We start from the raw sequence: 121,896 nt of genomic DNA on the forward strand, positions 1-121,896 counted from the left end.
TTCTTTTGATTTTAGAAAAAATATTTCATCTGTCAAACTCAAAGCAATGCATTGCACTGCCTTTGCAGTTTACAGAGCAAGGCAAAGAAAATTTGATTGACCATAGGCGGTGCTCAGCTCCTGGCTGACCTTCCCCTGAGGGGCAGCAGCCCTTGGAGCACCATGACACACAGAGTGCCCACCGTCCTTTATACCTGATGAAAGGCAGTAATAGGCAATTAAGTTTCCAAAATCTGAAATATCACCGTTACTAATGTGCCTGTTCATTGGTGCAAAGGTGTAAAATGACATCAGAGTTATTAGCAAGGCAGTAGCCAAACACTAGCACAGCTCAACAGAGCACCTTTGCTGTTGTGTTTGGACGTGAAAAAAACCAAACTTGGGGCTTTCTTCCCACTGCTGTGACTTCCCATCATCAGAGATGCTGGAAAAACACTTTTTCTACCCATTGAGTATTTGTTATGCTTTGAAATGGTTTTTGATCTGAGCTGAAGCAAAATCCTCAGCAGTTCAGAGGTTGTCACAGAATGGCATTTAGAAATAATTGTTTGTTGTACTTCAGTTTTATATGTTTTAAACATATTTTGGTTTGGCTGTTTTCCTTTTCTTAACAGACAATTAATTTCAGACTGAAAAGTTGTTTCCAATTAAAATCAAAACTCTGTTCCAAAAAGCTATACTGCTTTGCCCACCTTTTTCCTGAATTAATTTTCATTGACATCAAAACATTCTGCGTAGAAAAAAAAACCAACAACAAAACCCAACCTTTTTGTTGAATTATCACCTTCATACCAAAAACTACCTGGATTATGATGTTCAGGCCAACTTTCTTAATCATCAGTAGTCCTTGTGTGCGTGGTAGAAGGTATCAACTAAAGATTCCCAAATCACTATGATTTCTTCAGTGATCTTTGCCCATTTCTCCACTTACTTTCACAAAGCTAGATGGTACCTCTCTGGGCCAGCAATAAGCCCCACAGCTCTGGTACTTTAACCCCAGCTTCACACTTTCCTCCCTGAGGTGGCTGTCCACTTCATACACGGTCCAGACCAGAGCCTGTGCCCAGGCAGCTGGGACCCTCAGCTGTGCCTCCTCACCAGCACCGATCTGCTCTGGGGATGCTGTCCCATGAACAAACAAAACTGCTCAGCAAGAGGGAGCGCTGGCTGCAGGAGCCTTATAAAAATTGCTATGTGAATCAGCAGAGTATTCTTTACTTTAAAAGGAGTATTTAGCAATGAAATTATTTTATTTTGATTTGCATTTTGCTTTTTTGGTCACTCATAAATCTTTTGTAAACCAAGACCTTTGGGAACACTAAACTGAGGTGGAAAATGAGAGGCTGTGAGATGTCTGCTTGCTGTTGACAATGTAGTGAATCTTCAGAGGCGCAAAATTCAGCCTGTGAGCACACAGCCGCCTCTGCCTCATGCCTGGCTGTTGGCCACGTTGTCTCTCATGCTCTCAGAGGGAGTGAGGGGTGCATGCACATTTTTCCCATCCTAATTGAGTTACATGCTCAGCTGGCTTTGCTGTGGTGAAAGCAACTATGGCAAGGGCCAGGGCATCAGGGGAACATAGCTGGGGTGTCTCTGGGCTTTGAAAGTTTTCTGTTCAGCATCAAATCCCTGCTGTGTTCAGTAGCTGCCTCATGTTTCCATGGAGCTTATCTACCACCCACTAGTACCAGAGCTCCCCATTTCATGCAGCTCAGGTTATGATTTCAGAGGGGAAACTTGTCACATCTTTGTTTGTCAGATACAGCTTTTTTAGATACTATGCTGAAGAAGCAAAAATAAAACGATGTCTAATATAAAAGAGAAAAGCAGCCAGTGATTTCTTAGGGTGCCCCCGAATGTCCCTTCTCAAAATATATCCTTTTAGAGAAGTGGCTCAGGAGCACTTTGAAGGGACCTTGGCAGCATCTGTTGTGATTCTCATTCCCAGCAGTGTCACCACTGCTCCAGATCAAGTGGACTGAAAAGGTGCCTTCCTGAATGGGACTATGCTATCTCCTCTGGGGTTGTTGTGGGATGCTGCAATTCCCCACTCTCCGCATTTTCCTTTGTGCATATTTTCCTATACATAGAACAGAACAGAGCAAGACAGAACAGAACAGGATAGAACAGACTAGAACAGAACAGAACAGGATAGAACAGACTAGAACAGAACAGAACAGGATAGAATAGAGTAGTTCAATTGGAAGAGACCTACAACAATCACCTAGTCCAACTGCCTGACAACTATAGGGCTGCCCAAAAGCTAGGGCATGTTATTAAGGGCACTGTCCAAATGCCTCAGGACCTCCCTCTCCACTTCCCCTCCTTAGGAAGCTGTAGAGAGCAGTGAGGTCACCCCTCAGCCTCTTTTTCTCTGAACTGGGACAAGCCCAGATTCCTCAGACACTCCTTATAGAAGCTGTCTCACGCCTTGGTAGAGTTTGAAAAGGGACGCAGTTTCTGCATCCTTGTGTTCCCCAGGCTCCTGCCACCTCCACGTGACAGTGTGGGTGGGAGGACCACACAATGAAGGCCTGGGAATCCAGCTGAGACGTTCTCTAAAATTTGTTTCTGTTTGGTTTTGAGTTCTCAGATCAGGGATAATTTGTAAGTCTAGCTCAGCTTTTAAGAGTCACTTACATTAGTCTTATTTGACTTGTGAGCACTTCCATGACATGGTATTATAAGAACTGCAATAGCAGCATGTTTTGTCCACAGTGCCTGGAGTCTCACAAAGTCTTCATGCAGTTGCTGGAATACTCCCATTGTCTCACATAACAAAATAATAAAAAAAGAAAAATCAGAATAGAAGAGCTTAGTAATTTAAATTGATTCAAACTTTGTTGTTGTACTGAGAACAAAGGGTCCTAATAAAATCAATGACAAAAGTAGGGTTGCTTTGATACCACAAAACCTGAAGAGGATCAAAATCCTATGTTATTAAAATACCATAATTTTGCTTACTTTGAAAAGGGGAGATCCAGCTGATCACTTTGGTTCTGAGACATGTCTGCAGTTACTAGATGAGCTCAAATTTTGCATAACTTTTTGTTGCTCCACAGAATATAGCAAAAGTTCTGAAAAAAATGATCCTTGTGCTGCAATTCCACTGCCTGGAAACTAAAGAAATCAATAAGCATGCAAAGTGTTTCTCCATCAGCCCATGCTGGATTTGCAGGAGGGTGTACTGAAGTGTGGTTAACAGTAAAACAGATTCTGGCTGGTACTTTCCAATATCCTTTCAGATCAGTAAGTTTTTATTTATAGTCCTTGTGCCCTGTACAGAGGATGGATAGTCTTCCTTTCAACCAGATGGTTTCTTTCTTCTGTGGGTCTTTTTATTCATCAAGTCCTACGTGGTAATACTGTTGTTGATAAGTCATTGCCGAGAAGTAGTTTTAAGAAAAGTCCAGTTGTAAAAATATGTCAGTTTGTGTTAATCAATTAAAGCTAGTGAGAACAAAAGGTATAGGTCCCTGTAATCAATAAGCACTTATTAGAAATCATGATTTCCTAAGGAATGGCAGAAGCAGAAGGTTGTACAGCATATATCCAGGGGCTCTTTGAATACTACCTTGAAAAATATAACTTTTTCATGTAAAAGTTAAATCTATTAGTTCAATTCAGTGGCTTCCATTTGGCAAGATGTATTTTTTTTCCTTACATTCACGTATATGCAGGGCAGTGTTTCCCAGCTGTCAGTCCAGTCCCTACTTAAGTTTCATGACTGGAGCTGAAGGCAGAGTCTAGCTCCCAGGTCTGAATCCAGCAGAGCATTTATATTTGTATTTCTCTCCAAGAAAGCGTGTGGTCCTGTTGCCTTTCTGGGCTGCCTATAAGCTTGAAAGTATGTGCTTCAGTGCTTCACTGGAGCAGGGCAGTATCCTGCAGCCACACTAAAGCATTCAGTATAATTTGCTTTTCAGGGAGGTTATAACTGCTTGAAAGAAGTATTTCTATCAAATAGAAGAAGGGAACAAATGTCCCACAGCACTCATTCATCTCCCTCTTGGTCCCTTTCCCTCTTTCTGCAACTCCCTTCTCTTGATTTCCTGGCTCGTAACATCAGCCCTGTCAACCCTTTACAAAATATCACTGCTAAAAGTCTTGTCTAATATTTCTACCTCACTCTGCTTTATGTGTCTCAGATTTAAATTGAAAACCTCTTACTCACCCAGGGCCCTATTTTCTCTTCTGATCCCATTTCAACCCCCAATGGCACCAGCTGTTGACCATCATCATTTCCCACAGCCAAAGCAGCTGTGGGGTGTTTTCTATTGCATACCTGGCACGCCTTGCCCTTTCTCTAACTCCTGCTCTTTCTCTTATTTAAAGCTTGCCAGAAATGCATCCATGTCATGTAGTGATAATGCAGCAATATCTCAGCAGATCTTTTCTGGCTATGCAGAAAATGGTTCGTGAGGGAGACCTAGTACCAGGGCAGCTACAGGGAGGGCTCTTTGCAGGGTGCTATAAACTACTGGGATTAGACCGAAGTGCAACCATCAGAACCCCTGTGTGGAATGCCGTGAGCCCCAAAGGAAGAGCAGTATACCCAGATCTGTGATTGCGCTGAGTGCTGCCTTACAAGGACTGTCTAAAATTCCTTCCTGACGTGCTTTTTGTCAATAAAGAGCTGAGGGCCGGCAGTGTCAGTATCTCCTATAATGAGCCCTCTGAGGTTTTTTTGATAAAGCTACTTAGCAAAAAGAGATCACTTTGGTTTATTGTCTGGTACAATCCCATTCTTCCTGCAGTGTTAGTCTTTATTTACTGAACTAGTGATGGTGGTCAAGCTGATTTCATGCTTACAAGGTCACAGCTAATCTAATCGAACATTTGTAGCAGCCTGTAAAGAAGCTGCTGACCTATAAATCTGCCTATTTTTGATTCTGTTTGCTTTTTGAGCTGTTTTTTGTTTCAGAGGATCAGAACTGCTCTGGAAGGCACAGGCAGATCTAAGCAAGATGGTCTTCAGATCTTACGCACTCTGTCACAGCAGATGTGGCCATGCTGGTGGTGAGGGGGATTTGGGATCAGAGCGAGTGCTCTTAACGAAGGCAGCATGGGTCTGCGAGCAGATATGCTCCCCTCAACGTGACTAAGAGCAGGCTTCAAAGAAACACTGGAAAAAGCAGGGAAGTATGAGTCATCAGTAGGATGTCAGTTTGCATGTGTTGTTATGCAGCATGTAATTATTTTTATGCACATGTTTAATTAATTTTTCTTTGTATTTCATCTGGGACTACATTTGTTTGTCATTCTCCTTGCTGGGTACAGCATCACATTGCTACAATGTCAGTGAGTTTTGGCGGCAGGAAGCCTTTGAAGGGCACTGCAGCGCATGCAGCTGCCCTGAGAAGTGGTCTGAAGTGGAGGCAGCAGTCTGAAGGTGATCTGTGATGGAAACCATACATTCGCTTGTATGAGTTCCTCATGCACCTGTGCCCAAGGCTAAAGCCCCTGGTCAGGGCAGAGCTAGAGGTGCTTCAAGCTCTGGGACCTGCTGGGCTGGCCCCAGCCTTCTCCTGGTGCTGCTGAAATGGGAACCAACACCCTGCCTGAAAGGGCGGCGGCGTGCGGGGCAGAGCCGGGGTGCTGCTGGGGCCTGTGCGCTGAGGTAGCGAGGGGCGCTGGAGGCGTATGCAGTGGCTGCTGTGAGGGACAGGCACAGAGGAGTGGGCTCAGGGTGGGAGTGGGGCTTGCGGCTGGAGACAGGTGCAGGCAGCTGAGGCGGGGTCAAGGGCAATTTCCCCCTTCCTTCATCCCCACAGGGCTACACCTGAGACAAAGCACTCCTGAGCTGTTAGGGTTATGAAGAAAGCAAAGGGTTTTCTCCAAAGTGAAGAAAAAATGGATAGAATTTACCTTTGCCATCAGGCGAAAAGTCGTGTCTTAAGATGGGGCATTGGATTATATTTTTGCTTCCTCGCTTCACCCGTGAGAAGAGGACTCTTCTGGAAAGGTAAGTTGTTAAAGCTCTTCCCTGAAGACATGGTTTGCTCGTGCAAAGTGAAAGCAGCCCGTGGGATCTCCTGAGTAGCAGAGCCTGAGACATGAGAGAAAGAGAGGAGTTCCTCCTGCAGTAAACCACAGTGTTACTTTCAGCTATTAATATACTTATTGCCCTCGCATATGAGTTTAACTCAGGAAAATCTGTGGCTTTTCCTCATTTAAATAAGCTGCTGGAGCCTCCTGCGGCTGCTGCCCTCTGAGCACGTGGTGGGTGGCAGATGGGAGGGCGTCTGCGCTGCCCGGGCTGGGGTACTGCCAAAAAAAGGGTATGGGGGCACCTCTGGCCAAGCCTGTGAACCCCTTACCTCACCCACATAATGTAGTTCAATCGGTGGCATTAAGCCAGCACAGATTCTGGCAAAACTGGGTTAATTAAGCAATAAGGTTTCTGTCAGGTGTAGAAAACATTTTTGAGAATGCCTCTGCTCTCAGGAGTAAAACTGAAATAACCCAGTTCAGCGCAGCAGGGTCTCAAGGAATGAAACTAGTCCAAGCGGAAGAAAAAATCCTGTCTGCCGCTGGTTTCTGGCATTTTGTGAGCACAGGATGCTCGCCGCTGGCCAGTCCCCTTGTCCTCTCTCTCTGCCATCTCATGGGCATTACTTCAAGGTTTCCTTTGCTGTTTTCAACCATGGTTTGCTGGCTGGTATACCTTTCCATTTATGAGAGATGTGAAAATTTGCCTTCCTCTTGACTGTTTTTGATTTTGGTGTATGTTTCGCCTATGTGCTTTGGGGCATATAACTTTATTCTTGTATGGTGACTTCTTTTGCAATACTTGGGAAATTAAAAAGTTTTGATATTGTGCCTTTCTTTACCTATGATACTTTTATCTCCATTCTCTACAGCTATCTCATAACATGGGTTTGACCCTTCACATGTAAAGTCTTTGCCAACTTTTTGCTTTTTTTAGCTTTTCACAAGCCATAGGTAACACTTCTGCATTCCTGCTTATTTTCTAAAAGTGAAAGTGCATTGGAAAAAAACATTTTTCCTGTTCTGTGGTAGGGCAGGAGAAGCATGGAGCAATTCTTTCACTTATTTCAGCATCCTGAACTGACAGCTAGAGACTTCAGTCCTGGCTGCTGCATCACTGCTATTAGAACTATTTATACTCTTTTCATAGTGACTTCAGCTGGGCCATCTCCATCCATTTCTGAGATGAATGGTGTGTTTGGATCTCGTGTCTTTATATTTACAGAATATCACAGGTAATGATTACATCTTTCCTGGAAGAAGCCAACAGGCCTCTGGCAACCCATGCTCTGTGCAAAAAGATTCTTACTCTCACTCTATCTTGAAGTACCTCAGGAGTTTCATAACTGCAGAACCCAGACAAGACAAATTGGAAACAGTGTTGAACTTGCCAAGATGTAAGAAAAAAAATTAAAAAAAAAACTTCTCTTGCTTATAGCCATAAGAGAAATGATCAAATTAGTATTATGAAAGCTTCCTGACTTGTCTTATGTATTAAGATGTTACTTCTGCAGGTATCTCTTTTTAGAAAAAGATAAATTTCCTGGGCTAAACAGTTTGTTTGGAGCTTCCTTTTCTGAAAGATGTTTGTACAATGCATCATGTACTGTAGACAATTCAATAGAGACTGGGCACCCTCATAGAGCTAAGCCTGACATGTATCTGAATCACCACAAACAGGGGAGAGTTAAGGTGTTGCTATTTCCCACAAAAATGACTAAAAGCCCGAAGCCTTGATCTGAAAGCTGGTTACTATTTTTAATTGTAACTTTTGAAGTGCATTTTGCGTTTGACTCCATCTTCCATATAGTTAACAAAAACAGTAGAAAGTATTCTACAGTTCCCAGAACATACTCAACCATGGAGAGAGCCCATGGTCTGTACTGTATAGCCAGTGTATGTGTGATGAGGAAAGGTTTGATCAGTCCTTAAGCCTTTCTTCTTTTCACAGCAGTTTTTCTAATTCACATGAATGTATCAGTGGTTTCTCAGAGATGGTATGTTGAGCGCTGGTGACACACAAGCTGTTTGAAGCTATTGTGTGGCACTTCCAAGAGCTGCTGCTACTTCCTGTGATGTTGCTTCCTATGCCAGTGATGCTGGTGGCTGTCCCTGGACAGAAAAATATTTGTCAAGTTGTGGGATGAGTCAGGCCAGCTGAATGTTTTCCCATTCTTTGTGACTTCTGTCTTCATCGCTGGTCAGGATGTCTCCTTCATGGAGATATGGGGAGAGACAGAGGCTGTTGGCTGGATGGTACAGACTCTGCAGTCAAAAAGCCCTACCAGACCTAGTCAATGTAATCTCTGTGTGGCTCATCAAGAGTATTAAACACTGGAAATTACTATTCTGTTTCTCCTTTCTCTTTATTTTGGTCTGGGAGCCTATGGATCTTTTCTGGGAGATGTGAAACACCACGGTCCTTGGGCTTCCCTTCCCAGTTGTGGAGAAACCCAGCACCCAAGCAGGAGCCATCCCTGCACAGCTGCTTGCAGAGTAAGGTGCCAGCCAGCCATAGCATGCTTTCCCCCACTGCTTGAAATATTGTCTGAGGGAGAATCTGTGGAGGGTTGCTTGTCACCCAATTGCATTATTTTTCAACCGCATAAGCAATAAATATTTAAAGTCTGGTTGTAGGCAATGTAACAGCTCTGTAAATATACAGTTCTGAATATGGAAGTGAGAGGCTGATCTTTTAAGAGGAAACAAATACATCTCTGTTTGGCATAAAGTGTCCTCCTCCCTATTCTGTAAGAAGGAATATGTTGAAGTAATTTTGCTGCTATGAATGAAGGTGGAAACTAAAGGCAGGAAAGTACTGCTGCATATTTATTGCTACCTCCTGGCTATCCTCTGTTCTTTTCCATTTGTCAGATTGAAGTATTAGATCAAAGCTCAGTAAGGAAAGGCAGGGACTAAGAGAGGGAACTCAGAAAACTGAATAGCATCATTTCTGCTGCTGCTGCTTGTTCTCTCCCTGCCTGTCCCCACCATGTTCTTTCCCACCACAGAGAAGCTGTGATCAGTAATGGAGATAGGAAGCAGTATGGGAGCTCTGTGATGTTTTCTGTCATCTCTACACTATTGCATGAACTTCCACTATTCTAAGTTTAGTTATTTATCTAAATATTTATCTAAGTTACTTGTAAGTACAGGAATACTTACAGCTGGTTTATGTAAACTGAGATTGACTATCGACGTAAGCCTGAAGATGCTGGGCCCATACGAGCGCTAGCAGAAAAGCGCAGTAGTAGAAGCGGTGAGAATGATCTATGGAAGTGACTGAAAGCTAAGTGCACAGTAGGTGTTGTTGGACATTGACTACAGACTTTCAAGCATGGAAATAAATCCAGGACTGTTTGGATGTCCTTTGTTATGATTAAATCAGATTTAGTGCCTTTGAAAGAGCTTCAAAAGGGAAAAATAGAAGTACTCTGACATTGGCTGAAGGAAGATCTAGGTTCAGTTGATTTAAGTCGATTAGCAAAGCTACAGCAGCAGGGACAGGATTTAATTCTGCATGTTGCCTCTCGAGCTTTGGGTCTTTCCCCACCCCCACCCCAAGACAGTTTTTTCTAATTTTTTTAAAGTGGCTTTATGAAGTGCTTTTGCACTTGAGAAGTAACTTGGTGACTTGACTCATATGGTTTGTTTCTCCTCTGTGAGGCGTAGTCAGTAAAATTTTCCCGATGTATAAATGATTAGCAAAATGTGGCGATGTGTGCTGCATCTTACTCACCTGCTGTTTCTAAAATCCATTTAGTGAACAAAACCCCTAGTGGTCAGCTCAGAATTGGCCATTATCAAACAACTGTTATCTACCAAGAGTTTTCTTTTCTAAAAGCCCAGCTGAGGCATAGTAGAATATTTATTACATGGCTGACAGTATCCTTCTGCCTGAGGGATGGACTGCAATTACAGCATGGTAAATATTTCATTAGAACAAAGCAAAACTACATGAGAAGTAGTCTTCCCTTTATTTTAAACATTTATTAAAATACAACCTTAGAATCTACATGGGAATAATTCTTTCTACCCAATCTACCAACTAAGCTGCAATTTTAGGTGAGACATTTTGTTATTACAAAACCTTGCATATTAGAGTAATCTATCTCTTCCTCTGAGAAAGATGGAGATTTTAACACAGATTAAACTTAGTGTACACTGATGTTCCTTATACCATTCTGGCTACATTAAGGAAGTAGGAGCAGGTACAAGCAGAGTCTAGTCCCTTTACAAAATCCATTCTCTTCAGAAGGATGGTGCAAATGTAATTTAAGTGCAAGAGCTGAACACAAATGAATGTTGAAGTCTGTGCACAAGAGTGGGAAATAGTCACTTTAATACTGCATAATGATGCATGTGTAGTACCAGAGAGTAATGGTCTATATTAAATACCTTCTGACTTCCATTTCTTTTTAAAATATCCACTTCTCTGGACATTGAAAAAAGACACAAAGACAACCAATTTTTTGAGTGCTTGCCCTACTGCTGCAATTTTTTTCGTGACTAGAGAAGACATCTAAGAGCATGTATGAAGAATGAAGTCTTATTGAACAGTAATCTGACAATAATTCCTTTTCACTGGAGGTCATCTTTCTACTACAGCACCAAGTCACAAAATATTTAGCCTATAATACTCCACTTTATCTGCTGGAGGACTATAGTGAGGCCCCAAGTCTGTGACTGGTCCTACAGTGCTAACAGCTGCCTTGCTCCTTCAAAGGTAAAGGGTCTGAAAGAAAAAGATTAACTCTTCACTGTACCAGCCACAAGGTCCCAGACCCAGACACACCAGTCACAGGATCCCAGACACCTTTTTGCCTGAATTTTCATTGGACAGATGCTGCTTCCGGTTGATGTTTTCAGGCAGTTGAATACCTTCCCCATGGTATCTGTTTCTCTGAATAGCAGAACTTTGCTCAGTGGTTTTTTCTCTTTAGGCTCCTGGTCAGTCCTTCCCTGCCAGCAGTGAGAGTGATACCTATTTTGATTTGAATAATTTGTAGGCTAGATATGCAGTTTCAGTGTGGAAAATCACTATTCCTGAAACTGCATACGTGGTCACATAGGACTGTGAAGCAGACCTCCCTGTTGAGCAACCTAAGCCAGCCTACTGTCCCTCCTGTGTTGGAGCCAGTTTCATTCTTGATCTCTTCCCTAATCCCTTAGAAAGTTTCAAAACTACTTGATGATGTCATGGTACGTACAAAACCATTTCTCTCAGATCGATGTTAACCTCAAAGCATAACTTCTCATTTGTCCCAGCTGCTGCTTCTGCTGCTGCCCAGTGGTGAACTTGTACTTCTACAGGGAGCTCCAGCTGGCCTCTGCACCAAACATGTCTATTCATGCTTGTGTGAGTGGTGCCCAACCCCTTTTAAGTCATTGAGACATATAAAGATGCAGAATGCCTTTAGCATTACATTACATTACAGGCTTACATTAGTTAGTCCAGAGAATTTTATTGTCTTGTTGGTGTGCTTTGTCCTAACACCCTGAGCTCCCACAGGGACTCCTCCAACCACACTGGAAAGCTGACACACTGCAAAAGTTAATGTACAGTGAAGCCTGTCTCCAGAGAGCCCTTACCATTCTTGGCGTTACAAGCATACAGGTGCTGAAAAGCTGTGTCCCCTTGTTTGAAGTCTGGCTGTTTCTCACCCTGAGAAAGGGATCTTGCAGTAAATCTGCTCTGGGGTGTAAAATCACCATTCATTGCATATGCCCAAAATGCAGCATCAGCTCCAGAGTCCAAAATGCATATAGGTTAATTCTGCTTTCCTTTGGGTAGCCTCCAAACTCTGAGGATGCAAGTGCAAAGCACTCCAGGGAGACAAAAAAATTATCAGACACATCACAAGTGAGTCTCCAAAATGTAGTCCCAGGGTTGGGCTTCCATGCGATGCAGAGGCCCTGAGCAAACGGGGACTTAAGCCAATGCATTGCCAGAGGACTGTGCAACTGAGCCTGAGCCACGGGAGCCCACAGATGTGCCGCTGGCTCTCCTCCAGCCTGATGGGCAGGCTGTGAGGGGAGGCCATGCTGCGCTTCCTGGTGCCTCCTCCTCCAGGGTTAGCAAAGACAGAGTAATTTCAGAGCCCTGTGAAGCTACTTAAGCTTAGATGCTCTAAGATTTTATTTATTTTAATTCCTTCTGTCTCAGGTAGAAAATGAGCTCCTAAGAAACAAGAAGTCTGAATCATAGACTTCGCCATTGGGATGCTAGGCAGTGCCTGAGCAATGGAGGTTGAGGATTTAACGTGATAAATACAATCAAAGTAACACTGAAATAGCATTCGGATGCCTAATTTCTTTGGAAACCTAATCCTTGCACTCCCTTTTGTGTGTCACAGAATTGGCACAGCAGCCACACAGACATCCTCTCCTTGAGAAAGGTAATGAGGCACTCTGTGCTCATCTTCTTACTTAGCACTAATACATGCAGCGCTCCACATGCAAATCACTATGCCAGGATCTCTGTAGAGTCCTGTACCAGAAAACAAACTGTGCAGCTCTATCTTCATAATGCTGCTTTCCTTCGCTAAGAAGTCAGAGCAATGAAATCTCACAGGAATGCATGAAAACACACTTGTGCTGTATTTAAAAGCAATAGTGGATAACTACAAATACATAATGCTCAACAGCAAAAGAACTAAAGTGGGATTATAGCTTTAAGTTAGGAAGACAGATAATAAAGGGACAAGAAAGTTTAGGTACTTGCTGCCTCCTGCGAGGTTTATAAGGATGTACCAGAATGAAGATGGGGTTTTGGAGTTGCATTCCTCTTGGAGAGTGCTCTCTTGGTGAGAATGTTGGTGTACATCAAGAAGCATCCCTTATGGTTGTCTGTTTTTATATATAGATATAGATATATACATATATATGGATGTGTCACAGATGGAGCGATGCAGTTCACTTGTAAGAAAGAAGCAGCAATATACTTTATTGATATAAAGTAGTGAGTTAAAGTTCAGTAGGAAATGCAACAGTGGTTTAGCGAGATTTGATGGCAAGGTACACTTGATTATTTACTGCGTAGTGGACAGGGTCAGATAAAACAGTCAGAGAGACCCTCCCATTGAGTCATGAGGTTCAGAAAGGACCCCCTTGCTTTCTAAACTCCTCAGAGTCTAGTTGTGTCTGGATCCACCCCTAGTCCCACACTTGGTCAGTGGTTTATGTCTAAAGGATTACATATGTGCAACCAATCCTTTATATCACTTAGCTAATATTTCAAAGTTTAGCATGCTATTAATCGTCTACCCAGAATCTGTTGTGGCAAGGAACCTCTCAACCTCGAGGAGTAACCTACAGAGGCATCCCTACTCAATGGGAGATCCTGGCGTGCAGCCCGCTGCTGTGCCGGAGAGCTCAAGGGGCCCTGGGCTGTCCACTATTTATAGAGTAAGATGATTGACTTATCGTCATATTTGTATACCAGCAAGATGTCTGGGCCTCTGTTCCAGACAGCCCTTGGCTACCATGTTGCTGTCTATCCCCCAAAGTCCCGAGTAAGCTGGGTGCAGCCATCACAGCCTCCACTGGTGGTTATGGCTTATGTGGGGGCGGGGGAGAGCACACTGCCACAGGCTGCTAGGAATCCCAAAGACCCCTAACACTAGCAATTTGCAGTTGTATTTAATACTTTAAGTAGTTATTGAAGGCAAGAATGTTTTGTCATCATGTGATTAGGTACTCCTATTCTATAAGCTAAAATCTTTTTCTGAAAAACAAAGCACGTGAACAGCTGTCTTCTGGAATGGTGCCTTGGTTTGCTTTTTTGATCATGAATTTTTACATCTCTGTGCTTGTCTGAATTCTGTTAGAAAAATTTGTACATACAAACTCACATGTACATCATCTGTCAACCAATTACTGGAGGTTATTCAAAGGTTATATTTGAAGTACTCATTTGAGATATAAAGGGAGCATTTCATTCATTGATAATGGTTGCTGAACAAAGGCTTGAAAATCCTAAAGGAACCATCAGAATAGATTTGAACTTCTACACTATGGGCAGAGCATTGTGAATTCAAAGTGTGACCTTGACAGAAATAGCAGGTAGCTGCGCTTACACCTTCTGAAGTATGAGGGACACGTTTGCATAATTGACTGAAGGTGCTTTTCATGTGACTGACATGTTGACAGCGATTAATTATCTTAATATTTGCTCAGGGTTCTGAGCCTGCGCCAAGCGATTAAAGATACTTTTGGAAATTAGTGGTTTTGTTTGCACTCCTTCCTCTAATTGTTTGCTAAATAATTTACCATCATTGTGTTTCAAATCTCTGAGTACTGTAAATAGCACTTATATAGTATGGATTAATGCAGAAGGAAGTAAATCAGATGCGTAAAGAGGGTGTGGAAAAGGGGAGGCAGGAGTGAGCACACCTGGGCTTTAGGGTCAGAGGTTAAGAGGAACAAGAGTGTCTTCTTCACCTAAAATAGGTGGTGAAATTTACAGATGCTTGGAACGAAACAGCAGGCAGATCTGCAGGATCTATCATTATTATGTAGTTGTTAAGTGGACTGTTATGTAGCAAATTATCCAACAGTTTGCATTTCTAACAAGTAAACCACCAAACTAGGTCCCTCCAGAAACCAAACTCTTTACCTATATTTGGCCCCATAGATATGATACAAGAGACATCTAAACCAGTTATGGACTCTGTGATCTGGAACCTCCCATGGGAGCTTTGGAAAGCTGTGTCACGTCTCCATATGCCTGCACACCAACACTGTTACACACAGCAGGAGAAGGTGTGCTGAGCTGCTGTGTGCTGGCGACTCACCTAATTTTTTCAATGGGAAGCTCCTCTTTGGCATACAGGTCCCAACCTTTGCCACTTGGTAGGTGACACTAAAGATAGTTAGCTCCAATATTGGGCCATTGTGTTATTACATCCATACTCAGGTTATAAACTATGCTACCCAAACTCGCCAAACAACCGAAAACATCACTGCTTCATGTCAGATTAATATAGGCAGATGCTTCCAGTTGTTACTTGGCTGTTCTGAGTACTTGGCCATCATCTGTTCCTCTCTGCTGTGTGTAGCAGGATTGACAGCTGGGGATAGGAGTCACAGCTTCAGTTCTCTAAATGCAGAGAGAGACAGCAATCAGGCTCCAGCCCCTGAAGGCTACTGATTTCCTGACTGTTAAAGCAGAAAGAGCATTCACATACAGAGAACAGGACCAACCTTTGGAGGCAGAATGGCAGGAAAAATTCTCACATCTTGTTGAATATCAAAGAAATAAATACAGTTCTGCCACAGAAACCTGCAGAAATGTTGCTATGCTGTGCACAGACTCCTGTGGGCCAGCTGTGTTCCCATCCCTGGCCTAGACAAAGCTATGCATAGCAATGGAAATGAAAGAGCTCACGCGCTGCAGCCTACCTATTGGCTCTACATTATATGTAAACATTATATGTATTCTTCCTGACCCCATATAGATTCTTATGGTCAGAATATTTTTGACAGACCTAAAGCAAAATTCATTCTTTTCATGCCCAGAAAATAATGAGTCCTATCTGGAGTTAAAAATAGGCTTTTAATGGATGTTTGATTACATATGAAATAGCAATATTCTGAGTCCCTTGAGCTGAATTTGCTAAAGGAACTTCTCTTATTTGCTTTCCTTCTTCCCTTTGCCTCCAGCTGCTTGTTCCAGAACAGGACTTCCATTCTTCTTTATCCACCCATTACAAAAGCACAGTCGACAGGAGAGTGTTTATGTAGGGAATGGTGCTGCTGCCATCTACTCGTTGAAGGAGGCATCAGCACTTTCTTGTTACGAATGCAGCTCAGTTTGTGTCCAAATCACTTTTCCCAAGTCTAAATATTTAATCAGAATTTTTATCTCACTTGTGCTATGCATCCACCAGACAATCCACCCATGCTTTCTCTTTTCCCTTAGCCACAGCAACACAAAACATGTAGCTGCATTAACATTATAGTTTCCCACTTCGTGATGGGATTAGGAGTACCTAATAAAATGCCAGCTCTGTCAGAAATGTTTCCTGCAGCTGTGCCATTAACAATACTTCCCTCTCACATGGATTCTCTTGAGTTCTGTTATGGCTGAGCTCTTACTACAGTGGGGACCTTCACGTGGCAGACTGCCCTTGCAACATTTGTCTTTATGATATAATACTATACATCTACTGTACACAGTTCCTCATGGGTTTTTTGCATTTGTTTATGACAGGTCTTTGAGTTTCATTGAGGTGCCTGCCTGTGATTAAGAGAAAGTTTTGGTTCTATATGTCCAAATCACGGTGACTCAAAATATAACTAAAATTGAAAGACTCCATAAAGGTTTGCTACTTGCTCAGCAGGACTCCCCAGCATCTCTGTTGCCTTTGACATGAGTGGAGAGATATTTCTGCCATATGACTTGCTTTCATGCTGCTGCTGTGATTAACTTACTGTTGTGTCTACCAGGGGAATTCTGCAGTGAAAATTTTCTTTAGAATAATTTCAGCTAAAAAGCCCTGATTTTCCTATTTTTGCCTTGTGGTGCTTTTTAATTTTGCTGCCTAAGGGGCAGCCTATAAAAACAGCTAAAAAAAAATAAATGTGGATACCAGCTTAGCTGCACTACTGGAGCACAAACATGCCTGACAGATTCCTTTATAGAGTGGGTATTGAGGACACACTTAAAACATTTAAGGGATGTCATTTCCAAAGTGCCTCATTGCTAAGCCTTTCTCTGTCTGGGGATTTGCTACATGTCAAAATTAATACTAAACAACAACTGTATCTTGGAATTATTGGAAAAGTCAGTTTACAGGTACTTTGGTTCTGGCAATGTTTGTGCATTACATAGATCTGAAGAAATAAAGATGAAATTTTCTGATTTACAAGTTTAATCCACTTTAGGAAAATTCTTGATTTTTCCTATGATACTCTTTCCAAATGGCACAAAATCACTGTGTTTTAAAACACCCTTGCTGAAAGTTTTATACACTGGAGTTTCCTTGAGGCCTCCATAAATGCCATTACAGCACCCAAATGAATACTGTGGTCTGGAAACACTTCTAAAAGCCTAATGACAGGAGAAATACGTTAGATCTTGAAGAAGTAGGAATTAATGAAAGCATCCCATGTTCTCACTTCCTTTTTTATCTCTTTGTTGAGACCTTTACCACTGGGACACAAGCTCCAACTGAATTTTAAGCTTGCTTGACTCATTCTTCTCTTGGAGCTGCACAAAGAGCTGCAAACAAAATGAGGTGCAGTGGAGGAGTCCATGGCCCAGTTTCATCTCTTAGAGTAACTCTGGGTTAGTCGAGGGAAGCAATGACGTGATTACCATGAGGCATCTAATTTGCTCAAGGAATTACTGTCTACTTGAGCCCGGGGGTGGGTCAGCTGGATGACATTCAGATGGGCACATTATGGGAAATGCATCCATAGGCTGTGCACATCTAGTTGTCTATTAACTTGTTTGCCAGAGAGAAGAAACAGCGTGCAGCACCAAGTGATGCCTCTGGTTGGCATTGGTCAGAGTTTCTACAGATCTACAGCTGTCTTTCACTATGAAATTCTCAGGCAGAAAACGATAAAGAAATTCAAATGATCATTTCAGAGAATATAACTTCTTAATATGATTCATTTCTAAATGTCTCTGCTGCTCTTGTGTGCTGTTAAACTAAAAAATGGCTTTCCTTTTAAGCTCTCACGTAAGTAAAGCTATTTTTTTACTGCTAGATTCAACAATCTCGAGTGTCTTTCACATCTGTAAATGCTGAAACAGGATATATTAATAGCAACACTGCACCAGGGTTTTCTAACTATAAATATTTTGGCATATACGCTGCAGAAATCTCTCATGAAATTGTTTATTATTTTATTATAAGAGTAAGTTTTATATTCACAACATGACATGCTAAATTATGTCCAGATTTTAAAATGGATCTCAGGAGATTTGTAGGGTGTGTTAGCAATGAGTTTTATCAATTATTTGGAAAGAAAGAGTTGAGATAGACAGCTAGAAATAAATCGATAAATAAATCAGGAACAGAGAAATAAACATTTGAAGGAACCTACAGGAGATCTCATACTTCACAGACATCTTAGTGCTTCATCAGTCTGCTGAAGTCTTTATGCCAGAAAAGGCTGGTGTTTTTACCCCACCACTTAGAGTGTGGCTGTTTTAATAGTGGAGCCACAGACCCCTAGCAGGAGAGCAGGGTGGGCAGCAGGGGCCTGAGCTGGACCCAGGGAGACGGGCAGATGGGAGGAAAAATCAGCATCTGCCAGAGAGTCTGTGTTTGATGCAGCAGCTGTTCCAGGCAGGAAACTCCTGGCTGTTCCCACTGTTTTCTTTTCACCATCTTCTGCAGGCTTTCACTTGAACTGTGTTGTGCTGGATGTACTTCTCTGTGCAAACATGCCTTTACAGGGAACAGAAAAGGGAAGCAGAGCTGAGAATAGGAAACCTAATAAATCCAATCTGTGCTGAATATATGTTATTTCACAAAGTCCATTGGTGTCTATGGTGCGTCACTGTACAGGTCAGTTAAAGACAGTTTCAAATATTTTTTTTGCAATGAAAAAGCATAAAAGGGCACAGAAAGGGCATCTCTGAAGGCAGGAGAGACTTGCCTGAGAACTGGAAGCTGGGAGGGTAGGAAGTAGAAAAGACTACTTTGCATTTCTCTGTTGTTTTCCTTCCTCAGACATTTGCTACTGGCCAGTCTGAGGCAGGCTGCAAGACTGGAGGGACCTGTGCTCTGACCTCATGTGTTGAGGCTTGAGGGCTTATTCCCAGGGACAAGGACCAAGGGAAGATGCTGTGCAGGAAGCTGGCATGGAAATTCCTGGTGGACCAACAACACACACTCCCACAGCTGCCGCTGAAGGCAGTCAGATGACAGCTATGCTACTTCCCTTTGAAAAGTAGCTCACAGTCACCGTCATCATCTAAGATCTCATTAGAATGTTTTCTCATATGCATTTCTGTTCAAATACACATGAAAAAACCCAGTGGTAATAAGCCATATTACATTAATTCTGGAAAGCTGTATATAGCCCATGCTCTTGTGCATACAAATTTCAATTCCACCACAGACTGGGCTTGGGGAGGGAGGAAGGATGCTCCTCATATTTGTGCCCATTCCGGAAACTGCTCAAACCAATCCCGAAAAAGTGTTCTTCCTCCAAGGTGATATGCTGGATGGTGATTTCTTACATGGCAGGGACATCTGCTGGTGTTCAAGTCATCCTGCAGAGCACCCAGCTTATCCCAGAGTCACCCCGGGGTGCATTTGATGGAGGGATGAGGGAGTCTATGATACGGTGCTGGAGGGAAGGGCTGGGATGGCAGGGAGCAGACATCCAGCCTCTCAGCTGCCCTCTCTTTGTTTGCAAATAGGTGTAATAATGCTACTTTGGAGTACAATTTGTTATGAAGATGAATTAAAAAATTTAAACATTAAGAAAACTCACTATAAATTGATATTCGTACCTGTTTTAAGGCACTGCCAAAATATAAATAATACACTTAGACAGCTGCAGTGAAGTACACTATATGAATAACAGGATTAGTACACAATTCATGTATGGACAGCCAGGACAATAATACTGGTATGTCAACCTCAAAGTAACATCCTTTGCATTAATGTCTGTAATAACTAATCACAGTAGGAGGAAAAATGGAACAAGTTTGGTGTTCAAGTACCTGCGGAAGTCCCAAAAGGATAGCTGTTTGCCACGTGATGAGCGTATCTAATGCACATGGCCATACCTGTTCCTGCCAAGCGCAGCTTCTTTAACAGTGCCTGTGAACGATTTTCATGCTGCTGAGTGTGGCTGGTTGTGGTGCTGGGATGGCTGAATTTTCCCCTTCCCTGTCTCCATCCTCATTCTCCGTAGTTTTATGATGCAGAAGAGATTTTGGTAATGTGTCTTGCATATCACAAAGTAGTTCCTCAGTTACAGTGGCTCTGGAGAAATTTATATGATAATAAAATAATTATTGATTTTTGGACCATGTATTTAAAATTTGGAGGGAGGCTGGGAGGAGAGTAGCTTACCTAAGGACACTGAGACTACTAACTTGCAATTTAAAAAAGTCTGTCTTGCTTTTGAAAATCTATGCCTTCGTAAATTAGGCCAGGAGAAATGATAGTCATCTCCAGCAGTAATCAAGGAAAGATAATGAAATTCTGTATGAGAAAAAATGTCCACTTGTTACTTTCTCACTTTCTTTGTAGAGGGAATCATCAATATTCTTTCTTTCCTTCAGTCTTTAATAGCAAGACCAGATTCTCTCTGGCTACTCAGCTCCCTGAGCTGGAAGATGGGCACAAGGAGTAGAATGAAGTCCCCACAGCCCAGGAGGAAACAGTCAGTGACCTGCTGCTCCACTTGGACATACACAAGTCTTTGGGCCAGGTGGGATCCACTGGAGGGCACTGAGGGAGGTGGCAGAGGAGCTCACCAAGCTGCTCTCCATCATGTATTAGCTCCTGGCTAACCAGGGAGGTCCCAGCAGGTGGGAGCTTAGCCAACGGGATGCCCATCTACAAGAAGGGCAGGAAGGAGGATCCGGGGAACTACAGGTCTGTCAGCCTGACCTGGGTGCCAGGGAAGGTTAGGGAGCAGATCAGCCTGAGTGTCATCGCATGGCACATGCAGGACAACTGGGGGATCAGGCCCAGCCAGCCTGGGGTTATGAAAGGCAGGTCCTGCTTGACTAACCTGATCTCCTTCTATGGCAAGATGACCTGCTTAGTGGATGAGGGAAAGGCTGTGGATGTTGTCTACCTGGACCTTAGTAAAGCCTTTGACACCATTTTTCACAGCACTCTCTTGGAGAAACTGGCTGCTCATGGCTTGGATAGGTCCACTCAGCTGACTGGGCGGCTGAGCCCAAAGAGTGGTGGTGGTGAAAGTAATTACATCCACTTGGCAACTAGTCACAAGTGGTGTTCTCCAGGGCTCAGTACTGGGGCCAGTCCTGTTTAGCATCTTTATTAACCATCTGGACAAGGGTATCAAGCGCACTCTCAATAAGTTTGCAGAAGACACCAAGTTGTTTGGGAGTGTTGATCTGCTGGAGGGCAGGCAGGCTCTGCAGGGGGGTCTGGACAGGCTGGATCCATGGGCTGAGGCCAGTTGTATGAGGTTCAACAAGGCTCCGTGATGGGTCCTGCACTTGGGTCACAGCAGCCCCACACAGTGCTACGGGCTGGGGCAGAGAGGCTGGAGAGCTGCTGGAGAGCTCTCTGGTGGAAAAGGACCTGGGGGTGCTGGTCAAGAGCTGGCTCAATATGAGCCAGCAGTGTGCCCAGGTGGCCAAGAAGGCCAACAGCATCCTGGCTTGTATCAGAAAGTGTGGCCAGCAGGACTGGGAAAGAGACTGTCCCCCTGCACTTGGCACTGGTGAGGTCACCCCTCAAATCCGGCGTTGTGGTCCCCTCACTACAAGACAGATATTGAGGTGCTGGAGGGCAATCAAAGAAGGGCAACAAAGCTGATGAAGGGTCTAGAGCACAAGTCCTGTGAGGAGCGGCTGAGGGAGCTGGGGTTGTTTAGCCTGGAGAAAAGGGGACTCAGCAGGGACCTTATCTACAGCTCCCTGAAAGGAGGTTGTAGCAAGGTAGATGTTGGTTCCTTCCCCCAAGTAAGAAGTGATAGGATGAGAGAAGACAGCCTCAAGTTACACCAGGAGAGGTTTAGATTGGCTATTAGGAAAAAATTTTTCACAGAAAGGATGATGAAGCACTGGAACAGACTGCCCAGGGAGGTGGTGGCATCACCATTGCTGGAGGTGTTTAAAAAATGTGCAGCTGCGGCACTCAGGGACATGGCTTAGTGGTGGACTTGGCAGTCCTGGGTTAATGGTTGGACTTGATGATCTTAAAGGTCTTTTCCAACCTAAATGATTCTGTGAGTCTATGATTCTATGAAAATGTATAGGCACATCCCAACACATGCGATGTGTGTGTGTCAGTGCTGTTCTGAGGCTGGTAGCTCTGCAGACTGGCTCCCTTCAGTGCCTCCGTATGGAGCCTGAGGGCTTTGGCCTGGAGCCCAAGGACTAAAACAGCCGTTCCCTACAAGTCCTGGGGAAAAAGATGTTGTTATCAGGAGCTTTCTGATGTTCGTTAAGCAGATATTCAAAAATGGTAATGGAAACTCACTGGAATGAGTCACAACAGAGTGGGTTAGCTGGGCTCCACTTTTATGTGAATTTTGTGGTATTTAAGGGCATGTCTGTTAAATCTTGCTGCATTTTAAAGTTGCTATAACATAAGCAACATTAGCAAGGAGACCCTGCACAGCAGCATGCTTCCATGGTGTCTGTAGTGACAGTTATTTTATTGTACTATATTATATTACATTACAAACTGTCCATTATTATTTTCATTATTATATTATACTGCAAAACCTCGATTTTGCAGCTGGAGAAAAAGAAAATGTCCAGGTTAAAGCAGAAACCTGTTTTATTTGTTGGTTTGGGTTTTTTGTTTCTCCCCTGCCTCTTCATCTCTAAACAAAACTATAGGGTCAAAGCCTTCTGCCTTCCCCTGGGCAGAGAGCCCGGGCACGGGGGGGTGTCTCAGCTTGTGTAGCCACAGCCACCTCCTGGCACATTTGAGAGCCTGTTTTGGGAAGGGCTGAGGGTGTGAACAAGAGTAAGTGTGGTGTATTTACACAAAGAGCTGCAGAAAGCATGGAACTGTTGTCGCAAGGGGGCAGAAGCAGCCCAAGATTAGGTCTGCTGCTCAAAGGTGGCTGTCCCTACCCTGGATTCTTTCTTTTACTTTCAAACTCATAAAATCCTCTTTGAACAAAAATATAGACACACGACCTAATAAAGTCATGTCCAGCTTTATTATTAGCTCAGTCCTGGAAAAAAGAAGTCTGAAATTATTTTTTTTTATAGCTTAGATGAAGCGATCAGCTTTCTTGGGAGCCAAATTTTGGGAACAAAGGGTCCAGGGAAGCCAGGGTTTAATAGCATCCTTACGCACTCACTCACTGTTCTCTTAAAACTCAATTGCAAGAAAAGTTCTGCCACTGGGGGAAAGAGAAAAAGGAGAAAAAAACATACTAATTGCTTCAGGTGCAATACACTTCAAACAGGATTATCTCTCCTTGCCACTCTTTGCATGTTCATCTTTTGGTTCTGATACCAAGAGGCTGTTTTCATACATTCAGCTTTAATTATGTAAGTATCCTTGCTAACACCACTGAGGCCATAACAGTAGAGCAAAGATAACAAGGCTTTTGGGGATCATGGCCCTATGGTGTAATCTTTTTAATGCCCAGGTAACACCTGAACTTCTATACTTGGAAGTCCTGGAAATCTCTCTATGCACCAAAATTAGCCCCAAAAGTATTTTAAATTACTTCAAAAAACAACATGAGATTGGGCTCTTTGCATTAAATTATATACATTTCTGGTTTTGAAGCTTAAACTGAGATCTAAGCGTGCAGCATCCCCCAGCTGCCATAGAAATGGCCTCCTGAGCTCTCACTCCACTGGCTGACTTGTGAGGAGCCAGCACGGGCAAGCACAAGCCCTGTGGGACTGGGTACAGAATCTGAGCCACTCCAAACTGCTGCAGAACTTCTGTATGAGACAATAACCCTTAATTCAGAACCCTGAGCAATGACTCATTGTCCTGTTTGTTGTTTGTTTTTTTTTTTCCATATTGTTCAATAACATAGCTAATGAAATATGCATTATGGACAAAACTTGTAATGACCACTTTTAGAAACAACTCCATGTATCATTTAATGAAAAGGACAGACAGAATGCCTAGAGAATTTTACTGAATCCCCTGCTTAATGTAATGCATGTTTACTGAATCAAATCCACTTATTAATATGGAACTTAATTTATTTAGTGGGGAATGGAATAATATAAATAATAATATAATAATACAACAGTATAAAATAAATGAAACAGACAGTAGTGTGAGTGGTGAACAGACTCCAGAATCAAACCCTCTCGTTTGGTGTCATTTGCATAGTACCTTGGGGTACAGAGATAAACCTTTGCACATACTAGACCCTAGAGTAGCCTGCGACACCAAAGAATTCGGAGATAAGTAAACAGCTCCCTATTGCACCAGTCCAAAGTGACTTTGAACTCGTCTGTGACCTTCATTGCAATTTAGAGGCAGCATGAAATGAAATCTTGATTCCTTTCAGGGATTTCAAGCTGTGATTCATCTTGCAATGTCCTAATGATCACGGTTTCTAGTTTGTAATAATTAATTCCTAAATTGAAGTTGCAAATGTCACTAAACCAGGAAGGACAGCATGTTCTTTTAATGATAAGAATAGACTTCAAAATATCCCTGACAAATTGGAAAATGGATTTTAAAATATGATGAAATTATAAAGAATCCAGATTTAAATTAAAAGTAGCTAAAGGCATGATTTATAAATGGGATTAATCATCCCCATTGATACAGGATCGGGAGAAACTTCAACAGTTTTGAAGAAAAATACCTGGTCTAGTATGGCCATAAATTGGCTTTTGGTCAGCCATGTCATATCATTAGAAAAATGGGAAATGTCATCCTAAGTTGTATAGTCAAGAGTAAAAAATTGCAAGATATGTGAAATAATTCCTTCCAGTGTGCCTTTCACTGGTGAAGATTCAGCTCAAATACATTATTAAGTTTTGAGTGCTGTTGTCCAAGGAACAGACCAACGGGTTCTACTTCATTTAAAGAAGTGGGGATGAAAGAGTTTTAACTCCTTGCTATGAGGTGGGAAGCAGGAGAATTCAAAGAACCCAGCCCTCAAAACTGGGTTTATACAACTGTGAAGAGTAAAAAAAAAAAAATCTCTGAAAATTCTGATCAGAACTTCAATACAAAGGTTCAACAGGAAAAAGGGAAGAATAATAATACAATAACTTAATAAATGAATGTGTACAAATTATGATGATGGAAAGGAATTTAGAAAGTTTTAATCTGTATTTTAGAAATAACTAAATGGTGACTAGTACATTAGAGATGAAAACTTTGCTAACTTCCATGATACTCAAAAACTAAAGCTTCTGAGAAGATCTAATAATTTCTGCATCTGGTCTGTGTATGAGTATGAACTCAGCCCCCAAGGAATGCTGTTTCAGGAGGAAGCTCTTCCTGCTTACCATACAACTAACACAAAACTGTTCTAGTTTATGTATGATAAGTGGGTATAATAACGTTGTTATTTGCAATGAAGCTCATTTTACAAACTGTACTTCTGGGAAGTGCCAGCTCATCACTTGCTTCTGAAGAGATTTTTTCTGCTCTTCTCTTTCTGATAAGCTTTACTTATGCTAAATAATGCTGTGGAGAGGCTTAGGTGGTCTAAAACTCTTGCTGCTTATGGTTTTCTATATTTCTGAAGCTACCTTCAGTTAAAATTCACTTCATTTAAGACTGAAAAGGATAGATGCTGTAAGTCTGGTCTACCAAATGACATCATAATGCTCTCTAAATATTTAAAAGATAGCTGTAAGGAGGCATGGTGGGCTGACCTTGGCTGTCTGCCAGATGACTACCAAGCAGCTCTCACTCTTCTCAGTGGGATGGACGAGAAAATAGGATGAAAAAGCTTGTGAGTTGAGATAAAGACGGGGAGGTCACAGCAATTACTGTCACAGGCAGGACAGTCTTGACTTAAGGAGGATTAATTCGATTTTTTTGCCAATTAAAAATAGATTAAGATAGTGAGAAACAAAGGCAAAATTAAAACCACCTTGCTCTGCTCCTTCCCGCTTGTTCTTCCCAGGGTCAGCTTCAGTCCCAGCTCTTCTACCTCCTCCCTGAGCCATACAAGGGTTTGGGGAACTGGAGTTGTGGTCAGTTCATAACCTTCATGTCTGCTGCTCCCTTCTCCTCACATTGCTCCCCAGCTCCAGTTCAGGGTCCCTCTCAGGGGTACAGCCCTTCAGGAACTCTTCCAGGATGGGTCCTTCCCACAGGGTACAGTCTATCAGGAACAGATGGTTGCAGCGTGGGTCCCCCATGGGCCACAGGTCCTGCCAGCAAACCTGCTCCTGCGTTGGCTCCTCTCCATGGGCTGCAGCTCCTGACAGAAGACCTGCTTCTGTGTGGGATCTCCATGGGCTGCAGTGTGGGTTTCTGCACTACTTTGGTTCTCTGGGGGCTGCAGAAGGACAACATGTTTCATCATAGTCTTTTCCACAGCCTGCAGAGGAATCTCTGCTCTGGTGCCTGGAGCACCTCCTCCCTGCCTTCTTCACCGGCCTGCGTGTCTGTGTGTCTGCTTCTCTCCTATTTTCTCACTATATCTCCTCGCAGGTGCTGTGCAACATTTTTCACCCTTTCTAAAATACGTTACCACAGAGGCACCACCAGCATTGCTGATGGGCTTTGGTCAGCAGCAGCTCCATTGGAGCCAGCTGGAACAGGCTGTTATCTGGTGCAGGGGCAGCTCCTGGTGTCTCCCCACAGAGACCAGCTCTCCTGCTGCCAAAACCTTGCCATGTAAACCCAGGAGGATAGTCTGTTCTCCATTATGGTGTTGGATAGGATGAGGAACATGTGTTTAAATTTGCAGGAAGGGAGGTACATGTTAGCCGTTCTTGTGGTGAGGCTAGTGAAGCAGCCAGATTTTATGGGAAAGCTATGAAGTGTTGGTTACAGGATGTCTTTAAAAACAGACTGAAAAACTTTGTCAAAAATGATCACATTGCAGAGCCGGGATAGACAAGTAAGACCCATTCCAATTCTGTGATCTTATCAGGCTGAAAGAATTAGTTAATTGGTGTCACATAAGGTAACTTTGCTCTAGGGGCAAAGCCATCATCTGGGACTGTAGTTGATTGATTTATTATATTTCTTATTTAGTATTTTGTGATAATTTTTGTTTTCTTCCCTCTTCTTTCTTACCTTAAATTAAGTTTTTGTGCTTGTGTAGTCTTTCACCTGTAAGCTATTAACTGTTTGTCTGGAGGTTTTATAGTGCTGCTCATGTCTGTTACCATTCCAGTTTATTTTTTACTGCAGGTAATCAATGGCAATAGCAGTCTCTAGCAGACTTCATAAAGTGTTTGGCTTTCTTTTGCTTTCTGGCTAAAAATTTCTGCTTTGGGGGTTGCCTTTTAAAATGTAAAATACATTCATTTATGTTTTGTTTGTGCCATCACCATGGCTCCTGTTAACAAACAGACTGTTTCTGGGAGTGGATATTTTCTGGTTATTGCATTTTTCCTCAGATGCAGACATCATACGTTCAAATATTTGGTGCTGACCTCTTTCATCTGGACTGTCTACACAGGCTGTTAATGAGCTTGAATATTGCATTAAAGGCTTGTTGATGGCTCCCCAGAGAAGAGTAATCTTCTGTGGATGGAGTAATAGCAAGTAAATATTAAAGTCGGTTCCCAAGATACTCAGCCTGTGAGCTTTGTGAAGTGGGGAAGGCGTTTTGTTCTTCATGCTGTGTTGTAATGGCAGAGAAGGGAGCATGCTGCTGCTGGCTGTGTCCTAGTGTGCCTCTGTGGAACCCCACCTCCAAGGTGGGATGAACCAGACACCACCAGCCGTTACTTCTTTCCCTTTCCTTTCCTTTCTGGGTCCGCAGGAACAAAGTATCCTGAGCATAGCGACTGGGGGGGTTCCTAGCCTCCACAAGCAGAGAACCAGAAGTGCTGAATGTGATATGGGAAACACCACCCTGGCAGCCTACATACAGCCTGTGTGAACCTTGGCTGGTTGAGTGTAGTCCTAGCCCATGCCTAGGACTCCCAGGCACTATGGGTATGCACATGAACCCGGTAATACAAGGTCCCTTAACAGCTATATTTGTCTGAGCATTACATTCACATTAAAAAGAATATCTAAGGCAATTAACTTTATTGCAGTACTGAATTAGAGGCACTAAACTTGTCAAGGCCAGGAAATGTAGATAAACCATAAACTTATCTGAAACACATTCAGTGTTGCGTCTTATTTCCTGCCCTTTTCATAAACACTCATAAAAGTTTCCCAACTCACTACCAAGCAACTATGTTGATGATTTACTTCATAAAACATCCTGGGGTTTAGAAAGTGAATATTAGCATGCTGAAGTTGTGCAGTGTAAAACCACAGCTGGCCTTATCAGGGCAGAAGACTAATTTGGAACACCTGTAATAAACCAATGACCTCTCTCAAACCATGAAGGGAAGGTAGTACACTGTATATCTGTGTGTTAATATGGAATGAAACCATGTTACTGAGATAGGAAAGAACGAAGGAAAAAGTTACCATGCAAAATCTCTCATGGCGCTCTGCTTTTAGGCAGATTGAGAAAAATCTTTGACTTCTGAATTTTAATACTGATTTGCAGACTTTCAGTGTTTGAAAAGCTAAAGGCATCTGTCATTTGCTTTTTCTTTTAGAGGAAGCAAATGTGACAGAATTTTGTAACTAAAGAGTGAGGTACTCCTACTTATTAGGCACTCCTGCTATTCCCAATGCCAAATGCAGCTTGCTAAACTCAGCGCATGCAGAAATGTGAGAAAATCAGCATCAAAACCACAAAAGTGCCTTACGTATATTGGCAGCATCTAGCATTACTGTTTAGAAATGGTACCTGAAAAGGCTGTTTGATAAAGATGTGAGCATTTGTAACCACCTGACAAAGTGAGATGGAGACAGCTGCCTTAAATCCTGTTACTAACAACCTGCTATGGTATACTAAGCAACCTCTCCAATTGAATTAAAACCATTGGAGGAAGTAGAACAGTTTGGTTTACCTGTTGCTGGGTTGTTATTCAAACCCTTCATTGGAAATACCCAGAGCAACCAGTGATGAGAGCAAGAACAGCACACACTGTTGTGAGACTAAGATTTTGACAGTGAAGAAAACAAGCTTTTCTCTGTAAAGTCTCATGGTAAAATCTGAAATGTAGTTAGAATCGCATATTGACTGCACGATGATAATTTAGACATGCCATGTCTGACAAAAATATACAGTTATGCTACTTTTCTTAAGTCCACTGTTTTTTAATGTGTAGTAATTCCACTTAGAATTGAGTAATGAAGTTGTAGTAAACACTATTTTAAATTGCAGTTCATAAAATGCATAAGATATGTTCTCATGACACAGCACAGAAATATTTAATTTGAATGCATACCTGCCTTTTAAGACCCAGAATTACAATATTAGAAGATTGTGACTGTCACTTAATAAGCACTTTGAGGAAAGACAGCAAATGAAACAGGCTCTGACATCCAGTGAAGACCTACACAGCTGCTCTACCACATGACGTTTCTAAATGGGCTTCCCTACAATAGTATTTGACAAGTAAGGAAAGCTGGGTTGTTAAATCTGACAGTCTCTCAAGTCTATCTCCAGGATACTTTTTGTTAAAAGGCTCTCAGCTTTGGGTCTTTCTGAACAGAATTCCTACTTTAATAATGACATCATCACATTAATCAAGTCCACTCATTTATCATTCGCTATTTTCTTTATATTTTACATATATATAGTAATATATATTATATTTCTTTATAATAAGCAAGGATTTAAAGACATCGCCCTGAGACACCCAAAAAAGGACCTGAATTCTTGGAAGGTAGATGCACAAGATCATTTATCACCTTCCCAAGAGGCACATAAAGTGAGTATTGTAAAATAGAAATGTGTAGCATTTCATAGCAATGTTACATTTTCTATAATTTACAATGTATTTTATAGACACAATTATAATAATTATACTAAAATATAATTATGTAATTGTATTCGCTAGAAATATATATACTGATACTTACTTTAAAATACAAAATCTCTTATTATCCTTAGTCTTTTGCTCCAAAATGTGACCCGTTCTTACATTTTTTAAACCCTTGAATTTTATTGTGATTTGCATTTGCCAGTGTAGCTGATTTTGAGTATGTGTTTCAAAACTGTCATCATTAAGTGCGTGAGAATATGATGTGTCTATAATTTCCTTTAAATGAATGACTGGCCCCTCCTACCTTTCCAAGTTCCAATATCCCAGTGGCTTTCAAAAATAAACCTAAAAAACTATTTATGGCAACCTGTTCCTTGAAAATGTTCCAAGAATAATAATATCCCAATTTCCCCCTGAATAGGTGTGTATGTTCATCTTCAGTAATAGCTGATCCAGCCGTTTAAGGAATGCCTGAGATCCCCTGCCCTGCAGCACTGGTGTCTTGCTCTGAGGACTTTAGATGTGACCAACACAGCAGATCTGAGGGGCTGTCCCATAAAATATAGCAGAAGTCTTTAGTATGATAACAGAAACCATGGCCTGCAAGGCCATGTTCCTACTACCTGGCTATGATCAGGCACCTTCTGTGCTCTCTCCATCTCTCTGCATTCAGTTCTTTTTACAGGGATCATTTTCAAGAGGAAGAGTGGAGAAAAACTATCCAAAATAATCTGGTTGACTATTTAGGGAACTCCAACAAAGATGTGGAGATACAGGCTTGGCTATGAAACTATCTGATAATATTCTCAGTCCAATATTTAGACCCTTAAAACTCTGCTTAGTTTCTGCGTAATACTTCAATGTCTGCTTTTGTTTTAGGCAATTTCCCGAAACATCTCATTCTGGACAAGTGAAGAGCCACCTTCATTTTGACAGAGTATGCCTCCCTGTCCAGTTCCTGTGCAGACTCATAAGCCAGACATTCCTGTGGCCGTCTAACAGTGACGGCTCAATCTCTTAGTTGTTTCAGCTCAGGACTACCAGATAAAATACTATATATAACACAGCAGTAATGACTCCTTTTCCCTGAAAGCCACCTGAAGTACTCATCCTTGCTCTGCTGCCAGAGTAAGCACATATTATGCATCTCCTTGGAGAGTTTCCTGATCATCATGAGTGATTTGTTGTGGACTGGACTGTTCTTTCTGCTTCTTGTGGAGTCCCTGCATATTGGCTCCCTCAAGAGACCAAGTGAAGAGCAAACCCAGTCTTCAATAGCTATAGCACCAAGTAGGGTGGCAGAGACCTATTTTTCCAGTTTCTACATCAGTAAATAGTTACATTTAAGTATTTGGCCATTCAGCATTGCAGCCCCTAAAATCTTACAATAAATACCTGCCAGACTGTTGGAGAGGTGTGCAAATGTTGCAGCAAATAGCAGAGTTGATCTATAACTTTTCTTTTTCATAAATAATCTGCAAACACACTTTGATCTCTGCAAAATTGTTTCTGATATTCAAAGTATATTACACGGGCAGTGTGACTGAAGAGGCGTTGACTGTCAAAGCCTTGGATATAAATGAACATACCTAAATAGCTGAGATCTAAATGTGTTGCAAAATGGTTTGTAACAATAGGACAGGCTGACCTGTAATTTCCCATCCAAAGCGCCTTGAAACATCAAGATGGATAAAATCTGGGTCTGAAAGTATCTCCCATCCCAGTCCATCTCTGCCTGAAAGGGAAATGTGAAATGCTTTGTCTTTATCTTTAGGTTTTTATTTGCTGTGACGGAGGCATGCAGTTATACTGTTGCTTAATGCCCTGTTCATGTCTGTGCAGCTGAGACCCAAGAAAGTGGGAGTTATGGTGTCTTTTTGTAATTTTTTAGATGGTAGTAGGCATTTCCTGTTGATGAGCTACTGGACAATATTAATTACATTTTTTTAAAATAATGCTCCATATATATATATCCTCATGCTCTTGAACAAATTATTTCCGTTTGAAATGACACAAAACCTCTCTGCTGCTGTTCCTGAGATGAGAAGCAGTACTGTGCTTTGCTGGAGAGCAAGACAGAGTTTTTGTGCTTCATGAATTAGTATCACCAAACAAGCATAAAGCATCAAAAGCACTCAGCATGGAGAAATTTACTGTAGCTCTGCTGTAGTTTATGAGGGAAGACTGTTAGAACTGCTTTTCCCGTCTGTCTCAGCTCTTCCTTGTAGGGAACAACTTTGTGACCTATTGTTCTCCGCATGGAAACTGTGAGTTGATTAACAGCTTCTGTTAAAATCAGTAGAAGAAACTGCCCAAGACTGATCTCCACAAAAGCTAATCAAACTGGTTTTCCAGTGATAGGATCTCATTCTTTTAATCTTCAAGGGGAAACATTGTGTAAGTAAAGAGTGGAAAAGAAAACTGAGACCTCCTCTGGGAGGCAAAGTTAAAAGGAGTCCTCTGTGTGCAGGAGACCTAGGGCTCTGGCAAACCATGTCCTGAGCTGTTTTTGAAAAGTGTACCAACAGGCTGAAGAAAATGGCCCATATCCTCTATTCCAAACTTGTGAGATCACCTCTGGAGTACTGCATCCAGTTTGGGGTTCCCCAGTGCAACAGAGATGTAGACATAGTGGAGCAGAGCAAGATCAGCAGAGGGTTTGCAGGATGGTTGAGAGGCTGGAGCATGGGGCACATGAGAAAAGGCTGATAGACCTGGGGCTGCTCAGCATGGAGAAGAGAAGGTGAAGGGATCTTAGTGTCGTCTACAACTACTTATGGAAAAATAATGTCTTTCCATTATAAACCTCACCATCTTGCTTTATGGAAGACTTTTTCAAATGAAGTGAAAAGTATTTGCCACTGCACAAATGATTACAGAAAGGATTTTTTTTACCAATTCAAGCCTAACCTTGTAAATTTTCACTAAAGCAGGTGAGGCTTTCCTTAAGATTAGAAAAAAATACTAAACCTTTGAGTAGGAGACCTGCCACAGCAAAAAAAGTCTGTCCCTCCTGGAGGTATTTTTAAACTCATTCAGCGTCTGATTTGATAGGTGATTTCATTCATTACGTAGTCAATGTATCTGGTTTGATTAAATAATGGTTTATTTGACTTGATAGATGTCCATAAAAGACGGATCAGTTTTGACAGGTGAGCTCAGTCAAAAACATTGATACTTCTGTGAGATGTTCACTTTGGACAGTGATACACCATTCTGTACAGCTTACCAAGGGGCTTCATGCTTTAATAAATATAGGGTGTGTTTACAGTATGTAACCAAACATACTGTTTTTTTCAAATACTGAATTATGGAGCCCCAACGTCTCTTCCTCATTACCTTTGTTTTAGGTTTATTATCAGGAATAGAGTATGTAGCATCTATTAAGAATGAATGCACGGTGTTGCTATATTTGTTTATTACAAATTTTCTTAATGCTGTTTCTTGCCCATGTCACTGTGCCACGTTTGTTATTTGTAAGTTCTTTAGAAGAAACTGTCACTTACTTGTTGCGGTGTAGGCTCAGATGATTTATTCTCTTTTTCGATACAAGCATATTTTTTTTCATTATTTATAGAGCAAAAAAGTTTCAGCTTAGCACTTGTAAGGCTGTACTTCATGAATAATATGAATAATATCCCATTCTAGGCCTTGTTTTAAGAGTGTTGCACATTAATTTGAGGAAGTACAGTGGAAAATAAAAAGAGGTCGAGAAAAGCTCATGAGGTCTAGAGAATGTGAGCTGTGTAGAAAGGCTAAAACATTTGGGGTTGTTTAGCTACAGGGAAGAGGAGAAATGATAGCAGTCTTCACATCTCTGAAGGTTTGCTATGTAAGAGAAGGCAACAAAGTGTCCTCCATATCAACTGAGGATGAGAGGTGATTGGTTTAAACAGCAAAAAGGAAAACTTAAAGTCAGATATTAGGAAAGGCTTTCTAACAATTAAAGTAGTTAATACTGAAATAAGTTGCCTAGGGAGTTTGCAGATCTCCACATGACCTCATCACTGGATGGTTTTAAGCCCCATCTCAGGAACAGTGTAGATTCTGGCCCAGTGTGGGAAAATTGACTGGATGATCTCTTCAGGTCTTATTTAGTCTTATTTTCTGTGTCTCTGTGTTAACTCCGCATATGTACAGCCACAGGTACAACTTTTGTTCCCCACAAAATATGTCTCTGGGACTCTCGGTGCATTGCAGCTTTTTGCTGCCACCGCAGATGGGGCTGGCACAAATGCTGCTAGAATCTATTGCTCCTTTTGTTGTGAAGGATGAAAACCCAATTAGCGATATCTGTGAATGTTTTGCATCTCAAACACAGAAATTCTTTTAAGGACACTGTTTTCAAATATTCTGTTTAAATTATGTAAATAATAGACTGAGAGGCAGACTAAGCTGGCCACAGCTTTTCAGAGACATGATGAAAAATCAGACAAAAGCTTGGGGGAGGAATACATCCTACAGGCCAGTACTCTGTTAGGTCTGTTCGATTTTGTTTTTTCTTTTCTCCACTGTAAGCTTCAGTTTGAGTCTGAGCTGTGTAATTCTAAGACAGAGCCTCTCCTTCCCCTAGCAAACAGAAGAACCTAGGACACTTGGGATCATCAGAGCAGTTCCCTTTTCAATACAGGAGCTCTGATGTGTCAGTATGGTAAGATGACATTGGATCACGTTCTCTGGTACTGATCCCTTGCTCAGTAAACTCACTTTCTCTGTGTCTACCTCAAATACTACTGCTTTAACAATGACTAACATTAACAGAGATGACAGTTCTATGTTATTTATGTTGCAAGTAGCCAGCCTTACTTGTGGATATTTATCTAGACTGGGTTTATCACTGGACTTCTTAACTGCTGGTGGATACATATTCTTGACAGTAGCACGTGAACTAAGAAATGTTTGACTTGATCTCTGGCCTACATGGGCTTATGTTTTCTAGCAGCAGAATTGTACATAGCAGTTAATGAGACAGAGATAATTTAGAAGTGCATTTCTTCGCTTTCAGAGTATAGCTACACAAGAAGCTTTTAATATATTTGAAACCATAGTGCTCTAATTTTTTTTGCTCTCGACCAGTAAGTTTCCTACATTACAAGAGCATACTTAGCAAGTAGCCTGGAGTCAACCCAGGCTGAGGCCAGACAGTCATTTCTGTGTATATGCAGCTCTAAACCTGTTAATATGTTGTAGTGCAATTGTAATTCCACATGTGCTTAAGGGTTCTGAGGAGGTGGTGGCTGCGCCACCTTCCTGTAAAAACACTGGGCTAAGGCAAACAGGGAGCACCAGAGCCAGCTTTTGTGCTGTGTGATGTAAGCGGTAAGAAGTAATATCATCATGAGCTCTGGGGAGAAGCAGACATCCCTAGATGCCTACCGTGAAGAGGCCTTGAGAAAACAGAATTTCTCCCATGAGCTCTGGTCTGTAAGAGAAAAACTAATAGTGGAGTGGGTGGAGTAATAAATTGTATTTTAAGACATTAAACGCTAAGTACTATTATGGCTATAATTACTAAAATGGGCATAGACTATAAAACCAAGGAGTTATAGGCTAAACCATAATTATGTCTCTGAATGACAATTCTAGGATGTGACCCCCTTGTGTAATATTTTTAGATGCACAAAATATTTGCAATGAGTCAGTTGGGACACTTCTGCCAAAACCAATCAAACTCTAATTGCTCATAGCAAACCCAGTATATTATTAAAGAAAAACACAACATAAAAGAGATTAAAATAAGCTAATATCTGTTATAAAGCAGAAAGCTCTAACATATGACACAGCCAAGAGGGCATTTGCATCTGTCGGAGACATTGCTCTCCATAGAATCATGGAATCATAGAATAGTTTGGGTTGGAAGGGACCTTAAAGATCACCTAGTTCCAACCCCCTGCCATGGGCAGGGACACCTTCCACAAGACCAGGTTGCTCCAAGCCCCATCCAGCCTGGCCTTGAACACTTCCAGGGATGGGGCATCCACAGCTGCTCTGAGCAGCCCATTCTAGTGTCTCACCACCCTCACAGTGAATAATATCTTCCTTATATCTGACCTAAATCTACCCCCTGTCTCACAAGATCTAATAATGCCTGATGCTGTAGCTCACAGGGGCTTTGAAGGTGGCATGGCTCCAGGAAGTGGAAGGAAAAGGGAGCAATTTTCCTCTTTCAGAACATTTGCTGTCATTTACTGTTCCTCAAACTATACATCAGTACATGAGTTCAGGATCTATGTTTCTCCTGACATCCTTTTCTTCTCTCTTCAACCAGCATGAATACATTAGCAATGAATTTGTAATACATGGTTTCTTGGGAAGACAAAAACACTACCTCACAAGCTATCTGGAATGAGACAGACCCTTTTCTGCCAAGCAAAGTCAGCTTATGAGGAAGGCAGAGATCAGGAAGAGTGAACAGTAGCATCTCTTTGTACAGACTAGATGGAGAGAGAAGCAACATGGGACAGACATAGCCTTCACTTGGATTCTGCAGCTAGCAGCAACCAGAAAGCTGTGACTTTGGTCAGTTCTCTTTGGTCGCTACCTTGAGGAAGATTTTGCTTTTCTACATTAAATCCACCCATTCTGTCCTGTTTTAAGAAGGATTCTTTTTGCTCGACTCCTGAAAAGTATTATTTGTTTTGCTGGCTGTTCAGCATTCATTATTTCACATCCAAGAGAACAGAGGAAAAAACGAAGCAATTTCTTCCATTCATTTTTCAATGTCTTTAGCGCCAGGGTCAGCTTTGCCATTCAGGGAGCAATATGCTTTGTGACCCAAAATACTGGAGACAGCAAACAAAGTGTAATCCTTGCTGATCATATTAGTAGCTTTCTTTTTCAGCAAGGAAGAGACTATTTTCTTTGCTTATACCCATTGTGTATTCCATTATGGGATCCTGCACTCCTATATCATTTCCTTTTAATGCATTCATGGTCTTTTAATTAAATTGAATGAAACTGTGCATGATAAGTATTGGCAAGTAGGAGGAAGGAAAAAACTGATGTCTGCTTTTGTAAGCAGGTTATTTTATATTATTTACACATAATAGCAATGAAGTGTCTGTCATAAAATGCAGTGGGAGGTATTGATGTGTCAGGAATAGTAACTGGTTCTCTAATAAACTGAGGCACTTTTCACAGTTATATTTACATATGACATAGTAAGTTTTTCTGCTTCTTTATTTTCATTATTAAACATAAAAAAGTTACAATAATTTCTGAGTGTTTCTAAACCCCTTACAATGCTTAGACCATGACAAGCTTTCCATAGATGCAGCACTGGCAGTGATGGAGAGTGTTCCTCTTCCTGCCTTTCACTGCTGTCAAGCATCTTTGATCTGGTCCACGGAAGCCTCTGTGCCAAGGTGCCTGGTCATTATTTTCCTTCATGTAGGCATGTCTGAGGTAGGGAGGCTGACCAACAATTTAATCATGACAAGTCAGGAAAAGTGCAGTATCTGAAAAGAGCTGCTGTGCAACCCAGAGCAATCACTGCTCCTAAATCAGAAAGGTTTTGTCTTCAGATGGAAAGAACATACCGACCTATCTCTATCTGCACCAAGTGACCATTCCTACATCAGCACTGCAGATGTTTTTCAGGTGCGTTAGTCAGAGCTGGACCTTTCTACTTCATCTGCCACTCAGGGCCAGATGTACTGATGTTCCCTGTGATGTGGGAACCTCCACGGTGAGGACCGGACTGGGGCCCCTAGACTTGTCTCAGAGAGCTCCAAAGTTATCTGCTTTATCAAAGCCATATGGGGCAGTCTTACATTTTGGAAGGGTGCAAACTATTAGAAGATGTGGAAAAAAATAGGTAGCTAAAGTGTGGAAAAAACATTCTTATGTATTTTGACAGGTTCGAAGTCAAGAAAAGCTTCTTGGAAACTATTAGCTTGTGGAATATTCTCTCAAAGGAGTGTGATACACATAATATGATGCTAGGCATTGCCCTACAGAGTGGTTCATGAAATGATCCAGTATTTAATGTAAAGGTAGCAAAAGCAATTGCACAGGATGCTTCAGTGGCAGACCTGTTTCTGGTGTCATTGTCCTTGTGAAATGTTTCAAAATATGTGGAAGAAACCTATGCAGATATTGCAGAGGTGCAAATAATACATCACAATATTCAAAAGGATAATGATTTTGAGATAGTTATGGAAGACATCAGAAATTAATTTGGCCCCCTAGGGGTCGTCTTTTCCCCATATTTTTGATTCTTGTTTGTATTATACCATCTAAAGATAAAAGAAGCTGAGTCTTTGATGCAGCATTTTTTTCTTTCAGTGTTTGGAGAACTGAAATCTCATTATTTTTTCCCAATTGTATTTTCTAATGTGAAAGCCCCAGAACCTGCAAATAATTTACACTCCTTTTGAAGTTTCTTTATCAGCTTCATTTCAGCAACTTTCAGAGATCAGAGGCAAAATAAATCTTCTTGTGATACACTTATTGTAAGCTATCATGCCAGAATAACTGAAATGCAATATGAACGTTTCAATGGGTCAAAGCAAAGTGCAATATCGTGATGTCCACATTTCATTCATTATGTTACTTCCCTGCCTTTAAAAGTTCCCTGCATCTTTTAGAGAAGGAAACTCAACTGCACAAGTGCTGACACATTAAACATGCACTACATTGCTCAGAAAGATGTCTTCATTAGCTTTGCCTCACTGGGAAGCAAAATTAAATGGCTGATGATGACCCAAATTCAGCTCAGTTCTGAATATCACAGACTTGTTCAAACTGTATTAGAAAACTGCTGGGTGACAGAAACACTGAAATTCAATTTGAGTATTTAATGAGCTCACTATTTCAGGGAAAGGGAGAAAAAAGGATTGCTCTGTACAAAATGAACAGGGAGGTTTTCCTATTCCCCCACCCCAAGCCTTATCAAATCAAAGCTGTCAGAAGGAAACCAGCAAGTGTGAAACTCTTTGCTGCTCACTTCTGAGTCCTGACTCTGTGAGAGTCATTTGCAGTACTGTCGTGAGTCTGTTTTGGCACTGGCTCCAGGATTTCCGCAGGGAATGGGCACGGTAGGCCTCAAGTAAAAGCGGTAGAAAAAAACATCAAAGTAGGCAGGGCTCATTGCCAGCTAATATTTCCCCACTACAAACCCATCAAATTGGGGTTTTTCCTACTTCAGGGCCAGAGGCTGATTTCCACCCTACCACAGGAGAGATTAACTTCTTAGCTAACAGGATAACCATGGCTGCAAGTGCACTTACAGCCTAACCCTTTGAAATGAGGATTGAACTAGACCACCCGTGACAAACACTTGTCCAGCCCACTGACAGAAACCTTCCAGGAAAACAATCTTGCACCTCTTTGGGCATCTTGCCAGTGTTGCCTTTCCTGGGCAGTTAGAAAGCTGATCCTAGCTGGAGCTTATATTTATTTCTTTCAAGTTATATGTATTGCTTTATTTTTTGTATACTCCCTAATTGTTATCATGTTTTATTTTGATATTCCTTTTTCTGAAATAAATAGATCCATTCCCTTCAATATTCCACAAAGATTTGTTATTCATCATTATTGGTCTCCTGTGACATCCAGAACTGCTACAGCCCTTCTGAATTAAGCCTTCTTGCCACCATCCTTATCCCCCCAGCTCCCCAGTGGTTTTCACACTACCCCTGAATCATCTGCTATACTTGTGCTGTCCTGTCATTCAAAGTACTTGACTTTGCCATTATTGCATTTTGTACTGATTTTGTTTCTTCTGTACTTCGGTTATACCGTATAATGTTCACACTTAATTTGCTAATTTTTTTAATTTCTGTTCCTGATGCAATTATGATGACTCTTTACTGCAGCGTCTATCTTTTCCTCGTTAGGGTAGCTTTTTACTATGCATTAGTACAGTGAAATTGCACTCCCTTATTCTCCTGATTACCTTCCCTGCAGAGCCCTCCTACAGGCTCCTGAATTTGGTGAGGTCTGCTTTTGTGATGTTTATGGTCTTCATGCAACATTTTTTATTTTTTCTGTTCCTTAGAAGATTGAACGCTATCCCTTCAACCCAGCAACAGGGCAGGTCAGTATCTGACACTATGCCCTGCCTGCACTCCAGATGTTCACTTTGGCACTTCAACACTTCAAAGCTTACACCACTCAGAAAGTTTGGTTACATATCAGGACACGACACTTATGTTGTCACAATCTCTGCAGTTCCATTCCAGCTTTCACCCAAATTATATTTAGGTCTATCAGTTCTTCCCTACTAGCCAGACCAAAGTCTGAAACAAATGCTCTGGGAAAGGCTTCCGAAACAGAAAGTTGTATTTAACATGGTCCGTAACTTCCTGCAATGTTTGCTCAATTTATACCTGAATAGTGAAAATCCACTGCCTTCTCCCATTACCAATATTTACTCTCCTATCAATTACTTGCACTAGTTGTTCAAAAATGCTTCAGTTACCACCTCATTCGGTGGCTCATTTGTGGCAGACCCTTACCATGGCATAGCTCCTGCTTTTCCTTCTTCTTGCAAGCCAGTGCTATCTCAACATTTTTTGCCTCTGTCCATGGGATACTACTGTTTGCTGTTTGCCTCTAAAATATTTTAGAATTCTAGAATTAAATAATTCAATTCCCTATTATTTTGTACAGTGGGGAAGAAATTTGGACTCAATACTAAGATCAAAGAACTGAGATCTGGGTTCTGCTATGAGCTCACAACTTGGCCCTCAGTCAGTATTTCAGAACATGTCTGCATTGTGCAGTGGCATGGAGATCTCCAAGCCAGAACCAACCTGATATAACCATACAACACAACATACAGCAAAGGCCTGTGCTGGCATGGCCATTTTGCACTGAAACCTCTGCAGACTTGTTCTTGAGATACTCTTGAGCGGGTGAGCCTTGACCATTGATTGGCCACCAACACTTTTGGTTTCAGATGGGCTGATAGGGAGCATCAGCATCTATGTTGCAGATACACTCATGACCTCTGTGTTCCAGTTTGTTTTTCCATTGCAGCCTAAGACTTCTTGAAAGCATTTTGAAGAAATGCTTAATTAATATTTGTGCTGTGCTTTTATAAATGGGGCTTATTTTATGAACCCTCTGTCTCACTTAGATAACTCCACTACCTTTTGTCCTCTGCCCTTTCTGCCCCATTTAGACAGCTATTGGGCCACCTGATTACATATGTAACCTCTTTTTCTCTAACGTGTGAAATATGAAGAATGAAACAGGATCAAAGAAATCTTACTTTTTCAAGTGTGTATCAGGAAAATGAGATTCTAATGCACTCTCCTGCTCTTTAAGAGCCTGTGATATGCCCCAGCAGAGCCAGCTCTTCACAAATACTCATAGGTATTGGGAACAATGTAGTAGGACAATATATATATACCATAGTATTTGCATAAAATATAGCATTAACAGCGGCTGTAACATTTATGATTGAAATTGACTGCTTGTGTATTCCATTTTCCAGAGAAGGTGGTGTACCAGGGGTTTGAGTGGCAGCCCAGCTTTTCTGGAAAGTATGCTTGAAGCTGGAGTCTTCATTAGCAAGGAGAAAGAACTGGCCCACAAGAACCGGTAAATAATGATTGATCTCCATTCAAGGCAGAAGACTGATGTAGATAATTTCTCAAGGTACTGTGCAATGCCCTCTTCTTCTGGATGTTTGATTATCTTCTAAAATGAGAGCCTACACATGTTAATAGTTTCACAGGGGCATCATTTCTGCAAGCTAATTCTCTTATGAACTCTGGCTGGGACCATAAGATTCTCCTTCTTAAGGCCATATGCCCCCCTTTCCAATACTTTTAATTAGTATCTTGGCAATTATGTCATGGATTATGGTTCTTAAATGTACGGTGACATTTCAGACTCAGAACTGAGATCACATTGTGATGGCTGATTATATTAATTTGAAGTGTGTACAGAGTATGTCAATGTCAAGGAATCAAATGTGCTGTGACAGGAAACACTGCAGAGCCCATTGCTCGGCTGGAACAGATTGGCTGATCTAAGGACAGGTGAAAAGTTTGTCTGGATGGAGTAAAAAAGCAGTGTTTCTTTCCATTAGAAAAGTTTTAGACTGTAACAAGCTTTTTCATAGACATTTAACTCTCAGTGATAGATAGAACTGGTGGAGACAGCTTCTCCTTTAGGGCTAGAGGAGGCTACCGCAGGCAAAATCCACTGTGAACTGGGAATTTTAGACTTACCAGCTGTGGGCTTTTACTCATTCCTTTGTATCGGCTAATGTAAGTTTGGAGTGGGAATAAATGTTTCCAAAAGCCAAGACAATTCTCCTCTTGAGTTTTTAATAATGTACGAGTATGCAGCATTTTCTGTTTTCACGTTCCTCTCAGATCAGTGCCTCTTAAATTACTGCCAAGCACCAGATCCATCATGAATTTCTCTGTCCTCTAACATGAAATAAACAGATCTTGACCCACTACCTGGACAGGAAAACTCTAAGACAAATGGCTTTGTAGCAAAATCCTTGTAATTGGGAAGGGAGGCTGCATTATATATCCTTTATTCTAATCTACCCATTACAGCAATTAGGGGTCAGTGCCAGGGCTGCAAGTGATGTTTTGGTGCTAACGTTATACACATATCTCCTCTGAGGGAAGGTAACTCCCTATTGATTACTTTCCCACTTCCATCTTGCTGTCAGCTCTTCCCTCCCACCTTCTTTCTTGGCTGGGAGTGCCCAGTGCAAACCAGGCTGCAGACAGACAGCAGCCCCATCCTCCCTACGGGAAGAGTCACTGGTGGGCTCAGGGGGTGGGTCCAGGCGGATTAAGCTAGTCTGAGGAGCCAGATTTCTCAGGCTGCCTTTGCTGCCACTTCAGTTGCATTTTCAGCTCACATAAACGAGACAAAAAATGTGTATTTATTTAAGACTTATAGCAGCCAAGGAGCTGTCTGGGGCTCCCTGAAGAGCCCTGGCTCCTACAGGGCTGAGCACCTGTCCTTCCCTCGGTGGAGTTAGGAGTGAAGTAGAAGGCCATGTTTTCTCTTGTTTCTAGGTTCAGGTACTCCTGCATTTGTCCCATGTATCAAAGTGATTTGGCTTGTTTGTTTGTAAAGCTGCAGTGCCAGCAGTGCAAGGAGAAGCTTCTTGAACTTCAGAAGAGTTCTTGCCCATTAGAGTTAAATTCTACATGAAGCTAAAGGGCTGAAACACTAGGAATTTGAGCACTATTACAGCTCATCTGTGTGCTAATGATACTGTTTTCAGGAGAGTTTTAAATCTAAAACTCTTTTGAGAGGAATATTTTGCCCACAGGTAATTTGAGGGCAACATCTGACTAATATTATTCTTGTGTGAGCAACTGTGGGGATTCAGGAGTCACATAGAAAGCTACAAAGTTAATTTACCTTTAAATTACTTGGCACTAACTCATTTTATCATGTTATGTATGAGTGAGCCCTTCAGTATGTAACAGCTGCTGATATTGGAAGTTTAGAGGGATAAAAAGGGATGTAATCCACAGCAAATTTGTTGGGTGTTGTTGCCCCCTCTGGTGATTACTAGGGTACATTGAAAGGTCAATGGGGATGCTGCAGTCTTGACTTACAAAGATGTTTCTGTTTGTCAAGCAGTAGAGAGTTGTAGGTGTAGATCTGACTTCCAAGCTTCCATTGCTGATACAGCCAGACACAGTCCACTGTGGTGAAAAGGAAAAGGGAAAAAGGAAAAAGAAAGAATCAGCCTTATTCTGACCAGTTCTGAATGATGAAAATATGTTGGCATGGCAGTTTACAAAGATTACAGTGTAAAAATGAAAATTATTGTAATCTTATTTACTATTGTAAATCAAGAGAAAGTATGAACTTTCAGTGCCTTAGGTCCTTACTGGACAGGCAGTATTGCAGTGCCTGAACCATCTCCTGCAGTCATTTCTGTGCTGCTTTTATCCCAAGACCCCCTAAGATAAAGGCCAACTCTCCTGCCAGTGGGGTGCGGGCTCCAGACTGCTTTCCTTGCACAGGAGTGCCTGAAACACTGGCCAACAGGCAGATTACTCCAAGTTCTTTCTCCCATTACCTAGTGACTTACACATCCTTCTGCAGAGACATCTGCCTTCAATGCAGTTTGAGGAGCAGGTCTTCCTCCTAGTCTCAGTCTTTTGTAGACAGTACACCTCCAGGGAACCAGGACCTGCTTGGTCCATCTCAGGCTTGGCAGGTCAGTGAACCAAAATTTTCCTCTTCTGGGTTTATCCTTTATCCTAACCAGCAGGCCCCTTCCGATACATCATAAAGGGGAACTGTACTCGCCCATTATCTTCATGAAAGAAAAGTTGCGGCTATCCTCTCTCAGGAGGGGGTACTGGGTCTGTAGCCAGAGGAGGCATCAGTTTGCAACATGGACTCAAACACTTGTGCTTTGGAAAGGATTATTTGTTTAAACACATATCTGTGCCTACTGCTTATTAATGGCCAGTTCAAACTATCCCCATTCCAAGTCTGGCAGTGACTCCCCAAGTAACTTTCCCAGTACTGCCCAAAGGACCTGAGAAGCAATTTAAAGCATCTGGATTCCACTCAGGGAAACTGGCTTCTTGAAATTTAAGGGCTGTGCTGTGTTAAGTTGCAGGTGTCAACACTTTTTGCTGAAAGATGGAGTGCAAACAAAATCAACATTCAGTTCCTGAACTAATGAATGAACAGAAAGACAGAAAGGAGTCAAATGCTTCTGAATTTAATTTCCTTTTGGTAATTCAATCCAGCCAGTCTTCACTTGAAAAATTCAGCATCCTTGGTCTCCTTTACGATATGCTTAACAGTAGGGATCCATCAGAGATAATGCACTCTGTCTCCAGACAGGTTACCAGATGTCACTGTGGCTGATTCTTCATTAAGGGAACTAATTGCCCCGTGTGACTGCAACCTGCTGCAGTTAGGCAACAGTAGGTTAAAATTGGGGCTCAAAGGAAATAACATTTAAGTACATCAAAATGCAGCAAGAAGCCAACATTACCATGTTTCCCCAAAGTGAGAAGTCAGTCTGCCTTTGCATAAATGTAAGATTTATATGTGATATCAGGGATGCAAAGCTAAAAATTGGTACAGTGTTGCCTAAGGCATCTAAATACAACATATGGTAAATAGGGCTGTATGCATACAAGCCCATTTAAAATCCTCTTCGGCAGCAAGACTCAATTGTCATGTTTTGTTAGGTCTGTTTCATGAAGCAAAGGCAGAGCTTAAGCACACATGCAGTGCAACAAAGGATTTCCTACTATGCCCCAGGAAAACTGACAAACCAAACTATTCTCTAATTGAGTTGTGTTCCACTGTACTGAAAAATGTGATCTTTTTGACAAACAGCTTTAAAGCTAATTAGAGCATCTTAGGCTATCATAGCTTGTTTTTAAGAGTAGTGTTATACAACCCTGTTTGCGGTTTTAGCTGGGCGCTACAAAGTCTCTCCATTGCAATAGCAAATCATGACATAATCTTTTTAAGTGGTCTAGATATTTTGATGAGAACGCCATACCATAAGGCTGGCAAGACAGCCAGTAGATCTCAATTCAAACTCTGCATCATCATTACTGGAAGACAGAAGCAGTTCTAAAATACTTGTTTTACAGAAGAACTTACAGAGCTATTATAAGGCAATTTACATCCAAAATGCATTTTGGGAAAAAAAGAAGAAGCAAAGCTTGGTGTTTTGTTGTATTGTAATCAAAGTTTGGAACATAAATAATTGGGTTTCCCTCATAAATTATTTGCTGCTTAAGCAATATAAAACCGTACTGTTCCACAAAACAAGGCAGTGAACTAGAGAGAAAGCAGAAGTGAAAACCGAAGAGTGATTTTTTCTCTTTGTCAAGCCTAAGAAATACGAATGGTAAATTAATAGCTTGGAGATTGAGGGCATTGCAGGGATTAGTAATTCTGGTGATCAAAAAAGTCTTTCTAGAACAAAATTTGATAATGGTTTGGATGGCTTTTGCAAATAGAAATACTGTTCCAATGAACCTAACACTCGTACAAGTAGGGAAGCGGGTTACAAAGTGCTTCCAAGTAAAGGGGCAATTTCTCTACAAGTATTTCTAAAAAGACTGGTTTTGACTGGAACTGTCCCCCAAGACAACAGCCAAATTCCCAGCTAACATCATGAACAGCAAGTAATGTTTAGTGCATTTAAAGGTATCCAGTATTGGACTCTATGGATGCTCATGGTTAGATCACACAAGCAGGGTGGCTGGCATATGCAACAGTTCTTTCATTTATTATTCCTTTACAATCTATCCCTTAAATCAAACTTCTAGACTGCTTAACAAATATAATCACTTTCCATACTGCTGATAAATGTATAGCATTTTCAAAATATAATGATGGGTACTACTTTCCACTGGCACTGTATGTAATGAACACCTCTTTCTCTAAACTAGTAAAAAATTATTTACATAGACAACAGTCAGCAATTTTCTATATTTCTTAAGCCTTGTAAACAAAGATGGAACGAAGCTATGTATTTTTGTGCCACAGGAACTGGAGGTAGCTGAGTTCACTGTCCTCTGTATTGAGCAATGCTTCTGCTAAATCCAGTATTTTAGAGTTGTTCCAGAAGTCAGTGTGGAAACAAAGAATTTGAAACTTGAGCAGTTCATATTTATCTTTGCTCCCAGTAATTGGTCTGCAGGGTATTCCTGAAGCAAGAAACTACATGAGACAAATAGGAGGAAAGCAATTTTTGAGATACCAAGGATAAAAGGAAAATTTTCCAGAGTGTATGCATAGACCGATAAAAATGCTGCTCTATTTCCCCGTGTGAAGGAAAAATCAGTAACATTTGAAAACAAGAGAAACAAGAACAAGAAAGCCAAAGTGATGATGCGGCATCACTCACTAAAAGGTCAACTATAAGCAAGAGTTGTGTATTGTTACCTGTGAGAACGATTTCAGCCAGGAACTACTTGCAGACTGTTAGTTGGCTGAACTTGTCAAACGTCACAGCAAAATACCTGGAAACCTGACTGAATGATCTTGTTACAAGCAATCCTCCTTGAGCGCTTTCAGGGGATGGACAAGATACCGTAAGACTTGAAAAAGACAAACACAGTATCTAAGGGCAGTTCTCAGAAGGTAAGTGGCTGCCCTAAGGAAAATATTCTCAAAGTCACTGGCGGACAAAGCCTTAGGAAATGGCCAGTAGAATAAAGCTATGCATTGCCTGGTGGGGAATGAAGCCTTCCTCACCAGGTACTTTCAAGAAGAGGTTGGGTAAAAGGTAAAACTCCTGGTTGGAGTGTCACAGGAGTAACTGGTTGTATGTTAAGCAGGTGCACAGACTAGATTATTTCCTGAGGTCCTTTCCAGTTCTGTTGCTCTACCATTTTCATGCTTCGTAGAATTAAACAAGTACGGAAGTCGCTGTGGTTTTGAAATCTTAATTATTTTGTTACTCTTATGAAATGATCCTTACTAAAGCTGTTGCCGCAGATGCAGCAACTAACCAGCCTACATTCACCCTGTAGAGATGTCTACCCAGTGCATGTAAAATTTATCTGGACGATAAAAGATTAACACTGCTTTGGAGTTACTTTATGGCTTCCGACACACACATCAATACCCTTTGAAAACTTTGGAGAGAGTCCGCAAAGAGGCAATTCCATTATTTACACCACTGAATTTAAAAACCTTAAGATGACACCGTCTGTTTTGGATTTTACTTGTTTTACTTAACGGGCCTCTCCACATAAAAGCATTTTTGGCAAGCACACTAATAGTCGTTCAAGTAAAGGACTGATTTAAAACAGCTGATTTTCTTTTCACCACCACCTGCTGCAACAGTGCAACATGATACTGACAAAAAAGCGCCCAGTTTACAGCACACGGGGTGAAGTACCCACTGCTTAAATTTTTATTATCCTACTTTTCTAGTTGGTGTCAAAGGTTTTCCAGAGCCACTCAATAAATGAACTCACTGGATTTTCTTGCAAATAACGGTATCTATGAGATACAAGGGAAAGCATAGGAAAAGGGAGAAAAGATTTATTGTGAATTGTTGAACAGTAAATACTGGGAACAAGGAGAAGTTGAAAATGAAGTTGTAACAGCTAAGCCATGAACAGGTGTAAGAATAAGCTGCTGGGAATTCTTTTCAGCTGTGGTGAGAGAAGGAGCTGGTTGAAAATTTCAAGAAAAGGCTGTCGGGTTGGCAAGCTGAGCAAGCAAAGCCCGTAGCAGCCAGGTGCGTGCTCGGAGGGTTTGCGCGGTGCAGAGGGGCTACACCTGCCTCCCGGTATGGCGATCATTTCCCACGCTGCTCGTCAGCACTCGCCCGTCACCCGCTCCCCACCTGCGTGACCCAGCCCGGGGCCGCTCCCCCGGCTCCTGCCGGGCTCCCCGCGTACGCTCCGGCCCCGCTTCGCCCCAGGGAACGGAGAAGCCGCGTTCCAGCTCAGGCAGCCCCGGTGCGGGCGCGGTGCCCGGCCACCCGGCGGCTGCGGGCAGGGCTGGGGCGGCGCACAGGTGCGCCCCCTCCCTCCGCCGCCCCCGCGGCGGGGGCGGACCCGCGCCCAGCCCAGCGCGGGGGCCGGGTCGCCGCCGCCCCCTGGCGGAGCCGCCCGCCGTGCCGTGCGGTGTGGTGCCGTGCCGAGCCGAGCCGCGCCGGGCGCCGCCGAGGCTGGAACTGGTACCGGTGTCGGTCCCGCTGCCGCGGCCGCGCCCGCCGCTGCTGGGGGAGGCGGTGTCCGCGCCGCGCCCCCGCGCCCCGCCCGCCCCCGGCAGCAGCAGCGGCGGCGGCAGCGGCAGCCTCAGCACCTCCAGCTCCGCCAGCAGCTCCAGCGGCAGCACCATGGACCTCTCCTTCATGGCCGCGCAGGTGGGGCGCGGCGGCGGGGCGGGGGGTGCCGCGGGGCGCGCAGCCCCTCAGCGCGTTCTCCGCTCGGTGTCTCTCCCTCCGCTCCCAAGTTGCGTGGGCAAACCCGGGGGGCGCGGCGGCCTGGGGAGGGGGCGGGGGGAGGAAAGGGAAAACTAAGGAGAAAAAGGGGGGAGGACCGGTTAGAACGGGAGGCGCAGCGTGAGAACTTGGCGGGCGCAGCACCTGTTAGCGCCGAGCGGCGGGGACCCGGCCCGGCCGCTGCCCATCCCGGCCGCTGCCCGCCCGGTGCCCGGCTGCGCGGGCGCGGTCACGCTGCCCCCAGGCCGAGGAGCGGGGAGGCAGCGGCCCTCCTGCCTTCGCAGGCAGACGGTGAATAGAAATCGGAAATTTCGGTTCTTTTCCCGCACTCCCTAGTGCGTTTTTTTGTACGTGCACCTGTGTAAGTTGTTGTCTTTGCACGCAGAAACCAGCTCAGCGTATACAGAAATACGCTTCTATTTGCATGAACAAATAGTTTAAATTGCAGTGAGGCCCTGGGTTTCAGCTCGAGGCGCAGTCGTGGGTGTTGTTGTTCGATGTGTTGATGCTTAATACGGTGGAAAGTGTGTAATGGCTGTAAGCCACCCAAAGCCAAAACCCGTCCTGGTGGATCCAGGTGAATTCAGTTTTTAATGACAAGCAGTGCTGTGCTTCAGAAAAAGCCATTCTCACTGAGCATCCGTTTCATGTTTTTCCAGGATAATTCCTTCTATTTGTGCAGATACCTAATTCTATGTACTTAATAGGGTTTTTCAGGAATAGTTTGGATCCCAGTTTGAGCTTTTGCCAGGGAATGCCACCCGCTGTGCGGCGGGGAGCAGGGCCCGGGAGGCCCCTCCGCGATGCTGCTGGCTGCAGCCAGGGTGGCAGAGGGAAACCGAGTGTCATCCTTGCAGAGGTGTTCTGTTCAGTTAATGCTATGGCTCTTCTGTCTTGTTCCCTTCCTAAAGTCTGCTTCTGAGGGGGTGTCAGGCTCTGCCTTTCTGCAAGTAGCAGTCCGAGAATCTCTTCTATGTGGAGGTATTTGTAAGAAGAATATATTTTTAAGGAAAACCACAATGGGGAGGAGGAAAGCCTCGTTTCTATCAATCTGAGGTCTTCCTGGGAACTGGAATGTTCAAAGGAAATTTTGTGTGTTTCAAATAATTTTCCTATGGTCCCTCTCAGCATGATCAGTGAGCTCCCTGTGTCCATCTTTTGTTCCCTAAGCACTGAGTTGGAAGTGGGATGCCCCTGTTGCACAGAAGCAGAGGTGCCGGCTGGCAGCAGGTTTTACCAGTAACCAGTGGTGTGTGCCAAAGCTGGGACTAGTGCTGCCCTTTCTCTTCCTTATTCTTGCTTCCTATATTCCATGTATCTTCTACCCTAATTTGTGCATTGGAAGAGTCACAAACCTGGGTGCTTTAGCCCTCTCAGAAAAGTTCCCTGTACAAACATGTCTTATACTTACTGGTGCAACAGTTTACAGTGATTTGTGTGCTTTTCTTCCTGATCCTCTGGGGTTGGTTTATTTGGCACAACAAGTGACAAAGAATAATTTTTTTCAATGTTACTTTGGTGAGTTTGGGGAATCTGCCTTTCCTTGGGTGACATCTTTTTAAGGAAGAAAAGCTTTTATGTTAAAACCCTGCCTCAGGGAAAGCTATCTGTGAAGTGAGGTTCATGCTCACCGACGTGTGTACGCACCTCCTGTCCCTGAGGCAAAGAGACAGAAACTTCTGCTGCATTTCCCCTATATCTCTCTGGACGCTAGTGAGCAGCACGGAGGTAGGGACAAGCTGCAAGAAGGCTGGGGTGCAGTTACACACAATCCTTCCTCTGGCCCGATTGCCTTGGGAAGAAAGGGTGCAATACCTTGGAGCTATTTCTGCTACAAAACCCTTTGGATGGTGATGGGAAGATGGGAGACAGTCAGGGCTCCTGGGTGGCTCTCCCAGCAGGGGCATGAGGCTCACTGGCTCTGCACAGCACCTCTTTCACAGAGCATGTGTGAGAGTCTTCTGGGGGACATTTGTGTAATTAACCTTTAATGAACTGTAGGAGAGGATTTCTTGGGCTCCTCTTCTACTAAGGGAAATTAATCCAGTTGTTAGGTCGCTGTGTACAGTAGATGCTATGCTTACCTCTGTTACTCCCCTGTCACATGTCTTTTGTACCTTTCTTTCTGAACTGGGCAACCCTTTCCATTCCTGTCACCACAGTGGCATTTAAGCCCCAGAGCGTCACTCCTCTAATTTAGGCATTGCTTTTCTTCATCTTTCTTTTTCATGCTATATCTTTTTGTCATCTTTTTTTCCTTTTTTTTTTTTTTTTTAATCATCTCTGGTGATGTGGTCTGTTGAGATGACCTTCAGTAAGGGGTATGTGTAAACAGAAGATAATTATTGAACGGGCCTTTTGGCTCATAACTGCTTTTAAAGATGCTCTGCTATCACTGTCATTAACATCCTTGTGACCTACTGTGGGGATTGAATTTTACTTGATGAATACCAGGTACATTAATACTTTATATGACGATAGGTAATGCCTTAACTGAAATGCTTAATGATGGTAAAAAAAAAAAGAAAAGTTAATTTGGTTTCAATAGGATACTGTAGACTCTTTATATTTCTATAAGTTGCTTTTGTGTATTATTCTTATCACACCTTTGCACCACTAGTGGACTCAGGTTGGCTCTGCTAGATGTCTTGTGAGACACCATACATAGTCTGTACCTTAGAGCCCCTCTGATGTATGCACAGGGAACAGGAACAGAAGGTGTGTGTAAGTTAGGTTACCACTTCCAGCCTCAGTGATACTGTAGTGTGTTACGGAGGCTTAAAATCAGGCCTCTTCTAAAGTGCATGGGGTGAAAGTGTAACGCTGTAGTTAACAGTGTCTTAAGTAAAGATTTGGCACATTTGCTAAAATGGTGGGTGAGAGTTTGCACAGCTGGATAATTGTATTGGAATGCTCACCTCTTCAGATACCTGAAACAAGGAACTCTGCTTTATGGAAGCATTGGGTACACAAAGCTATACAAATACAGTACAGCTTTCATAATCAGTACCTCCTCTCCTTTTTACGATGTCAGTGAGATGGTGTATGCCTTGGAGGCCCTGAAACTGTTACATGTGCCATCAGAAAGATAAGTGAAAAGCCCCCCCAAATCATAAATTTGATGCTGTAGAAAGGATAACATTTAGCTGATTAAAAAATTGTTGTGGAACAGGAGATTGTCAGGTAGTAATGCTAACAGGTTTGTGCAGTGTAGATACAGCACGAAGGTTTGGATGCCCAGCTTAAGCAACCACATCTGAACGTCTCAGCTGTACTACAATTATTAGCAATGTTATGAAGAACAGCTTTCAACTGTAACAATGACATCTGTTAAAAAAAACCCACCCTTTTTGCATCTGTGTGTTTATTGGTAGTTGGTTGTGCAGGCTTGGGTGTTGTCTGTTCTGTGGGTGCTCTAATTGATTCTGGTTAAGGTAATTTGTGCTTGCACCTAGTCAAAGCCTGTTAGCTAATACTTTTTTTTTCATTTTAAATCTGTATTTTAATTAAAGCAGTCCTGAACGCCTCAAGATGCTATGCCAAAGATGTTCAGCCGCTGCTGAGCTGTATGACTGGCTCATTTCTGTGTGTTGCTCAGTGATTTCAGAGTGCTCTTGTAGTCTAGGTAACCTCAGAAATAGCCTCCTCTTATAGGTAGAGACACTTGCTTCCAGCATAAAAGACTGGGTTTGAGGGGTGCTGGGCGCTGGGTCCAGACTAAGAGCACTTGGTGCTTTTCAGCCGGGGTTAGGGGGTTGCTGTCAGGCATCCAGCAGTGCTAGCTGCCCCGCTTCTGACACACTGCAATTCATATCCATTTAACAACTGGCTAAATAAAGCATTTCTGGTGGAAAAAATGGTAACAATGAAAATTGCATCTGGGTTAATGGGAGCAGGGTTGAAATGTTTATTCAACTGGAAAGAATAGAGGCGCATAGTGGGAAAAACTGGGAAGCTAGAGAAGGAAAAAAACTTCATGTTCTTCAGTATGATACAAATCTCTATGAGCTGAACAGCACCTGCCATCATAATGTCAGTGATGTATTTTTCAAGATTTGTGTTTGCAATATAACTTTTCCTTAAGTGATTGCTGTAACTTTTGTTTCATATTGAAAACGAGGAATGGATTTCTTCAGTTTGCAATATTTTTGTGGTTAGATATATCATCTTACAGTAAAAATATAATTTTAATGGTCAGATAAATGATCTTTTCTTCCTTTAGATATAGAACAGGGGAAAGCTAGTAAGAGCCATTTCTGTGGATTTTTTTGTCTTAGTCATATATAGTTTGCATATGAATAATATGTTGATTCTACATGTTCAAAAGCTCTTTGTAAACAACTCCTGAGGATTTGAAGTACAGTAAGTTGAAATCCTTGTGTTTAATTTCAATGAGTAAAAGTTGTGGGTTTGTAATCTTTAATTTTTATTGTAGTGTTGAGGATTTTTTCTTTTTGGTAAAGCTAGGTAAACAAATGAACAAGTTTGCCACAGAAAGCAAAACCATTTCAATGACAAAGATAATTGAAATTTCATTGGGGTTTGTGTTCTGTATTACTATTCTAGGATTTCAGGCCTGGTCAGTGATTGTTCAAGTCACACTAAACCTTTCATTGCATTGGCAGTAGTTCAGGTAATTTTCCCCAAAACAGGAGTGGTCCTTGGTGTACCTTGAAAGAACCCTATAGCTACCTATAACCATGTCAGAATAACAAGTCCAAGACTCCCATGCCTCCACATGAAACATATATTATTAAGACCTATGTAATTTCTGGAAAGCAGTGGAATACACCGAGTAAACAGAGTTCATTTAGGACATGTTTGACTTAATACTCATATTACCCAGAAGATGCGGACTGCCCATGTCTATGCTACGAGGCTGGTGTGTGCATGGAGGCTGTTGCTTGGCATTTTTTGACAACCAGCCACCAGAACAGATCTGCTGCATTTTCAGAAATCCCAAACACAGGTGCAGTGTCATTTAATTCTTTTCTAATGTGATTTCTGGATGCTAGAGGATGCACAATTAGGATCCGCTGTACTCTGTTGTATCAGCACAGAGCAACCAGAGTTCAGGATAATTCTGCATCTGTTTTCTCACTTTTTCGTAGTGTATTCTCCATCTCAGAGTTCAAGAGGGATTCAAAGCCCTTATTAGCTGTGTTCTCTTAGTACAGCAAAGTTTTGTCAGTAAACTGAAGGTACTAAAAGCAAGAAGGTGTAGATTTGTGGTTTTGGTAGGTTATTCCTGCCAGCTCAAAACAGAATCCAGGCTACTTGCTCAACATGAGCTTGCATGTGTGCCTGCACACACTACATGTGTGCCAAGAAAGCTGAATTCATTGCCTGCCTCTAGAGAGGGACAGGGTCGTGTTTATACTCTGAGAATCTATGCGTGACAGTGCTGGATAGGGTGGTCGTTTGGAAGCTTTGACATTGCTGGTGTAAGCTTAGGAATGTTTTATTCTACTTTTTTTCCTTAAAAAGCGTGATTGCCAAAAAATAAGCTCCAAGCCAAACCACATGGTGAATCGGGATTTAAAGATGCATGAACCTCTCCTTGTCAAAAGCAGCCTTGATTGTAATCTAAGAAAAAAACATCTCCTGTGGAGACAGGCTGAGAGAGTTGGGGTTGTTCAGCCTGGAGAAGAGAAGGCTGCAGGGAGGCCTTACAGCGGCCTTCCAGTACCTAAAGGGGGCCTGCAAGAAAGCTGGGGAGGGACTTTTTACAAAGGCATGTAGCAGTAGGACATGGGGGAATGGTTTTAAACCAAAAATGGGTAGACCCGATGTTAGGAAGAAATCTTTTACTGTGAGGGTGGCAAGACACTGGCACAGGCTGCCCAGAGAAGCTGTGAATGCCCCATCCCTGGAATGCTCAAGGCCAGGCTGGATGGGGCTTTGAGCAACCTGGTCTAGTGGAAGGTGTCCCTGCCCATGGCAGGGGGTTGGAACTAGATGATCTTTAAAGACCCTTCCACCCCAAACCATTCTGTAATTCTGTTTCTCTTTGATCCATAGCATGAAACATTAGTAATGTTAGTTAGAAGGATGTAGGCATTCTCTTACATGACCAGTTCAGTGCTCACTTATGTACAGCATAATAGGGCGCTGACCATTACTCTACCAGCTCTGCTTTCTTTCAAAGGTTAAAGTAATTTTTTCTGGCATCCTTCATTCCTTCTGAATGTCTTTACGTATAATAAATAGAATCAAAGCATCGGGAAGCTCAAAGAGCAAAGCTGAAGCTTAAAGTCCTTATGCCTTGTTATGGTATGGCACAGCCACAGGGACTAGCTGCATAATCCAGATGTTGCAGAAATTCTGTGTGCATAAATCAGTGGTGTCATCATCCAGAATGTTGCCAGAACTTTCTGGAGAATTTTCTGCTAGCTGCTTGGCACAACTGAATTAGATTAGGGGAACATGAGGAATCCCTGTGCTTTTCTTGTCACTGCAGTAACACTGCAGACTGCATTTCCAAGTCTTGTATAGTAGAAATTTCTGTTCCAGTGAAGCTTTTGACAATTCTGCAGAGATTTGAGCATACTGGCTTTGTAAAGTGTTGATACTGCACTTTGGAGGAGGCTATTGTCCCAGGATTGTGCTGGTAATTGCTGTCAAAGATGCTAAAAGCAGTGATTCCCATCCAGCAAAACACTTAAGCACTGACTGTACTTGGAGCACATGTATATGGTTCCAGTAACATCAGCAGGACTTTCCACTGCTTAAAATGAAATATCTCAAAGCCTGGCACAGATGGGATAAGAACGTTCTGCAATTCATAGGAAAAAGTCCTAGAAGAGCAAGAGGAGACTGTATTATTAATCCAGGAAAGGCTGAAACTATATGTTTTGGAGTGACTATTTCCCATCACTTAATAGCATGAACAATTTCTCATAGGAGCTGCTGAATGTTAGAGGAAGACGACGTGGTAGGAGAGGAGTCGTAGGGAAGGATGTAGTTTGTGATGGATGTGTGTGTGTATGCAGTCTAGTTATGTACACCCTTGCACAGGGAGAGTTAGAGGTACTGGAAATAATTTTTTTGTGTTTCTTCTGCCGATGAACTAAGAGTAATTCTGTGAAGTGCTAGCTGGATTTTTGGTCTGTTTTGTTGTGGGGTTTTTAATTACATGATTTTCAGCAGATACAGGCTAAAGAGTTCACAAAGGGAGCAGATAGCACATATTTCTGTCTGCTGAATGTGGAAAGGAGATTTGTAAAATGACTGCAGACAGACACATTCACATGCTTTACAAAGAGCCTTTCGCAACACAGTTAATAGCAGCAACAGTTGGGGTCCTACTGTACACAGAAAATGACTACAGATGGCAGGTAATAGGAACAAAGACTGAAGCAGCTCTACATTTATGACAAACATCTTGCTGGTATTGAGTAGTAAGAGCATAACACTGTTGTATACTGAGCAGTAATGCTCTTGGCAGAGTTGATGAGAACTGAGTTTCTGGGTAGCAACTGGGTAGCCCAATGGTACTGGGTCCTCAGAATCCATAGGCTAGAAAATCTAGACTGGTTATAGATTATTATTTTTATTTAAAGCTTGTTTTTGGCTAATCTAGGCTGAATTTCTTAATTCATTGATCAGCTGCAAACATGGGGGCGGAGGTTCTGTTTTAAGTTTTGTTGGAAATGGGATGGATGCAGGCCATTAGGAAACTAGTTTCACCACCTTCCTAATCTTATTTCCATACTGGGCAAAAGCCAAAATACTCCAAATGATTCAAAGGCTTGCACAGGATTTAGTAGAGCAGCGTGATGTTTTGGTGACCATTGATACACCATCAAATTAAATCACTTTTAATGTTTTCTTTGATCAGAGCATTCAAATGGAAAGCAGAAAATTAGTACAGCAACTCTAGTAAATTCAGCAGTGACCAGCTCTGTTAGCTTGCCCTGTCTCTCTGCTGGGGCTTAACTTCCCTTGAAGGTATTCTCTGTCATGAACTGCAGTGTCTGCCTAAGCCATCGAGCTCTGTTGCAGTCCTCTGTTGTTTTGGCAGGCTTCTTGGTTTGATGAATGTAGAATCCTAAATAAGATTAGTGATAACCTCTTCCGCTGTTTGCAGGAGTGATGATTTTTAAAGCTGTCTTTTGAAATAGTGATGGCTCTCCATTGTTCTTTTAAGTGCTTTTTTTTCAGATACATGCTCAAGTGTGAAAGGAAAGTCCTTGAAAATTAGCTGTAAACTGATTGTAGTCATGTCACCCATCAGTGGCTTGATCTGCTTCTCATGCCAGTGGATATGTCAGGAGTTGCTCAGTTTCCATGGGGTAGCAGCAGGATAAATGCAGTGAAAGCCTTTGGCAAACAAGATCATGACCTTGCATATGCAAGTTGTTAGCACTTCGGAACAAAGAGGGTCAGAATGAAGTGTGTGAACTCCTTGTCACCTATTTTGAAGGTGCTGAGTGGCCAGGGTGTGCTCTTCTGTTCCCTCTGGTGCTGCAGTGAACAATCGCTGACCCTACACTGGGCACTGAACAGGAGAGAAACCTATGGCCAGCTGTGACACCAAGACCAGGAGCACTGAACACTTACTGAATGTACGCTCTGCAGCTTTGGAAGCGTTACAGGGAGCAGAGGCAACACTGGGTGGAAGATCTCTCCCTGTAAATATGACCATGCAGCGGGTACCCGGCCACCAGAACTTCTGCTGTTAGTAGTCACCAACCACCCTTTCCCTTGCTGGCTTGCACACCCACACAGTGCTTTCAGGTCTGTCTCGGAGCACTGGCTGTTTGAAATGACACATACTCATAGGCTCAATCTTCAATCTTTTTATTCTGAAAGCTGAATTCCATACTCGTTGTAGATGCCAGAACTAAAACCTGCCAAACAGTAGCTAATTAAAAAACATTAATGTCACAGTTGCTTCAGAAAAGCTCAGTGCCTCTTTGCAGCAGGCTGTTGGATACAGGGCCAATTCCTTTTGTTTTGCAAAGAGATTATCACCAGTTTGGAAATGTTTTTCAAAAATTTTTTTAAAAGCAGCTTTTAACCTCAGCTGGTTCTGTCTGTTGCAATTTTGCTTTTAAGCCTTTCAAATGTTGGGAAAGGGGGAACAGTCTAGGTAGGGATGAGCTGTGCATGGCTAAAGCAAAACTAAACTTCCATCAGCTTCCACTGTGGCTTTTTTATCCTTCCAAAACAACTGGATGAGCGTTTGCAAGATGTGGGAAGATGTGCTGGGCTCTGTGGCTGATAAAAACTACCAGCCCCACAAGGCTGCTGCATGGAAGGAGAAAGGACAGCCGTGACTCTTCAACACCTGTGTAGATGTGTTGAGGTGTATATTCAAGTGACGTGCGGAATTAGACTCTATAACTCGAAAGTTATAAAGTAGGTATGTTTATTGCGCGCAGATGCACGGGGGATCGCTCCTCCACAAGCGTGCATACCCGAAGTGACGAACCATCCCACATTTATACAATGAAACAAATGAATATTCAATTAGCGCCTATACATATTCGTTACCTAAACCCCGCTTCGTATGTTAATTAGCTTATCAGTCCGTTTCCTGGAATGCGGTGGTCTTGCAGGTTTGTAGGTGATTCATGTTCTTGTGACCATCTGATCTTCAGCAAGGAAAGGTGATTCATGTCCTTGTGACCATCCAATCTTCTCCGCAAGGAGACTTAGCATTCCCTCCCTCTAGATAGCATTTGAATGTCTCTCATCTTTTCTCATTCTCTTTTAAATAGCCCCTTTGTTAGAGAAAGAAGGGCAGGCGTCTCCCCGTCTCCCCTTTGTTAGAGGAAGAGGGGCAGGCGTCTCCTCAAAAACTGCAGTTGTCTCCTCAGAGCTGTGTGCCTATGTGACCAGACACCGCACCCATGACTAGTCACCATACCCACATTCCTGAGTAGACATATACAATCACAGTCGGTGTCAAGCGTCCCCATTTCACACTATTTCTCCATATCACAAGGAGAAAAGTAATGGTCAAACTGATAAGGAAGCAAAAGGATTAAAAAATAAAGTTTCAAATTATTTCTGAAAGTTCAGCTGAACCCAAGGACTTGGAGCAGCTGATCATACTTAAATTCTCTCATCATCCAATTAAGTGTATCCTTAAAGTATGTGAGTAATCCTCTGAACTACACCTCTGTTTAAATGAAGTATATAATTAAGTGCCTTGATAATCTGCAATAAGTGGCAAAGCATTTTGAGGTATTGTAACAGCTTTCTTAAAAGTGAACTCCACACTCCTGTTGTCTTTCTGCCTTACCCTTCTCAATGCACCACGTAAGTTTTTATGGACCTTTCTCAGGGCTTTTCTCCCAACTTTTCCCTTGTATGCATGTTTAAAATGTTTTTCTTCCAGCTTGGGTATGCTGCCTTTTTGGGTATCTTCTTTCTATGTCTCTCATACCCTCCATCCTTACCTTTTGTAGTTTGATTCAGATGCTATAATTTCACCAGCTCAAGTCCAAATCCTACAGATACTTAAGCTTAGACCTCAAAGATGGGGACCAAAGAGCGAACATTTCTTCTGTTCAGGGACAGGAGATGCGTGTGGAACGGAGCAGCAAACTAAAACGCTACAGTCACTGAAAGCGTAAGCAACACAGAAACTTTCTCAGTTGCCTTACTAAGGACAGAAGCATGTTAGTATGTCTGCATAGTCTTTGCTGGGCTGCAGGTTAGTAAAAACTGAGTGGTGCTGTATGTAGAATCTAAATCCCCAGGAATGGAAATGTCACTCCTCTCTGCTTCATGTTTTGGTTGCTCCAGCGGGAGCAGAGCAGTTTAACCTCAGTCTGAAAAGTTCTGAAATCTCTTCTCAAGATGCTGAGCCCAAAGTCACATAGGAGAAAAATACTGAAAATGCGTTCACAAACACTCCCCTCTGGCTGTCCTATGGTATCTTTCCCCCCACAGATCTGGAGGAAAACTTAATCGAATATGTGTTTATTAATGTTAAGACATGGCAAATGGTGGTTGTTCTGTAATAGGATCCAGGTTGTGAATTGGTTCGTTTCTGTGTTGGTCTCTGAGCTATGACTGAGCACATGGTGAAACTGCAGGTGGGCAAGGCGGTGAAGTCCTGCACTGGTTTGTTGTCAGGTGGCAGATGTTTTGTTCTCCTGGTGTGTGTTTTTGGCATTTCTCACAGACATGAAACAGAAGCAGAAGAAATTGAATTGCTGTGCTCTCTCCCCCTTGTTCTCCAAGGTACTTTCACAACTCATTTCTCCTGTAATCTTATGAAGTGTGAGAAGATGTATGCACCTCCTGGCTTCTCCTCCAACTGCACTTTATACTTTCACAGGTAACCTTCTTTACCCAGCCAGCTGTGATTTTCAGCATTCATGGTGCATCTCTTGCTTATCACTGCAATGTACTTAATACCCGTAACGGTACTTTAAGGATGAGCATTTGGATGTCTAAATAAACAATCCTGCCTCTAAAACATTTGTCTCCTGACCTCTAGTCTGCACATTACATAGCTGGCAGGAGACGAGGGTGTGGAGAAGGTAAAAGACAACACACTGATGTAACCGGCCGTCTAGGCTGCCATGATAGCAACGCCTTGCTGTTTCTGACAGCCTTCAGGTGCCAGCATATGCCGCAGGGAATACTGAGGAAGTGAAGGGAAAGGGGAGACAGCTAGCAAAGGTAGTTTTGGCCAGGCTCTGATGTCTTCTTTGATGGTGTAGCATGGTATGATTTGAATTGATGTAGAGAATGCTCCCAGGGGCCAGCTCATTATTTCTAGAACTCTTGGCTTTGGAAATGGCAAAGCCAACAGTTACTAAAAATTTTAAATCGAGTTCTAGAGGAGAATAAGTGGTATTAGGAGGGTCTCTTCTGATTGTCTTGCTACCTGATCTTTGCCATTAGAAAAGTAGTCAACATAGTTTTACACTGTAAGTTTCGTCTTGCCTAAGCAAGAGTATAATTTCACTGTTTCAAACAGATTCAGTAATTTTTTTAGTGTTAGCTTTTTTAATAATAATAAAAAAATATTCCATACCTTGTATAGCACATAGACTATAAGGGTAATTCAGCTGGACTCCACCACATCCATGGTATCTTTTTTTTTTTTACAGAAATATGTAACGTTTAGGGTATGGGTGCATCTGTGTGCTTATTCTAGAGATCTCTGGAACCTTACAATACAAGCAGTGGTCAGGCATGTACTGTCCATTTGGGTGTGATGACTGAGACCTTGCACACAAACGCTGTGATCACCAGTGGTGCCCACACTCTGTCCTGCAGGACTGTGGCATGAGCAAGGGGAGAGGGACTGTAACTGCCAGCTGCTGTGTGTGCAGGCTGGGCCAGCACGGGCATGCGAGCTTGGCGTGGCTGCCAAAGGCAACATAGCTGTGTCTGTTGCATATGGGTGGCTCCGGGCTCCTGTGGTATTTCAGGGTTGTTGTCCAATTCCTACACCCAGCAGTGACTTAACACTAACTCAGTTCAACTTGTGATGTGATCTTCATTCTCAGAAACTTCAAAACCTCTTACAAAGAGTGTGAAGTTTCACCTGCAAATAAAGGATACAAAGAGGGAGGCAGGACTTCCCCGTGATGCCAGAGGAGATAAGGGTTTTAGTGGGAACTGATTCCCAATTTGGTGCTTCCTCGGTGAGGAAACTTAAACCAGCCGTGAGCTGCAGAGGCAAAGTAGCAAATCCTTCTTATGCCACATGCACACAGTCAGATGGCCCAGCAGGTGATGCTCAGAGCATCCCTCGAGTTCTTCTGGATATTTATGAAGTTACAGCTTTAAGCTTACAGCCTTGCCTTTTGGTACTAAGTTCATGATTCTCAAGCTCTGACATTTTTACTATTTAAGCTATGGTGTCATTTCCTTCAACATAAATCTAGCAGCTGATCTTCCTGAAGTTCGGAGAACCAGGACTGTCAGACTGTGAACCATTTCAGTAAACCTTGGCCATCTGGCAGAATGGGGTGTGCTCTTCCCCCAAAGTAAACAGTGTCTCTCCAAGTGCTGATTTTGACAGAAACCCCAGCATCGGTTTAAGAGTAATACAGCTCATGTGTAACTCTGCCTGAGGATCGTACTATGATCCTGTCAGTCCTAGTAGCCATCCCATTCACTGCCTGTCTCGCAGGAGGAGCTGAGCGGTGACAACGGAGGAGATGCTGCAGCTGTCACACCTATTTACAGCTTCTCAGTCACTGATGTGAGAATAAACAAACATGGTATTTGTGCAGTTGCATGGTTAGCAATTTAAAATCAGTCACTTGAAAAACATCAAGGCACGAATAAAATAGCTCTGTCAGCACTTTGTGTGGTTTGCAACCTACTGCTTGACCTGAGGGCTTCCCTTCATTTCTTTTAATTTAATAGAACAGTTAAGGTAAAGGCCACATTCTTACCTGGTGAAAGCACAAGTTTCTCCTCTGAGTGAAGTTGTACCAAGATGGGATGTGACTCTCCAAATACAGAAACATACTGATTTTTTTCTGCTGCTGCCATTTTATTCCCTGATTTTACTACCTGCTCTGCAGCAATGAATAATTATCTTGCATGCAAGCAAGTGATATTTACTGTAAAAAAGGCTGAGTTAATTCATAGTTGAGTGAATGTTTGAAGAAATAACAGTCAGAGATTGCTTTCCTGTTTTGTTTGAAAACACTGAAGGGGGGGGGGGGGGGGGCGGGAATTGAAAATACGAACGTTTTCTCTTTGATAGCCAAAAAACAAATGTTCAAGCTGATATCTTCCAGCATTGCATCCCCGGAAATGTGGACATGGAAGTGGTCGTATTTAGTCACTAAATCTTTATTAAAGTCAAACGATGGCTGACAATAGACTATTTCTAAACAAAGCAGTAAGTTAGAAAAGTTGACAGGATTAAAATCTGTGGTCTGTTTTTGGGGGCTGAAGTGGGACAATCTGAGATAAACAGGAGAGTGAGCCCCTAATAACCCATGCAGACACAGTATTTGGGGACATAAATGTTGCACACTGGTTTTCCGTCTCTGCTTTCCTTCTCCTCCGAGCTACAGAGGGGACCACACAGAAAAAGCATCTCATGGCAGGAGCTGTATTTTTGGCTTGGAGATGAGAGCAATCATCCCTTGAGCGTAGCAGATTGGTTACACGGTCTGATCATTGGTAATCGGCTCTTAGCAGCTGGCTCTCAGAGATGTACTCCAGTCTGCATGTTTTGATATTTTTTTTTTCTCCCACTTACATATTTTCCTCCTGTTTTTCTAAATAATCATAAAGCAGACTTGCTTTTGCGAGTCCAGGGATTGCTGGAACCAGTGCTTCAAGCAGCACAACTCCCATTCATCTGTCAAATGTGCTACCATTTTTGCTGTAGGAGCATTTATTTCATACACAATCTGGGCTACATTTATTTTTGTATGTCCAAATTCAACCGTGGGCTGTGCTTCCCAAACCCAGTGCTGGATTGATGTCGTGGGAGCCATCAGCAAACCCTTGAATCCTCCAGAACTGGGCTGTATTTTTTTTTTTTTTTTAAATCTGTTCTACAGAAGTCAGTAAGTAGCCTCCAAATCTGTTCTTTGGAAAATGTGACAAATTCTCAAAGAGACAGGTTGATGGGTACAATTGCTGTTAAAAGGCAGGAGGCAAAACAGCAGTAAGGGCATGTGTGCATTCACATCATGTAAACCTGATGCCTACCAGTGGGAGCCCCTGCATACTTTCCTCAGTGCCCCAAAAAGCCCCGCAGCGACAGGATGCCACCTGACTTTGTTGCCACTTAAGGACAGGGTTAGCCCTGGCCATATCGCCAGTGTGCAGGAGCAGACGGCTCCCTGTTTGTGTGTCTCAGGCAGAGCGGTGGCCCCTGAACGCTGAGGAGCATGTGGGGAAGGAGGAATGGTTGGAGGGTGGCATTGTTCTTCTGCTCTCCATCTGCCACTGCCTACCAGCACGGCGCCAGACCAGAAGTGCCTTTATCTGAAGAGCAAAAGGGGAGCCCAGGAGAACGGGTGTTTACAATACGTTTGCTCCCAGCTCCACATCATTGTGCATGAGTATTGAGTGCTCAGTGCTGAGGGCAGCCGTAAAGTATTGGTGGGGATTAAACACGTGCCTTGCTTGCGTGACGTATGTATGTCCAAGGGAAAACAATCACGTACTAAAACTGGCACGTGCTGAAGACATATAGTAGAGCTGAAAAAAATACACACAGAAATCACAAGTAGATGTAAATTCCCCTGCTATTGCTGTCTTCCAGGCAGTGTCGGGGGTGCTTTGTGGATAGCTGCTTCTGCTGTGGAGCAGGCCTTGTGAATGCAGTGCCCGCAAACTGCTCAGCAGTGGCGGAATCTGTAAGTAAAAGGCAAATTAGCCTTGCACAGACCTGTGGAGGGGAAAACACAAGCTGGGGAAATGACAAGTGACTGATGAGCACTCTGCTCTTTGGCTGGATGCAGGGCAAACTGGGAGTGCTATGAAGATTTGGAAACCTTAAATGATTAACCAAGCAAGCTATTGTTTTTTCTTAGTCTCTGGCCTTTCCCTTGTCTGTCTCAATTAGTTACCTGCTTTCAGATGAGAACCACTTCTATCGTAAATAAACCCTTGTGTCAACCATCTCATCCATCATTCTGTATTTCCTTTCAAAATCTAATCTCCTAATTCCAGCTGGCCTACAATGATTTCCTCCATGGTCTGCTTTTTAGATTTCAGGGGTGCCTTGTCCTATATATCCCCTTTCTCACATACAGCAAAGTCATTTTATTGTTTTTTTCCTGGAATACCTTTTGAAAAACACCTTTTTTGAAAGTCGCCAAAATAGTGGGCAATGGCTGGACTGCTGGTGCCGGTAACCTTCTACTTGTAGTTCTGGCTTGTTACTATCTTTGCCCTTCTCCCATTCCTTTATTCCTGGGCTTTGTTCAAGACCTTTTTATTTATTTTCATAGTGCTTGTGGGATCCTTATGTTTAATTAGAATGATTAGTCCCTAGAGTTAGAGTAAAAAAATAAAGAAGTGTATCTTCAAATCACAGGTATTGGAATATTCAGCCCACTGAACACCATTTGGAAAGAATTTTATCTTTTTCTTCACATCTATGAAGAAAACTAGTATTACTGTCTTCCCATACATGCAGCCGTATATATATGTGACAGTATATATATACTGTCAGCCTGCCAGTGGTCCTCCCAAAACACGCTCCGTAGTCACTGGCTGTTTATCGTCCAGCTACTGCATGTCCGGTTGCTGTACCCTTTTCTCTCAAACAAGGAACTGGGTTGCACGGGAGCCTAATACCATCCTGGGTGCATCTTATTTTGGCCAGCCCTCTTCCATGCCCTTCAAATTAGGGGTAAAGCCAAACAAATAAAGGGCAATCAGTGAAAAAATGGAGACGAATTAGTTTAAACAACTAGGTGGGATAACCATAGAACAACTTTGAAAGCTGCTAGTGGTGGTAAATCCCATTAGTCCTTCAGTTTTAATGCTCTCACCTCAGCGGCAATGCGAAGGAGCCCTCAAGTCAGTGAAAGCTGACAGAAGAGTAATTGCTTTGTGGATATCCTTCTTTGTACACAATTTATTTCAGCAAAGTGGTCCAAGTTCACATGCTTCTTCATTCACTTTCAGACTGTCCTCATGAGCACCCATGTCAGCCCTGGGGGTAGGGAAGGGCAGCCTGTTCGCATCTGTTCTCAGCTGTTTGCCAGTATCCCCCTCCTCTTCTGTCAGTGCATCATTTTTTGTAACCAAGATAAAAACAATCTTGTGCTATTGTGTATGCATCTGCTCTCAGATCTGGATTTCAAAAGCATGCATTTAGATCCTGTTTTCATGCACTGCTACATTACAAAGACTCTGCATAGTCCATTTCAAGTTGTTAGTCTTTGTTTAGATTTTTCACGCTGTCACTGAAATTACATTACGTCTTTATACATGTGCATCAAGGTGGGCTAAAGATCACACACACACACTTCCAGGCCTTCTCTGATCAAATAATAATCATTTAGAGCTTTTCTGCACCTTTCCCTTAATCTTTTCAATCAAGTCCTCAGAGCAACAAGTTCAAGTTAACCAGTAGGAGTTTGCAGTTGGCTATGTGAAAGCTGAGGTTGTCTGGCATGTTTTCAACAAATTCATCAGTCCTGAGGATAGGATTTGCGTGTCTATGCTGGCTCCATGTCTTTGAAGAGGGTAGAAAAAGCTCATGTGTGGGGGATACAAATGAGGGTGCCTCAAAAGAGGTGGTTGTTGCCCTGAACTGAGGTCAGCACCTCCATGCTACATGTCGGATATACTTGGAGTGGTTTGAGTCCAGTTAGCATTGGTCTGGTTTCGATTAATTTCTTTTCACCTTCAGTATCTTACGGCAAAAACAGGCAGATTTAATTCCTCTAAATCATAATACAAAATAGCAGTACATGTTTTATTAAAATTACATTTAGTCTTGCTGGTAGCATCTTTTCCTTCGTAACTTTTTCACTTAACAGAACAAGATAGCCAGCAGATGTAAAGGGTATCACCTTGGAGCAGCTTTCTTTAATGTGCCTTTCATGCTGATTAATTTCTGAGCTGTGAAGACTAGTGCATCAGTCTTGCACAAATCAGGCATTTACTTTCATACTATGATACAGTGCAGCATCACTAAGGTCATAGAACCCCTGCTTTGATGAGAGAAGTATCCTTTCCTTATCTTACTCAACACTTAGTGTAAAAACGTTTGAACTTTCACGGAGAGACGTTATTAGCAGCAACTGAAGCATTTATCTGAGTAACATCATGTCTCTTAAACAACAAAAGATCACAGTAACCTTTTGAGAGAGTACATCAATATCCCTATAATTTCACCAGTGTCAGACTTTTAATGCACAAAATACCTCATTTGCATTTCTGCAAAGGGAAGAAAATCATCTAAATTATAGGCTTTACTGAAGGCCCAAAATGAAAATAATATGGATCAGATGATATTTTAAGGCTGTCAGCTCATACTTGGTTCGTCTTGTTCTGTCTATAGATGCCCAGGTACAGTTGGTAGATGCTGATGCTGCATTTTCTTGCTTTTTGTACTGCCATAACAAGAGGTCAACGGGGATCAGCTGGGCACTTTTCAGCCCCAGAATGCCAGGCAGCCTTTGACCAAAATCACTCATGGTCTAAGTAATTGAGATGGATCAAAGGCAAGTGAATGAGTACTAAATAGAGGAATTGGAGTGGTAAGAGGGGAAATAGAGTGGGATGGAAAAAATCAGGGAAAATAGAAGTGTGATGGGAGCAGAGAAGGAGAGATGAGAGTGAGGTGGGTGAAAGGATGCAAGATGAAATGTAACCGAAGTGCAGATAATAGAACCATAGAATATCTCAAGCTGCAAGGGACCCATAAGGATCATCAAGTCCAAGTCCCTGCTCCTTGCAGGGCTACCTAAAGCTAAACCATGTGACAAAAGCATTGTCCAGATGCCCCTTGAACTCTGACAGGCTTGATGCTGTAACCGCTGTCGTGGGGAGCCTGTTCCAGTGACTGAGCACCCTCTCAATGAATAATCTTTTCCTAATGTCCAATCTGAACTTCCCCTGATGCAGCTTCGTTCCATTTCCTTGTGTCCTATTGCTGGTCACCAGAGATCAGCACCTCCCTCAGCACTGCCCTACTAGAGGAAGTTGTAGACTGTGATGAAGTCACCTCTCAGCCTTCTCCAAGCTGAACAAACCAAGTGACCTCAGCTGCTCCTTGTAATGCTTGCCCTCCAGACCTTTCATGATCTTGGTCTCCCTCCTCTGGACTTGCTTTAATAGTTTGATGTCCTTCTACTGAGACACCCAAAACCGCACACAGCCTTTGCTCTAGTTCCTTGGTTTGTTTTTTTTCAGCACACCCAACTGGAGTGACTTGGGGTATATTAGCTATGTCTGCTGGTCTTCACTGCTTGATCATAAGGCTGTTTGTTCTGGTACAAGTCTTTTAGGGAATGGTGTCTTCTTTTTCCTCTAGATTAACCCTGAGAGAAGACAACAGTCTAAAAAATTAACATGAGGCAATTACTTTTTGTAAGAAGGGCTTTTCCCCTGCTGTAGCCCATACATGGTGTTTTCTGAAGAGAAGAATGAGCACACTCTTGTATTTTAGGTGCTTGATGAAAAGTGTTCAACATCTGCCTTAGACATGCCAACATTTTAGAAAAAAAATCTACAGGAGTTACTGTTTAGCAGAAGTAGGAGAACAACTTGCTAGATTTTGACTTCATTCAGTGTTGTGAAGCCACTGGTTCATCAGGATTGGTGAAACAATCTATAGATAGGAATGATTAAAAATCATCAGAATATCACTAGTCCCTTATGGATCATAGCAGCATTGGAGTTAGAGGTGGGCTGAATGCCAGTAATCCTTCAGAAATCCATCAGAGATCTGGTCTGGTGGTGGGCGCTGAGCAGGTGCAGAAAACCCTGAAGAGCTTACAGTCAAAGCAGACAAGGCGAGAAGGGACTTAACATGGGAATCAGAGGGAACGATTAAGGTCCACAAAGAAAATCAGTTCCACTTTTCTTTTTTTTCCTGCTTCGTTGTGCAAATAATCAGATCAGTAGCACAGATCTTGTGCCACGAATCCTGACTAGCTCATTTTGCTGCTGTTCTCTGCATGTGAGCAGATTCTGGCTCAAAGCCCATCTCGTTTGGAGCCTTCATAGGCCAAGAACAATTGGCAGCTGGGGCTTGTTTCCAAGTAATAGATAAGGATTTTCTCGATACAAGGATTTTCTCGATACAAGATGTGCTGTACTTCTTACTGAGAGGTGCCATTTCATTCTGAAGGCAGACGTAACCCAGTGATATTTCCTCAGTAATGAGTCATGTACTTACGCTTTCTAGAAATCTTTCTCTTTTTTTTTTTATATTTTTCTTTTTCTTTATCAGGTCAGTAAGACTTGGATGAATTGTTAGTGTTCCTTTTTATATTTTTTTTCTTATGGTACAACTGTAAGGATCTTGAAACAGAAAAGGATGGGTATTGGTCAGATTTACAGGGAGTGTGAATATCTATGGACAAGGAGTACTGGTGGTATTTTCAAAGCAGAACCTCAGCTTTTCTGCAGCTCCTGAAAAAGTTTTCCCTTTGGGGAAACACAAGTGGTGCCTGCAGAGTGGGATTACAGAGGGAAATGGTTCTCAATGGAAGGAGCGAAGTGGAAGCTTGCTCTTCTGCTACAGCTTGGGCAGGCTGGTGAACAAGTCTGTCTCTGGGGCTGGCATGCAAAAATCCATTGGAGATGGTGGCACTGGTTTTGTCGTATCAGTGCTGGGGGGTAATTTAGTGCCCTTTGGGTAGAAAAATGCTGCTGTGAGCAGAGCTGCAATACTCAGATGGGATCCCTACTTGGTATGTGAAGAACATGGTTAACATCAGTCATGACCCCCTGTGTATGTGTGTGTATGTATTAGTCCTCCTTTTCTCACTGAGGCTCTGTCCACCCCCAGAATTGAAGCAGAGAGACAGAAGGTTTTGCTTCGCTTTCTTCTTCATTCTCTATTTAAGCTGTAAGAACAAGAAGCTGCTCTTGATAAAATCAGATGAAATGAGGTTCATGACAGCAGTGCTGCATATCTCCAGGCTCAACCTGCATTTTGACGTGTTCTCACTTGAGCTGGGAAGACCCAAGCTTGAGAAACATGGCCTCAGACTGTATTCATTTCCCACACCATTCTTTGTAGACCTTCCAACAGAAAATTGAAGTTGACCAAGGCCCACTGTAAAATCTTATGGGACTCATATCTGAAGTAATTAGAAAGACTCTTAAATGTCATGCGAAGGGAGTTTACTGCAGGCCAACGTAAAGTGCACAAAGCATATATGACTTCCCAAGAGATTGCCTTCCCCTGCACGTATTTGTGATGTACCTCTTCCTGCTGACCCTCTGCCTGTCTGTGTCTGCCTTCTTGTATCGCAGCTGCCCATTATCCTTTCAACAGTATGTGATGGTCCAGAAGCCCAGACCAGGTAGTGAAGAGCAGGAGCACGCTGTGGCTTCCCACAGGAGCACGCAGTTGTGAGGGCCATTGCTTTTACATGCAGAGTGTCACGGGCACCAGCACAGTCTGACGATTATTCCTCTTCTTGAAACAGCGTGGCACATTCTGGTCCTCTTTTCTCCATTGCAGTATCTGAATATCCCTGTTGGACAAAGCAGGGTGTCGGATTTTGTGCATATTCTTTAGTTGTGTCTTGTCAGTTTTGCCTGCAAGCGTTAAACCCTGCAGCCCTCTGGAATCGGTGACATGATTGTGTATGACAGTTGTTAGTGGATGAAACAGAAATCTGTCTGCGAGCATCTGTTTTGAGGGAGCCAAATATAATTAACATTTAACCATGCTGCATTTGCTCTTTTGTTTATTGGGATCCAGCCCTCCTTCCTAGGGATCACAGTCCATTTCTTGTGGTCCTTCTGAGGAGTTTGACTTACTGCTTTTTGTCATTGTATGTGTGTTTCACCTAAGTGTCTTTTGTATCACAGGCTGGGGCAGACAGATTTTTCAGAGATTGACCTCAGGATAATGAAACTCTGAGTTCTTGAATGTCTTCAAGATTTTCCCCAATCCTACCTGGTTTCAGATTGTTCTGAATGGGCAGACTCTACACTGCCGTGTTTCCTAACATAAATCAGGTGAAAAAATGACAGGTGTGATTTTTTTGCTTTTAATACCCCCCAAACTGCTATTATGTTATTGCAGCCAATGTCAATAGAAAACTAATACAAAGGGGAGAATTGGGTTCGGTGATTTCACTGTTTTGATTATCTCATGTATATAGCAGACATGGATATGCCACACATAGGTAAAGGTTATCTGACAGCAGGTGGTTGCTTACACTGTATTGGCTCTTGGTAGAAAGAGCCACTGATAATTCTAATTACTAGTTATAGTTGTAAATGAATCACACTGTGGTCAAAGTGCCTAGGCAAGGCTGGGACCTTGCTGTGACAGGCTTTGTGTGAACCAAAACTAGGTGAAACCTCAGTGGAGCTCAACCATTCTGCCAAAAAGCCCACAAACTTTTATGGAGAAGTTACAACAAAACCAAAACAAATGGAAGACGCACAGAGAAATGTAAATTTATGAAGGTACTGACTCAGGCAATAGCAAGGGTGCAATTAAGTTTCTTGATGAGCACCAGCCTGTTTGCCCATGGCGCTCAGTACATCTCAAACTATTCTTTTGAAGTTGGGTGGCTTGGCTACAGTCACTGGTGTTTCTGCTTTGAAACCAGTAGAATTTTTCTACCGGCTTCTGCAAGCGCTCTGGATTTTACTGTGGTGCGATGTGGTTTGGACTTGGCATCATATTAATCTCAAATTTGGGTTGTTTGTTTCACTGACTTAACTTGTATCTGTACCAGCAATCGGGTAATAAAAAGTTGAAGAGAGATTTGCACGTTTCCCACACAAGCCATGCCTGGAAGATTTTTTTTTTAATATTGCATAATTGCCCACTTCTCTAGATCACTTGTTCCTGAACTGACCTGGAGCTTATTTTTATGTGATGAATCTCTAAGCTGGGCAGTCATCTTGCATTGCTGTGCTGCATTTCATCAGTTATATTTCCATGATGCTGTTTGAGCAACAGGATGGATTTAATGTGGTTTTATTCTGTAATTAATTCTAGGAACTTGCCAATAAATAAATAATGTCTTTCCTTAATGTCAAGTAATGGTCAACCACAGATGAAAGGAATTGTCTTCTCCTTTAAGGATGTCACGCAGAAATCAATTATGTACGGTCTCCCCAGTCAGCGAGTGTATTATGATACTATGGCATGATTTCCAATTTATTTTCAAGGGACAACTGGGTCACATATTGAATGTGCTAGGAGGAAAGGAGTCAGAGCAGCATCCGTTGTTTTACGGAGTTTGACAATCTTACTTAGGCTGTGGAGAAACTTTGCATAAAAGGTTGTCTTGAATTCAGGCCTACCAACAAATATGGAGAAAAAGTAGTTTCATTTGGAATGTTCTAAGCTTTCTAACTTGATCACATTTTAACTTGGGTGAACATGGTTGTCTGTTTACTATGGTTATCTGTTTGTTATCTGATGTTGCTTTCACCCCTTTGACTACGCTTTCAGCATACAATTGTTCATATTATGAAAGGTCTCATTTTTTTGCAGGGCACTTTCAAAACGACAACATGCAGAATTGCTTTAAAAAATGATAATTCCTTTTCAAAACTTCCCTTTATCTCTGCTGTTCTGCTATTATTAGTTTATTGATTTAGTTACGTTTAGTATGGGTCTGTGAAGATAATTTTAGATGCATGTGTCTGTCACACTTTTACTCCAACTCTGAAGCCTTAAATGTAACAATGGGAGTAGGAAATAAGTTCCTACCAGCACCTAACAAGGTCAAAGTTTCTTGTATAAACTTGCAAATGACCATTGTGTGCACTCCTTCAAGATTAAGTATTTGCATTCCTGTATGTTGCCAATGGAGAGCAGTAGGTGTCTTCCCAAGGGAGATCTTGATGCATGTAACTCTTCTGAAAACCTCTGTCAGCCAGCAGTAGCGTGATTTCTCCTAGCAAGTTACCATATTCCTACTAAAAACCCAAGAAATAATTTTTTTCAATAGGATTTTTAAATTCTTTAACTATAGTCCTTAAGCAGACAGCCTTCTTTGGGATCAACAGCTATACACATCTTAAAACCTTTTGTCACTCCTACTTACGCTAAACAGTAGTGAAGGTATGGATTCAGCTGGAATCTTGATGCAATTTAGGTTTAAATTCCTAAATTTGCCTCCTTTTGACTGCAGGATGAGTTTGAGAATATTTTTATGGAGACTGCATCTGAAGGTGCAAACTAGATGGGGTGAACCTCTCTCTGTGTTTTTTTTCTGATGGTTTTATTTGTTTCTTGGGGCATCTGTTGCAATCATTTTCACTAGGGACATTTCTTCCTGAGTTCTCGGTACCTCATTGTGTTACAGGTTTATTCATGCAGGACACAGAATGGTGGTGTGGGATTCATAAATCTCTTGGAGATATGAAATTAAGATCTTGAATCCAGCTTTTCTAAATATAGATGATTAAAGATGAGCAGGATGCTTGCATTTCCACAAGTACTAGATATTTGCACTGTTGTTGCAGAAAGATTCTTATGCTGTTTTTTGAATATTGATGTATTGCATTTTTGACGAGTGATGCTCAGCTTGGAAAAGGCTTGAGCTGCAATTTTGAAGACTTCAGCATGGCTGGGGTAAGTCCTTTTGTGGGTAGATGTATAAGTGTCAGGCCGCCAGGGTGAGGGAGAGACCTCTTTCTCCCTAGGAAGCAACAACCTCCAGAATGTTATAGGGTTAGCTCCAGTCAAATTTCCTTCGCCTGTTACCTTTCTTTAAGAGGTCTCCCTTACTAGGCAGTCCATCCCAGTTCAAAGGCTGCACTAAATAAATCACTGAGCTGTGCCTTCTCAGAACCAGTGGCTCCCCAGTGAGAATCTTTGTGACCTCTCCAATTTTTATCTCCTTCGCTATTTAATCTTTTCACCATACACTCATTGATGCCACAAAAAAATGTGATCATGTTATTTTACTTAACTTGGCTTGTGTGGAGTCATAAATAAAACCCCAGCATGGGTAGAAGTATTCTAATCTAGATCAGTGAGTTCATTATTTGAGTATGTAAGCTTTGGACTGAAGACCCCAGCCAGCTCTTCTGCTGCGTTGGGAACCACGCTGCCGCGCACGTGCTGAGGTTTCCTGTAGCCATGGCTATGCTTCTGCCAGGCATTTTTTTGCAACTCTTTTTGTAGGACTTGTACTAAGGGCTTAACAAACCAGAGTTTTGGATTTTGGTGCAGTTCACTTGGGTAATATTTTAGCTTTATGCATTGCAGTAGTTGGAGTTTATGCTCTTTAGGCTGATTTTGCTGGATGATTTTAAAGTGTCATCTGTAGGTGCAAGATACCATGACAAAATAGTGCATGTAGTCACGTGTGTGCATGTGCAAGTGAGTATAAATCTAAGGGTACGTGGGTGAACTTCCCTGCTTCAGTCTGAACCTTGTCTCTTCAAGCACGGAGGTATCCCTTAGCTGTTTTGTTGTCTTGTGGCTTTGACCATTGGGAGACCTCAGAACCTCAGGTTTGCAGAAGAGCCTGTGTATTTGGTTTGGCTGGCAGGCTGTGGGGAAACCCTGCTTGACCTTGGAGCCTGCCCTTTTCTGACTGCTTTTCAACACCCTTTACGTGAAAGGCTTTTCAACTGGTGTGCTGTTCTGGTGGTGGTTATTTCTTACGTACCTGAATTGTGTCAGACTCGGGAACAGCTGTCAAGCTCAGGAACAATAAGATTTCTCTCCTGTTTATGTACTTTCCAAATGTTGCTCCAAACTCCCTAAGATCTAAGACACCAGGGGAGTGCAAACCTCATCTTCTATAAGGCATGGGAGGATGTTGAATTGCTCTTTCTGAACTGTTCCAGTCTCCAAGCCAGTAGTGATACCATAATTCAGATTCAACTGAATAAGATGGGAGGAAAATGCAGATATAATACATTTAGACTTTATTTTCTTTGTTCCCTGCTCAGCCTTTCATAACACAAGAATAACTGAACAAGCTTTTACAGAAATCACTTTTGGGTAGGAAAAAAAATCATTCCTAAGGAAAGCTGTTACATATTCATGTCTTTAATTATTCTGTTCAGCCCCAGCAACTGCAAGAGTTCAAAGCACAAATATCAAATTACAAATAGAAGTATAATAAATTATACATTGATTTGTGCCCATCCTGTCCATATGTCAGCCACTAAGAAGTACTGTTTTGCCTACACATATATAGACATGCTTTTTTAGAAAGAATCGATGTATAATTTATTATATTTTTCTGTCATGTGCTCTGAACTGTTTGAACAGTCTTAAACACAAACACAGATGGCTTAGTTGTTCTGGTTTTGTTTGGCATGGTAAAGATGTCGTCAGCTGCTCTCTAGTTCAGCCACACTTAATCATCCCTTGATGGTCTTAGTACAGGGGCAAGACCTAGTTGTGAGAATCTGAGTTTGCGAGAACATATGGAATGTTTGGCTCTGATGATGGCTGTTCTCACACTTTGATGAAGGTTTCTGCCCTCTTCCAAAAGAGCCAGTGAAATGTCCTGTATGGATGCTCCTCTTATACTTCAAAGCAAAGTGATCCAGGCTTATTTTAAGCCGTTTGTGAAATGTGTTCATGTTATGCCTGCTGACTTTCCACTGAAGTAGATGAGAAACACGTTACTTCTCTTCCTTGGGCTCAGCTGTGGGGACAGTAAATCCTAGAAGATGGTTGAAATAATTGCCTGGTGGCACTGAGTTCTTAAGCACTCAAGATTTACATGTGATCAAGCTTTTAGTCTCTTCATGATATTCAACAAATAGTTATGTTGGAAGAAACTTTTCTTAGCATGTTTCTCTTCAAATACTAGAAATTAACAAATTGTCAACATTTCTTCACACTAATTTTTATTCTCTTGTGTATTGTGCAATTAGCTCACTTATGAGACAAAATTGCAAGAGAATAGGATTAAATTATTTTAAGCAAATTGTTTATTTTCTTCTTCAGGTACAAACCTCTACTGAAGCACTATGGAATAAGTTGAGGGGGATGTGCAATCTATGGGTTGTTCAAGCCATATGTTGAGCCTGATTTGCCTGATGGGATCAAGAAGTATGGCAACCTGCCAGATGTTGGTATTCTATCAAGTGAAGTGTGTGCAGTAGGGATAACATTTGGCAGTCCTCCTTTCTTCCTAGAAGCTGTTCTGTATGCTTTACTTGACCTTCATGCCAGCCACTACCCTTAAGGTCTCCAGGCATGAAGAAGGCTAAAGCTGTGTTGCCTTTTTCTCTTTTTTTTTTGTCTATCTCAACTGGAATACATTGTTTTTGTTGACTCTCAGGCTTGTTGTATGCCTTGAACTGGTTGCCGGCTAAGCAAGCAAAAATGTTTACAAAAATAGCCTTAAATAAGATGTGAGAGGTATACTTTAAATATTCTGTCAATGTACCTCAGCCCTCCCCCCTTTTTTGTTTGTGAGAAAGTAATGCAACAAGAGAATGAAAGGGAAAGAAAAAAAAATTAAGAGGAAAAGAATATTGGATTAAAATGATGTATAGCCAAAATAAAATTGCATCCATCATTACCAGTTTTCTCTCTCCTCTTTTTTTTCAGGGAGTCTGACAGCATATATAAGCTTAAGGAAAGTAGTCATTATAGAATAATGACTTATTAAATTGTTTTAATTACCCTTCTAAGGGTTTCTCTTGGATGCCTGCAAGTATTTTCCATGGGAGAGTTAATCTCTGGAAGTCATCATAAAATAATCTTTTCCCAGTGGGCTTGCATTATGTTGGGAGGACTAACCAGACTCTTACATTATCATATTTGAAGACAGATTCCAGGTGGCTATCTCAAAGATGCTGGAAATGAGGCATTCATAGTGTGTCATTAGGTACAGCAGTGCTGCAGTAGTAGCGATTACTGCCCTCAATAGGCAAATGCATCCTGACTTGTCTTTGTAGTACAACCATCACTGTGTAAAATATATCATATGTAAGTTTGAAAGCTTTTGAGTCTGCATGGAATAGTAAGTAATTTCTCTGAGGAAATCGAGCTAAACTATATTATGCCTGTAGTGTGGTTTAGTTAAACCTCAGCCAATTAATTTTTCATGGGCTGTGTAGCAGGGATCGGAGCTAACATGCACAATTTTTTTTATTGCTGTTGGGTTTTGGTTTAAACAGTGGTCAGCATGTGCAACATAGAGGAATTTGTAATTATTTTTTCTCTAGAGGAACAAGATGATGTCCAAAATGTCACATCCTTCTAGGTCTAACCCCTAACACCTGCCCCTTGAAACTCTTTTACCGTTTGTGAGAAACATCTTGATTACTGAATACTGAAGGATATGGTGATTTACAAAATCACTGCTTTTGCCCATGCCTGACGTCTAGTGACTTAAGCAATTTTTCAGCGGGAACTAGTTCTAGTTTTGAAATTGTGTCATTGCTTTCATTACTGTGAATGGCTTCCAATTCCCATCCTCCCTACCCCTCAGGAACAGCCTAAGCATCTTGTTAGGCTAGGGGAGAGGGAGCAGAAGGAAAATCAAAACAATATGAAGGTTAGCCCTTTCTCTGCTACCAGGATGCCTTGGCCACAACAGTAAATTGATAATGAGGCATTGACATTTTGTCAGAGATGAACGCGGCTGCCAGGGTCATGATGCAGGAGGGCACGTGCAGCCCTTTTTCACTTTGGGAAATGGGATTAGACTTCATTCAGGTTTCTCCTGTACACTCACTCTTGAGCTCTGCTGTGTGGTTTTCCACTTACACCTCATCATTTGACTTTTCTATTTGTGGTGGGAATATCTTTTCCTCTTGCAGATATGAAGTGCCATTACAACCAGCTTGTGTTACTCTTCTTTTCCTCCTTGTCCTCCAGCAGATAAAAGATCCACTTACTCGCTGCGTAAAAATAACCAGAACTTCCACTGATACTGTGTAGCTGTGTACTTGCTCCCAGTCAGTAATAGCACCTTGCATCTTTCGAGCAAAGCTGTCCATTGGGACATCAAAATATGCCCTAGGCAGTGTTCCCCCAGGTTTTTCTTTTTTTGCATTGTTATGGGGTTGGTTTGTTAGTTTTTGTAATAGAGGATCTTGATACCACAAAGGAACTGGTCACATTTACATGATCAGACCATGTAAATCCAGTTAAACCCAGTAGTTTGGCTTTGAAGTTACCAATGCCAAAAATATCAGAAAGTTGTGCGAGAAACCATCCAATAGGTGGTATAATCAGCATCTTGTTCCTCTACATATGATTAAAGAGTTTAAACTCAGAAGTTTGGTGTTTGAAACCCATTCAGAATCGTGTTCGAATTTAAACCGATACAGCTCTGCACATTGCTATTATGTGTAAAGGAATTCCTGTTCTTTGTGAATTTCCCAGTATGATTATACATGGTGTGAAAAGGTCTTCTGTTTTGTCAGCTTTGGAAATTGTAAACAGATTTGAATAGCTCCTACTCATGATAACAATGATGGTTAGCTTTATAGCCCCCTGCTGAGTTTTTCCATTTTGATAAATACCTTTCTGGTTCCCTCTGTATTTTTTCTTCTATGCGCATGTGTCATGAAAGCTGTAACTGTCTCAATGGGACCTAGACATCTTCTGCTTCCTCAGCATGGTGTGCACAATAGGATGCTAGCCTCAGTTTTTATTAGTTACGTGGAAGGTCAGCTAGTGCTGCTGCCTGAGTGGTTGTTCCTGGCACATCGAATTAGCTGAAAGCATGTCTGCTTGATTGCCCTGGACACTTGTGATATTCACCACCCCCTCCAATTTAAAGTATACACATTAATGGTTTAAACTACATGTGACTTAGAGCTGTAGCTCATACAGCTTGTTCGCATTTCTGTTCAACGTTGAAAAAGCTTGCTCTTTTCCTTGGTGCAGCATTGCTGGCATTGGTTGGAAAGAGAGGAGGAATTCTTGGGGCCAGGGGTAGGATGAGAAACTCCTCCTCTGTTTCTGTTTGAGATGTGTCGACAATAAAAAGGCTTTTGCTTGTTCTCACTCTTCCACACTTGGAAGATGAAATCCAACAGCAGTTGGTTGAGAATAATAGCTTAAAAGCAGTAGGGTTCTTTGAAATAATAAAAGCTATCTCAAGAAGGCACTAGGCAGATGTAAATCGTGGGAATGGAATCACAGAATGTTTATCATTAGGGTATCTTGGATGCTACCTATGCAGAAATATGGGAGTGAAAAAAACAAGGTGAAAACACCTTCGTGCCAGTTATTTACACTGTTTCTTGCAGCTGATTCAGCAGAAAAAGCTCCACAGAGAGGTGTTCCAGTCTGCACGTGGCATGTGCTCACATAAGGCACTTGAGGGGTAGCTGTGCTTAGGGACAAAGATCCAGCTGAGTTCGCTTCCCTGTGGGAACACCTTAGTTAAGGGAAACCAGTTTCTACAGCCAAGAGCAAACTCAGAATTGAAGTGTCTGCTGCAGGGTCCTGGAATGTCTTGGAAGATCTTTGGATGTTCCTTCCTCTGAATAACTAGACACCTGTTGGTCAAGGCAACTCGGTGTGGTTCAGTGGCAAGGCTGAAACTCTGACCTCTGGCATCTGAGATGCTGCTAATAGGGAACAACTTTGAACAGTGAGCTTGTCCGAAAGGACATTGTATCTAGCCTAGCATGAATCAGGAAAGCAGAGGAGGAAGTAATACACAGGTCTGGGAGTATCATGAATTGGAAGAGATTGATAGAATTGAGAGGTTTAGACAAGATTAAAAATAGCAGGTGAAATCATGATGCTTTCAAGTTAAGAGTGAAAACTTTCCATTGTCACTGGTAGGGTGAACATTTTGATAACTGTATTTTGAAAATAAGCTGCTGTTTTTCCTAGGCTTGTCAACTTGAGACATTTCAGTGTGAAACAAGGATCTGAATTTATTGAAATGAGAATTTAAAGTTAACTGTATAAAGCATTTGCATGGATCCTCCCTTTTCAGAATTAGACCTATCTAATTAAATTAGATTGCCTTAGGTGCCCTTTAATTTTGATTGTGTGGGGGTTTAGTGCATTTAAACTAATGCATGCAGTCAACATGAAATAACTCTCCTGATTGTCACTGTGTACCCAACGTTTGCTTTGTAAGTAGTAGCGTGATATTCTGGTGGATGGAAGAACTTGGTTCCCTAGATATTACCAGTAAATAAATATTAGCTAGGATGTCTTCATTTACATAATAGTGCATGCTTTAGATGAAGAGAATATATTTAGCTGCATGTTTCTGTGAGACACAAGAGAATTAGTGTGGGGAGAATATTGGTCATGTGAGGTACCTCTTTAGGGCAAAATATTTATTTAAAAAAAGCTTAAGAATAAAAATGTGGTTATGGTGCTTTTGCAAACCTGTCTGTTTCTGCCATCTTTGGCAAGTGTGTTAAATTGTTTTGTGATTGCAGCTAGAGGGTTTTCAGGCACAAATAAGCACTGCAGCGATCACACACGGCCAGGGCAGAAGGAAATAATAATTTCACTTTGTGTTCAGAATATGCCATCATATAAAAATATGCCACCTAAAAGTTAACCAAAAAGAATCACTGAAAAATTATATATTTGAAAGTAACAACGGGGATTTTACAAAACAACTGAGCCAAGGTGACATTTCACTTCTCAGCATCCCATTCCCAGAGTGGTGTGTGCTGAAGCCAGGGCCAAGGTACCGCACAGCCATGAAAGCTGCTGCTGAGGTTTCCTAATTTCTGGGAAGTGGCTACTGGAAGATTTGCTTTCAAATCTCTGTGCTAAGCCTGGGTTCCCAATAAGGTAGCAGGAGCATAGTGTTACTGTAGCTGACTATGAAAAAATGACAGACACCTGATTCTCAAAGACGGGGAGCAGTGTTACTGCTGAGTGATGGATTTTATGTGATGCTGCTTAAGAAAGCTATCATGTTTAGAGTATCAGTGACTGGCATCTGACATGTTGTTTTTCCTTGATGTGAATCATTTTGTTATAAAATAGGATTTTTCTGCTAACTAGAAAGTGTCTCACTTAACTGTTCAAGTCCCTTGTTCTCCTTGCGACCCTAAAGCATCCCTTTGGATGTCAGTGGGAGATATTAGCACAGTAGGTGTTCTCATTATCACTTGACATTTTGCTGTTTGGTTTTCTGCCTGTTGCTATTTAATGATTTCAATTCTTTCTTTGCCAGTCCCAGAAACCATTTAGCAAGCAACGTACTATTAGCACTACTTAACATTATTGACATAGTCACTAGGAAAAGAGTTTCATTTCCGAACAGTGCTACAGCATTCCCCCTTGCCATCTGTTCCTGCTGTGTCACTCACTGTCGCCTTTCCCAGTTAACCCTTTGTGCTGGCCTCCTCACCCAGTGCCCTTGGGGAGGGTGGCACAGGCTCTGCACAGCTTTGCCTGAACTGTAAAAATCCTCTGAGGCTAAACCAGACTGCAGGTAGCTGTAATGGCAGTGGCATGGGGGCAGTTTTTGGCTGACGTGAATTGGCGTCTGTTTGCTTTTTAGAGGCACAGACAGAGCAAGCACAGAAAGCACTGCAGGCTTTCTATCCTTAGTCGACTGTTTATCACAGGCACTTTGCAACTCCCATTAGTGTCGGGTCTGGATGTCTTGCAGCCTGTAATGTAATATCTTGAATAAGACTGCAGAGGGAAGATACAGTACCTTTTGGGAGAACAAAGACATCAAGACTGAGCGATGAGATTCATCTCACTGAAGTTAAACTACCAAAAAGATAGATTGCCAGTTGATATTAATCGCCCGTGCTTCCCTCTCTCCAGTGGAGAGATGAGCATATCTCCCAGGGATGATTTATGTGACTCTGATCACTGGGCAACCCTGACTGTTAGATGGCAGTAAGAGGCCAGGCTGAGAAGGATGATCAGCTTTAGATGAGCTCAGGTTGAGGCTGGACAAGTTCGTGGTAGCAAAATTCTTTGCGAGCTATTAAATCCATTGTAAGAGCATCTGGCTTATGAACTTTCTGAGCTGAGAACAGTTGGAGGTGGGGAGTTGGTAAGGGGTAGTATCAGACATTCTTGTCCTGGCGTGCTCTGGCTTTCCTAAGCATCTATTTATGGCCACCGTTGGAGCTAACACACAAGGGAGATGGACTTTCTGTCTGACACCATATGGCCATTCCTGCGCCCTTATGTGAGGCCATTTTAGCAGTGAGAAGCGGGGAATACACATTTATTAAGAGACAGTTTCTGCAAATGGGAAATTGGCAGTAAGGTTTATTTCCAGATCTGTGGCAAAGTGCTACTGACCTACAAACAGAAAAATTGGAAGTGAATTTTACAGAAAGAGCCTGTGCCAGGTGCTGCTGAATGTCAGTGCTTTATATCAGGTCACCGCAAGCCTTTCGGAGATTCAGATGAGCTGTTCCACCATGTGTTCCCCTCAGATGGTGCAGACAGCTTGCTTGAGCCTTGCACGGTATGAGGAGATTCAGTTCTGACATCATTTGCAGTGTGGTGTGTAGCTGTGCTGCTACATGGATGCTCCCTGCGTCTGCAACAGCACCAGGTGGACTAACAGGGTAGAAGCTTGTCACTTCAAGTAGCTGACTGAGAGCACAGAATGGATGGCCCCAAAACCAGGTATCACTCACCAGAACAGTGCTCATGACCTTCCACTGTCTTGGGCACATGCACATATATGTGCACCTCTATATTTTGGATGGTTTTTCAAGTTGAAAGATTTTGCAGAGTGGACAATCTTAAATGCTGATACCCTTAAAATGGTTTGCTAAGGAGGCATGCACCTCAGACTGAGCATTTTGCTGCCCTTGTGGTAAATGTATGCCTGTCATTTGCTGCAAAAATCTTTGACTAGTGTCTCCATAGCTGTTAATTGGTAGCATCACTGCATAAATACACTTATGTTTGAAGTCAGAATTGCTTTTTATGGCAACTTCTACATTAAAAAAAATACTGATTAAACTGAAAAATGTTTTCCTTATCAAATTCCAAGAAACAAAAAAGGCCAGTGGAATTGGATTCAAAACATTAAGCTGGGCTTGATGTGAAATAGAAGCTATTGCTCTCTTTAAAGCACACTCTGGTGTTGAAACTGGCAGCAGAAATCTTTGATGCAGGGAGAATGTATCAAACTTTACTTTTGCAATTTCCTGTTTGGTTTCTTGCAGTCTCCTTTTGTCTAACCATATTTGACCTCAAAGCTAAGTTTATGTAATGTGGATTAGTTAGTATGACATATCCATTGTGGTCATTCATCATTCTCTGTTTCATTTTGAATGTGACATGATATTTTCTAGTACAGATGAAATTCGTTCAGCAGTCAGCTTTGAAAGGGTCCGTGTTTCATAGCTCTCTAAAATGTTGTGGATAGTGAGCAAAAGAAGTTTTTTATTTCCTTTACTCTCGAGCTTCTCAAATTCTTTGCTCCAATTTGTAGATTGCAGCCACCACTGTGGAGAGGAGAGGTGTTGTATCCTCAAGTCCTGTGCTGTTCAGCACCCTCCATAGCACAGCTGCACACAGCCAGGAGGGGTGTGGTTTGGTACCAAAGGGAGAGGTTACAGGGAGAGTCAAAATGTGATGCGGGAGTTGAAGGACAGGGTGTTAAAAGAGATTAATTTTTCAGCCTGGTCAGTGCCGGGCACGGTAATTGAAGGCTGATGGTACAGCAGCCTTCTGTGATGTGGCTGAACGAAGACAAGACTGATTCCTCTGTTATTCATAGGCCACGGTGACTTCAAAGTTATGATGGTACTACTAGTAGTGTAGTAGCAGGAAGGATTTTTATTTTGTTGTTACAGAGACAGGGTTTCAGTTGTAGGAGGAAGCCTGTTGAGAAAGGTGAAGAGTAATAATGCCAAAACCCCAAAAGCACTTACAAGTAGGGTGTAAACCAGGAGATTAAAATTGCATCCAAAGGTTAGAAGGTGACAGCAGCAGCATGGAAGGAGAAGAAAAGGTTGGTTGGTGTTGCAGCAAGGGTGTTGCTTAGCGAGAGCATTCTCAGAGTTTTTTCCTTGAAGCTCTGGAGTTCTACCAGATCTGAAAGAAAAGTGTAGGTAGGATGCACTGATGTCTAGGTTTTACTTATTGCTGAAGATCAAACGTCATCAATGCTATGATGGATTTTTTACCTTCTGGTCAGGCTGGCAGAGAGATTTGGACATATGGCTCTGGGCTTCCCATGTCCATCTGCCATGTGTAGTCTTCCTCTCCCCCACCCCGCCCAGTAAACCTACCTACTACAGTCCTCTGGCAATTTAGAGTACTGAAGAGACTTCGGGCATTACAACAGCCAGGAAGAGCTCGTGCTCTCCCTGCAGTACATAACAGTTGCTGTTCCTGAGGTTGCTGAGCACATCTTTGGCTTTTTACATGATATTCAGAAGTGTGTGCCCTGAGTGTTTATAGATATATGAAGGAGATGTTCTGCAGCTGTTTCTGAAACAATGCTACTTGCGTGAGACTGTGGAGTTTGCACTCGGTGAGCTGGGGGAGACTTCCAGCTCTGCATTCTGGCACATACAAGGGACAAGGATGGAAGCAAAAAGCTTTTGTGTGGACCCTTTTTTAGTACTAGATAATCTTCATACTGCAGTAGGTATCCTTCTCTTGCCTTAATAAGGAACCCATACATTTGCAGAAGGATGTAATTTTACACCTCTGTATAGAGGTTAAAATAGTTGTTGACTCGTAAAGAATATGTGCTGTGATCTAGGATGAAGTGTTGGAATGTGTATAAGGACAAGGTTAAACATTTCCTTTTTTCTTTAACTTTTCCATATCCCTGTATTGAATAACCGCTGTCTTACTGATAACTTTTCCTGGTATCACTGAGAAATCCACTAAAAGTACCAAAGAAGTTTTGTCCTTCGCAGTAGGAGAAGCCTGGGGTGGAAGAAGTGTTGGAAATCTGCCACTTACTTCACTGCTATGGAGCCTTTCAAAATCCAGTTTGCAGTTTTCCACTGCGTAGGTTTATAAATCCTGAAGCATTGCAATGGTGTGTTTTGCAAGTGAAGTTAGCTTTACAGTAAGAACTTTTGCAATTCATGTGTTTTTGCATGATGTCTATGTAAATCAAGGGTTCACTGCTGAGTGATACTTAAAAGAAGATTCTTTGTATCCTGTTTTTGCCGTGCTTGCCTGATGCCTTATGGCAGTATACCATTGCTGGTAGTCACCAAACAGTTGTGTTGCTGTAAACTTAAATTTTGGCATGTGAGTGCTTTGCGGATAGCTGTATCTCTTCTTTCTAAATGCATATAATTACTTAGGTTGACTTGGAGCCTGCGTGCTAGCTCTTATGTATAGTCCATGGAAAATACATAGTTTTTCTGCAGTAATATTGATTCTAACAGAAATGCTGGGAGGTGTGTGTCTGTGGTATTCCTGACAGACTAGTACCACGTCCATGAAATCTCAGTAGATTTGCAGGTTTGCTGTTGGGCGGTCTTTTGTAATGACTTTGAGACAAAGCAAATACAGATACTAGCTTTCATCTAATTTTTCTGTATCTTTCTTCACAGCTTCCTGTTATGGGAGGAGCCTTTATGGACTCACCCAATGAGGACTTTAGTACGGAGTACTCCTTGTTTAACTCATCAGCCAACGTCCATGCAGCTTCTTCCATGCCAAATCCACCAGAAGAGACATCTCGTTCTTCAAATGATGCCATATTGTTATGGATTGCAATAATAGCAACAATTGGAAATATTGTGGTTGTGGGAGTGGTGTATGCCTTCACCTTCTAGGATGACTGTCACTCCAAACACTGGAAGAGAGGATAACTGCAACAGTATTTGTCACGTGTATGTATGTGTGTATATATACATGTATATCTATATAAATACATATAGGTAGGGACCTGTTGATTAAATGCTGCCCCAGTGATGAAAATGAAATGCAAGTTAATCATCTTGAATCTTGATGGCAGACAGCTTGAATGCAATTGCGAATTGTATGGAAGAGAGCTTTAATTGAGAACAGAGCCAATATCAATTTTGTATAGAAATGTAATACAAAGAAGACCAACGTGGGTATAGTAAATACAAAGAGAAAGTGAGATGTATATAGAAAGTGCTTATTTTCTACCGTTTAGATTTTTCTAGCAGCTCTTCCATATTTTGTCAGCTTTTTTGTGTGGTTTTTTATTGTGGTATAACATTGTATGAGATTGTTCTGTCATGTTTGCTGGATGTCTTAGTTTTCCAGATGGACTAAACGTTCAGCATTGGCTCGATTCTGATGAAGTCCAGGTTCATCATGTGCGAGTCCTCAGCATGTGCACACACTGCTAGGCTGGGTTCAGAATCGTGAGTCTTAAAGCTGTGGCAGGCAGATGCATGCTATCCAACACTTGCCTTCCAGTATCAGCTACTGGATCTGATAATCTGTGAATTGATGCTAAACCTGCCTGCTGTTTTTAGGAGGAGGCACAGCTGGTGCGAGGTGTGGCTGGTCTGCAGACGCTCTGCACTCCAGGGGAGGAAGCATTAAACAGAGCAGCAGCCCAAGCGCCCATTTCTGGCTGGAGGTATTGGATTGCAGGTTTGTAGATGTGTCCCTTTCAGGAAACAAAGGCCAAATACCATGCTTTTTAGCTCATTTCACTGCAGTCCAGATTTCCGGCAGAAGCCATGGACTTTCATAAGCTGATCAGTGTATCAGAAGAATCTGGAGAAATTGCGAAGCCTAGTTAACAGTGAACGATGTCTGTGAGAAAAATAGAGTTGGAAGAAAGATTGGACACTTCTGTGCTCATGAGAGGGGGACTGCAAGAGGCAGGTATGTCCTGGGATAGAAACAGCACAAAAAAGGTAGTAAGTGACAGATACACAAGTGCTTGTATTTCAGTATTAATATGTCTGTGGATTCTGATGAGGCTCCTGGAAGTGCTTTTCTTATAGCCTGCTTTAGGCAAGTGATAAACTCCAGTTATCACTTGCATTTTTTCTGATGAGAGACAATATTTTCACTGCATTGTTCCTATGAGTGATTCCTTTACAAGAGTTGTATCTTTTCAAAAGAAGCTGTAGCCTTCCGTACCTCAAAGATTATAGAATCTTGAGGGATGGGGAAAAAAAAAAAAAAAAAAAAAAATCGCCTCTGTTGGAAATCTCCCTCTTCCCCTTAAAAAATAAACACAAATACATAAAAAGTCTGCACTTTGAGAATAGTAGACAAATCCTTCCTCTATGTCTGCATGTACTGTATAGGTTTTCTGTCTCATACAGTTACTACCCTAATTCCAGAAAGCCTTGTCTGCAGGGACAGAGACTATTTTTGACACTTGCCTGCCACTGGACTAAGAGCTACTGAATGTGTAGAGAGGTTTGAATTTTCTTCTTTTCTCTTTAAACTAACTTTCCAGCAGAGCTGGTGGACAGTTACTTGAATCAAAGCAGCATACCCCAAATCAGTATTTATAACCGCTCAGTAGTCATTGTGTATACTTATTTTTTTCCATCTCTATGAACTGGCCTTTAAAGCTGGGAAAGATGCAAACGGAGCTAACAGGGGGGAGAAGAGAAACAAAAGTTATTTTGAGGATGGGAAAAACAATGACAACTCACTTGAACTTACCTGCTTCTGTGTATGTAGTTATTTCCCTGTTTGGAGGCAAAATTTTGTGAAAATGGTTGAGGACAGATGAGATCTGTGCTGGAAAAAAGTATAAACAGCCCAATTCTGGAAGATCAGCAGGACAGAATGTAAATTCTGTTTAATAAAATAGCTGTAGTCTTAAGACTGATACCAAAATGATGATTTTCACTGTCCTAAAATAGCTATTCATTCCTTCACAGGCAGAGGAAAATAAAAAAAGAGGGGAGCTGCATAAACTATGTACTTTTCATCTTCTTTCACTCCTCCCGATTCTCACTGAGCAGAAAGCAAGCTGTTAAGTAAGACTGGAAGGCTACAGAGAAGTTTCCAATGCAGAATTGGAAGGAATGAGCAGGACAAGGTCTGGTGTACAAACATGTAGGACCCATGGAAATATTGCTTAATGTACTGTACTGTCCCCAGCCATTTTCTGATATCCTATTGCCTTTGTAATTGTGCCAATTACTCGTGGACTTTTTTTTCTTCAGTGTTTGCATAGGGTCTTTAGTTAATCCAGATCTTACAAGCACTGTTGTTGCATGAAGAGCAAAACATTTCCACCGTGGTAAAAACCAGTTTGGCACTATGGTATTTGTCCAATGGCATTATTCTACTGCTTAATGAATTTGCCAATGGTGTGCTTTGTGTAAATTCCTAGAATATTAATCTTAGTGCAATTAGTGATGTTTACATCTCTCTCCCAAAGCACCGGACTAAATTTTTCACCCATGAGGAAGAGCATTAGAGCGGGAAGAGTAAAGAACCACCACTCTGCTAAAGAAACAGAGAGACGGTTTTGTGTTGCTTTTTCCAAAGAAAGTGCCCTACTTTCATGTGAAATTGATAGTAATAGCAGGAGTGTTGGAAAACAATGAGTTCTGCCTCCCACATCCAGATCATTGTCATACATATTTTCATCATTAGAGGCTAAGCTGTCAAGAAGGGCCAGACAGAACTTCAATTAAAGTAATTGGCTTGACAGTGTGACATGGCAAAATGGGTGCAGGCAGCAAATACAGGCTTTTCCTGTCTCATAGCTAAACTGCTAAACTGTGCACCTTTTCTGCTGGGAAAAAAATAGGTTTAGGATGCAGGCACACGGATATTGCGTGCGAGACACTATACAAAATATTGTCAGGTGTATTAAAGATTCCTAAATCAGAGTTTGAACCAGTTCTGCCCACTACGATCTGCTTTGATAGTGGTAACATGCACACTGTGTTTCTGGATGTTGTGTTCTGGCTTCATCCACTATCAACCACTTCCATCTTCTGGGAGGTTAGTTCTGGGACGTTAGGGAAGGTTTAAATTCAACTGTTGAAAAAGGGGACTCATCTGTCATTAAGTTCAGAGAAACTACAGAGGGGAATGGAGAAGTGGACGAATAGTGGATGTTTCATAGGTGTTGTCTGTGAAAAAAGTTATAGCTTCTTCATGCAGGTATATATTATACCCTGAACCATCAACACAGCTAGACTTGGAGTGCTGTAGCTCCTCCTTACCTTGGAGCAAGGATGTCCAATTGACAGTAGTTAGATGACTACTGTCACTCACTGAGGGGTGACTGGTAAACCCAAACACGTTCCCCAGACCTGTTCTCTGAAGCTGTTCGGTAAAAGCAGAAGAGAGCTCTGTGCTTTTGTATCAGCATGATAGCAGGGTTCAACTTGTAGAAGATCTGTGCTTTAAATGAAAGCATCTAGCACAGATACCACTTAGAAGATCCTGATTGGAGTTTGCTCTGTAACAGACAAAAAACACTTTCCATCTGCAGTGTTAGACCTCTATCTATGTTGTAAACTTCATTGTATGAACACATGAAGCCATACTCTATGTGCTCTGCAAAATAGTTAAAGATCCATGGGAAGCAGGGAGACGAACTGGATGCCCTAACAAGTTTCTTCTAGCCATGGCCTCTAGGGATCTATGGCAACAAAAAATTATCCCTTGGCCTAGCCTATCGCTACATGCCCTTGTAAAAAGTCCCTCTCCCGTTTTCATAATATAATAAAATACAATAATTCATAAAGTAATTAAATGCTAATTGTTTTGCTCTAAGCAGCCAGCAGCTTGACATGGCAACTCTGCAGCCAGCACAGCAAAGACTAAATGCTGAACAATTATGGAGGTAGGTGCAATAGGTAGGAGAACCGAGTGGGGAACAGCTACTCCTGTTATAGTTTTATCTGCAGGGCTAGGAGTCTGTGCTTGTCCACAGCATTAACATCTTCCTAAAATGCAGTGGAGGAGGAGGATGCATTTATGTGCATATTTGCAAAACCGAACAACAAATTTTGAAACTGATGCAACAGTCGCAGAGAGACTTGTCTGCTAGAAATAACGTATTTAGCCATTTGAGTGGGCAAGTAAGGTAATAGATATCTCAGAAGTAATAAGATCCCCTCTCCAAAATCCTTGTTTGCAATGGGACTTGAGGGCAGTCAGCATCCCACCCAACTGCAGAGCAGCCTGTAATAACAAGTCCCAAATCAAGAGTAAATAGAAGCAGCCAGCCATTATAGTCTTATCCTGTACATCCATTTGAAGATAAAGGGGAAAATACGCCTTTGTCTCTGGGACCAAATGAAAACAGGAGCCCTTAGTCTATTGGTTGTTATATATTTTGCCTATTATTAGAAGCTTTTAGTTTCTTATTTTCAAACAATTCCAGTTGTTAATATCCTCTTCACATTTCTCTGCAGGCTGCTGAGAGTTATTAATTTCACATAGCTCTGTCCGTTTATCCAGTGTAATTTTACTGGGTTTCCTGTGGCTAATCACAGAGCAGAATCTGGAAAATTACTCTCTTTTTAAGGATGACTTCCATTATTGCAATAAATAGGCCAAAACCCAGAATCTCAGGTCAAAATGCTTCTGTGCTTTTGGAGAGTTCAGAGCTCTGAGAATTGGATTTCATCTAGTTAATGCACAGAAAGGAAAAGGGCAGGCAGGTCCCTGGTGATAATGTCAGACATCAGGGTTCTGACAGGCAGAGCTGAGCATTTCATGAACTCCTGCTCTGCCCCTCTGAGCTGTGCTGGCTGCCTGGATGCACCGTCTAAGCTGAGTTTAAGTGAACTAACCATCAGGTACAGCATGTCCCTCCCCATCTTACAGTTTTTAATCCTCAGGGAAACAAGTGCATTTATTCCATTTGCAGAAGAGCCAGAGATTAATACTGTTAGGTGCGTTGTTATTGGTACATTGGTCAGCCAACATAAGGTAGATATAGGGACGATATATCATGCAGTTAGCCCTTTGCTCCTGATCTGGGAACTTCCTAAATAAATTAAAGCAACCTGAGGCCTTAAAGTCTGCTACTGCCCTTAGACTGACACTAACTTTTTGTGTTTCCTCATACAGCCCCTCTTTGTGTCTTACCAATTGGAAACAGGGAAAACTAAGTCACCGCTGTGCTCTTCTCTGGGTGCGCAGGGAACTGCAAACAGCTAGGCACCAGCCATGTCCCGTTTTAGGTTTTGGTCCTTCAGGCACAAAGGAGGAAGGTGTCCAGTTCTCTACCTCGGAGACTCCAGGGGAATACGTGCCTTTGAAGAACAAAATGGCATGGCAATTTTATCTCATTCTGGCCTGTACCAGAATATTTACACCGAGGCAATATGACCAGACCTACTTTTGCAGTAACATATTTTGGGAATTAAAGCAACACAGTCAGGAACTGGAAAAGAAAGTAAACCTGGTAACACAAACCTGTCACATATGTAAACACCTCAAGGACATGCCTCTGAAGGCAGGTTTGCCTGAGTGTCATAGGCAGACTTGATCTGTTGGTACTAAGGCAAATGTTCTTTCATATGAGCACAAATGGAATGGTGTTTCCATCTTTTGAGAAAGTCTTAGGAGCATCTTCCCACTCATTCTATCCTTCCTATGCAGGCTGCTAGTGAAGATATTTTTCAGTTGTAGAAAATACTCAAAAAGCTTCCCATGTTGGCAGTATACATACAAGATTTACCTTCCAAGGCTCTGCTTATTCTCCCTGCAACAGCAAAAAATCACCTAAGTTTCTTAAGCATGGAAAGTTAATGAGTCAAGTATCATCTGTACAGTAGTATTGCCTCATTTTACTCTACAGCTTTATGCCAGTAGGTCTCAAAGGGGATCTTACTACCCAGACTTTAGAAAGGCTGAGGACAGAGACAAGTTGCTTCTCAGGAATGTTTCAAAAATCACTACCCAGTCCTTTAGGCTGCATCATTCCTCCTTAAAGTACCTGGCGTGAACTTGCATTCATCCTTGTAAACCCCTTGTCATCACCACGTCTCTCTGCCTTTATTTTATTTCTCCCCTTGTCTTCTCTGTGTTCTTTTTGTTCCCTGGCATCAGAGCGTGTGAGCATTTGGAAGCCAGCAATGTTCTTCAGCCCTTCTTAACCACCTCCTTGACTGACTTTCACTGACAGTAAGTGATAATTAAGGACTTAACACAGTAAGTGCAAAGATCAGCAATATAAGGTCTCTTCCTGTAGGAAGATTGTAATCATTATCTGCCTTAGCAAACCGCAAAGTGTTTCCCCCAAGCAGAAGAGTAAGATGTGGCCATGAAGCATCATAACTGTATTGTCAATATCCATACAACCCAAAGCTACCTTTTAGAAATTTGGATTTTACAAATACTACACTGTTCTGCAGTCAGCATTTACTGAGCTGTTCCCAACCCCAAGTCCTTGGTTGTTTCTAGCACATCAGAATCAGTGGTAACGCACTTGGGGTAAGACAAGGGGAGTAGAAGAGGGTAGTAGGAAGAACAGAAAAGCTTCACGTGATTTAGTGTAGGGCCAAGGCCATTAAACACTAGCCTAGTCAGTAAAGGAAAACAACAATGTGCTAAGCCATTGCAAATGTAGTCATACCTGTAGTTCTCAGATGCACGGCCAAGCTGCTGTAGCCAGACCGGGCATTTCCGAATCTCACGGTGAGCAGAAGGAAGCATATGTCTTGGCCAGGACCGAGAGCGCTGGGCAGCCTCCCTCACAGCTCCCTGCTTGTTCTGGCACTGCTTTGGGAGTTTCCTGAGCTGCAGTCATTAAAGGTGATACCGCATTTCCTCTGGAGTTCAGTCCCACTAATGAGAAAAGATTGAACTGTTTACAGATTTAGGCCTAAAACTCGCCTCAGTTGCCACCTTCACAGGGTGATCAGAGTCCCTGAGCCTGCAAGCTGCCCCGTCCAGAGGGACCTTTGCCTCCACCTGGAGTCAACTGGATTAATAACACTCTTCTGCACTTCTCTCGTCTGCTTCAGTGGATCAACATGCAGGACTAGCTCTGGGGTTGCTGGGGTTTTGTTTAAAATATATCTAAAGATGTCCGTAATTTCCTAATCAAAAGAAAGAAAGCATAACTGTATTTTTTTTTTAAATAAGAAGGTAACATAAACCAAGTCTGAATATTTTGATAGATATGCTCGAAGGGTATATAATGTAGCAACGGTTGCACTATTTTTTCTATTGTCTGATCGCCTAGCCTGAGAAATATTTGTTCTTTCCTTAACAAAGAGGTCTTTCAGTTCTGAAGTTACGAAGTTTGAAAGGAGTGGAGTGCAAAGTCTCAGTGAAATTTTAAACGAATGTAAATAAATCCAGTAGCAGCTTTGTGAGGTAGCCTATAATATTTGTTTTTCAGTTAACTTAAATATTGCCTAATTTTTCTTTTTTCTTCAAAAATAAGCTAAATAGTGACACTTCTGAAAGCATCTGTACTTCACGCAAAAACACAGTCATATGGAAATGACATCTTTCAGCTCACACAAAACAGCTTTACAGGAGCCCTTGTCTGCACTGTTATTTTTCTTAATAACGCTAGACAATTTAATTCTCTTGTGCTTTCTCTCTGCCCTGTTTTGTACACTAACAGGTTTTCAGGGCTTCTCTGTATTATTTTTTTTTGGTTTTAGTATATGGGTTGGTTTAAAGAAAACCCTTTACTCTTGTAATCATTGTTCTTGAAATGCAAATCTCTGTAAAGAGAAAAACTTTGAAAATGCCCTGTTTTCTCTAAGTCTACTGTAATTAGCAAATTTAGTCAACAGAAATGTATTCTTTTAAGCTCCTGTTCTGTTCTTTTCCAGTTATTGACTGCTGTCACTATGTGTGTATTTAGTGCTGGTTCTTTAACTGTGGTGAAAATGAGAAGTTTTGTTAACATCGGATGGAAGTTGTGTTTTTGGATAAAGTTCTTTAAACTGATGGCAGCGTGTGATTTTTCATTTTATTCTAAATTTAATTGAGAGTATTCCAAAGTCTAATTGCAGTTATTTAATTATTACCTCCAGTGGTACACTGACACTAATAATTTGTTGCAATTTACAAATCTGCATGATTTGTCAGCCTTGGGAAACCATCTCTATCGCATATATGGCACAAACCAAACACTGTGGCTATTTCTACAGAAATAGATTCACCTCCTCTCAAAGTTTTAAGAAGTGTCTCAGCACATCTTGGAGCCAAAAATAGATGTCACAACTTCTTCAGACATAAACTCAGAAGCCCTTATACCACGAACCATTGTGTTACTGCTGTCTCCCAGTTCTCTCTTCAGTTTAGCATGACCATCCTGTCCCACAGTGCAGTGTGGATGATTTTGTGACTGTGACCCCAAATTCTCATCCTAGGACAGCCATTCCAAGGGCTTTTTGGGAATTGAGGGAGGCATCCCTCCTTACTGTAGGATGTTCAGCAGACTTCATAAAAGCCCACAGTGGCAACAGGAAGGAAAACCTTTGGCTTTCCTAATACAATACACCATGTAGATTATCACATGCCTTATGATTCTCCAAAAGGGATCCAATGAGGCAAGTGTGAACAGATCTACTGAAGGAATGACAAAAGGATATACTAAGTCACCTCTCATGCATAATTTTAAATAAAATTTTGACTTACCTTTGAATGAAGCAAACTCAGAACATCACAAAGATGCATACGCCAATCCTGATAGCAAGTCTGAGAAAAAATAATTAAAAAAAAATAGTCATATACATGTTTTCTTCTAGTCCCAATCTTTATCAATCTGGCAACATACCATATTCCAGAGTTCACTCATCAGAAAGTAAGGCAGTACAGCGGCTGCACTACAGCCATATCTAATTATATTTCATTTTTCCATTGCAGCTATGGAATCATAGAGATCTCAGTTCTGTTCCTTTCTAAATTCTGCACAATAATTAGAAATGAGAATAATTTAGAAATGAAGAGAATTTTCTGTTGAATAGTCATTTAAAGATTTAGCTATGTGTGATCAGACTAATAAAACCAACTGAAATTGCTGGCACTATTTATTTGCACAGCATTATCTATATAAACAAACTGGATGGTAACAGTACCTGGTAAATGTTAATTACAACAAAGAACATCAGCCTTTTAGCCCAGGAGAGCCTGTCCACTATAGCACTTCAACTGACATGTTTTCCTTTGCCTAATGCTATGTTACAGTTTTCTTTACGATAAAGAATTAATTAATTCAAATACTTTGGAATGACTGAGCAACTTCATCGTGTTAACTGGAGCATGCACACATCTTACACGGGGGCTGATGAATTACCTTTATAAACAGCCTGCTATCCATTGCATTGCCTGCTGTGATAACAGAAACATTGGAATCAGACAGGAGCTTGCCTTTTGCTTTGAGTTCTTACAAGATGCCGCAGTGTTTCTGAGAGGCGGTGGGCTGAGAACACCACGCTGTGAAGTTGCCAGCTCCCGCCTGGTGCAGGTATGGCACTGCGACTCAGCCCCGGCGTGGGGATCACAGCAATGACAGCTCACCTGTCCTCCCGCACCCGCCAGCCGGACTCATTAATGCTGTTCCCTAGAAAGGCTTTGTTTTGAGCTAACTAAGGCCCTTCTTTTGTAAAGGCTTTATTTTGAGCTAAGCAATGCAAAGTTTGTATTGCAGTTCATAAAGATGCACCTTATAATCCTGAGTACACGAAATCAGCTGACTCCCACATTTAATTTACATATTCAGAGAATCCTTGCCCATTAGAGGCATGAAGGGTGCTCCTTTCATGAAGATTTTTCTTCTTGTAATTTGTGTTTTGAATTACAAAGGTTTATGCCTGCAGATGCCAGCTGGGTACAGAAGCAAGGTTTACTGGGCTGTGCATTTCCCTAGCAATTCCTTAAAGGATAAGTAAAGTGATTTATTACTCCCTGGGCCTCCAGTGTAGCAAACAATTTTAAACAGAGAATTTTCTCAGAAGCTCAGCTCTTCTTCCGAGCACCGGGGTGGTTTTGGTTGTTTTGGTTGAGAGTTTTTTGTGGTTTTTTTTTTTTTGTTGTTGTTGTTCGTTTTGGGTTTTTTAATCTTTCTACTGTTTCCTTTCTTACTCAGTGCTAATACCCAAATTCTTTTGATCTCTGTTAATATTTATTATTTGAAAAGACTGAGTATATATTCTCCAAATTCCTCTGTGATAACAGCTGATGCAAAGGAAGTACCTATAAAATACTTATTTCCTTCACCTTCCGGTAAATCAAAATACCCACTAATTTCTTTGAAAGCCTCATGATTTTGGGTTTTTTAAGTTTATATTACCACACCAGTTTCTCTTAGCCAAAAGAAAAGAGTTTCTATCTTCTGTGCAAGCTTTACTACTATTTTCTGCTTGCTATGTATTGACTTGACTTTGGTTTAGTTGGACCCATCTTCTGAAGTGCAACTTGATTGGAATCTCTGAAAGTCAAGATTCAAACTTGGATCATTTAAGAATTTTCCTTACCTTCCTGTTTCCTTTGTAGTTCAAGGATACTTAGGACTTAATCCTTAAAGTTGTTGTCCCATTTGCCTCACTTCTGATTGTAGGACACTACATAAAACTTTTATTTTTCCATCTTCCAATTGCAATCTAGAATTGCTATTCTTCAGGCAGGTTTGGGGAAAAAAATCCATTCTAAATGTGGAAAAAAAAAAAAACCAACAAATGAGCAAATATAAAACCCACAATATTTTGTCCTGTTTCAGAATAGGTTTGTTTAGCTTCAATTTTATCTATAAGATGTTGCGAGACCTATGATATGACAAGAATCGGGGCATTTTTAGTACAGTACAACGCGACAGCATAATTGTAAACAGCTTTCACGCGCTAAAACTTACAATATAATCTTGTAATTGAGGAATGTTTTAAATTTATCAATACATGAACAGCACACTGTGTCAAATTACACTGATTTTATTTATATAAACTAATATCTCTTCTGTGATAAAAACAGTTCATCAGACATGCTCAAGTGCTGGGATTAAGAATGCTTTCCCCAGTGTGGTTGATTTAGGTTAGATGAGAGCCACCCTTAATTTAGACCTTGAGCATTCCCGTGCTCACGTACTTACCATACATTAATTCATGCTAAGTGGGAAAGAGCTGTCTCAGGAACCAGCTGTGTCAAGAGAAAATTACTTAGGGGTCTAAAAAGCTCTGCTTCAAACCAGTTGATTATATGAACAGCATAGGATATCTTCACAAATGCTAAAGAAAACCACAGCAGGGCTAGTCTGATGAGAAACTCCTGCACTTTCCGTGGATTTGTTTGCAGCACGGGGCTGGGAAGGAGGGCACCGTGCCAGCTCCCACATGGGGCTGCTCATGGCTTGCTGGGACAGAGACTGGCTGCATCCCTTCGAAGTGGAGCACACACAGCTGACCTGGGAAACCACTGCAGAGTAACTACCGGTTGTAGGTTACCCCATCTTCTCTGTGCAGATGGACCCTGTGAGTCACTACAGGGAAATAGGAAGAGCCTCCTTCAAACCTGCATGGTAAGGGACTTGCATTGTAACACGAGTGTTTTAACAGGAAAGAACCATGGGAAAAGAATAAACTTAAAATCAAGTGGTGAAGCCCTATATTATATTTAAAAAAAACAATGTAAACCAAAAACAATGGAGCAAATTTGGCATACAAATGAGGATAACGTTCTCTCTTAAACCACTTGACTATTTCCTCTTATGGCATAATACGAGCCAGGGAAAATGCCACTACATCACATCAGCAAAGCCAGAGTGCAGGACCATTCCACAAATGGAAATAAAAAAAGCCTCTAACATCAGGGGGAGATTATTGTACTACAGGTGTTAATTGCCTATTCCATGCACATCCCACAGACAAAACTGTAGCACAATAGCGAGATTTAAAACAAACAAACAAACAAAAAAAAGAAAAAAAAAAAAGCCTCAGAAAAACTCCAAACAGTTCCAGAGTGCAGAAAGGCAAATTTTGCATGAAGGCTTTATTCTGACTGACCCCTCGAAGGACAGACTGTGCTTTTTGTAGGCTGCTGGAAAGGCAGCTCTGTCAAGCCTAGAAGCAATTCTATGACTGGCACTTCAATGGCAACAGTGACTTTGGCATGACCTATTACTTACCCTATGGACACAGGCAATGGACTTCACTTGGCTTTCCTCGTGCACCTCCCACTTAATGTTGTGAGCTTTTCACAGCACCAAAGACTGCAAAACATGGCTTAATTTTCATAACCAGCTTAGTATCTTGTCAGTGCAGGCATCTGTCTCCTGCCACTTTATTTAGCAAACCTACAAACACATTAATTTATTCCTCATGCATTTGGCTCACACCAGTGTTGAAATTCCACTGAAAAGCTGCCAGAATGGATATCTCGAGTCTCCGCTTTGCTGAGAAGAGCATACAAATGGTATTCAAAACCCTTCTCCCTCTTTTGTGTCTGCCTTTATTTTCAGTTCGAGCACAGGAGCTGATAAACTTCAGGCTATCCTTTCTCTGCATGAGGGTCCCTGTCCAAGTGCCATCTGAAAGCCCTTCTGCCTTGTTTCTGTTGCCTGGCAGAGGTGTGTAGACTGCTTCTGGGCTGAGAAACGCATTACACCTGGAACAGTCCTGGTCCTCACCTGGCCAGACTGGGGACATCACTAGAGTGCATCAAGTTACTTTTTAGTTTGCACACCAGGGCACTGCTTGTTTAGGAAGAGTGTTATACACCCTAGTCTTGCTCAACTACTTGGTTAGGAATTCATCCCACCCACCTTCACCCAAAAGTGCTCAAGGCTGACCAGTGATGCAACCTAAGGACTGATTATTACTTTATCACCCTGAAGTTTTTGCAGATGGGGTTTTATAGCATAGATTGCAAGATTCAAAAAATTCAAATAATGATGGGACCTGTGTGGTTAACCACATGGGTTAACAGCTCAGGTTAAATGAAAAATGTAGTAATTAATGCACCAGGTCTTGAAACTTGATGCCAAGGTGAGTCAGCTGAAGAGTTCTACATACCATATCCCACCTTAATGGGTACTACAGTGTCATTTTGCAGTCCCATCTCTCCTGGTCAACTTAAGAAAGCATGATCACTTGGCTCTAGGTATTTGAAATTAATATTTTTTTTCAGTGCAAAGAGAAGTCTCACTCTTCTCTCTGCTGGCTTCTGGCTTTGAATCTCACTTCAACTCAGGGAAGGTATTTAGAAGTCACCCAATCCAGTCATTCCTATAGGAAAAATTTGCTAGGAGAAGCCATGAAAACCTTTAAACTACTTCAGATGCATATTCATCATTTGGACACCTGCATAGCATTTACTGGGAAACTTAAAACAGTTGCAGTGGCTATGTTGAACTATGGCTGCAAAGCTGCATATTGGTACTTTTTGTCTTACCCTTCTCAAAATATGTAATTGGTGACTGGAGGAGCAGTGTAAGACTCAACTTCTGTACTCCCAGCTGAGTGTCCTCACTGCAAAGATGCTTGTATTCACTCTCTCTCAACCAGTTAATCTTTATTTAGTGCCTAAACCTGAAACTGGAGTATGGCAAATAGTATTCTACAGCTCAGTGAGTACAGCCTTCAGCTCAGAAACGCAAGTTCATTTCCCCACACGCAGTAGAGGAACCTGATCTGCTCTCCTCCACATTTAGGCAAGTGCTCTGACCAATGAATGCTGGCCATTGTGGGAAAGAAGGAAGGAGAAAGAATACAATGTTTTAGTCTTTCATTGTTTTCGAGTTCTAGTGGTGCACTGCACCTCACAGAGTAAATTTGTGGTTTGTGGAACACGGGCTGACTGCTTGTGACCATCAGAAGAGTTATCCTTTGAGTAATGTCCCAAAGCAGACCTTAAGAAACCACAGATGCTTGGGTAGTTCCCAGGTTAGACAGCTTCCAAGAGAGATTTGGGAGGATTTGGTGACTTGGGTTTGGAGGTTTTGGTTGGTTTTATTTGTTTGTTTATTTATTTGGTTGGTTGGGGTTTTTTTTAAGACAGAAACCCTGATGACAGAAATTAGAAGCTTAAATTTTTTATGGAACTATTCCTAAGTCATTTGGAAGACTAAGTCTTATCTATTGATTGATTTATACACTTGAAATTCATTAAAAATCAGTACAACTACAGAATTGGTTTGATTTCTATCACTGTTAGGATATATAGCCTTATGTTGTTTATAACTGTTGACACGCGCTACCTTTTCAGGTTGGAAAGCTTTCTAATAATCAGATTCAAGACAGTATGTTTTTTGAGTAACAACTTTTAGTGCCTGTTCCCTAAACCATAGGGTTTGTTTGATGTAATTGGTTTAGTGCAATCTGCGAGGCTGTGAGAGGATGATATCATGGTTTCTTTGAGTGGAGTTTCAAGGAAGTGAAGGACATTTCTGAAAGGAAGCTGTTCAAAAAAATCTTGTTCTGACAAGAACTGAAGTACTTGATAGATTTTCATTTATAAAATGCCCTTCTGTGTAAACCTTGCTGTGTCTGCATCTCTTCAGCTCCTTTAAGTCTTAGAAAAAATGTTTAGCTTTAATTTGAGACACTGATATGTATTAAGAACTGTTCTTCCCTATGAAATTAGAAGCAAAACCTTATCTGCTTGCATGGAAAAACAGCCTCTAAACCTCTATTGCTTAAGTTTGCAGATGTGAGGATCTTCATGTTCCTTTTTTCCCTTGACCTACAAGTTTATCTAAACACAATACCTAAGAGTTATTTTTGTTCTACAGTGATTTGCTTCCCTTCCTTTTCTCTCCTATCTTCCTTGAATTATGTCAATGTACACAATGCAAGTGCCTTCTATTCTTCAGACTGTTTGACATTGGAAAAGTACATAGGTTTCCCCAAACAGCTGCAAAGTTGAGACACAAGATTGAAGTATTATTCCTGATGAAAACTATCTAGGATTACATGATATAAAATCTAAAATAATATTTTTCCTATCTTGTTTGGGAGACCAGTAGCTTTAATATAATCAGAACCAAAGTATTTCCCTTCTTTTCCATCAGTAATGAATACGGTTTAATGTAATATTATAGCCTTGAGACAGCATTAGAGCTCTCTACTGGAATGCTACGTTATCTACTGCAAACTAATCATTATATTGTATCACGGTTACAATGAATGATGAGTCTTTTTCTTTATAGTGTATAAAAACAAAATTATTTTTATCCCATTTGTTCATTGGTATATGAAGAATTCACAGAAAGCTCTCCCCAGCCCCCCTTACTGCTTGCTTTAACCTAAGTAACACAGGATACAGTCATGTTAGTTACGTAGAGACAAATCACAAAATTAAAACAGATACTGAAACAAAAATAAGCCCACTTCTTCTGTCAACAAAATGTAGCTTTAAAAAAATACTCCTTCTTAATTAATGGAACTCAGTTACAGAAAGGATTCATAAAATCTAAGTGTTGAGAAAGTGCTGTTTGGAAATGTGTGGTCTAATTATATACAAGATCGAGTTAAATAATCAATATCTTTTGGCTTTGGAATCCTTTTAAGAATTCCTCTTAAATATTATGGAAGGTCTAGAACACAACCTTGAAACTTTCTTGTGCGGTTTAGAAATACACGTGAAAGTTATTTTTTATGACTTTCTATGTATTTTGCTGAGAAACCTTGGAAACAAACGCATTAGAATTTCATTTCCGTTACTCAAAATAGCACCATCATTTATTGATTGGAGCAAATTAAGCAATATTTTCAGCAGATCCCCAAAAGATAATCTTACTCATCTTTTGCACACACATTTTTAATGACTCTGCCTAGAACAATACTGGCTCCAGTAGGGTCCTTCTTGATTTAGACCACTAACAGTCAGCTCTGAATCAGACCCTTTGTTTCACATATGTCCCAGAAAATGCCCAGTGGGATAATTGCTCAGTGCGAGACTGGGAGGAAAAGGCGGCAACTGTTTCTAGTCGCCCAAATTATCATTCTTTAACAAGCTGAAAAGCCAGGGGAATTTGAAAATTCTCCTTTATAGTGTTGCCATGATACCCGTCAATATTTCTATCCTCAGAATGAGGACTGAGCTTTCCCTTTTTGAATCAGCAGATTAAAAGAGTGAATCTGTTCATCAGGTCCTACCAGTACCTTTCCTCCTTTGCTATGGGAACCTGCATCCCTGAAGGCAATGAGGGGAAAGTTCTCTGCATAAGTATATAAGAACTGCTGCTTGGCTGATATGTAAACATCTACTGTCCTTCAGTGGCTCCAAATTTTTAAAAGCAACCTACCCCAAGACCAGCGGAAAGAAATTTGCTGATGCTATGATTCCTGTCACCACTCTTTGACACTACTTTCCCAGTTTTCCATGAGTGATAGCCTGTCTCACTAAAGCATGCATTAACTATACAATATTTCTTTTTTTTGTGGTGTTTCTTACCAAAAGAAATAGCGTATTAATGGGTATCCAATTTCTGACACACATTTCTTCTTTTTTATTTTTACTTTTCTTTCTAGATCATATGCAGTGCACTTTCTGTGGTGCTACTACAATTGATTATTTTTTTTTTTCCTTCTGTTAGAAAGGGATCAAAATTAAAAACAAGCATCATGTAAGAAACTATCTGTGGGGTTTCTTTATACAGTTTGGTAGTCGCCATTCAGGAAATCTCAGAAACTCAGTTTAATGAGTGGGAGCTCTTACCTTAAATCTTCACTGTATGAATCATAAACTGCACGTTGTAGATGCTCAGAGCCACTTCAGCTGTTTTGGGGTTTTTTGTTTGCTTGTTTGTTTTCAAACCTACAAAAAAAAAAACACTTTTAAAATTAGGACATAAACAGGATTCAACCAAACTTGCACAAAAACCCAATAGCATTTCTCTGATTTCAAGGATATGTCTATACAATTCAATGCAGCATTAGGCCAAGACACCTGAAAACACTTTCCTATCTACACCCAGCAGTAAATTCACATTAGCGTGGTGTTCTCCTGGGGTCATCGTATTCCTCTCTCAGGAAGGAGGTCACTCTCACTTGGGTGCACCAAACATAACTTGCCCATGCATACATCAGTCATCTTACCATAAGGCACTGCTGTACCCAACACACATCCTTGTGTTGTCAGGCACTGACAAATAAGTGTTGCTTTGCACAGCCAGAACTGACCCCAACCTGAAATGTATCCAGAATGTGTGCACCCCCTGTGGGCCTTAGTTTCTTGTATTACACCTCATCTATTCCCTGCCCCCAGAGGCAGCTGTGAACACCACTCTCCCTTCATGTCCGTGCAGGTGAAAAAGCTGACATCCTTGATCTTTTTTCCATTTACAGCCTACTACTCAGAGCACTCTGAGGAACTGAGAGACCAAGCTGAACCTCTGCAGAGTCTACAGTGCCTATAGCCATCAGACGCAGGTGCATCTTATCCCAGGACCGGCGCTCTCAGATCTAGAAAACAAATAAAGCTGTTACGTGACAAGAATAGCCATGATCTGAAGTTTAATTGTACAGGTAGGCAGAAGCTTGCTTGACCACCAGTGGCTAGGTGGGACACCACCCTGAGGCTATTATACGCCAACATTTGGAGTGGTGTATTGGCACAATAACACTAATTTTAAGTTTAATGGAGCCACACTGCTGATCTTGCTAAAAGTAAGTGAGATCATTTAAAAACACGAAGTAAATTTTTAAGCAACCCAGTATTTGTAGAAGGTTGTGATTATTTTACTTGAGCCACAGAATCTGCCCTCTCCCAGATATTTGAGCCATGAACAGAGCAGTCACCTAACATTTCAAGATATTTCAATGTGTCCAGAAGAGGACAACACAGCTGGTGCAATGACTGGAAAGCTTGTCCCATGAGGAACAGCTGAGGACTCTGGGTTTGTCTAGTTTGGAGAAAAGGAGGCCGAGGGGTGACCTTACTGCTCTCTACAGCTTCCTGAGGAGAGGGAGGTGCTGAGCTCTTCTCCCTGGTTTCCAATGATAGGACTCCTGGGAGTGGTTCGAAGTTGTGCCAGAGGAGGTTTAGACTGGTCATTAGGAAATACTTCTTTACCAAGACAGTCATCAAACACTGGAACAGGCTTTCTAGAGAGGTGGACAAAGCCCCAAGCCCATCAGTGTGTAAGAGGCATTTGGACAGTGCCCTTAATAACATGCTCTGGCTTCTGGTCAGCCCTGTAGTGGTCAGGCAGTTGGACTAGGTGATTGTTGTAGGTCACTTCTAAGGGAACTGTTCTAATATTCTGAAAAGGGCAAGAAGACAATATACTTCGGGATCTATTGATTACTGGTTTGGGTTTTTTGGTTTTTTTAATCTTTAATTTATGGAAACATTACCTTAAGAATTTCAAGCAGTCTGCGATTAAATGTGTTGGACATTAAAAAAATAATAATGATTTTGCACTCAGCAAGACGACTGTAATTTCCACCGTCAGTGAGAAACCTGAGACTTTCTGTATATTCCAACATGTGACAAAAGTGGAATGGGAGGCAAGCTTCTTTAGGCAGATGTTGGCTGTAAAGAACATGACTATATGGAAATATCTTGGTTAAATAATCACGAAACAGGCAAAACAGCATTAGGGCAACAAAGCCACATGCTACAGCTCAGAATTAACTAAAAATAAATTGCATCTGCAGCACAACAAATTATCAGCAAGGCAGATGGCCAAGAAGAGGAAAACCATAATTGTTTCCTCTGGGGCTGGATTTCTGAAAGTAAACACTCAATTTAGTCCTGACTTTGTAACGGAAAATAGAATTCAATAGCATGGAGGAAACACCGGAGAGTCATACAATGGCAATGCAGTACTCAAAAAGACTAGCCATGAGAGGGAAGGGACCGATGGTGACAATTGTTCTTTAAGTCAGTGCTGAAAGCAGACCGAGAGGAAGTTTGGTCTGCCAGGGAGGCAACAGACTGGGTGCTGGGAGACTCTGGCCTCCCCCGGCTCTCCTGTTTACTTCTGAGCTCCGAATCAGGCATTGAATCCCTTTGTTTGTACGGTGCTTCCCAAGTGACACTTCTGTCTGCGAGGAAGAGATGATCACGGTTTTCATCACACTCTAAACTAGATTCTAAACAGAAGAGCTGACAGATTTTCAAATACCATCAGAAGAAGTTGAAGTAGTGATGTAATAAATAGCCCAAGAGACCACTCTATGGTGGTGGTACAGATCATGGCTATCCAAGAACACGGGGCACCTGCCAGCTTCATTTTAGATGCACCAATAACATGCCATGAATTTTATGATTTCTGTAAAAGGCTGCCATTTGTTTTTTCAGATTTCCCAGAAAGTCTCTGCCTAAGTTCCCCATGCTTGTACAGTCAACCTCTGACCAAGTAAGAGTCTGTCCAAATTAAAAGAACATTTTGTTAGCATACATGAGATGATTGCTCTGGGAAAGTCTCCAGCCCAAGTAATTTTGAGCATACCTAATTATATCGATGGAACTGCCCAAACGATTAGTTGGGTCCCTGCCTAATTTGGAGAAGTTTCTAGGCCTTCCCATATAGAAAAAAAGTTCATCTATGAAAGTTGAGGTGCAAACACAGTTTCTTAGGAACAGAGTTTGGACATATGGATCCCTAATACTCTGATCCCAGAGCTTGAATGCTTGCTACAAAATTCAAACGCATGTCGATACTTCTCCACTGTTTCCAGTGGAAATTCTGATGCCAATGAGTTCCCTTTAGCTTTGCTGAGCAATCATTTAGCTCTTAGTAAATAGCTGCCAAAAGAAGGGATTTGGCCAGAGTACCAGTTATTCAAATTGGCCAAGTACCACCTCTCATCTGGGGTCAAGATATACGGGCTATAAACAGCTCACAAGCAGCCACATGCCACAGCATAACCTGGTTTTATTCTCTGTGCTAAACCTGGGCAAGGAAGAAGCAAAGGAGCTGGATACCTCAAGTGCATATCATACAAAAAGTCTTCTCAAATCCAACTGTTCTCCACCATCATCCTCTTCTTTGCAGATAATTCAGAGACGAGAAAATACATAGCAATATGACCCTGTGCCACAGCCTCATTCACAATCACATTATTTTAGCAACAAGAAAAAGACTTTTGTCCCATCAGCACTACCAATTACACCAGCGCGGTACAGCCACAGCATATGCATCACATTCAACTTTAGACCCAAGATCCATTCCTGACAAGATGGAGCATCTGCCTGGATCAGAGAAGAGGTAAGTGGGACAGGACTGCCCAGTCACACAGCCACCACCACATCACGCAGCCAGGAGCAGACTTGCTGAACTACACTGAGCAAAGGGGTGCGAGCTAAAATCCTCATGAGGATGGTCACTGGCAGTACCCGTTGTGCCTGTTTTGTGCAAGTTTCAGACACATCTGACCCTCAATGGCAGAAGCATGAAAATGAAAAATCAATTACTAGCTGTTTGGTTTCTCCATACCTAAAGGAATTTCTCCATACCTAAAGGAATTTATGGAAAAGAATGTCACTTGCAGAGACAGCTAAACATAGCTTCCTCCACATACTACAGACAGGAATTTATTAGGTTAGCTATGCCTTTTTCTCACATGCAAAGGACGACTTCCCGCTCCGGTCCCTATGGAGGTGAGGAGGAGGCCATCCTCTCCCTGGTGTTTTTCCTGCTGTGTCCAAACAGCTGCTGCATAGCATCACCACCAGACGGTCACACTCCTGTGTCTGCCCCCGTCACAGTGAGCAGCATGTCACCCCACCTGATTTAGGTCTCATCCCCGTGCCAGAGAGAGTGACAAACACGCCTCTCCTGCTGCAATGCCTCTTTTTCCAGAGGAAGGGCCCCGGGGCCGTGTCAGAAGTGGGGAGGTGGGAGGTGGGGTCGGTCGTTTCCTCTGCTCCCTTTGTGCTGTGACTTACACCCAAGTACCAATATTTCCTGCCAGCATGGAGAGCTCTGCGCTGCATTGTGCTAAAAGAAACCTTGAGTATTCACTTCAGTCATAAATAATGTTCCGAATACTTGAAAATATGAGCTGGTGAAATAGCAAAACTCATTAAACTATAAGGCCACTTTGCGGGGAAAGGGTTTTGTACACTTCCTTATAGTTGCTGTAAATATTTCAAGGCTCCTCGGGTCCTGGATGAGGCAAGGGGAAGCACATACCTTTCTCACAAATGTACATTCCTTGGTTCACCGTGCAATGAAACACCCTTCCTGCTGAGCTGTTTGCAGCAGAAGCTGGAATTTATCCCATGCTTTTAATCTGACCATAAACAACGGTGTTGTTTTTGTGCCTCTCATCTCTGAATGTTGTTTATACTCAGTTGGATGTAGGGAACTCTAGCTAGTCCATCTGGATTTCTTCCTCTGCTGCTTTCCAGGCTAATTAATATACTCCGTCCTGTTTACTGGTACCACTATGCACCCACAGCATGGGGGAGGTGTGTGGTTCACATCAGTTGGCTTGAATTCAGGGAGGGAAAAAAAAATAAATACCTGCACACCAGTACTTTTTAAAGAGGTATAAAATGGCACTGGCTACCAAGGGGAGTCATCACCATTCCTCTGTGAATTCAGCAAGGGCAATATAGCAGGAAAAATGCCCCCCTGGCATTTAAGAATATGTAGGAAACTAAGAAGAGCTCAGGTCATGCACAGGCACTTCAGGCCAGAAGTTCAAAGTGCTCAGCAATGCCACTCGGGGCACTTGGCAAGGGCCTTTTCTGATAGAAAGCCTGTATGAATATTGGCGTATACACAAGCGTACGTGCCAGGAATTGCTGCAAACACAGAAACTGTGATACTTCTGAACTTTATTTTGAGCTGTGTAAATAGAAACAGAAGTCAGAGTGCAAATCACTATGTTAGGCTAAAAACCTGGTCCCACATGCCAGTGGTTGCTGCCAGGCACAGCTGCCTCTGCTTACTTTTATGGTGAAGCTTCCCTGTGAAGTATTTTTCTTGGCTAAAAGTTATAAGGAAATAACAATAGTTTTTTAAGTAAGAGGAAGCGGGAGAATGGGGTGGTAACTTTCCTAATTTGCTAGGAAAAATACCTAGGCAAAGGGCTATCTGTCCAGTGTTACTGAGAATGGCTAGGGTTTTGGGTGATCTTTAGATCAGAAAGCAATTCTAGAAAAGTTTATACGTACTCCAGGACTGTCACAAAGACTACTACAGGCTAATTCATCCCAACAGTCTCTCTGAAGGAGACTGCCATGATAACTCCAGACCATTCGGTCACATTTGTGCTGCACATTACAGGGGTGACCTCAGGCACAAGCCACTACTAATTCCAGAAACAGCCTTTGAAAATTTATCTGTGATACGTGTCACTCTAGTACCACAGCACAGCATCTGTTATATCTGATTATTGTTGTTATAGGAACCTGCAAGATTATATGCTGCATGGAGGTATGTGTTTACCTACCTGGTGTCCACTGGAGAGAGCAGATGGAAACCGCATCGTTTCCTGGAGAGACTGGATGGAAACCACACTGCTTCCTGGGCTAGGCTCTACTGGACCATCAGCATTCACTGGGAGCACATCTGTCCACGTTGTGCCAGTCACCTCTGATTACAGATTTACACTCTTCATTCTGCAGCATGAAGACAAAAGAGGAAGCTTCAGGTGGTGATTCAGTGGTTTAGTGGAGCACTCTGGGGTCAACAATACGTGACTTCATCACAAGTCCCTTATTTCTCTAGCTCCAGTTATGTGTTAACTGCTCAGCAGACAACGGAAAAAAAAAAAAAAAAACACAAAAAACAAAAAACCTTGGACTCAGACACACACAGCACATGGCTTCTTGTTCTCATTTGAAATGGAAAGCTTAAGCACAGATGTTTAGATATATGCTCCTCTAGCAGCTTCTTGCCTGCTGCTCACTTTCAAAAGAGCCTTTTTTTAATTTAAAACATGCTTAATTAAGGCTTCTGGAATACTCAGGAATGCTTTCCATTACAGCTGTCCTCAAGCTCTGCCCCTCTGAGTGTTGCCAGTAACCCCACATGGGCTGTGGTTCTTATCCCTCCTGTTCTCCCCCATTACAGGCTTTTCTTCCCAGTCTAATTGCATTGCAAGAAATAGCCTCACTTTCCAAAGCGGGACAGGACAAACAACCTGACCAGGAATCTCAAGCTAAGCCCCTGAAGTGTGATTTCAGGGAGCTTTCCAGCCCAGACAGACACCTCTCAATGTCAAAATGCTCAGCACAAATAATAAAGGGTAAACTTTAAGTGGCATTGATTTGGATTTGTCCACACAGAAAATAAAATATTTAGCAAAATAAAAAATGTTTCTGCTCTAAACATGGATTGCAGGAATTGTAAATAAAAAGAAAATACAACCCCTGAACCCTCTAAACAATTCTTAGAAATAAATTCAAGTCGAAAACATTTACATGGCTTGGGTATAATTATTCTCCCCCAATGTCTATGCTAGATACATCTCATGGGCACAGATTTATTTAGGGCTGTTCAGTAAGTTTACATAGATAACAGAGTCCAGTTTAGAAAATCCTAAAACTGCTGATGCTGGGAAGAATTATCGGCACATTTACTGCTCTTATTTTTTTCTCTAAGTTGAAAACATGAGCTACTGCTGTGGACACAGTAAAGGTCTAGACTGACTTTTGATTTGAAGCTGTACACCACTTTTCACGCTCCTGCATGCATCTCCTGCCCTGGCTGCTTCTTGGTGCTCACAAGCTGTGCCAGCTCTGTGGGCACGTAGCACTGGCCCTTGCTTCTCAGGAGAAATCACCAACACAGTCCTGCTTCTGGGTGTTGGCAAGACTAATTTCACAGTGGTGTGGAAATGCCAAGCTCTACATGGATACAGTCTAACAGTTCAGTCAAATGGTTCTAACAGAGACCACCCTAATGAAGACAGGCTTATCCCTCAAGATAGAGCCCTGCTTATTTTTTTATTTTTTTTAACAGAGCACTGTTGCTAAACTCCATACTGTAGGCTCTTCTTACCCAGAGTGATCTCAGTTTAATTTATACCGAGCTGATCACCGATCGCTTCACTGGAGAATCTGGGTAGCCAGAGGCTGTCAGCCTGGAGGTGCCCTGCCTCAAAGTTTCTTTACTGCACATAAATTGCCTTGGGTCCAGCCTGGAAGGGCACAGCATACCGAGCACATCCCATAGGCTTTATGGGGATTGCTGCCAAATCTGCCAGGGTAGCTGAACCACCTATGCCTTTCTCACAGACACATGGGAGTTGCATGAGAGGATATCAAAGGTTTTTTTAAAAAAAACTCAAATGTGCAGGAGATAATCAAGAACCATCCTCAGTTTTCAACAGCACAAAGGAGGAGCGAGCAACTTTCAATTGCAAAATATCAAATCTGTCCTTATGACCAGCCATATCTGAAGTAAAACAAGATTAAGTGGCAGCTAAATTTTTATTTTATTCCATAAGCCCTGGGGGAAAGTATTCGGCTTGGATGGAAATGCAAAGGGTAGGAGTATAGATCAGTAAAATGAACTAGGTGAATAAGGGAGCAGGGAGAAGACAACTCTCAGAAAGGGGAATGGAAAGAAACCACAGACTTTTTCAGCACTTTGGATCTTCTATCCCAGGACAGATAAACCCCTAGCTTCAGATGCTAATGTTGGGAGCACAGTTACCCTGGGGTTCTCATTTTATTGGGGTGGGAGATAGATAAGGTTGATGCATAACAGCTCTCAGCTAGCAGCAGCACTGAAGCCATGCTCTGAACTTGCAGATCACATGAAGGGCCCTAACCGCAGGCCTCTTAATCTTTTCAACCAGGATCTGTGAATCTTCAAAGCAAGATAGCAAGTGTTTATATGACAGAGCCTGTTAGAGGCACTTCTTGTGTTCTTAGCATAGTATAAATGTACACCTCAGCTTACTGGGCAAACACACACAAAGATGCTAGGAAAGCAAAATAATAATGTTTTTTTAAAACCACAAAAGTCAACTCAGAAATCCTAATTTTGGGGGGCTTAGCAGGAGGAAAGACATATTTATATTCTGATCATTCTTACCAAGATAGGAATGGTAAGGGTAAAGGTGATTTCCAGGAGCAGCAAAGGCACAAGTGGAGATGCAGCTATAGTGGTAAAAGCGCTTTTTCTACAATAATTTAATTTATTCAGACAGTATGGTGTAATGAAAAAGAATCACTCTAACATGCTCTTTTGCTTCTATGAAGCGATTTCACAGGAAGAGGGATTGCTAGCACAAATGCACCAAGCAGGTTTTTTTCTATCAGGCACCCAGCTGTAGATGTGACACAGATTTCCCTTTGGCTGCAAAGCATTTACAGTTTGTTCTTAATCAGATTTTCCTTCAAAGAAAGAAATAAGGAACAGACAAAAGTTCATGAACTAAAATCAGTGGTACAAATCTAAAACCAAAATAATCTGAACTTTGCTGAACTTCCAGATTTGAAGTTTAATGTATGATTTACAGCACTGCTGAGTGCAGCCATGACGCTGACACAGACCAGAGCCAGATAAGTCTTAAGCATTAGCACTGATGGTTGCAGAAACATTCAGCCCATGGGTACACACAAAGCATTATTTGGGGGAGCAGAAATACATCTCTAGCAACCGTGATAGATAAAGCTTTGCTTTAATTTTTTTTTTACTTTTAAGATGATTTACTGTATATTCACAAAGACAATTTTCCATTCTGAAGGACTAGATGCATATTGGTCAAATCCCAGAGGACAGAGAACCACTGCTTTGGCTAGTCCTACAGTGGAATCTGATTCAGTGTTGCAGACTTTACAAGCAGGCTCTCAAGGGAGTCTGGAGTTTGAACACCAAAGTCCTTCGTTTTGCATTCCGTAGTGACAAAAAGCCGTGCATTTGCCCAGGCCAAACGCACCAAATCTAAATACAAACAGGAGATAGGAAAACAACTTCTCCCAAAGAGTCGTAACAGCCTCAGGCATTAATGCATCACATTTACTGAAACTGAAGTTTCTAAAAATCACTATTTTAAGCTAAAGGATAGATTGAAAACGGAAGGTCAACAACTGGCTAGGCTATGCAGAGAGGATTTCCTTGTCCTCAGGCTCAGCTCTAGCATATCAAGTATTATCAACTTTTAAGTTTTTCCCTGTGTCTCTGATGGAAATAGGAAAAGATTAAGGATTTCATAGCTGTCATTGACACATAGTATGATAAATTATTTCTACAGGATTCTGTGTCAGTCTTTTGCTTATATACATGCAAATTGATTTATTTTGAAGGAAGCTAGTTTTTCTCACTGTTTATGAGGGTGGAAATGAAGAGAAAATTTGTTCAAGTGATCTTTGCCAGTGCCTACCCTTCTTAGGACAAGCATTAAAAGGTGGTATGGCATTTTACCTTTAGCATTGCTTTTGAAGCAACCTGCTACACAATTCAAGTGGCAGCATGTGCAGGTGATTCACCTTGTAACAAAGCAGAGAAGCATTTTGAGTGCCTACCACAGAGAGGTTCACAGCAAGACACCTCACTGCCCCTGTAGGCTCTGCAGTTGCTCTCCATTAAAAATACAGCTGGGACCCCTCATGAGCAAAATGGGCACAGGTCTACACCAAAGAGGACAGCTCATGTGCAGCACACTATTGCTGAGCTCTCTGTGACAGAGCCCAGGCAAAAGTAATCTCAAAAAGAGAGAAATTTCTTTTAATAAAAAAGTAACTGAAAGGGATAACAGTCACAGATATGACTAAACACCCAGGAGACAGTAAAATACCATACCCATTACAAAGTTCTTCACTGATAATCTACAACAAAAAAAATATATAAACACCATACAGGAAGCCAAGATGATCAAATCAACTTGTAAAACTTTAATCTCTACATTTGTACTGGAAAGTATTCTCTTTGAAGCTAATTCTCTTCCATTTTTGCTTCTCACTTTTGCACACCTACCTTCTTCCTTGCCACCTTTGCTACCTGGGCTTGCTTGCACACTTGGGCTGTAGGAAACCACTCTGCTTTTAGACCCTGACGGTGCTGACAGGCATATACACAAACTCAGCCGCAGCTATAAACCTGCCCCAGCATTTCAGTGGGACTATTCATGTGATGGATGCTGAGCACGTGCTGTGGAAGGGGGGGGCCTTCAAGGGAGATGGGAACTTATATCTGTCACTTGCATGGTGAGCACTCCCATTGTGCTGCAAGTCCTACCAGCTAAAACGTGATTGCTGAGCACCATCAGCAATGTGTGACATATCAGATAATGTAACACTTCCAAAAAATCTCTATGATGGAAATAATGCTGTTTTACCATACGGACGATGCACAAGGAATATACAGAGCACCCAGGAAAGCTGTACACACAATTTGCTACCAATTACAGATGACGTACATTGTGATGGTCAAATGTCAACAAACTGAAAGACATTGGCAAGTCTCGCATACTTCTTCTAGAACATGCCAACCATCCAGATAACCTAATTTCCCCCTATAGTTACACTATATTTACTTGAAAATAGTACCCCAAAGTACATACTTAGGATTAACACTTATAGAGGAAGTCACAAGTAAGACTGAAATAATCTCACCAGACTCTGAGGGTGTATTTAAACACAACAGTGTGACCAACTCTCTCTGTCTGCTGCCAATATCTGGCCTACATTAGCATAGATTAAACCAAGTATCACAAATCCAGCTCTTGGAATATGGAAATTTCTGTTATATCCAGGAAAATGCAATGAAGCAACATATACAACGAATAAGCTCAGAAGCTAATGAAGCTACAAGTACTGGAAATACACGTAATGGGTAAAGAATGTTTCTGTTTTAACTTTTGCTGATATGAATAACCATGCCCTGCAGAAGAACTCTCCAGTGCAAGGCACAAAATAATCTTTAGCACTAAATCTGACAATAAATCATGTCATAAACATTCTTCTTGCTCATATGAGAGATTTCTGCCTGAAAAATCTCTGTCATAAAGACTGTATGTTTGAAAGTGAATACTGAACCTGTGGAAACAAGGAGTCAGTGGATAGCTATGCTGCGGGTTTCACTTTAACACAAAGCACTGGAAGAAGAGAGCCACAGTTAGTTTTGCAGTTAGCATAAGTAACAAGGGCTGCACCAACCTGGATGGGACTGTTATTATCTACACTTCATCTTGTCTTCATCAGCAGTTATGCTATACAAAAAACCTGACCCTAAGTGTAAAATAAATTAAAAAAATAATTTTACCAATCTGTTTCATACTCATTTACATTTATGGATTAAGAAATTTTTTTCTCAGCAGCCGCACTGGGACAGTTTCTGAGCAAAATTCTTTGGCAACATCAGAAAACCAAAGAAAACAAAAACCTACCCAAAGTCAGGTTTTGCCCCTGGGAGTAGTGGAAAGAGCTGATGAGACACAAATTTTAACTGTTTATAAATATGACTTCTTAGTTCTAACTATTTCAACAGTTTTCTGAGATCATAAATTATGCACAAGTAGATGTGAATATTTTGACATTAAAGTGACTGATCCAGATCAGATGGAACATACAGACAGTAAGTTTCAGTTCATTTGTTGGGGTTATCGTCAATGCAGATTATTAAAGGTCATCTTAAATAGTAGGGCTGCTAAAAAAAACCCAAAAAAATACAAAACAAAATTCTCAAATTCCAACTACCCTGAGACAATATAATTTTAGATAATCAGTTTAAAAAACTGTATTTGAAATTTTTAAAATTCAGAACAGTGTTTAATGTAAGTAGTAGTTTGAAATAGGATGCTTTAGCATTTTGGAAAATGTCTTTTGTGGTTTTTTCCTCCTTTTTCAAGGCAAGAAACTCCTCAAAGATCAGATTCTGATCTGGTTTTATTTCTTGCAATTTTGGTTTGAATCTAAAAATTTAATGGGGAGCACAACAGCTGAAGTGAAACACTCTAAGCCTTTTCATGGAAGAAAACAGGAGTCCATCAGATAACACCAAGTGACCATTTTAATCTTCAATAAAGTACTCTTCATAGACAACTGAAGATTTATAATCTGTACTTTAAACATTTGTTTTGCAACGAAAGCTACAACATGAAGACCCTTGCTTAACATGAAAACAAAATGAATAAGGCACATGAAGTCATAAATCAAATGCAGTAGTGCCAGCAATCCTTAGGTTCTTCAAGACTCATGAGGAAGTCTTCATCTCTCACTCTCATCTCACTTAGAGCAGAAAAGCCAACAAACACCACACTGAACACAGCAACAAGCACTGCTGCATCAAAACAGCTGGAAACTGATTTTCCAGGGTTGAATTTGCATATGGAAGTGCAGTTCTCAGCTCTCCTCAGCATCCCAAAAATAGACACCTGAGATCCAGGTCACATTTCATAAGGAGGTAGATACATGTTATCCCCAGGTTTGGTAGAAATCAGAAATTTTACACATGACTAAACTGCCAATATTTTGTTGTTGTTGTTCTCTGGGTTCTGTGAGAAAATACAAATGGATCAATTAGGAAGGAAACTCCTTCGGAATTTTAAGCTCTTAGGAATAAAATTTTTCTCTTTAATTTTTGTTTCCCTCCTTGAATTAGAACTAAATGTCATGTTGGGGTCACTGGAGCAGAGAAGAGATACGTGAAATGAGAGGAGACTGCCATTCCATCTCACTGACCTTCGGACCCTGAGCAGGCAGGACAACCCCCACCTCCCTGCAGCCATTGTTTGCCCATTCCAAGCCAGCGGGCAGGTAGAGCCTGAGCCACGAACATCTCTCCTTTGCTGTCATCGTACCCAGCACTCTACTTCACAAGGGTTTGTACTTCACATGGATTATGAGGTTAAAATTATTTGAGAGGTGAACAATAAACAAAACCCTATTTTTCTCCCCCTCACCAACACACCCACATTCTGGCTTTTTCCCTTTTACACACCTTTCAGGACTATTGACCATAAACATTTAATATTTACAGAGTGTTATAGAAATACCTTTTCATGAGGTTGTTACCCATCGCTTAAATGCCATTAAAGTTTCATTGTGAAAAATAAACTTGATTTAGAGCCATGCATTTTCTCAACAGCTACGTTTAACAAGCTTTCACCACCAAACAGATCTCTTATTAAAAGTTATGGTTCTCTGCACAAGTTATATTTTCCGTATAGTGTTAAAGAACAGAGATGGGTTATAGACTTCCCATTATTCACTGAAAAAGCCACAGTTACTTAAAAGCAAAGACACAAAACCTTAATGGAAAATATGCCCCAGTCCTAGTATGCCAGTGGATTTGAAGGCTTCAACACTTTCCTTATCACAGTCATGAAGACTTGTTTCACCTGCAGCTAAGCAGGGGATTGGGAGGCTAAGATTTGTACCCTGACAGCTGGACTCCTTTACCTCCTCCTAAAACGTCTTTGGACAGGACAAACATCAGCAAAGCTACAAGGAAGAGACTCACAGGCAGGATATTCGAGTGCTCAGACCGTCTGACCTGGTGCCTCATCCCTCCCACAGCTTGCCAGCCACTACAGCCCGGATGCCCCTGCGTGCAGCAGGCAAGATCCTGACCAGCACAGGGCGAGACCCTCGCCTGCACAGCAGAACAAGGGATCGCACACAAAGCTCTCATATTCGAGGCTGTGGAAGGCGTTAATGCCTGTGCCTAGGCTCAGGAAGGCAGAAGCATCCGTCACGTACTTTATACTGCTTCCAAACATCTTTATTACTACAGCTTTTATAGCCAGCTCCCATAACTGGGTACTGGCAGAAGCAGGCAGGGAATCAGGGAGGCCCTGTGAGGGCAATCATGCATCATTGTTTGAAAAGTCAGATTTTAAACATTTCTAATTTTCTTTCTCTGTGCCCTTGCTGGAAGACATCTGCTCCTTGTCCCCCAGCTACAGACCTCTCTGAGCTATTTAAATTGTCAAATTAGGACAGGTGCCTATAAAGGAAACTGTGTATCAGAAGAGGGGTACGGAAGAAGAGAAAAAAGCCAAGAGTGGGAGCTAGGAGGGATGCACTTACAGTAGTAGAGGTATCAGAGTAGATAGGATGAGGAAGGGAACACAGAACTAGAAGACGTGGGATGCAAACAGATTAGAAAAGGAGTGGAGCACAGACAGGAAAATCAAAGCTGGCAGGAAAAGGAAGGGAAACAGCCTCTTTGTGTGAGTTTTCCCCCTGAATTTTTGCACTGAGCATCAAGGGACACAACAGAAGACACAAATAAGGTTGTTAGTAGTTCTGGTTTTGACTTTCTCTGCTATTATTCTCTTTTCTTCCCTTCCCTCCCCCGGTGAGCTATGCGGTTAAATGCTGACAAACAATCCTGCCAAGGCCAACTTCATCTTCACATCAACCTTCTGCTTCATTGCCTTTTAGCCCTCTTATCCCTCCCGAACTATCACCTCACCAGCTAAAGTTCCCAAGGTGTCATCTTTCCTTTGCTCAGCTGACATTCAGTCAAAACCCCTCGAGTTGTTACAGTTGATGTTTATTTGGCAAGAGATTAGAATAAAAATCCTACTACATTAATAGAGGTTTCATTGCTGCAGTGGCTGATGGTTGTTGCAGCTGCCTACACTTGCAATGTTTTACAGGCTTCAGGCATTGTAAAGTACACAGAAAAGAGGCTGGGCTTGTTTCTCCTTAAGAAATGAACATACATAATGCTTTTTCTCTTGGTTTTTTGGATGGTACTGAGATGGGAGATAAAAGGCAAAAAAAAAATCTAGCAGAAGAAAGGAATACAATTTCTAAGCTTGGGAGTCTTTTTTTGTAACCAATGCTACTGTCTGAAACATAGGGATATTGAGATCAATGCACTGCTATGGTAACGCTTCATATAATGGTACTGCAAACAAGGGTACTTTGCTGGGTGAAAAGGATGCCAGACCTTTCAAAAACTGAGAGGAGCTGTCTCTTCCCTCACCTCCATTAGCTTGTGCCTCCACATAGTGTCTTATCAGGAGCGTGGACAGAAAAGGGAGACATCCTGACAAATTTCACTCGAAGATGTGAATGTGACAGGATTTATTATCGAGGTTCTCCTGCCCTCAGTTCTATTCCTCAGACACAGGTCCCTAGCCTGAAGAACACCACTTCTCTGCATTCATTCCCCACTAGCAGCTGAGACTACCACAGGTGTGATGTTCCACTTTATCTGTGCTATCCCCAGGGAAGGGAACACCATGCGGGGCCAGGTTAGGAGATTATAACACAACAGGTTATGAGATTAGTATGAACAATATCATAGATAAAGCTGTAGCATCTACCTGATTCTGTGTGTTGTGGTTAGACAAGCAGTCCCACAGGGACAGCAGTGCAGTGTCCAACACTGGCTGTGATGCCAGGCTTCAAACCAACCTGTTACTTCCCCTTGACAAGGCTTCTCTGTCTCTGTCATGCTGTCTTGCAACAGTGGACTAGTAATAGTTACACTCCCTTAAAAGCATCACAGACATGAATGGGAGTTTTGCTATAAGTGTGAGTTAAGTTTGGCTCTTTCCCTTCCTAGCTACAAAATCTTTTAATATGTTTTGTGACTCTTACGATATGCTGTTGAAAATCTTCAGGTTGACACATCTATGCAGCTGTGCTGGAGGTGCAGATGTATGTGTGGAAACTTAAAAGTTCAAGGTCACTATTCCCCTCCTAAAACAGCAAAAAGCCCCAGAAATGAACGCAACTTTAACCTGCGGCCAATGGGGATTTTGAGATGCGAGCCATAAAAAGGAGTATCAGGGATTTCAATCTCTTGAGGAAAAGCAAAGGACAGCTTCATAGCAAAATTAGAATTTCAATTTCATTTCCTGAATTTATTTCCCCATTAAGACAGAGATAATTTTTTATGTACTGCTTTTAAAATGTACTTGCAAATATGGAAGAGATAGTAGATAGTGTTAAGCTTTTCTCCAGAGCATTCTAGATGCACTTTCAGTGGTGATTTGCTATGGTTATCTGTTATTAAAATAATATCTTGTGCTTAACCTTTAGATTTGATCAGTGTGGAACAGTTTGCTACTGGCATATGGCAGCACAGTCCTTCCTCTCGTCCTTTTCCTTATCTGGTGGTTAGCTTCAACTGTCTTTAGTGGTAGTGAATCATTTTCCAGGCAAGACAGAACACTGCAGACAAACCTCTTAAATCACTAACTCCGTGGAATCATCAATGAATCCTCCATGTGGCTTCCCACATGACCCCTTCTCTTTTGATATTAGTGGTTGACAACTGTTACACAAGATCAGCATTGTGGTGGGACTTTCCAAGAAAATTTTGCCAAAATTTTTGAGTGACAAAATGTTTTGAAGGAAGTAATAGTCAGCAAATGTTCCATCCCACATACACACACCCCCTAGTTCTTGCTTCTGTTCAGAGTCTTTCCCATCTCTCTACAAGTTACTGTATGGCAAAGCTTCAGATATTTTTTCCAATTCCATTCCATTATTTTTTTTCCCAAGAATGGAGCAGCACTGGAAAATTAGGAGAGGAGGGTAAAATGGTGGCATACAACACATTTGATCTTACTGGACTGCAGCCCTACAGGGTTAATAGGCTCCACTGACCTCTCGGAAGCCGCAGTGTGGTGATGTACACTGGCAAATGAGCCGTCAGGGGTGAGCTTTGTATGCCAGTATAGTTGCCAAAGACCTCTTAATGTGAAGCCACAATTTGAAACAAAAAAACCCCAAAAGAATGAAAAAAAAAAAAGGGAAACAAGGCAAGAGGACTGTGAGCCTTTGCCAACAGTCATACAACAGTAAGCTGGAAAAGTCTCAGCAGTTCCATGCAATAGAAACACGCAAAAGCAGAGAAACAAGTGGAATATATTCTTTACAGTATACAGTGAACTGAAGCCGAATTAGTTGTAATGTGGTCTACTCCTTTATCTCCTAGAACTATGGTGTAACAAGACACAGTTTTGGGGAATCATAATTAAACAACACTGCTTTAAAGACTGATCAATTTGCTCCTTACCAGCTGTTCTTCAATGCTACGGAGAATTTCCACCCACTATGGAAAGGGCTGCAGAATCTGACATATTGTGGAAACTGAGTTTACCAGTTGCTTTACATTTTTCTCTGGTGCTGCTGCTATTTGTGATGTTTCTCCAAGGACTGGAGTCATACTGTCTTTATTGCCACATAAGCTCACTGTACTGCTAGGTCAGTTCTCACCCCCTCTTTTAGCATCACTTCTTCTATGAAAAAGCTCAAGCCTGACATACAGAAGGAAAGGGATACATTTCAAAGCAAACAGAAAGTTTATCTGTCCCTTACAGGGACACACACAGCCCTTGTCTGTACTCACAAACATGCAACTGGCCTCCAGTTGAAGTTTGCAGCCTTGTTTCCGTTGCTCAGAGGAAAGACCTTCACAGCACATGCCGTTAAAGGAAAAACTGGTCTGCAGCATCCCTTCTTATTCGCCACTGATCAGACCAAGACTAACTCTAGACACAGGCAAAGCAGGCAGTTACTGAGGCAGCACAGCAGTGATGCCTCTTGACGCGCATTTGCCTCCAGCTGAATTGTGAAAAGGCTAGATGTTGCTTTTAGCAACATTAAGCTTCAGGAGTGTAAGGAGAAGGATACTGCTAGCAGTCCCAGCTTCTGTAAAATCACCAGCTGCCACCCTTTCCTGCCCCAAACACAGACTCTGACATAGTGAAATTCATTTCTGCATACGTTGCAGTGAGGCAGCTCTGGGGTCTGGCACGCTGAGACAGATATGAACCTGGGGAAAATTCTGCCCAATGGCACCTGATGGCAGGACCTGATCAGCAATACCTGCTATACAGATCAGTGTTTGCTGTGTATATATAGAACAGTATATATATATATACAGAACAGTATTAGGAGATCAGATGTGCAACAAAATTTCTGGAAATCCCAACACTGGGTCTCAATTTCTAGTCTTGCTGCAAAAACAGCCCAGTAAGAAGCAAGGGAATTCAGCTTCAATACTGAAACTGTCTGCTTTAAGAAAATAAACCAAAGCAAAAAAACCTGGAGGGTATGGGGTGTGGGGGCACGCGTGTGGGGGGTGTTGGTGACATGGAAGACAACAACAAAAAACAGCAGTAAAGTTACTGTTGTATCTCTTTCTCCTTGCCTCAGTTACCAAGTTCTTTCTGGCTTCTCTGCAATTCAGAGAAGCAGCACTCCCTACCCAGGCTTAGAGCAGCAGCCAGCTGGGCTACGAGCACCCACGGGTGCCAGACGTTGCAGAGAAACAGGGTCCCAAAAAGGTTTGCAAAAGCTGCTTTCTTCAAATCTGGCCCTGCATCATAATTTCTTTGTGTGTGCAGTAGAGACAATACTTAACCACTTCACACATAAGTGAGGAGGTTAAATGAAACAGGCTTTCGTAGCTCCCTGGAGTGGAAGGTGAAAGACTGCATACAAATTAAAATATTGCATAGCATTTATTATTATTTCTCTACTGTATTAATTCCTTTCATGCATATTTCAAAACCACTCCCTCAAAGCACACCAAGATAATAAATGTCACCTCATTCTGTCTCATAGTTTCTAGATTTTGCTTTCAGTTGCTATGAAGCTTTTTCCTTTCCCTGTTACTGAGAAGTTTTGTTTGGATATTTGCATTAAGTCAAGATGAAGCATTCGGCCATGACTGCTGCTTGTTCCTCACTTACTACAATCCTTATTTTTCCCTTGTGGTACAGAAACCAGTCACTTTTTAAATACAAGGACAGTGGGAGCAGTAAAAAAACAGGCAAAGGCAGACAAGCTCTCTACAGGAAAGAGGCCACTCATCAGGAATGACAGATACAGACAAGGAATAGCCAACAGGCTGAAAAGTCATTGAATTAAGCACTGAGCAGCAGTCCTGAGCCCCTTTTTGCTCTCACACATCAGGCACTCAACTGTTCCCAGTGCTTGCATCTAGGATCTTACCACATCGCCGCCAGCAGGGACACACTCTTTCCCCGGCCCCAGATCCTCAGCGTATTTACAAACCATTTCTCATTTTTCCACACAGAAAGAAAAAAGAAATTGTAAAAGGGATATCACAGTCCATAGGGACTCTGATTTGCTTTGCAGCAACTGCATCACATTGCCCGGTACCCATTGCAAGTGAAGCTGAGCCCTCAGAGTCAACTGCCCTGTATTCAACAGGTACCTGCAGAGCACACCCCAGTATAAGAGCTATTCCAACACACCTTCATTGGGAACTGGATTGCCTTGTAACTCACAGTAAAACTGCATGACCACCAAAGAAAGAAATCGGTTGTGATGAGTGGAAGACAGGTCTGGCTTCTATTGATGAAACACTCATTCTTCTCTCAGAAGGAGACATGTTATATTAGATGATCTGAAGCTGACCACTGCTGACATGGTTATTGCCTAGGAACCTGACATGGAGCAGAGCTCTCACTAATCCAAACCTTAAACAGACACAAGCAACAAAAGTAGCTCCTGCCCTGAGGCTGCACAGGACATCAGCGAGATGAACACTGGATATCCTGGAGCAGTCCTTTTCCAGCACCCAGCCATGTGCAATTTAGGAGTTAAAAATGCTCAGGCATTGCTGTTTCAGTCCTACAGACCATGTAGCTAAACATAGTCTTGACTGCAGCAAAAAGACTCCAGGTTAGGCAGCTGCCACTTCTATATGCAAGTGACAAGACATATATGATTAAGAAAAGCTTTGACAAGTGGGGACAGACTGCTTTCTGTGCACTGCCTTCATTTTATCACAGCTTCCTTTTCCTAGTACTTCAAGTCTACTAATCCTCTAGTCTCATCAACATTGCTCCACGTGGGAGCAGCACTCCTGTAAACATAATAGTTTTGAATAAAACTGCCTTCTCCCAACATTAAGCACTTAACACAGCACCTCCCAGAATTCTACTAAGTTCTGTATGGCTGAAGAGCATTTTTCATCTTCCCATTTTTTGCTTCCTTGGAGACGCTTCTCCAGAACCAGGTGTAAGTATTTTTCATCCAACCCTATTAAATAGTCTAAAGAAGTCAGACATCAAGATTTCCTTCTGAACCACAAATTTATTTGTATTGTTTGTGTAACTATTCAGTGCAGCTTTATAGATACTGGGAGTCTCATCCCTGGTATTCTTGGTGGCCCACCTCCATGGGTGG

General features: G+C 41.9%; 1 protein-coding gene across 1 annotated transcript; it reads left to right on the forward strand.

Annotated features, from left to right (window-relative positions):
• Window positions 1–46,773: 46,773 nt before the first annotated feature.
• LOC308067474 (uncharacterized protein C14orf132 homolog) lies at window positions 46,774–108,745 on the forward strand (the record flags this gene model as incomplete). Its single annotated transcript, XM_080396348.1, has 4 exons — window positions 46,774–46,831; window positions 47,800–48,455; window positions 84,585–87,022; window positions 102,201–108,745. The coding sequence occupies 3 exons, from the start codon at window positions 46,774–46,776 to the stop codon at window positions 84,807–84,809; spliced, it is 939 nt and encodes a 312-aa protein (XP_080252474.1). The 3' UTR covers window positions 84,810–87,022; window positions 102,201–108,745.
• Between the last annotated feature and the right edge of the window lie 13,151 nt (window positions 108,746–121,896).

The sequence above is a fragment of the Falco punctatus genome (assembly GCF_963210335.1).
Source record: "Falco punctatus genome assembly, chromosome: 7".
NCBI lineage: Eukaryota > Metazoa > Chordata > Aves > Falconiformes > Falconidae > Falco > Falco punctatus.